Genomic DNA, 144,179 nt, shown 5'->3' with positions numbered 1-144,179 from the left:
TTCACTCCAAGGCTCCTCCTCCTTTCACACATTGTCGACCCTCTACAATACCACAGTTTGATAATGAGGCCAAAGGAGAAGGTGAAATGGACGTCGTCGTCTCCATAGTGGAATATTTCCCAGTGTGGCCAGTGGTTGCTTGTTTGCCAGGTGTGTTTCTGAGCGATAAGGCTTCACTTGTCGTTGGAAGAAATGGCCCAGGATGGATTATAACACTGCAACCTTGTGGCTAAAGGGCTGAAGCTTGTTTTGGTTCGTCAGTAAATACAGCTGGTTTAATTTATTAGGTTAACAAAATGTGGTTGTTGGATGTTTGATGTTGACTTTGGAAGTTTGAGGGAGACGTGAAACAAAAAGCCAGATCTCACTGTTCTGATTGTGCCGTTAAGTATTGGATGCTGAGGTTTTTGATTTTTTTTTTTTTCCTGGTTTGAATTTATTATACATAGCAAACTTTGCTATATAATTCAATCTAATGTTATTATGACAGTGCAGGGTTGAGATCAGGCTGGTTTGAGGTGAACATGTTCTCTATATATGGTGTAATGGGAGCAATGTTTCACTTTCAGGAGGGAAGAAAAGCTCAGTTCATGGGATCTTTGCATTCTCAGTCAATGAACATTTTTCCTCCGAGTCATCATCACCAACAAATGCTTTGTGTTGACGAGTTTTCTTCTTCTCCCCTCGTCCGTCCTGTGATCCAGATCACTTCGACGGGCTCGGATCCAGAGCTGGGCTTCACCGTGGTGTCGTGCTCCGTCTCCCCCAGCTCCAGCCCCAGCGCCGCTCTGGACCACGTCCTCATCGAGACGGTGTGTCCCACGGATGAAAGCGTCCAGTTCTTTCCTCAGAGGGACTTCCCCGTGCCGCACGCCACGGCCGACAAGAAGCGCTTCAGCTTCACCTTCAACACCAACTTCAACAAGTCGCTTCTCTTCCTGCATTGTGAGACGTCGCTTTGCTCCAAGACGCCTCACAGTTTCCACAACCTGCCACCGGTAAACCGCTCAACCTATTTATTTACTTAAGTTTACCTGTTGACATCAAATACATTGCAGCGTTCCCTCCTCACATCACAGTAATGCTCGATTGGACCTTTTGCTAGAACAGCATTTATGTGGGTTTCAATGTGAGTCTACTGTGAAGTCAGGTGGTGAAATACTTCTCTCTCTCCTTGGATCAATCTCTGACTGATCCAAGGAGGGACGTTTGAAGGAACAATCTATATGTGCTATACTTCTATTGAAAACAATGTTTTTTAGTTTTTTTGGTGTTTGAAACTCGAAAAACAAAGCTGGATGGTATTGAAGCTTGCCGGTAATGAAGACGGTGCCGCAGTCACGGAGGGACTGGATGTAGAAATAACTGTGTCATCAGCATATAGATGTATGTGAGAGTCGCCTCCACCGAGGGCAGTGTTTTTGAACATAAATGCTGAATAGTGGACGACCCAATATGCGTCCTTGTGGGACACCATTGGATGGTGGCAGGGGATCTGTGAAAATACCCTCCACACTCACTGTCTTTGGTTTGGACTAAAAGTGTGTGGTTATGACTTGGTATAAGTTATAACCATAATCTAAAGATGGAGGCTGATTCACCAGAGCATCAAGGGTTCTCCTGAGCAAAAAACAAAACCCAAAACAAGTGGTTTTGTTACTTAATCCATTAGTTTAAGGAGGTGCTGAAATGCTGTTCCAGTTGTTGTAAACCTATGCAGTGTTGGCGGCGCCGTTTAAGAGAATTATGACTCAGCAGTGCTGCAGTTTTCACCTTGGCGCCCCGCTGCAGAGCAAAACAACCGTCCACCTCAGCCTTCATGCTTCTCTCTGTATGTGATCCATCCAACTCACGCCTTCAACGTCTTCAATGCCACGGTCTGTTTTTCACTCCAATAATAATCGACGCACTGGATTTTGTTTCTTTGATTCTCTTAAAGCGGCTGCATCTGCACAGAAGAATGACAGGACCTTTTGATTTGGGGAAAACATGACTTTTTATTTATTTGTAGGGTTTTTTTTAGCTAACAATTCTTTGTTTTTTGTCGCCCACAGTGTCTGAAGCCCAGGGCCTCCTGTGACTCCCTGTCGGTGGAAAGCGTCTTGGCGATGATGATGAACACCAAGCTCTCCACGAAGCCGCTCGTTGTTGTGGATGACTCGGGTCCGCCTGACGTGACAGAGAAAGGTCAGTGACGGACAAAACACAACTCACGCACCTGTTTGAGCCCCGGGTTTTGCATTCACTGGTTCTTTGAGCTCAGATGTCGTGAGCACTTCCAGTGGGACACGTCAGTTGCAGTGCAGGAAGAAGACGGTCTGAAGGCAGAACGGCCACAGGACGCCAAGACCGGCACTGACCGGAGGTTACACTCAACCTCCAAATGTTTCACATCACTTTCCCACATCTGCTCGCCATTAACTGCAGTGTGTGTGTGTGTGCTTGTGCGTGTGCGTGTCCATGTGTGTATAACTGTGTGTACAGTGCCTGTGTGTGTGTGTGAGTTGGTGTCGGTGGTCCACCAGAGAGTGTTTGTGGGCGTGTCTGCTCCAGCGTACGGCTGGTGGTAGTAAAAAGCTCCACTTCTTGTGGTCCTTGACTGGTGCAAGCTGCAGGGAGACGTAGGAAAAAGAGGAGTCATGCTGCACTCGGTTCCAGTTGTTTTCATTTAGGCACTTCACTGTGGCCTCCCCCTTTCCACCGGGGGGGGGGGGGGGGGGGGGGGAGGGAGTGCTGGTCCTCCAGTTGGCTTTGGGACTCCAGCCAAGAAACCAAAAGGCCCCTCGGTCATCTCTTGTTTAGTCAATGGTTTGTTTTCTTGCCGTATCACAGCATCTCGGGGGGGGGGGGGGGGTTAGGCCCGGTCGGAGTGAGGCAACAGGCTGGGGGGGGTTTCGGTCAACTGTATTCATGTTGTACTGATTATGACCTAATGTGATATCATGACCATCCTCTAGTGGACCACAGAGAACTGTTCCAATCAGCATCCCTTCTGAGCAATGACATCAGCCACAGACCTGCGGTGGTTCAACTTAATTGGCTCAAGATTTCAGAGAAATTCAATAATTTTAGCTGCAGCCTGACTCATACTCATACTCACATTGGCCAATTTCAGCTTTTTCGGTGCGCGTCATCTCCGTGGTGAGTCATGGAGGTCCTGCGCTGTTGCTTCTTATCAAAAGGGTTTGTGGTTTGAAACTGTTGATCAGCAGGTTGTTTCTGTGTGCAGCTACATACTCTCTGTTCTGTTGGTTCTCCAGCGTCCTCACACAGTCCTCTGGATACTGCAATCGAATGGTTCGTCTGCCCAAATGCAAACAGTCTTTTAAAAGAGACGTAAAAAATTAATGTTATACTCTTTTAAGAATTTAAATTCAGGGGCCACATGCAGCACAACTTCATCTTTAGTGGTCCGGGCCTGTAAAGTAGTGCCATGATAACATTTGAATTCAAACTTTAAAGTTTTCTCTTGTTGTGGTGTTGTTATATACATTATGAACACGTCTATATTGTCACAAAACCAAACCATTATGACAAGGTAAAACACATTTCAATGAAACCTTCTGGTGAAATGTGAAGAAAAAAAACCTCTTCTAAAGCAGTTGCATTAACTGCTACTGCACGCTTAAGAAATATGTTTGTTTGTTTGTTTTTTTTAATCCGTTGACAATTTGCTGTTGTTTGTTGACCGGGTTTGAGTTTCATGCAGGTTTTAGACCTTATGTTCGACACCAACACCTTAAAATCAAGAGGACTTTGTGACTGGTTTAAAGAACACAAAACCTTAAGTTTAATACTTCTGTTTTCTGTGCCACTCATGGTGTTATTTTTAATAAATCACCAGTAAAATGCAAAAAAAAACCAAAAAGCTGGAAGCGCACTACACAATTTTTATGCAGAATCCTATTAAATCAGGCTCTTCTAGGATTGCCAAACTCAACACCCTATTAAAGAAGTTTGGAACTTGTCTCGAGGAAACTTGCTGCATACAACAGCTCTTTATCTATTTTTTTTTAATCTCTTTCAAAGTCAAACAATGTAGTGTAGTGTAGTGAAATCCCACACAACCAGAGCGTCCATCGGGAGGAATAAGACGCTAAAGAGGGTCTCGGATAAACAATCCTGTCCAGGTTGAGATGAAGTCAAGAGAAAAAGAAGCACAGAGTGACTTTGATTGGTCAGAATACAGAGCTGGTTTGTCCTGACATGTGGCTGTTCAGTATTTTGTCTCATGTCTGGAAGAAACGGTCGCCTTGAACCTTCTCATCAGGTCTCTGTCACATTATTTACAGCTCGTTTTTTCTCTCCATCATGTGTTTCTACAGTTTCTCACGAGCAGCATTTCAGAGACGAAGCAGCTTTCCTTGAATTTTTTATTTTTTTTTTTGCTTCTGACTTCTGACCTTTTGTCACCAGGAATTAGGTAACTGAGGCCTTGTTTCACAAACGTTTCACATTTACACGGAAACTTTCCGAAAACAATGGCAGAAACGTTCTGTGTTTTCACTTGAAGACGTTATGTAAACCGGGGCCTAAAAGCACCATTCATTCCCATCATAAGATTTTATATGACTGGATTCCAAATGCCTTTAATGTGATTCCCTAGAATAATGAACACGTTTTCTTTTGTAGTCGAGAGTGAGTGTGCATCTCGTACAGAAAGGCTTTATCTGAGTCAATAAAGCTGTTGAGTGCATGGAAACGTATAATAAGTTCATTCATGGTGAGATTTCAGTGTGCTTCATAGTGAATGTTTTCACTTTCCCTGCCTCTGAGGGTATTTCTTTTCACAGCTTCAGGTATTTTGATGCGACCCCTGGTCTCAGGGTCATTGACAACATCTCTGAACACAACTGGACATTTTTCTTAAACGTTAATTGTGCTTTTAGTTTCATTGTTGTCGGGATAGAGTCACCTGCTAATGTAGACCACGACGATGTATTAAGATATGGGAGAGGAAAAGAAATGTGAAGTAATGAGTGAGTGAGCTAATGTTCGTCCAGCGTGGACTGCCAGCACAGCGGGGTTCATTTTCCATGGAGAAGAGTGAGTGAACACAGTTATGCTATAAACACAATGTAAAAAAATCAAACAAAACGAGCAGAGCTTCAAAGTCAGTTTTCTAGCACAAAGGCATCTTTTTATGCTGGGCCGTCAAACAAAACAAGCGTTTTCACGTTGGCCTGCGTCCCGAAGAGCTGAACCTGATCTCCGGCCCAAAACGGGCCTTTTTCCAGCCAACTTGGTGCACGGAAAAATATAACAACATCCATTTAGGGTAGATTTACTGCTCTGCAACGTCAATAAATTGAAAAGCCGTTTTATTTTTTATTTAATTTTTTTATGGATGTGCTGAGACAAAGTCGAAAAGTAAAACTTCTCTGAGAGCGCAGCGGGTCAATCAGTGCGAGTGTGTGCAAAGTAAAAAAGAGAAATGTCAGGGCTCACTTCAACCGAAGAGGCTGGGATTTCACTGTGATGAACATCAGTGTCGACCCTCCAGAGCTCCAGTCTCCAGAAGCAGCTGATTACTGTGAGAAAAGAAGACGTATTGCTCTGAAACGTCGAAGAGTTCCTCCTCTGTGATTCACTGACGTTATCGCTGAAGTGATGCTAAACCTCCAAACTTATCTTTTGCACGCTCAGAATCAAAGGATGTTTGGACTTGTACAAGAGGCGGGATTCGTCCCTCTGGATAATGTGAAGAACGATAGAAGCTCTCCACAAGGTCATGTCTGATCTGAACACGACTGTCCTATTTTGTACGGCGAAGGTCCAAACCACAGCGGTCATTTCAATATATGACTGATTAAAAGCAGAAAAGTCATTATTTACAACATTTCTACAAATTCCACACAAACTGTTGTGATCAGTCGTAAACGATTGTCCACGACTTCTGTGATTATTTTTGTTCGGAAGAAACGGGAAGAGATAAAAAAGTGAGCAGATCAATTTTTACTTTCCTGGTAATTTACATAATATAAATGCGATAATGCGACGATATCTAGATTTTAGTGTGTCACTGCACAATCAAGTACGTAAATACATTTTGTTTATTGGATTTAGAAAACGAATGTAAAGTTAAAAAGTTCCACCATCTTTTCCTTCTGGTGAAGTCCTGCTGGTGTTTTACAATATTATTTTGTTCTTGAGGAGGATGGACCCATATGGTCCTGATCAGAAAATGGTTGCGGTTCTTGCAGAGGCGACATCGGTGGAGGTCAGAGTTGAAGTAAAACAAGTCATCATGCAGGAGCGCTTCTCCATGACGCTGCTCCAGAGATCAGTGGAGCTGCAGAGTGACGGTCAGGAGTGAAGCAGTGGAGCAGCCTGCAGAGAAACCTTATGTCACGTGTTTAGAACTCTATCTCTAGCTCTATCTGTTTAGAACTCTATCTCTAGCTCTATCTGTTTAGAACTCTATCTCTATCTGTTTAGAACTCTATCTCTATCTGTTTAGAACTCTATCTCTAGCTCTATCTGTTTAGAACTCTATCTATATCTGTTTAGAACTCTATCTCTAGCTCTATCTGTTTAGAACTCTATCTCTATCTGTTTAGAACTCTATCTCTATCTGTTTAGAACTCTATCTCTAGCTCTATCTGTTTAGAACTCTATCTATATCTGTTTAGAACTCTATCTCTAGCTCTATCTGTTTAGAACTCTATCTCTATCTCTATCTGTTTAGAACTCTATCTCTATCTGTTTAGAACTCTATCTCTAGCTCTATCTGTTTAGAACTCTATATCTATCTCTCTCTGTTTAGAACTCTATCTTTAGCTCTATCTGTTTAGTACTCTATCTCTATCTCTCTCTGTTTAGAACTCTATCTCTAGCTCTATCTGTTTAGAACTCTATCTCTATCTCTCTCTGTTTAGAACTCTATCTCTATCTCTCTCTGTTTAGAACTCTATCTTTAGCTCTATCTGTTTAGAACTCTATCTCTATCTCTCTCTGTTTAGAACTCTATCTCTAGCTCTATCTGTTTAGAACTCTATCTCTATCTCTATCTGTTTAGAACTCTATCTCTAGCTCTGTCCATCTGTCTATCTTTATAAATTGTGCTTTGGGGGCAACAAGCGCCAGCGTTCTCTCTCTGCAGCCCATTTACACCTTGTGTTTGACTTGTCCTTTCAGAAAAGCTTGACATTTAGACACCAACACTTTGAGAACGATGTCCATTTACACTGAAATGACAGAAAATGTGGGTGTCGATGGCAAATGTAGTTTTCATGTCGGGCCACTAGTGGCTGCTGTTTGTTTGTTTTTGTAATGAAACCACACACACACGAGCACAGAGAACATTATCACAGACGTTCCAGTGGACAGACGACCAAGTGGGATTGTTATTACGGTGACTGGCAACTATTAAACTCCCAAGTCCCAAGAAAACGTTGTTGTTCTCGTCCACCGACGTGCACAACTCTTGTACTACAGCCGTGGTGCACACATGTACAGTTGCAGAGTTTTCAGAAAGTTGCACTTCCCCTGTTTACATGCATTCTGAGTATTTTCACAAAGTTCCGGACGTTTTCTGAAACATGCATTTGAAGTGTCTCCGGTCACTGTTGTGGTGGTAAACAGGGTCCGCATTCCTGGCATAACGAGTCACTAGAGACTGATAACACCCGAGTGGGGGGGGGGGGGGGCGCGTCCTTTGACCATCACCCCTCCGAAATGAAACCCTTCCCTGAAGACCTGTCATCGTCCGCTCTGCGAGATGAGAACTTGAAGGTGTCCCGTCCTAGAATAGCCGCCATTGTGCCGAGGTCTTGGCGGCTCCCCAGCCTGGCCTCTTGGGTTTGCCCGCACACAGGCGCCATTGTGTTGTTTTGTTACGGCATCATTCCAGCTAATTTTACTTTTCAAAGCCGTCCAGGTGGCTCGGATAAAACGGGCGAGCAGAACCGGGCCCGGGGTCACAGGGTTCATCCGCCGGGATGCAGTCGGTTCAGGGAAGAGTCGCTCTTTCAGCGCTCCGACTTGCAGTGTCACATTCCAGAGAGAAGAGCTTATCGGCGCCACGCGGTATGGCCGACACCGCGCCGCTCCTCTGCTCGCTCCGAGCCATTGCTGGGAAACCAGGTGCAGAACGCCAGGGCTCCACTTCTTATTCAGCAATACACTGTTCCTGGTCACTGTGCGTTCATGCTGGGCCAAGTGGAAGCTTTTTGAAACTGGGATTAATTCACGACCCAATTTAACTGATTCACAGCCCATTTCTGAAATTGCCGCCTAAAAAACACAGCCTTGTCACAGCTGGTGTAACTTGGTGGAAGTGTTTTATCACAAAGAGTTTCAAGTGTTCCTATCCAGCATTCACACTATTCACCATTTGCACCAGGGTTCATAAAAAACAACAGGCTTCGGTCACTTTGTTGTAAATGATATTACTGCAATACTAACCAGATGATGTTTTTTAATCGGGTACCAAACAGTGATGTTATCCAAACAGAGCTGGCTGGTTTCTGTTTTTCAGTGTTTTGCAAATTGCCTGGCACCCAACGTTTTTGGAGAAAATCCAATATGTTATATCATTCAAATAGAAAGAAAAGTCTAACTAAGCCTGTGTGAAATACGAATGAAGCAACTTGTTCGCCACATTTTTAGGTAAGTAACGTAGAGAAGAGGTGTCTTTTCAAAATGTTTTGCTCGACACGCTATTGAAATGTGTTTATAGGTGATGCATATTTGAAAAGCCGTGTACTGACCACACTGCGCTGCGTCTTTCCCTCAGAAACGCTGTACGTGCTGGACACTCCGACGGTGGTGGGCATCGCCTTCACGGCCTTCGTCATCGGCGCCCTGCTGACCGGAGCCCTGTGGTTCATCTACTCGCACACAGGTGGGTCTTCTTGCCTGCTGCTCCACTTGCCCTTGCACTCGCCTTCCCCACGTTAATGAAAAGATAAGAGGTGGAGGAATGTCCGAGCCGCTCGCTGCCAGAAATGTGCCGCTGCGGCTGCCAAACATCCTGCTGCTGACAGGGGCCGGCTCACAATAACAGATTGACTCCTCCACTGTAAATATATCCTGTTGGTCAGCAGCAAGAGCTCCTGTCTTCCTGCCTTTGAGTTCTTTAGATTAGATTCGGGGGGGGGGGGGGTTGAGGAATACGCTCAGTACAATGGCTGCGGTTGGAATTCCCCTTTGTTGGGTTTAGTGGACGCTCACAGGAAAAGACACACAATCTGTCCGTTGGATGCCAAGACCTTCCCCACCGTCCTCAGCCTGCTGACCCCCCCGGACCCCCGCTGACCCCCGCGGGCCCCGGAGGAAGCCGGCAGAGTTCACCAGTACTCTGTTCTGGTGTTTGACTGGCGGCCCGCTGTGTCGTTGACCCGACGGGATGCAGAGAAAATACCTCAATATGAGCATTGGAAGCCTGAGAGACGCTCTGAGTTTGGACTTTTAGCGGGGGTTAAATGTTTGGACTCGTAAATCAGCCTGGCCGGTTGTTGACGGACTCAGAAGGTCGGCTGTTCAGCAAACCGTTGAGTTCTGGTGCCGTCGCTGAGCGGGATTCTTTATAACGATGGGGATCAGCTGTCAGGTCTTCAGGCCTTATCTCTGGAACAATATTGGCGTTGGCCTCTTTACAAAGACACTTTATTTCATTGTGGCTTTTCCAAATGAGTGACCAACAAAGAATCACATTGCTCGTGGGCTGCTTCCCAAAGGCAGTAGGTGTTGAATGAGAGAGAGAAGAGACGGTCAGAATGAATATGAACGCTACAGACTTTTTATAGACGTTGTGGGCGTTTTAGCTCTATTTGCAGAAGAGGCTGGTTATGGTAAGTTTTATAAACTCTCAAGGTCGTTGTTCCAAAAACACGGTATAGAGTGTATTTAAAGTAGTGTACGGGAATGAATCATTGAAACAACGTGCTTCAGGCTTTCCCCTTCTTTTCCTAATTGGATGGCGGCAGCTGGGTTACACTGACTTGATGTCTTGGTTGCTTCAGTTTGGTTCCTTATACGGTGATTCTAAGTATCGATGCCTTCAGCAGCAACCCCACAACACGTTTCCTGACGTGTTGCTCATTGTCTTGGCACATAGATTCAGTTTGTCTGCTGCCAGGAAATCTGCTCTCCACCTCCGCTATTTCATCACAACTCTCAGTGAATTCATCACAAACCAGGAGGTCTGATGTCTCAACATGCCCGAGATGCTGTTGGTCCTTCATCCTTCCTTCCTTCCATCAATCCATCCATCCTTCCTTCATCCTTCCTTCCTTCCATCAATCCATCCTTCCTTCCTTCCATCAATCCATCATTCCTTCCATCCGTCCATCCTTCCCTCCTTCCATCAATCATCCATCCATCCATCCATCTTTCCCTCCTTCCATCCACCCCTCCTTCCATCAATCATCCATCCATCCATCCATCCATCCATCCATCCATCCATACATCCATACATCCATCAATCCTCTCTCCCTCCCTCCCTCCCTCACTCCCTCTCTCCCTCCCTCCCTCACTCCCTCTCTCCCTCCCTCCCTCCCTCCCTCCCTCTCTCTCTCCCTCCCTCCCTCCCTCCCTCTCTCCCTCCCTCCCTCCCTCCCTCTCTCCCTCCCTCCCTCTCCCTCCCTCCCTCCCTCCCTCTCTCCCTCCCTCTCTCCTTCCCTCTCTCCCTCCCTCCCTCCCTCCCTCTCTCTCTCCCTCCCTCCCTCCCTCCCTCCCTCTCTCCCTCCCTCTCTCTCCCTCCCTCCCTCTCTCCCTCTCTCCCTCCCTCCCTCCCTCCCTCCCTCCCTCCCTCTCTCCCTCCCTCCCTCCCTCCCTCTCAGCTTTACCCTCCAGAGACGTGAATCCAGTCCAGGTCTTCTGAAGGTCCCTCCGGTTCCTCCAGCTTCCATTCCTTACACTCCAGTGTATAAAGCGTCTGATGCCGGTGCCTCTGAGCAGGACTGATGAACTTAAACCTGCATCACTTACACTTGTGCTCTATCTTGACTGAGAGAAGAGCTTCTGAGCACAACCATGACCATATCTGTGCTTGTGAGAGAAAACCGTCCTCCACTCGTTGTCATCGACATTCGTGGTCAATCGTCGGCCATCTTCTGGTTAAATGTCATTTGATGACCAAACCTCACCTTTTCTTTTTGGTTTGTGTTCTTTCATCCTGAGTGCAGATTAATATCATACCTGATGAATATTTCCAGGTCAATGACATGTTTTATAGCTGCATATTGTTTGTTTTTAACAGCACGGCTTCATTAGTGGAGGGAAAATGTTAGAAATGTTCCAAGTCTTCCATTGTGGATTAGTTTTCCAAAGACACTGGGAAATGTACTTTCAGTTTCTAATTGGTCCCAGACAGGATCTGGCCACTTCTTACTCTCATGATTTGTGGAATTCTGTGTGATCAATCATGTGGTGAGCAAAAACAAACGGCAACTGCAAGTTTGTATTGGAGTGTCCCGAAAGACATGTATACATATAATAATAGCTTGATTAATTTCTTGACCTGGCTCAATGCATGATGGGAAACCAGTGACCGTGAGGTGGACTCTTCATTTCAAGGTGTGTAATGTGTGTGTTTCCCTTCAGAGAGACTCTCAAACCAAACGTTTGAAGTGATGATTGTAAAGAGCAGCCTGCGGATCCTGGTGACCGCTGACACGGCGCTGCTTTGTGTCACAGGATATGAAGACGTGAAAGAAAGCAGACGAACAGTAAATCCCATTTATGACAGTGTGACTCCAGACTGGTGACTTTGCTTTGCTCAGTGATATAATGAAGACTCTCCGCATGCATTTGTGATTGGATATCAGAATGAAGCCTGAGTAGACGACACATTGTGCAGCAGGCTCTCGCCGGGACGTCACAGACGCTGTTTCCTCCTCAGTGAAGCGCTCTTTATCTCCCCTGTCTGAAAAGACAATATTGGACTGGGGAGTTCATATTTCCTCCGAGGGATGAGGGGGGAATCTTTGTTTGGTGGAGCTCTCGCTCCTGTGAGGGACGCACTGCGACAGTCCCTCCTGCCAAACATCAGCAGAACTGCGGGGCCCAAAAAAGGGGAGGGCAGCTGGAAGCGAGACTGGAGACTGGAGGCGAGCGCTCAAGACAAACGCACGCAACTTTGTGCGCAAGCTATGCTGTCAACAACTCTGTCTGGACGGGGGAATGTGCGCTCTCTGGCAGCGTACAGAGGGACACTGCACTAATAATGCTGCCAAATAGTGAAATTAAACACAGACTTGGCCTCGTTTCAGAAGTCGTTCATTGTCTGTCAGAGACCTTTTTTGTTTATTTTTTTTCCAAACAAACAGCCAATATTATTCGCCCTTCAATTAAAATCCTGGGAAGTTTACGAAGAACCCAAGTTCTTATTTAGACATAAAACAATAAAGCAGTCAGTGGCTTCAGCTCCAGTGCCGGGGCCCTCTGCTGTGTTTGTCCCGCTTTATCTGCCGAAGGAAAGCTAATTGATTCCAGATAAAAAACGAAGAGGAGGAGGAGGAGGAGGAGGAGGAGGAGGAGGAGCATTTGAAATCTCCTCTGGCAGGAGGCGACTGTTTGTTTTCAGTTGAAAACACGCGGCGTATCTGTGGCTCATTCCGATCTAAATTGGTTTGAGTTATTGCAGATAAGCTCCAGAGTTTTAATTGTGCAAACGGAGAAAAGTGCAGCAACAACAAAAATCAGATATTTGCACAAACAATGGTGAAAACTGTGGGAGGTCCTCGGGACAACAGTCATCCTCCACACAACTGAAACCTTTTCTGAAATAATCTCTTGTTCCTTTTAAACCCCGTCCTCTTGTTCTAATGGTGGTTGTCCCGCTGTGCTCCCAGGCGAGACGTCCGCCACGCAGCCGGTGCAGAAGCCTCAGCCGGCCTCGGAGAACAGCAGCGCGGCCCACAGCATCGGCAGCACGCAGAGCACGCCGTGTTCCAGCAGCAGCACGGCGTAGGAAGCACCCTGCCACAGCCAAGGGTCTGTGGAACAGAGGAAAAAAAGGACTGGTTTTTACTTCTTTTAAAAATTCAAAAAAAAAATACAAAAATTGCGCCTTTTATTCAAATGGAGCCACTTTTCAAGTGTGTGCAGATAAATGTAGTGTGTTGTGACACACAGCCTGGCAGCCTCTGCTCACCTTCATGGGGAGGGAAAAACGGACAAAAAAAGAAATGAACACAAGCTTATTCCAGGAATTTCTCTGTAATCCAAATGCTGCTTTTGTTTTGAAGGGTGGCGAGCAGGTGTTCTTCAGGCTGATGTCAGTATTAGTAAGTGAGAGATTGATGGACCTGCGACACGTTCCTTTACGACACGCAGCCCAGAGAGCGGCCGAGCAACCACTAGGATCATCCTCACGTCTGCAACCAGGCTTTTGATTTGCTTTTTGATTTGCTTTTCTTAAGACAATGTGGGTTCTGAATGTATACAGAAGAGAAAAATACGCCAAAAAATGTGAAAGAAAAATGTGAAAGGTGTGCTGAGAAAAATTCCACGTTGTATCATTTCAGTCATTTTTCTCTCTTTTTTTTTTTGTGGATTCAGACGCAGTTTGGCTGCAGTGTGCAGAAATGTGTTCGGGCTGACGTCTGAATCTTGTTACAGAACTAGAGAGGGGCATTATTGGATCCCTTGTGTTAGTTGTTATTCATGGAAGAGTTCTATATATTGAGAAATATGTTTATTTTCTGATTTTTCTGAAGTTTTTTTTAACATCTGAATAGCATCGCTTAGCATCAGAGGAGAAACGGCAAGTTCAACATTTTACGAATGACATAACAAAAGTCCCATTCAAGCACCAGACATTTATTGTGTATTTCCAGATGTACATTCACTGAACTTTAGCCGTGGGCAGAGCATGGCTTTTTAGATTCAAACAAAGGCAAGCTGTCAAACACAAATAATTTAGTACAGTGGATCTCAAGCTTTCCGGTGTGTGAAACCTGAGAAACATTGAGCTTTCCACCATTAGAAAAGTCCTTTACTCTGTAGCAGCCGTGAAAGGCTGGACAAAAACAAAACCAACAAACACACAACAGTAAAAACAAATACAAGACTGTGAAGAGTAAAATATTAAGTATTCAATATTAAAAACCAAGCCGAGGAGTAACAAACTAAAGTGTTGACTAAAGTAGTGCAAAAGGAAGTATAGTCGCAATGCAAATGATGACTGGCCTCAGTATACAGCAGCGGAGGCTCCGCTCTTTAACTATTACTGGTGAACTTATTTTAAATAATAATTTCACATTTTTTCAATTTCAATTCAAATTTTAGGATTATTTGGGTAATTTGCTATAACTTACCCCTAGATGTCGCTCATGCGTACCGCAGTTTGAAAAACTCAGACACAGTTCGCCAATACGGCAAGCAATTAATTTCCAAAGCATCAAACTCTGACTATTTGTCTTTCGTAACTGATCGCGGTCCCAAGTTTGTCATAGCTGGAGCACTAGCATTAGCATTAGCATCAACTGTAGCATTAGCATGTCGGCTCTTCCTATCATTGTGAAGCAGAATTCACCAAGCGTTGGATTGTTCACCACTAACAGGGAACGTGATCTGGGATTAGACCGGAGTGAGACCGGTTAGTTTTACCTACTGATGATGTGATGTTGCAACAGTCATCCATGCATCAACTGTAGCATTAACGTGAAAAACAAAAAAAGACAAATAATACATGTTGCACAAAGTGTATCATGCAAATAAGAACTAAAGTCCTCCATGGCTCAGTGTGTGGTGACACCCCGCTGTTTGACCTGGACCACAGTTCTCTTCAGGGAAAAAATACTGATTTTGAGCTGCTCCTGAGTCAATGCTAAGCTATGCTAATCATCTCCTTCCAAAACAAAGCTTCATTTGAAGTGTGAACGGTGTTGAAAGAAGTCTCAGGCTAAAAGACCGACACCGTTCACAGAAGGCAAATAATATTTCTCAAGTTGTGGAATAATTCTTTCAAGGATTTGTGTAATGTTTGTGAATATTGTAAATATAGACGACGTTACGAGGCGGAGTGTGTGCAGATGGTTCTTCTGGGTTTGATGAGTTTAGAGGTTTTGATTTGTGTGTTTTTGTCATGTTCATAGAAAAATGTTAAATGACGGAATAAACCGGGGTGTAAAATAATAATCACAGCTGAGAATTATCAACATAGTTTTGGTCCATATATTTGTGTGTTCACTAAACACAGTTTTTACTTTAAAATGTATTTCCAAATATATGATCCAGTTAATTTTTAAGTTAATTGTTTCCGACAGACCCTAAGAAACCGTGTTTTTGTCATTTTAAACGTAGTTTTTGAATTTGTTTTGCCTGCTAGTTTTTCTGTAAATCTCGGCACTGGTTGTTTTCAATAAGCTGCAGATGAGACGTACTGTCGTCATCGTATTTTGCCCCACCATCTCAGAAGAACATGAATGTTTTCAAGTGTTTGTCAGACTTTCTGTCGGGAAGCGTCTCAGACGACTTCACGAAAAAACTAAATGTATATTATCTCAAAGCTTTTTTTTTTTAAATTCTTATGTAAACATGTATAAAGCTTTCTACAGAGAGTATGAATATATATATATTTGTGTATAAAAGTATATTTCGAAATATATCTACCAAGAGAAATCTATAATTGTGTGTGTGTGTGTGTGTGTGTGTGTGTGTGTGTGTGTGTGTGTGTGTGTGTGTGTGTGTGTGTGTGTGTGTGTGTGTGTGTGTGTGTGTGTGTACTGTGAATCGTGGATGTGCTCCAACATAACCGGATGTATTTCAAACATCCATAGAAAAAACTTTAAATAATGCTTTGATGACAGTCAAATATGAATTTGTCAAAGAAAGTTGTTTTTTTGAGGCAGACAAAATATATATATTTGTGGTTTTTATTCCAATAAATATGTGCATGTGAATGTCGCCAAACAATGGAGCCCCCGAAGGGACATGGAGAAAAAAAAAAACTATCTCAGGATCTCGCAATAAGTTTTGTGAGATCTCGCAAAAGCATGTCCTTTCGCCAAGCACTGCTTGGATGTCTTTACGTTTTAGGCCGATTTCAAAATAAAACTCTTGTACGGGTGTGTGTCCTCCATTAGCTTTAGCTTCTCTCAACAACAGTGGGGGGTACGGTGTCTCTGAAAGGACACACTTAGGCGATCACATACACGAAACGCGTATATAACAATATAGATTTGCGAGATCTCGCAAAAGTTATTGCGAGATCCCGAGATAGTTTTTTGTTTTTTTTCTCCATGTCCCTTCGGGGGCTCCGTACCAAACAACATCAGTCTATTCAGACAATGTATGTTTTTAAACACATTGTACCATCTAGTATTACAGTCTACTTGTGGTTGGCTACATTTTTTTTAAAAGGGGACTTATTACAGGGTGAACTGATCTCAGTAATGATGTTTAAGTTTCTACAGTGCTGAGCTTTGCTGGCATCCATTTGTAATTTGACACCTGCCTCACCTGCTGCCTTGTGCTTGAGCTGAGGCCTCTTTGTCTTGAGTGGCGATGTCAAACTCATCAGTTTAGTTCAGAAGCCACATAAAGCTCAATTTCATCTTGAGTTGGCCAGATTGGAAAAAATATTGCTGTAATGACATTTAAATAAAAAAATTTAACTGTGAAAATGTCTATTTTCACAAAACCTAACAATTACAACTATCTCAACACAACACCAATTTTAATGATACTTTTTGGTGCAAAATACATTGAAATGGCCAGAATTGTTCTCCTCCAGCTGTTACATTAAACTCAGTTATGTTGTTTCAATAGTAAAATCCAATTAAAGGGAAACCAGAGGAAGCATTGAGGCTGGTGTCAAACTACAATCTGGACAATAATCATGGATGTGCGATGTTTATGAACCGCCTTGCTTCGCCGTGTAAAATCTTTACTCAAAAAAACGTATTGTCGACTCCCTTTTGATCAGTTTTGCTTATTATTAGTTGGGTGTTGATGACCTGTCAGAGTGAAAGTGTCTTTCATGTTATTGAGGATGAGCTGTATGTAAATATGTCAAGAGTGTTGTTTCATGTAATAAATCGCAGATCACCAGCTTGTTTTGCTTCTTCAGTTGTCATAACATTGACATTTACAGCGGAGGATCATCGGGAAACGGTGATATCAGCCACTGCTGGTAGCGGTTAAATTCAAGTTCGTGTCTGAAACATGAAGCCATCGTTTCAGTTTCATTGTGGAAAGTCACCTGTTTTAAATAACTCTTGAGGAATATTGTTTACGAGGTTGTATTAGAGGGAATAGGTTTTGGATCAACGGGCACTTCTTGTTTGTTTGGTCGGGCTTCGGTCCAGCCGTCGTCAGCCGCCAAAACCCTGCAACGCTAACTTATACAGCAGCTGCTGAGTCGGACGGCACGCCGGCATGGTGAGCAACAATGTGCGTGATACCGACCAGCAGAAGGCGGCCGCGGCCTGTAATCGTGGCGCAGTGGGTTGACGGGTTTCTGACATTCCTGCAGTTTTGTGGCTCCTCTTATCGACACTCCGTGTCCCACATGTAATTATCCCCCTCCAGTTACACTCCAGACCTTATGGAGGTCATCTGTAGGATGTTCTTTCACTCAAACTAACGCTCACTGTTCAAATATCAACGATGCTCTTTTGCTTTTTGCCCCAGTGCATTATGGGAAAAGCAAAAACGGAAAACGACCCCACCCTGTCCTTTAATGCATAAGATGATGAGTCTTGCTGTAATATGAATCAATTGAGTAGAGAATACCTGTAATTGGAGCACTAGTCCATCTAGCTGGTTATTGATTGTATTTTCTGACCTGCCACACTACCTCATCTTTTTCTAAGAATGTGTAATCTGTGTGTTCGTATGGACGCGTTCGTGCTGTGTGTGGTTATACTGCAGAAAACGTGGTTTCGTCACAGTTTCAACTCTGTCAAACGACGAAGAGTTTTCGGCTCCACCGACGCCACCGTCTTTGTTTTTTTGCTTTGTATCAGTCATTTTCTTCAGCTCGCAACACTTTGTATACGCTGTAAATAGGCATGACGTTTGTATACCCGTTACGACCAATAAACGTTCGTGAAAACTCACCCCGCTGTTTTGTGTCATTTCTGGGAGGACGGCGGGCGCCTCCTGTACGGATCTGCTTCATGACAATGAGCAGCGCTAATGATGTGTCAGGCGGCGGCGGTGAAGTCATGACTGGTCTCTAGTGAGCTCATAACATTATATAGTGCATGTGGACCTTTGTGGGGGGGGGTGGGGGGGGGGGGGGTGACCACTGAGATGAGTTTTATGCAGGAGCCCCTCCTCTTCTCCCCCCCATCACCAGCATCTTTGCTTTTGATTAGCGCTCCCTGGAGACGTCTGTAAGCAGCCCGCCACGGAGTCGAGAGGAGGGGAAGAGACGCCTCGGGGCAAACAATGAGGCAGCCTTGGGGGGGGGGGGGGGGGGGATTCTTTTCTGCAAAGTGAAAGCAGATTTTCAATGATGAATCGTCAATTAATGAAACGTCTATAGAGTAATCTAGAAGTTGAAGAGGTTCAGCTGTTTAGAGTTAGAGTTTCCTCGTTGCGGTTTGTTGGGTGGAGGCGGCTGTTTGTTTGAGTCACTGCTTCATCACTGGTGATACAACGACTCCATGAAGATTAAGAACAGTGAGAAGCTTGAAGAGCGTCCAGCACGGGCAGCGCCTGGTCCAACACTGAGTAACTTCGCCAAAGTCTGTGAACGATGGGACACCTTCAAGAGGGTTCAATGCTCAGCTGAAGAAATTCTGCAGACAACAATCATCACGACAATTTACAATGACTACAATACCAGTAGGACAGAGATTCAGGCCCCGTTTCCATGACAACGTTTCCAAATAATTTTTGCAATTTCGTTTCTGAAAGGTTTTACACTCAACAACAATGTGTGTTTACGTGGAAACGACAGAAATGCTGCAAACGGTGTAGTTTTCATGTTGAGCCACTAGTGGGTGCTGCTGTCTGTTTTTGTAATGTACAGACGTTGTGCGCATGCACAGCAAAAGTTGCATTTTCAGATTCTCCGCGCACCGTTGTCTTGTAAACGGACCCAAAAACACGTAGCAAAAGTTTAGCGTTTTCTTTTGTGTAAACAAGGCCTCAGGGGAAGATTTATTATTTATTAGTAAAGGACTTCTGGAGAACACGACACAGGGAAATGTCCTGGAGACCAGGTGGTGAATGTTCTGGAGTGATGAGGTCACACCTCACAACACAACCAATTGAATGATTTGCGGCAGAACCTGAATGTGTGGTTCACCCCGGATCCCGGGACCATCCAACACAACCTGAGCTCCATGGCGGAGGATGGAGACGAATTGCAGTGTGCCGTGTGCAAGACGTATTGTTCACACACTCGACACTGTCATGAAAGGTTGAATATATTCAAATGATGGCCTGATATTAACGCCTGTATGACAGGAACTTGTGAACATCGAGAAAAGCCATGAAAAAGAACCTCTTCAACATCAGCCCATAATGCACTGCAGGACAAGGAAGCTAATATTAGCAGTAGATTCTGTCTTTCTGTACCCCAAAGGTTGAAAACATCACGAAATATATATATATAAGTATAATAATATATCATTGTAATTAGAATAATATAATAGTTTTACTGCTGACTTCCAAAGCTGACTAATTTAATCTGCAATGGGAAAGAAAATGGTAAAAAAAAAAAAAAAAAAAACATTACTAACAAGTTAATCTGCTAATCAGTCACAGCTTTTATTTGAACGTGTCTCAAGCTTCAGACCAAAATGTTACTTTAATGTTGTTTTTTTATAAATTATGAAATGTTCCTTTGCTGGACTGACTTAGATTTGCAATTTATTTCTGAGATTTCAAATATACAATCCAATGTAAAGGTAAAGTATTAAGGATTAAAACTTCTGCCATGATGGTATTAGTTCAACATTATTTTCACATCAATCAAGCGCATGAAATAAAATGAAGTTATATAAGTAGAGTGGCTGTGAAAGTGCTGAAGACACATACAGGTACTGTATGAAATACAGTGCAAATGGAGAATCCCCAGACCTGAACCACAAATCTGTCACATTGTCCTTTTCTCTCTTTCTTTCTCCAAACCTGGAACAGCAGCGAGGCTCCACCTCTCAGCTCCTCCAAAGGAGGATTTTCATTTCCAACTTCTCCTCTGCTTGATTGTGTTCAATTGTTGGATTTTTCTCTGTAAAGGTGTCTTCAAATCACTGGGTTGTATTTGGCGCTATAGAAATAAAATGTAATAGAATTGAATTGATGATCCATATCAACAAACACGGAATGTGTAATTTGGTTGTGATTTCCTATGAAATGTTTTCCGGGAAACGTCCAGTCTTGGTCTTAAATGAATTTGTAATCGAATAGTGCAGATCTGGGCAGACTGGACCGGAGGACTGTATATTCATTTTGACAGTAAATGGCCTTTTTTGGAAAGTAAATCATTGTCATAAAAAAGCTCACGTCATATTGAGCATGACTCAGTTTAACAAACGTTCAAAGTTTTTAGTCTCTTTGTTGTCGACATGTTCAGTCTCTTCTTCACATTTCATTTCTTTTTCTCTAACTTGAACAGTACACGCTTTTAAAAAAAGAAGAAAATTCTCCAGTGTGGCCCCTGACAGTCGCAGTTCTCGCAGCGAGGCTCTCGTCCAACTGATGATTAATTTATTGAGATTCTTTAACAAAACCTAGCATATCTCACAGCTCAAGGAGTGTGATGTCATTATTTGTGTTTCCAGTTTTCCCTCTGGGTCGCTGGCGCACACGTTTGTTATTGTACAGCTAATGCATTCAGTCACTCAGCCAAGACAATAGTGCATGACAAATACCGGCTCAAATTAAAACCGTCTTTACAGGGTTTTTTTTTTTTTTACCCCCAAGCTGACAAGACAAGAACCCATGACGCCAGGGAGGCTCTGCTCATGTGGACCACACCTTTGGTCCCAAACCTGGTTACTTCAATTAAGTTGAGTTCCATGTTTTGAAGCTTTTTGGCAGGTGTTCAACATCTGAAGTGTGAGTGTGTGTGTGTGAGTGTGTGTGTGGGTGGGTGGGGGGGGGGGGGGGGGGTGGACACCACAGACCCCTAAAGCTGCAAGGGTCTGCAAAAACAACGGCCTGTTCAACTGTGTCTTCAGATCAAACCACATAACTTCATGTTTGACACTAAAACGTACAACAATTCTTACTCGTGATTACAAAAATGTAAAAATCTACACGTGACGCGACAGAAAAGTCCCGAGGTGGAAGAATAAACAGCCTCCTTGACAGTTTGAGGCAGTTTGACGTCTGTTTGCACCACAACGATACTGAAAACACACGTTTTTGAAACGCAACTTTCTCAAAACTGTGGGGCTCCGTGTCGATGAGGGAACTGCTGTTCCACGGCCGTGATGAAGACTTCTTCTTCCTCATGAGGAGATGAAGGACAACAAGGTTCCAGGACTCCCGTCCAGATTCTCCTGGGACTTTAATAGTTGAGAGTCACTGTGATAACAATCAAACCACACCGATATCTGTGTCCTCCCTTTGTTAATGTTGATACTGTATTGCTTTCTGCACACACACGTGTGTGTGTGTGTGTGTGTGTGTGTGTGTGTGTGTGTGTGTGTGTGTGTGTGTGTGTGTGTGTGTGTGTGTGTGTGTGTGTGTGTGTGTGGTTTCATTACAGAAACAAACCACAGCCCCCACTAGTGGCCCGACATCGTTTTTGCAGTATTGGCGTGTAAATGCTAAACTTTCCTGAAACGAAAATGCAAAACCTGAAGTGTTTTCACGGGGCCCCAGTTTGGTTGTCTCACAGTGATGAGGTCATCGGGGGGGGGGGGGGGGGGGGTACACGTCGGTGTATCTTTTGTCTCATCATCACCCCATGGCTCACAAACATCTTCCAGAGGATTCCCACCTCTCACATGCCTCAGTCACATTCATCCAACCCCCCCTCATCTCCACCTCCCCCCCCCCCGTCTCCACCTGCCCCCCCCCCTCGTCTCCACCCAAGTTTTGCAGCCTGTGTTGCACAGCCTCCTCAGCCTGAGCCATGCTAACTTTAGCCTGCCGCCTCCGCTGGTTCTTCTGCTGCCAGAATCCATAAAACTGCTCTCATTTTGCTGAATCGCAAACCGTGTTTTGATTGTGGCACATGCGTTGCTGCATGCGTGTTCCTTTTTTTATTATTTTATTTTTTTCTTTTTTACGAGAGAGATTTGAGGCCCTCGGGAACTATTGCTGGAAAATACCCCAACGCTCCCAGTTGAAGAAAAAGAAGTCCAAAAACACCGCAGCCTAAAATGACTCTGCTGGTAATGAAAAAGCACAATCATAACCAGCTTTGCACCGCAAACATCTCCCAATCGATTAATGCTGACATCTCTGTTTTTCCTTCAGCCCAGCCCACTTTTTTCCCCCTTTGAACCGGAGCATGCATGCACATGTGTGTTCTCGTGCTCACACGCCATACCGCCTCTCCTCCACACTTCATGCTACTTACTTCCTGCCCCAAACACCAAACAAAAACAAAATGGAAAAAGTGAGTGGACTGCTTTAATGCCTGATCCTCTGGACTGAGTTCCTCCGGAGCAGAAGCTTCAAGCAGACAAAAACTTGTGATCCAACTCATATTCCAGTTTGCTTAATGTTTGTTTACATCACCTCTGACCTTTCCCCCGACAGACCGATCACCTCAACCCAACGGTTTCCTGTGAAAACACTTTTTTTCTCCGTTTTCGGTGGTTGTGAGTTTGTGTTTCTGGTGCCGTGGTTCAAGTCGTAACTTTTCAGGAGGAGCTAGCGGCTTCGCAGACACATCCTTCATTTAACTGTTAAACAGCTTGTGGCTTTAACCCCAAAGTGACTCAAACCGCTCTGGGGGGTACGGTTTTAATCCTCATAGCACCTAAACAGATTAAAATCCGGAAGTGTAATGAGTCTCGCTCGCACTTTTCTCTGAGAACTCAGAGAGCAGGACGTGGAAATGAGATGATACATTTGCCATGTTTTGTTTTTTTTTGGGGGGGGGGAAGCACTTTTTCACAGTCAGCATCGGAGAGGGTTTTTTCTTTCTAAAAGTCCCTGAAAGCGGGATGGCCACTGTTTATTTTCAGTTGGGGGAACTTTTGCTGGGCTCATTTGGACCGGTGCCAACACAAGCATATCGCCTGTGGCGCAGATGACATTTATGCAGCAAATGGTTTGTGCTGGTCATGCCCGCTGGTTTAAAATAGCTTTTGTTCTGGTTTTTTTCTTTCTTCTGCCTCCTGGCTTTTCTAAAAATATAGTTAAAATAAGTTATTGATCATGAGTCCAGATTACTTCTACCACATCCACCTCAGAGTAAATTAGAGTTGGTGTACCACCCAAATACACAAATACCCAAATAGTTCTTCTGCACATGTGAGGAGACGGACAACAACAACAACGTCGTTATTGTCCGTACTTCCCAGTAACCTGGGAAACCAGACCATTCATGTTGTAATGAGAAAAAAGCCACCTGACTCGGGAATTGTTGGTTTTGAGTGAGTAAATTCATCAGCCCTGTTATTAACCTTTCCTTCACCGAAGAGCCAGCCGGGATCGATTCAGCCTCCACAATCCCCAAATTCCACTTCCACCTGAGGGACGCAAGTGACCCGCCCACTCACAACAGAAGTTAAGGAAAAACATCAACATCATGAAAAAAGTGTCATAATAATAAATATATACATAGATGAATAATAAAAAAAGTGAATAATAATAAAGGTATGAAAAATAGAAAATGAACGAATAGATAGGAGAGAAGAGGAATTAGTCAGGAAGCAAAATGAAGTAAACTAAGCTGCCACTTTCCAAACAGAGCCGTCGGTACTGCCTGAGACGACGTGTGATCTTTTCTAATGTTACGAAGCACATGACCCGGAGCGCTCTTCCTCGTCCACAAGAGCAATATACCAGGCCTGGCCATGGTTTTTAATATAAAACATTTAGAAAATCCTATAGACAGAGCTTATATAGATATATAGACACTACTTTGTTCTATTCTTGCAAAACAAGAGCCTTAACACAGGAGACATCTTTACTGTAATGATGTTTTTCCAATTCAGCCACACTGAATTTCTGGTAAGTTTCCTTTAACTCGCCTGAAAAAAATACAACGGCTCTGTTTGCACACATGCAACACACGGCGCTATTTGCGAGATGGAAGGCCAAACTTCATTAGGATTTGTTTTTCCACCCAGAATCCCGAGCGCTGCGCCTCTCGCCAGGCCTCCGGAGTTCAAAACTGGCTCAGCAACGAAAGGAGAGAAAGCAGGTCCAAGTACCCACTCTTAAACCAAACCAGATGTCTCCCTCTCCCAATATGCAGAGAAAATGCACACCTTCCATATGATTGGTCAAGTGGCGTCCCCAGCTGATCAGCGAGAGCCGTCATCCAGAAAACAGATGTGAAAACTGCGAGGAGGAGTGACGCTCAGAGCCGGAGGCGGCGCAGAGAGGTGAAGGGAGCAGAGGTCGCGTAGAAGAAAACAGTCACATAGAGCTTGGAAAGGAAAAACCCTGCAGCTGATTCAGACCCTGACGACATTAGAACAAGGCTTCTATGAACTACTCATACAAGACTGATTATATTCTGCACTGATTTAGTTTTAATGGTTGATTAATAAAAAAAAAAAACTCCGTGCATAATGAAAACAAGACTTCCACCTCATGCTTTCCGTCGAGCAGCAGTCATGCATGAGGGGTGACAGCTTTGGAAACAAAGCTGGCCATCATTGGACGCAGAGAGATTTCAAAATAAAAGAGCAATCCCAGACGTCTCCAGCAGAGCGAGAGGAGGCAGGTGACCGCCGACCGATTCTTCAGCGACTCAGGCTCTCCTTTTCCAACGCAACAAATTACTGAATTGCCAAAATGAATTGTTTCTTCAGACTTCAATCATCCAGTTGATAAGATTCAGCGATAATAAAGTGTTATTTTGTTGGGTTTTTTTATTAGCAGAGGTTTGGCACATACTTGACTCGTGCTGCCACATTTGAAAGGAGAATCAGTTTACAGAAGTTACAATAAAGAAATTACCTACCAAACACAAATCGGCCTGTAAGTTTGATTTCCAGGTTGTTTCTTCTCCTTTTGTTTCGAACCACTGTCCTGATGAAGTGCTGAACTTCATCATCATCACCATCATCACCTTCTGTTTTCACCCGTGTTTCTTTGTTTCCCTGCTTATACTCCGACGACATGAGTCATTGGCCCTAATTAGAGGGGGGGTGGATAAAATTAGAATTTGCATGTAACAGGTTTAAATTGACCTTATTTATATACAAATCACATATATAATATCATTTTTTGATTTTCAGGTTGCTACTGCCTGCTACTGGCCATATAAGGAAAACCGCGTTTTGGGCGAATTTCTTGAATTTTGCCACTTTTGACAAGTTTTGTGATTTAATGGCTCAACAGTAACGTATCATATATTACATTCACACATTTGTCATGCTAATCAATGTTTTATTTGTTTATTTTAGGTAGTCTGAGACAAGATGGCTGCCAGTAGTACCTCCACTATTTGGTGTGTTCTAGTATAAACCATACCTTTTAGTTCATAAATAAACAAAATAAAACAAGTAATCACTATATTTGTACACAATGTTGAGACAGAGTCATTGTCCATTATCATATATAGCTGAAAAAAGCGTGCAAAAGTGTGATATACGCAGTACATCAAAACATGCCAGTAGCAGGCAGTAGCAGAACCAAAATTGAAAATGCAGGTTACTTGTGTGTTTTATATATAAATAAGGTCAAAATAAACCTGTTACACGAAGGTTTTGGGAAAAAAGGTCATTTATCCACCCCCCCTACAATTAGATTCAACATGGTGAAGAAGAACTGCGACTCCCACAGTGAAGTGTGGAGCCACGATTCATAGTTTAGTACAACGCCTCCAATTTACACTTTGATTCACGTGACACACGCTCCTCTTGTCTGCATGAACAAGAATGAAAAGACACAAAGAGTATTCGTTGCCACTTCATGACAAATATGTGGACGTTGAAAGCCCTGGTCTTCATACTGACGAAAATGACATTAAACTGTGCAGACATCCATGAAAGACTCTGCTATAAATATTCCTCCAGGACTTTTTAATCTCTTCTCTCCATCGGAACAGACTGTTGTGAGCAGCCTGGTCACGCTCAGTCCTAACGTGTGGTTGGTGTCATTGTCACGCGTCTTCCCAATGACAACAGTTGTTTGTTTTGAACCAAACAGCACAGAAGTTTATTTTCTTCCCATCCATTCTGGCTCAGTGTGTCCTCCACAGCGTCTCTGTGGCTCTGATTCACTCAGGCGTCCACGTCGTTCTCCACCGTGCCAGCCGAGAGGCAGCAGGCTGGTTCATTAATGAAGAGAAGCTGAGAAGTCGTGCTGGCCTGATCCTGCTGGAGTACGCACTGCCTCCTCTCCAGCCTGCACATGCAGCCATGACCCGCTGACCCTCGCAGAGTCCACACCCTATATGGTCAACGTAGTAAAAACACTCTGAGTTCAGCCCCAAAACAAATTATTCAGAGGGACTTGTGTTTATGGAAGTGTCACCGTCTCCAGGTTTCACATTTTTGTGGGGGTTTGTGTCCCCTGGTGGGGCCCAGCTGTGCAGGATTCCATCCTGGACGCACAACGAGTACAAACCCTGTTGGAGCGCTCAGCCTGACGCTTTCTGGCCCCGTACGTCACACTCAGTGCAGATTACCACTGACACCCATGGAAGCGCCACCCGCTCTGTGGCCCCTGGGAGCCTCCCTGGTCCTGCACATGTTCCTCGCCATCAGCTGTTCACTTTATTAAGCACACACACGTGTCTCATTTGTTCAGCATTTTCCAGTAATGAGGGGGTTCACTGGCCTCGGCGCCGGTATAAATCAGAGGTGGAGATGATGCAGTGGCGAGCCGGGCGGCGCTGAGAGCAGCGCTACAAACAGTGTTTTGGGCCAAACGTTGCACCTGGGATGAGCCTCGCAGCGCCACCAGGAGGCGCTCTGATGGAACTTAGTGACGCATGTTGTACTTTTTACAGGTTTTTATAATTGGCCATTGATGCATTAGTGGACGCCACGTTATGTAACATTATGTCACCTGGCAGATTTGGTTTTCAATTTACTTGCTTACTGAACATAACATTTCAAATAATTGAGTCTATTATAAAATGAAGACAAAGTAAGAAAGACAAAAAGTGAAGCAGGGCAACAGTCGCTTAGTAAAATAGTGACACAAACTGCTTTTGATCAAGAGATCATTGTATTATTTGTTTCTTGTTTAAAGTCGGTATAAAGTTGAAGTGACTGGTCCTGATGGATGAGAGTATTGGGATGTCAGTGAACAGTTGGCAGCTTCCTTCTCTACCACTGCATGCAGCTGCAGGCTGCAGCTGCATGCAGTGAAGCACCCAGCAGGTGAAGGCAGGCTTCAGTCTGGACTGGGCCCAGCACTTCAGCTGGGATTGGGGGGGTCCTGGGTCTCTTTCCTGGGTGTGAGCCTGGACTATATTTCCATTACCCAGAATGTGAACATGAAGGATTTAAGTTTTTAGATATTTATTATAAGTTTATTATGATCTATTATTAGGTGTTGGTCGTTTGCCTCTGTTCGCTGGCGAGGATGAGGCGTTCATCTGGACTCCTCCCTCAGACCAGTAACCTGATCTGGAGGGGGGGGCCTCTTCGCCAGGTTTTCTTCTTACAAGTCCGTGGCGCTATTTATATGAATCCCAGCTGAATCTGATGACCTTAAACGTGGCTATTTATTCAATAAATGGACTCATTACCACTGTGGAACACAAACAGTGCTTCCTAAGGTAAAATCCATCTCTGCATTGCTTTTCAGCTCCAGAGCAGCGACCTGAGTACAATGGTCTTATTACAGTGGTCTTATTACAGTGGTCTTATTACAGTGGTCTTATTACAGTGGTCTTATTACAGTGGTCTTATTACAGTGGGGTTATTACAATGGTCTTATTACAGTGGGGTTATTACAGTGGTCTTATTACAGTGGTCTTATTACAGTGGTCTTATTACAGTGGTCTTATTACAGTGGGGTTATTACAATGGTCTTATTACAGTGGTCTTATTACAATGGTCTTATTACAGTGGGGTTATTACAATGGTCTTATTACAGTGGTCTTATTACAATGGTCTTATTACAGTGGGGTTATTACAATGGTCTTATTACAGTGGTCTTATTACAATGGTCTTATTACAGTGGTCTTATTACAGTGGTCTTATTACAATGGTCTTATTACAGTGGGGTTATTACAATGGTCTTATTACAGTGGTCTTATTACAGTGGTCTTATTACAATGGTCTTATTACAGTGGTCTTATTACAGTGGTCTTATTACAATGGTCTTATTACAATGGTCTTATTACAGTGGGGTTATTACAATGGTCTTATTACAATGGTCTTATTACAGTGGTCTTATTACAGTGGTCTTATTACAATGGTCTTATTACAGTGGTCTTATTACAGTGGGGTTATTACAATGGTCTTATTACAGTGGTCTTATTACAGTGGTCTTATTACAGTGGGGTTATTACAATGGTCTTATTACAGTGGTCTTATTACAGTGGTCTTATTACAGTGGGGTTATTACAATGGTCTTATTACAGTGGTCTTATTACAGTGGTCTTATTACAGTGTGGTTATTACAATGGTATTACTACAGTCTCATGACAGTGGTCTTATTACAGTGGTCTTATTACAGTGGTCTTATTACAGTGGGGTTATTACAATGGTCTTATTACAGTGGTCTTATTACAGTGGGGTTATTACAATGGTATTACTACAGTCTCATGACAGTGGTCTTATTACAGTGGTCTTATTACAATGGTATTACTACTACCTTACTATTAGCGTGGTGTTAATACAGTGCTCTTATTGTGGAGGAGGCCTGTGCTGCCTGTGATCACTGGATGGACGTTACTGAGTTTAGCAGCCTGGTGACGTTCTTCCCACAGCTGTAGGTGCCGTCCTCACTTCTTCAAACACTATTGAGTTTCTGAAATAAGAGACTCCTCCTTGTGTAAAATGTTTTCCACTCGTGCACGTCCAGCAGAATTATCCTCTCCCGTTAAAAGCTACCAATTGTTATTACAAGGACACATGATTCTGGGTTTCAGTGTTGGAAAGAATGTGTTATGACACTGCAACGCCACTGCTTTTGGTAAAATAGTGACTGATCATTATTATAATAATTTTGAGGCTGTTAATTCAATTTGTCATTCATTGAAACTGGTCAGGAGATCTTGACGTATAAGCTTGTTTCCTGGGCAAAGGGCCACCATGATCTGAAGTTACTCATCCCTCTAAAAGCAAAATTAAAAAGCAGCTGAGCTTTACCCTGGAGTTCCTCAACATGTATTGGTGGGCTTCCCTTTCTGAAAGCTGTCTGTGTTGAGCTGTTTTATTGCGATTCCCCAATATTTAATAGTGACATTTCATAGTTATCCTGGCTACGACTTACTTACAATGTCATTATTATTATTTTCCTTTTATATTGTTTCATTGTTAATAATTAAGATGTCAATAAACTGTTTTCTAATCAAATCAATGTATGTTTCTGGAAATGACGGTCAGGAATGTAATCTTTAAATTCAACAAGGAATTCTCATCTTGGCTGGTCGGATCCCAGATCAGGCCTGATTCCAATCTGGGCCTCAAATAATATACACACATCGATACATAAACCCTCTAGAGTTTATGAAAACACATATACAAAAAATAAATCATCTTTATCTATACACATGTATCTGGAATTTACTGTATATACATATATACATTTAATAAATGTGTAGTAAATCCCATAGTTGCACACTAATCTATTAGCCACTGAGCTCTATTGCTCATTACTCTATTATCTCTATTAGTGCTAAATTGATAGTGTGTGTTATTATTGTGTGTCTGACCGACTTAATAGATCAGCAATATCAAAGGTGTGCAGGTTTTTAATATTCCTGTCCTTTAGCGGATTGAGTCTGTTTTGCCTTGGTTGTTTTTGATGTTCTTAAAAATACATTGACTATTTGCGAATCGACTTAATTACATCCTTGGATGATTTTTAAAAAGTTCCCATTGAGCAGTGTGTGAACCAAACATCCCTTTGACCCACATTGAGACGTGTCCTCGCCCAGCGTGGGTCTGATCACTGGTCCTCCCAGAGGAGTCAAAGCAGTCCTTCACGAGTCACGGACCAGGGACCTGCACTGGACGGTCCCCTTTGATGTGACAGTCGTCCCGTCGTCCCGCCGTCCCGCCGGGGACGTCTGCGCTCCCTCAAGAGCTCCTGGGTTGCCCTGGAGGAGCTCCTGCTCTTCCTCTCTCCCCCCGCTGCTCTTCCAGAGGCTCCACTGGCCACTTTCCCTCAGAAGGGAAACTTCTTTCATGGCCGGCATCAAAGGATCTGCAAACATTCCCTCAAATCCATGTGAACTCCAGGCTTTTTGTGGCACTTTGTTGTTAACTCTTTAAAACAAGTGGCCAACCGTATATTTTCTTTACAGGCACAACATTTTACTGTGAACATTCTGCATATTCACAGGCATTTCAATTTACACCAGGGAATTAAAAAAAAAAAGAGCTGAGATGGATAATGGATAGTGATTTTTCTTTTTTTGTTGTTGTTGCTGTTGTGAACAAGCCTCTTTGTGCCGACTTTCTTGTATTTGCATGCCCGCAGGGAAACTGAGCCAAGAAATGAAAACAGGGGAAAGATGCTATCTGCACAGGGCAGTCTGATTTACAAATAAGCAGCATTTAAGAGGGACTGACACTGATAAAAACACATTCATGACAATTAACTAAGAGGATTTAGCGTAAAAGCAGCACATTGCTGTTGTTCAGCCTGGGTCTGCAGCACAGACCGGAGCCTGATTACAGCCACCGATACAGTGCGGTGCCGAGGAAATGTAGTGTGTAAAACTGCAGACCACATGTGTGTGAAGGCCTCACAGCAGATATGGGCCCTTTTTCTTTTGCTGCAAAACCGTGTGGTTAATGACGCCAGAGCAGATTTGTGTGGCCGCCAGGCCCAAACCCAAACCTCCGTTTCCCAGGGGAAAACACAATCATGTGGCCAGTCATTAAGCCTCAACCTGTGTCATGATGAAAACTGTGGTGAACACAGAATAAAGGCTCTCCGGCTCTTATGAAGCATATTTAGGCTATTAGATTAGCCGCAACTGACAATTAGGCTGCTGGCTGGCTTTGCCAAACGCAATCTCACTGAGAGCTTCAGGACATCTTTGTACGGAGCGAGGACAGAGAGGACAGAGAGGACAGCGAGGATAGAGAGGACAGAGAGGACAGAGAGGACAGAGAGGACAGAGAGGATAGAGAGGACAGAGAGGACAGAGAGGACGGTGAGGACAGACAGGACAGAGAGGATAGAGAGGACAGAGAGGATTGAGAGGACGGTGAGGACAGACAGGACAGAGAGGATAGAGAGGACAGAGAGGACAGAGAGGATTGAGAGGATTGAGAGGATAGAGAGGATAGAGAGGACAGAGCGGACAGACAGGACAGAGAGGACAGAGAGGATAGAGAGGACAGCGAGGACAGAGAGGATAGAGAGGATAGAGAGGACAGAGCGGACAGACAGGACAGAGAGGACAGAGAGGACAGAGCGGACAGACAGGACAGAGAGGACAGAGAGGTTAGAGAGGACAGAGAGGATAGAGAGGATAGAGAGGACAGAGAGGACAGAGAGGACAGAGAGGATAGAGAGGACAGAGAGGATAGAGAGGATAGAGAGGACAGACAGGACAGAGAGGACAGAGAGGACAGAGAGGATAGAGAGGATAGAGAGGACAGAGAGGACAGAGAGGATAGACAGGGCAGAGAGGATAGAGAGGACAGAGAGGACAGAGAGGACAGAGAGGATAGAGAGGATAGAGAGGATAGAGAGGACAGAGAGGACAGACAGGACAGAGAGGATAGAGAGGACAGAGAGGACAGAGAGGATTGAGAGGATAGAGAGGACAGTGAGGATAGAGAGGAAAGAGAGGACAGAGAGGACGGTGAGGACAGACAGGACAGAGAGGATAGAGAGGACAGAGAGGATTGAGAGGACGGTGAGGACAGACAGGACAGAGAGGATAGAGAGGACAGAGAGGACAGAGAGGATTGAGAGGATTGAGAGGATAGAGAGGATAGAGAGGACAGAGCGGACAGACAGGACAGAGAGGACAGAGAGGATAGAGAGGACAGCGAGGACAGAGAGGATAGAGAGGATAGAGAGGACAGAGCGGACAGACAGGACAGAGAGGACAGAGAGGACAGAGAGGACAGAGAGGACAGAGCGGACAGACAGGACAGAGAGGACAGAGAGGATAGAGAGGACAGATAGGACAGAGAGGACAGAGAGGACAGAGAGGACAGTGAGGACAGAGAGGACAGAGCAGCCTTATCAGACGCTGTTTGGACGAGGACGGGTGGACGAGGACGGGTGGACGTGTGTGCAGACGATTCCTCTTTGCACTCAGATAAAGTTGGCAGAGCTTCTGGAGGCGCATGAGGTTTCAATGTGCTTCTCATCTGGGCCAGATGTTTCCAGATGTTTCCAGGTTGAAGCTGTTCTGGTGACTTTCAGGGTGTTAAGTGAAGGAAATGACATCAGATGTTTGGTTTTAGGGACAGACTACTGTCACATCCAGCCCAGAAGACACTGAAGATTCTTCCCTCTCTCTCACGGCCATGAAACTGCACTGATGTATGTTTGTGTCACTCCGACTCTAGTGAAAATACATATTGGAAATATATACCAACATGTGGAGGCTGGACAGTCTGAGGCTGCCCTCGAGTGGCCCGAGTAAAAATGACAGAATCACTGAAGAAAGTCAGTGGGTTCGTCAGGAATGTCCCTCCTTTGTCCTCATTATGGACTTTCACTGAAGCCCTGGATGACATCACAGGGTGAAGGAAAGTACGGAGGCTTCCTAAAGTAGTCAATGAAAGACGATCAGGTTGGTGTGGCGGTCGGTGATGTGACGTCATAATAATGCGACGGCGGTGCAGGTTAGTGACGTGTCGTGTTGGGAAAGAACTACTAGTTTCTGAAAAGGGACCACAAAAAGAACATTTGGGTTTTAGATGATTTCAAGTTGTTCCAGCAGATTATTGTTTTGCGAACTTACATGATCTGAGTCCTTTCCCGCCATCGTCATTTTCCGTAAACGCTCAGATGAGCGGGTCCTTTTAAATGTTGTCGCCTCAAGGAATTGTGGGGCAGCATGGCTCGCCTCCTTTGCCAAAGTGTGCATCAATACTATCTTAAGCTAAAGGAAGCAACACGCCTCCTTTTCTTTGCTTCTTGAGGATTCAGACCGTCCTCATCATGGCCGCCACACCAGACACTGCCGGGGGGAAGAGAGAGTCCGTCCATAAGGAGTGAGGAGGGACATTTCAGATGTACCCAATGTCTTGCTGGGAATATTTGAATGGACGAGTCAGATTATAAACGCACATCAGTAAATGAATCTATGTAACTTCATAAGTTTCAATTGAATCATGTCACATAGATGTCTTGAGTTTTTCACTTGAATTGTGTTTGTACTGACTGCTGTGGGGTTTTAAAGAGCAACATCCTCTTTCCCCGTCTCCACTGGGGAGATTTGTTATCCTGTCAAAGTGACTTTTATTGTCACTTCTGCTTTATTACCAGTTCTGCTGCACAAGACACAAGACACAAGACACAAGGTGGAAAATGAAAGGTTTGTCTCGTTTCCAGACTTCAGTGTGAGCACACATCACCAGAATAAAACAATAGACAAAATATCAACCAAAATGGTATATAGATTAATAGAAAGAAATAGAAATCATTTTCTATCTGACAAACAAACGTTGCAGCATTACATCAAATCAGCCCCCAAAACACTGCTTTTTTAAAAAATTATTCACACAATCACAATGAAAACACAAGCAGAGATATTTTGCCAAAGCTGGACTTTTAAACTGAATAATCTGACAGATCCAGAGCATTTCTTTTTCAAAATGTATTTGTCCATTTAAAAAGAGAGCTGAATACACTTTATTTCAATTGTCAAAACTGAAAATGCATTGTTAGTTTTGTTCCATTGATTTGATTAAATAGAGTATGTATGTAGCCGGCTGAGCAAGCGCTGAAGTTCTGTCTTCGGCGATACAAAAGATTTTATGAGCAAATGTTCTGTTCATATAGAAAAAGCACACTGGAACATATTAGAATTCTGAGGCATCTCTGAAGAGATCTTGAGTTTCATGACAGTATCTGATGAATTGTTTTCCTCCTTCTGCTTGATAGAGAAAGTCAAACCATGTGAGTGTTTTCAATTAGTTTCAGCAGTTTTTGGTCCAGTAGCAGATTCTCTGTATTTTCAAATGAATAGCCTGCAAGCCTTTCTCTGGAAATGTCGAGGATATTTTGTTTAAGTCTGCGGACTCTGATCATGTTTTCCTGGACTCAGACTGGATCCTCACAGTTTCTGTCGTGACTGCTGTGAAGAAAAACCCCCTCAAAAGATGGGATCCATCATATTCACTGCAGTAAAGTCTGAAACCATTAAAACGGCTTAGAAATTATGAATAGCACCCTGTGTCATTCTGGCTTGACACATTAACCCCTTCCTGGACAAGTAACCACATCTGGTAACTTTCTCACTTCTTTCGGATTCTTCTTAAGTAACTATGATAACATTTGGAAAATGTGATATAATATGAAGAACTGTGAGCCCATATTGAATCTCAGTGGTCATGAACACATTGTGGGCCTGTGTTGGTGGAGGACTAAATGAGAATATTTACCCTCTGACAGAAACGCAGTAAGAATTTTACCATAATGATAAGATATAAATCAAGATAAATGCAAGATGACGCTGGTTTTCTTTTTGGGGAAACAAATGATGTTTTCCACATTCACATTTAGTCTTTGCTAAAAACACCACAAGTATTAATGCAGAGGTAGGGAACCCCGGTCCTCTGGAGCCGTAGTCCTGCAGGTTCTCCACGTTCCCTCCACTGAACGTCCTGATGCTTCATCACCTCCTTCAGCACCAAGCCAGAGAACCAGCTGTGTGGAAGCAGGGAGACGTGGAGAACCTGCAGGACGACGGCTCCAGAGGACCAGGGTTCCCTACCCCTGTGTTAATGGATCAATCTGGAAAAGATTTGCATGAATCCATCACAATCATCTGCTCCACAGCAGGGTGCTGGAGTCAAATTACCATTATTTGATGCTGGACGCCATCAATGCCAAATGGTTCCTGTTGGTAAATGGTTAAAATGGCCTGTCTCAGACTGGGTTTTTTTTTAAATTAAAAAATACAACAACGACACTGAAAATGGCAGTAAAATCTAAATGAGTCTTCCAGGAGGGACATTTGAAGCAAACGGTGGTGGTTCTGCAAGACGTGTTTGCAGGTATGAGTTTACACGTGAATGTGGATTGTGCTAGCACTCAGACAGTACCTGGCTCTCCTCCCAGACCTTCTCCTCTTCAGGAAGCGGTGGTCTGCTCTACCTGCTGTCAGGCAGCCACCTGCTTCTGCAAAAACATCTGCAGCCCCCGGGGGGGGGGGGGGGGGGGGGGCTGGCCGCCGGGTGCAAACCCAGAGCACACAACAAATCATAGCGGGGGCAGATCGTGAAAAAAAAAAATATGGAGAAATGAAAAGATGGACTCACAGATGCTGTATTGAGGATGAATGTTTATAATTCAAGGGCAAGGAGAGATGAAGAAAAAAGTGATCCAGATGTGTGGAGGAAGCGACTCCCAGGAGGGGGTCCTGGCCGAGGAGCAGCGTCTCCTCCAGACAGGACAGAATAACTCATCCTACCATGAACGCTGCAGACTGCCGCCTTGTGTGTGTTTTGGCCAGAATGTTGCCGTGGAAACTCTCCATCCCACCTGATTTATTTATTTCTACATCTAAACTGTATTGAAATTTGCATGAATATGCGGCTGTTATTATTCTACATTTTAAAACCTACAGTTGATGCAACTTGTGCAATCGAAAGCAGTAGAATATCACATCTTGTTGTATCAAAATCAAAATGAAAAAAGGATAATCAAGGCTAAGATAGCAGGGCTTGCTAAATTATGTATAATTCTTTAAATGTTTACATTTGATACACATTTTTTTAAATAGTTGTTTTCTACTATGAGCAACCTGAAGTTACTAAACATGTTGTTGAAGAAGTGTTTACTGCGTTCACGGTGCACATCTGCAGGGTTTCCTTCATCAACACACCGCGATGAAGGTGGAGCGTTTTCAGAATGTTCAAGTGAAAGCGCAAAACTTTTGTTGCATTTTGGGAGTTCATTTACACGACGACGTGGACCGGAGCCTCTGAAAACAGGTTTTTGAAAACACTCCCTCCTTGCCTCCATTTAGCTCAGTGCTTCTCAAATGGTGGGGCGAGCCCCCCTGGGGGGGCGTGGTGGGGTGTCAGGGGGGGCGTGAGACAGGCGCGACTTTCAGTATTAGTGTCTTTATTCATGCTTGAACGATAAAAAAAGGGCCTCCAGCTCATTTTATTAAGTTATTTTGATAATCAGGCGATTGTATGCAGAATGCTGGTGCCAACAACTCATACAGTGGTTTATACAGATAAATAAATAAATATTATCAGGTTCTCAATGGTAGTACAATTCGGGGGGGGGGGCTGAAAATTTTTCTGTCCTCTAGGGGGGGCATGACAGAAAATAATTGAGAACCACTGATTTAGCTTCACCTGCTCTACAACCTGTGTGACATCACCTCTGGTGTCACTTCCTGTTTTGTTCTCACGCTTCTTGTCGTCTTCACGTCCTGTCACGTCACTCAGATGAAATTGCTCCACTCTTTCACTTGAGAGGTTTTATTTCAGAGTCGAGTCGGCCTGGTCTGGCCTCCTGTGATCCTGCAGGGAAACGTCCTGCAGATCTCCTGAAGACTTCCGGGAGACGGTCCGTCCTCAGCCAACGGTTTAGAAAGGATTAGTGGCAACAATTCAGCACCTCCCGTAATATAATCATTCCTAATAAAAACTCCAGCTGGCCGTCGGCATTAAGCGGCGTAATGAAAAGGTCAGGGAGCAGCGCGGCTCGGGTTCCAACACAAAGAGCTCCACGTCCTGTTTATTGATCATCTCAACCTGCTCATTAAAGGCGGGCAGTGCAGCCGGTGTTTGTTCTGGAGAAATCTCCCCTGTGATTACGCGTGACACAAAGTGGAGTTTCGACTTCTGTCGGAGATGTGTTCCTTGGCACCTGGCGGGTGGCGCTAACACTGCGGAGGCAGGAGACGTTTGTGTTGGACGGGAACCAGCGGAGCGGATTGTGCAGCATGAGGCTGAGCTCACTGCGTCCACTGTGAGGACGGGACGGAGGCAGCACACCTGAGACGACGTCTCAGAGGAGCACCGGGCCACATCTTCTCCCAGTGGAAGGGACGAGTGGAAGTCTTTGCTTTGTCCGTGAGAGACCGTCAAAGTAAAAGATTAAGGCGTTTAACTGTGTCAGACTGGAAGAGTGAGTCTTTAGATAAGATCAACTTTCGAGGCAGATCACTTTTACTTTGTGCACCGCTTTCCTCTCCCTTCTTTTGTTTATTTTATTCTGTTAGAGCACACTGGTGCATGAGGATGTCATGTGATTAATATGTTAGTCTAAATCAAGGGCCAATGAATGTGTTGGACACCACAAATCTTTTTTGTTTGAGTTCAAATCGCCAAAAATCACTAAAAAATAAAGTAACACAGTGTTCAGGTTGCTGCAGACAGCCACGCTGTGTTATTGCTCAATAACCATGAAACTCACGTCACCTCAGAGTGGATTTATTCATCAGCAGCGCCCTCTGGTGGACAGAACATGCATTTTACACGTTGCAGAACATAATGTATTTCATTCACTGCCGTAAAAGATGGTATCTATAATGACCTATATATGGGGAAAATGCATTTGATGATATCTATTATATTGTGTCTTGTTACATTTGGCGAGAGTCCGACTGAAGCTATGGAAAGTTGCACTGTGTGCAAACATGGAGGAGAGGAAACGGTTCAAAGGGCTTCGCGTCCTGACAAGCATCTTACCAGAGGTCCACATGCAGCAGCTGCATGGAGGGAAAGTGAAGAGACGTTTTGAGCAGTGGACAGCAGCAGCCTGTGTCACAGTGAGAGAGCACACACACACACACACACACACACACACACACACACACACACACACACACACACACACACACACCAGGGGAAGAACTGCACACACTGCACTCTGTGGCTGCACCTCATGAAACGCTCCCTCACACCTCGACAGTCCCAATTCATTATTTATTATCCTCTGAAACCAAGTTTGTATCTGTAGCAGTGCCACTGATATTTATTTTTTCAATATAAAAGAAAGGCATTCTGGTATAAAAAAATAAAAAAAAAAGGATAGTTTGTAGCAAATTTGTTTTAATAACTGCTGAGTTATTTTTGAAGCATTTTTAATTATGCACTTATTTAATCTTCCTGCATGTGCAGTTTTAGCTGTAAAGGTTTTGGTAATAGTAGTATTATAAATATATATTATAGATAGATAGATAGATAGATAGATAGATAGATAGATAGATAGATAGATAGATAGATAGATAGATAGATAGATAGATAGACAGATGGTTGAGGTCTCATTTTAACATTTATTGTACAGTTTTAGGCAGTAGTTCCACCCACAAATGAACTTTTGCTGCTGAAAATAAAATCAGTGCTGCTGTCCATTTTTTAGGTTTATTGTTTCTGACATCTACCTTTTTAACTGTCCATTACATTTGATACTAATCAAGACAAAATATATTTCAGTAGTGTCCATTTCACTAATATTGAACAACATGTGATACGATTTACACTCAAAATCGGTTGGTGATTTCTGTTTACCCGGACAACATGCCCAGATGATACCAGGCCATCGCTGGGTCTGCGGAAAGCAGGAGAAGCACAGAGTTTCAGTATAGTTTGAGATGTATCTGAACTTGACTGAACCCCTGCAGCACAGACAGACACTTCTGCAGTGAGAGAGATCAGCTTGTGGAGGAGTGCAGACTGCAACCCGGAGCCAAAGTCTGCACACCGCCACAGTACAGTACGGTCCGCAGCGCTGGAGCACATTTAGTACGGCAGCTGGATGGACAGGAAGCTGCTTGGCTCGTGGTTGCATGCAAGTTGTGCCAGAATCTGGGATTGGAGGGGGGTGAGGGGGGGGGGTATCTGGCCGAGGCCTGTGAGCGAAGAAGAGCACCTCGTATGCAGCCGCACTCCAAAAACAAAAACAAGTGCAGTGCTGGTGTCTGGAAAACAAAACAACTAATCATCAGCGTTGAAGCTGAAACACACACACACACACACACACACACACACACACACACACACACACACACACACACACACACACACACACACACACACACACACACACACACACACACACACACACACACACACACACACACACACGATGGACATAATAGATGCCACATATGTTTTTAACACTTGCAGAAAGGGAGAACTTCGACTCTTCCAGTGAGGATTTGTCTTTTCGAGCCGTTGAGTCATTGTTGTTCTTCAGCGTCAAAATGTCTGAGTTTCTCCTAGCAAAGGCTAGAAAACTTTATATATGACTGTTTGCAAAGGGGACTTGAGAATATTGTGCTTAGATCAGTTCTCCAGATGAGTAGGACTTTATCACGTCAGTGAAATAAAAGCATCCAGAAGTGCTCCACGTTTCCAAGCCCTGCCAGGAGGGCAGGTGGTTTAAGGCACGGAGACGCTCCGAAGAACTGAAACTGCATCAAAGCAACTGCAGAGCACAAACAATGCGCTGGGCGCAGCGTAGCGCTGGACCTGTCTGATGAGGGCCAAGAACAACTTGTTCTGGGTTCTTCAAACCAAAGATTTCCTTTCACCGGCATGACGTAGACTTCCGGGGTTTGAGAGTGGATCAGTGAGCATATACATGCTAATATACCAGTTTATATTTCATGTTCAGTCCCTGGGCACTCTAATGCCAGACACAAACTAAAACAACCAACATACAGAAGCTGAGGGTTGCAGGTGGGTGTGTCTGTCAGCACACAGCTTCAGGTTCACATGTTCTTCCTGAACTTGTATGGCCTTTTTATTTGCTTGATCAAAGATCAGGTTTGTTTGCTTTCTTTGGTTTGGTCATAAGTGAGAGAGCGTATACTATATGCAGCCTTACCTCCGCTTGGAGTTTCCAACTCTCACCTGGCATGAGAGTTTTCTTTTGAATGCTAGATTTTCTAATCTTTTAATTATATTACCCATTACCAGCTGTGGTAGAATAAACCAAAAAAACTAAACTAAACTCTTCTAGTTCGAGACTTTGAACACATTTTGAAAGTCTTTATATACAGTCTGCTACTTTTGTGTGTTTTCATGTCAATATTCATAACTTTACCGTACAGATATTTCATTTTCTCAGCATTTCTTACCCAAAAATTATTGAGTAGATTCAAAAAAGCCAGATTTTCCCTGCTGTGTTGTGTTTGCATGGTCTTTCCTCAGCTTCCTCCCACAGTCTAACCACATGCATTAAGGTTCATCTGGGCCTTTATCTAGACCACGGGTGTGAGGATTTGTCTCGTGACGGCCCGGCGACCTCTCCAGGGTCACATCAAGATGCAAGAAATGAACCCTGGAGCCTCTGGCTGCTGAAGAAGCCTGACATGAAGGAGCAGGCAAACAATTAAGAAACCTAATGTTGGACACCATCAGGCCACGAGATGTTCATTCGGGTAAAAATGTACAGTCGTAGTTTTGGTGGTATTTTGTCAGTGCGTCTCTGTGAAAACTGTTTATTTAACACCAGAAGTATCACTCAATAGAATAATAAGACAAAAAGTGCCCACAATAAGAAACAAAGGCCTCTGGATAGACTGTATCAAGAAAGAAGTCGAACAAACTGGAATTTTAATGCCGTGCAAGAAATTGAAGAAATGTATGAAATGACTCACAGACAAATGAACTTTTCAGACGGATGGACGAAGAAGTAAAAAATCTTTAGTGCAGTTTTTGCCAATAAAGGGTAAGTATGGACATCTGCAGATCATTCAGTTCAGGTATTCATTCGTAAAAGTGTAATTTCTGTATTTTCTTAGGTGATATTTCAAAAGTTGTGTTCCATTCCAAGAATGTAAGACATGTGGTGCGCTCACTTTATCTCTCCACTGTGGATGGGAGTCCGCCGGGCTTTCTCGGAGCAGTTGATCACCATCACCAGTAAAATCAGTTAGAGCACGCCGTTATCGTGAGATCAGAGTGCAGAGGGACTCAGTTGACTGTGGATGTAACTTTTCTGGCGGGGGAATCATTAAGCCGGTCCCATTGCTCGACTTCCCCCTACAGCTGCAACGACCCTCATTCCCAATTGTTTCTCAATTAAATTGAAAGAGTTTGCAGCATGCAAGTGCAACAGTAAATAACACGAGCTTGCAAGAAAGCTCAAAGACTGTCAATCAATTATCCCATTAGAGGGAAACTTTTACAGAAGAGCCTTGTTTGTCTTGTGTGATTAATAACTCAAGCATGTTCCAGGAGGCCACAATCTGCAGGCGGACTGGTGGAGTCCATCTGAGGCGCGATAACAAGGCAGACGGGGGGTCTGCCATAACCCCACTGTTATCCAAACCAGCATCTGTTATTCCTTTGTGCAAAAGGATTAACTTAACAACGGAGCCGAGGTCATCCACTATTCTCTTTATAGAGCAATCACAGGAGGCAAAATGGACTTTATTGAAATAATGAGCATGCACATACAACATCTGACACGGACTCGCAAGCTTTCTCTGCGCTTTGAAGAGAACAAACACATCGGTGAAACTTTAAGCATTCCCTTTATTTCTCTTCCTCAGATATGTTGTGAAAAGAAAACAAATATCAACGCAGACTCCAAAGCGTTGCTCGTCTCCAGTGTACAAAACTAATCAGTCTGTGTTTCTTGCCCAAGGTCTTCCCATTTTTTTTATTAGCAGCATTCAAGCCCCCAAAGTGAGGCAACATGAAAGGGAGAGCGGCGCCTCAAAAAGATGGCTTCGTCTGTGCAATTTGTGTCAATCTGCCTTGCTTTAGCGTGTTTACAGAGCGATCAATTCCCCAACTCCAAGGGCCAACATTGTCAAAAATGAATAATTTATTAATGATAACCTTAAACTTTCTGTTTTGCCATAATTGCCTCTGTAATGTTCTTCCTGATATCTTTTTTTCTTCAGGAACCAAACAGACATGACTGGAATCAAAGTAGCACCGCTTGTTTATTTCACAGTGGTGACAAAAAAAAAATAATCACCCTGACCTTGAGCTGCAAAAACAGATTTAGAAACGACGTCGCGAGGCCTTGATGTCGTCTAATTTCTCCTAATGTCTGCACTTGATTCAAATGACTCTTCCTGCCGACTCTTTTCTGAAACCTTTTAAATGAACATGAAGTTCATACAGATCAGTTTTCCTCGCCCTCTGCTTGGCCTCTTTAAAATCAGTCGGCGCCGCTCCGTTCCATCCATGTGGCAGGCGAGGACTGTTTAAGATCCTGCATAAGCATGAGGATGTGAATATCTGAGCTGCTCACACGGCTCATCAATGAATTATGGCCTGCTGCTTTCCAAAAGATACCACTGTGTGAGATCTGCTTAGCCCATGAAAAATTACATCAACATCAAAGAAGTCCTCTTAAAAGAGCAAGTTTAGAAGAATTAATATTTGATAACGCTCAAACCCTGCAAAAGCACACAGGCAACGAGTGCCTGCTAATCTCTTAAGAATATTAAAAGCCCTAATATGCCATATTTACTGATATTAAGGATTAAAACAGCATATAATATGCGTTTAAAAATCGTTTTGCATATCAAAATACAATTTGTGAGCCGTGATTTAATGGTAGCTAATAAGATTCGGTTCAAAAGGCACACTGGAGACAGACAGAGCAAGTTTCTGTCTGCCACCGTGTGGCCAGTGTGTGCTACTGCAGGGGGGACGGCCAACGTAATGAAACGCTCTCATTATTTCACTCTAATATTTGACATCTTTTAACCAGTAATGCACACATGTGCTGTTTGAAGCACCAACAACTGTTGTGAATAGATGAATGGAGCAAAGCCCCTTCTTTTTCACATGATCAGGGGCCACGTTTGACCTTTCCTTTGGCTCCGGAGTCAGAAGTGTGTAGAACGACAACAGGTTCATGACCGGAAAGCAGAGTATGTGATTTAAAAGGATTAACAATTACCATTGAGAGCCACATGCCTCGGCTCAAAAATCATCTTGTTTGGAAGTCATAAAAGATGTCATCTCTTTACACATCCAGCAGACGTCATATATCCAACTGAGCGACACCAATTCCAATCGCATACATGTTTTTGGAATGTGGGACTGAAACACTGCAAATGCATTGGTCATGTTAACAATATTGTTATTATAGTAAAATACTTCGAGGAGCGTTCATATATAACATGCAGCTCAAAGTGCTTCACATTTAAAAAGGAGAGAAAAACACAAGCATACAAAAAAAGACATGAAAAGTGTTTAGTGCAGCCAGGGTGCGTTGTTTAGCAAAAGCTTTCAAACTTTATAAACAACAAAGGTTTGCTTGTAGTGACAGCAGCTGAATAAATAGTGTGACATGTCTTATTAATACCAGATTTTCATCTTCACCACCATAAAATGTATACAATCATATAATATGTAGTCTCACGCTAAACCAAGTTATTAATTTTCACAGTGATCACCAACAGTATCATGAAGCTTAATCAGATCTGGTCTTGAACATTTAGCTCGGTTCATAAACCTTGGATCAGCCATTGAAAAAAAATGTATATCATGACAAGTCATCATCATCGTCACAGTTACCATAGGGACTTATTTGACTATGGCCCCGTTCACAATGTTTTCAAGTGGAAATGCAAAAGTTTGGTTGCATTTTGAGTCTCCTCTGTGTGGTTTCATTACAAAAACAAACAACAGCACCTCCCACTGGCTGAACATGCAAACTGCATGGGTTTTTAGTGTTTCTGTTGTTTCCATGTAAACGCACATTGTCAGAATGTAAATACAAAACTTTTCGGAAACGAAATTACAAAAAGGATTTTGTCGTGAAACTGAGCCTTATTCTCTGTCGATCTCAATAAACATGATGGTTTAGATTCCTGCATGCATGATAACAACGTCTACGTCGTGAATCTGATGATGATCAGACATTTCTTCTCTTACAAAGGTACAACGCTGAGCCCCGACTTCCCGCCATGATTTCTCATAGTGTGAGAAGCAGTGTTCTGCTGAAAGGTCAGTCAGCACATCTTTTCTGGTCTGCAATTTTAAAATGTCTCTCAAAAGCCAAATCGAGTGGAAAAACCAAAAAGCAGTCACCTCTGGATGCTCGGAAAAACATTTCAAACAGAAAGAAATATCTTCTTTGCTGTTGTCTTGCCTTTTCATAAAATGTGAACATTTGTATAAAGTCAAAATGTATTTGATGCTTTAAAACATGACTGTGTTTTCAGAATTAGAATCATTTATTTATTATGTCTGAAGTCACCATCACCTCTGAGTCGGGTTCTGCAGGTTTCTTCCTATACTTGCTCAGGTGGAAGTGTTGGGTTTTCTATAGGAAGGTGTCTTGAAATGACTGCGTTATATTTGGTGCTATATGAATTGAATTGAATTGAATCGAATCGAATCAAATTGAAGGAAATTAAATTAAATTAAATTAAATTAAATTCCAGTGAGCAGGACTTTGGCTATGACAGTGAGCTCTTCACTCTCCACACATGGAAAGATGAACTTTACGGTACTTATGGTATCTTTCACCGTGCCCTCAGAGGACTGAGCTACTTCAGGATAGTTGCAGTGATCCCCCAGCATTAAACAGGAGTTTAAAAACATAGTAATCAAGCTGTCTGTCACTGGAGACCACCGATGTAGTTCAACCTAATCCCAGGGAAAAGAGAGGGATCAGCTCTGCTGCTCCACAAGTGCTTTGATTTGTTAAAAATAACTTAAATTGTGTTAATTAAAACTGTGTCAGTATTTTTCATGATGGTAACGATTTACTTATTCATGTTGGATTATTCCTGATACTATTGTTGATGCTTCAAGAAGACTCTGCTTCTGAAATGAAGAAGACTTTCTCTGGGCAGACGTGTCACGAGACATAACGAGACTGCTGGTTAATTATGTATCAGCAAATGTCTGCGAAAAAGGTCGCGGCTGATGTGATGGAGGAACTCGCGTTTCAACTACAAAGCCTAAATTCACCGAGTGGGAGAGAGAGGTGGTCAGGTACTGACCTTGAATTCAGGCAGAGGCCTGGAAAAGCCTTCATTAGCGAGGCTGTTCACCTGCGCCACCAGACAGAGAATCCATGAATGTGAGCGGCTGAACTGGGTAATTCACACTCTGCCTTGTGATTTAAACCACTTCTCTGCCTCTCTTTGTTAACCAGCCTCAGCATAATGATGTAGTTTTCTGTGATGTTCCAACACCATGGCTGGAGGCAGGAGTTTAGTCAGCAGCGTGCAGGATCAAGGAAAAAAAAGAAAAAAAAAAGTGAGCCACTGAAAATGGAGAAAAATGGCTCGCAGTACCCCAAGGTAGGAAATAAATTGCAGACGATAACTAGCGAAGCGAGGCACAAACAGCATAATAAATTGTTGGAGATTTCTGCTCTCGTTTTTGCAGCGCAAAATCAAACTTTGGAGTGCGCGTACTTGGCAGGCCATTAAAAGAATTACTTCATGCTCTGAAAACAGAGGGATTGTGTCAATCCCGATATTGCGCACAGAAAACAGACGGCTTGGAGCGGCTTTGTGTTTTGTGCCACCGAGGTGGGCGCAGTGATGAGTTCAGATCACAGCCAGCGAGCACAAATACAGTAAGTGACTTGGAAATAGCTTTGAAAGAAACACATCTCCGCTGAATAAAGGAGCTAAACCAAGAGTTAATACACACTGGCATGGAGTAGATAAATATTTATGCGCAAATATTTATGTCTTACAGTTTCTCAATATATCGGCATGAATGATTAATCATCCGTATTCTACACTTTAAATAATTTAGCAAAAATAAATAAGTCATATTTTGCCCACTTGATAAATATTCAGCAGTTTTTTTGGGGGGAATGCATTCGGTGGTCTGAGGACGGATTTTGGCTGATAATAGTAATTACTGGTGTAATGTAGGCCTACACTGAAACATTTGCTGGTTCTTTGCTTGATCCTGTTAATATTTCATTTGTTTGCGAGTGTGGGAATTACCATTCCAATCCAGCATGGCCGCGCGGCGCCGCCACACGGAGGCTGAGCTGCCTTCGTGAACCGACAAAACACACGTTACTCGTGAAACAAGAAGTGAGATTTTAAAAAGCCGCTGAAGTCACTGTGTTTAGTGAAGGATGAGCAGCGCTGCTCTGACAAAGCTGAGAAAAGGTGACGCGTTTTAGGCTCCACGTCTAAAAGTGGTGGAAGTGAATCATTGCCTTGCTTTGGCGTGAGTTCACCGCGTGGCCAACATGACGAGCATCCAGTCGTTCTTTTAAACAGGAAACATCTACATCGAAACCAAAATAACCACCAAGGTTTATTAGCGGACCTTCAAATGTGATTTCAGGTTTTAAAGACTTCTCTTGCTCTGGAGGTTGTATTAGAGCTTCTCAACGTGTTTACATTTAATCTGTACATTGCACACAATGCACATCTCACTTTCTGACTAATATTTTGCACTGCTCTGTCATTTTATTTTATTTTATTTTATTCTATTTTCTTGTGTAAATACTTATTTATTTATGTATGTCGGCACCAGGGTAGACGGCAAAGTAAGAATTTCATTACACTGTGAAACCTGGCTTTTACTGTGGAAGTGACAAATAAAACACCTTGAACCTTGACCCTTGAACCTTGAACCTGGAGTGATCTCTGTCTGTTTGTGCAAGTCTGCATATGACACCGTTACTCCCTGTTTATACTAAAACATTTGAAGTGAAAATAAAACAAAACTGTGTTTTGGGAGACTGACTGGACAACAACGGCGCTCACAGCCATTCAAAATGCAACTTTTCGAAAATGCCTCCCAAGGTGGAACTTTTCAAAAACGCTGTGACTCCGTCTCCATGGAAACGGGATGAAACGCAACTTTTTGAAAAGGTTCATGCTACAGAGTGTCAGGACTCCAGTCTATATTCTCCCGGGACCTGATAGGCTATAGTTGACAGTCTAACTCTGTTGTCTGGCCATACACATAGCTATTATTGTCCGTGTATGTGTGTGTGGTTTCATTATAAAAACACATTAGAGCACCCAGTCGTCGGCCCAACATGCAAACTAAATGTCTTTGCCATGTAAATGGACGTTGTTTGAAAAATGTTGACGTGTAAACGGGAAACTTTTCTGAAACGGAAACACAAAAAAACAATGCGTGTCACTTAGTACATTGAGCATTGAAGACAGACCTTGAAGTCTTTTTTCACTCTTTCTTACATCAGGAGGTTCATGAGCTAAATGTTATGGGACCTGCTTTAACGCAGCAGTAAACCAAAACACTAGTCGGCGCTCGCCTGATCAGAAAAGTAGAAAAGCAGGAAGTCTCAAGATAAAAAAGGATGGACACTTTTCACAGTTAGGACTGGATCCTGGAAAGTGTTTTTCATTGACATCCACATATCTAAACTGAAATCTTCAGAGCAGGAAAAGCGACCCCAGCAACTCGGGGTGTTTTTCCAGAAACACTGGACGGTATTAAGACAGTGTTTGATGGTGGCATGATTTTAAGTTTGAAAAGCCTGATGACTTTCTAATGAAAACATGGAAACAGCTCTTTTGCAAGAGGAACCACGAGGCACCATTAATAATGCATTTTTTTTTTTTCCAGCGTGCATTCTGCATCATTATTCTACAATTTAAATGAGGGTTAAAGCTCACTGCTTTACTTGTACAAGAGCAGTCGGACATTAAATATACAACAGTAACATATTTTCAGCAGTGAAGCTTCATTCATTCATTCATTGGGGCTGTTTAAAATTCAGCCCAAGGTCACGTTGTGTGAAATGTAACTGCTGCCGTCCTGCTTGTAGTTCAGCTTCTAACACGTGGTGGCCGACGCTGATGAGTCCAGAAGGGTCAACGAAGGAGAGCTGAGCCATAGTACCAAGGCTAGTTTACATATTTTCTATCATCTTTAGTGTTTGCTGGAAACAGAACAAAAATGTATGTTTTAGTTTTGCTTTTCTTTCCTATTTTGTGTAATTGGAAGCTTAGGGTAACTCAACCTTGAGTTAAATTAATGTATACCCTTATTTTTAAAACCAATTCTATAAAAGTATTTGCGTGTTTTCACATATGTGAAGCATGGGGCCTTTCCAGCAGAGTCATCATGCAACATGATGATAGTATTCATTGCAAATTAATTTTGAAGAGTTTTTGAGTCATGTGCACCCCCCCCCCCCCCCCCCCTTTAAAAAACAAAACAAAACAGTTTCATTGTTTTAGGGATTTCAAAAATAAACAAAACAACATAAAACTCCTTCTTTTGGCCAATATCAGGATGGATGGACAGACAGATGAATGGATGGGTGGATAGATTAGTGGTTGATGGATGGATGGATGGATGGATGGATGGATGGATGGATGGATGGATTAGTGGTTGGATGGATGGATAGATTAGTGGTTGGATGGATGGATAGATTAGTGGTTGATGGATGGATGGATGGATGGATTAGTGGTTGGATGGATGGATAGATTAGTGGTTGGATGGATGGATAGATTAGTGGTTGATGGATGGATAGATTAGTGGTTGGATGGATGGATGGATAGATTAGTGGTTGGATGGATGGATGGATTAGTGGTTGGATGGATGGATAGATTAGTGGTTGGATGGATGGATAGATTAGTGGTTGATGGATGGATGGATGGATGGATTAGTGGTTGGATGGATGGATAGATTAGTGGTTGGATGGATGGATAGATTAGTGGTTGGATGGATGGATGGATAGATTAGTGGTTGATGGATGGATGGATTAGTGGTTGGATGGATGGATAGATTAGTGGTTGGATGGATGGATAGATTAGTGGTTGGATGGATGGGTGGGTGGGTGGATGGATAGATTAGTGGTTGGATGGATGGGTGGATGGGTGGGTGGGTGGATGGATAGATTAGTGGTTGGATGGATGGATAGATTAGTGGTTGGATGGATGGATGGATGGATGGATTAGTGGTTGGATGGATGGATAGATTAGTGGTTGGATGGATGGATGGATGGATAGATTAGTGGTTGATGGATGGATGGATGGATAGATTAGTGGTTGGATGGATGGATAGATTAGTGGTTGGATGGATGGATAGATTAGTGGTTGGATGGATGGGTGGATGGGTGGGTGGGTGGATGGGCAAGCGGACAGATGGATTTTTCTAATTTCCAAGTTCAAATAAGCAAGAACATCAAAATGGTTCAGTGGTTCAATGTTCCAGTGTGAACTAACAAAGGTGTTATGGTTAGGGTTAAAATGCACCAATGGCTAATGACATTAAAACTTTGACCATTTAAATGTAATAAAATACGACCTGCCATGTACATTATATTTCATTTGATTTACAATTTCCCAGTGACATTCTTAGTGCCAGTAAAGCACATCCAGAGGGCCTCATACGGCCCCGGCTCCACCATGTCCTGCTCTGTCACATACCGTTACACCACCGCCTCCACCACCACCACCTCCACCAACACCATCACCACCACCTCCACCACCACCACCAACACCTCCACCACCTCCACCACCAACACCTCCACCACCACCACCACCACCAACACCTCCACCACCCCCACCACCACCTCCACCACCACCACCAACACCTCCACCACCTCCACCACCAACACCTCCACCACCACCACCACCTCCACCACCAACACCTCCACCACCCCCACTACCACCTCCACCACCACCACCACCAACACCTCCACCACCAACACCTCGACCACCACCACTACCACCTCCACCACCAACACCTCCACCACCACCACCACCTCCACCACCACCAACACCTCCACCACCACCAACACCTCCACCACCACCACCACCACCAACACCTCCACCACCAACACCTCCACCACCACCACTACCGCCTCCACCACCAACACCTCCACCACCACCACCAACACCTCCACCACCTCCACCACCACCACCACCACCAACACCACCAACACCTCCACCACCACCAATACCTCCACCACCACCACCACCAACACCTCCACCACCACCACTACCACCTCCACCACCACCACCACCTCCACCACCACCACCACCACCACCAACACCTCCACCAGCCTGAACCACTGATACAATGAAGGACCAATCCATGTTTTCATGATATTTCAGTAATTTCAAGTCAACGGTCTGAGTGTGGCAGGAGAAACGGAGGCTCATCAGATTTTCAAGGTTCTTCCAGTCTTCTCTATTAGAAGCATGATGTGAACTGTAACCTCAATGTTATAAGTCGACAGCAGAGACACTGGTATGGTCTTCTGATGCTCGAAGCTCAGCTTCAACTCAGGTTGTAACTCATGGTTATTTGAATGACTTTTCTATTTCTGTCACCTCCAGTGTGTCCATTGTCCTCTGACCTCTGGCATCTCATTTTAGAGAGGATTTCCTGTGAAAATCCCACACTGTAAACCCGAACAAGCTCACAGAACTCAAACCTTTTTGTGTAACAGATTACACAAGAATATTTAAATGATGTTCTTAAATGTTTAAAGATAATATTTAATAATAATTTAATAATTGATTTTAGATTAACTTAAAACACTTAACAACATCACTTAAATATTCTTGTGTAATCTGTTACACAAGAAGGTTTGAGTTATGTGAGCTTGTTCTGCTGCAACTGACTGGCATCATCTGCAACAGACCTTGACACTTTCTAAATGCTGCACAGATACCCTGTAAATACTACTTTCTTTCTTTAAAGATTGCATGTAAATACGTGTTTTTGGGTGTCTGTGTTGCTGTGTACAATGACCTGTGTCAGGTCATTGTAAATGAGAATTGATTCTCCATTGACCTGCCTGATAAAACGAAGATGGAATAAATATAATCATCTTCTGCCATTATCAAGAACCTGAGAGCTACTTCTTGGTGGATGTTTTTCTGTTTTTGGAGCTATTCTGTGTAAATGGTGTGGTTGTGCTAATTTCTTGCATATTGAGCAAGAATTAGTTGAATGTGAAAAATGACCCATTTCAGTGATTTGTATAATGGATGCAACATCCTGTCCCCGAATAACTGAATAATAATTAGGTCAAGATCACATGGCTGATTTACCAACTTCCAGAATCTCCATGCTGCTGTTTATTGGGCCATTTTAGACATATTTCTCACTTTAATTCAAATGAGAACCAAACTCCAGGTTTTTACATGCTTTTATTTTATTTTATCATATATGCACACATTTTTTTTTTTTGGGGGGGGGGGGTGTAATTGGTGTGAGGATCTTGGCGGGACAAGAGGTGTGCGCGTGCAGTGACGCTTCATTTCTCTCTCTCCTCCAGACCAAGCTTCACCGTTTCACAGCAAAATGGCGCCAGGCTAGCAGGAGGGGGTGGCGGAGACGGTGCGAGACGCGGGGACACAGCTGGAGGATCCGAGCGGCTCCGTCCTGCGGTAAGTGTCGCCGCGCCGCATGGCGGTGACGCGCCGCGGCCAGATGCGTCGCGGCCGCCAGGTGCTGCGGTTGTGTGCGTGTCGCGGGGGGGGGGGGGGGGGGGGGGGTGAAACACCGCAGTGAGCAGGTGACCGTGACAGGTGCAGCCTCGTGGTCCTGATTGAAGTGAGGGGGGCTCCAGTGCGGAGCCATTGCGTGTCACAGCGTTTGTGCGGGAGCGCGCGCAGCGGTGTCGCAGAGCCTGGCGCACGTGAACGCACAGCGGGAAGCTGCTGAGGTGGATGCATGACGTTGTTTGAGTCCAGACAGCTGTTTACTCTGACTACTCCACTTGATTGGTATGTCGCAACGTATTTTAATTATTAAAAAAAGAGCAGTTTACACTGATCTATCTGTGGCTTTCACTGCTCGTTTGAGCACAAAACGCATTCTAACTCATCAATATAAATTAAGTCAATAAAGAAATACCCAAAATGCACAATGTACATGTACGCTGTATCATATCATTGCTGATTTCCCCCCCCCCAAACAATTTGATATGGAATTTATGTCAATTACTGCTGCTTTATAAGGAGAATATCATCTGGCCAAGCCAGGCCTGGCCTGTTTGCATGTTCTACAGGTTGCTACTCTGGTTTGTGGAAGAATTTACCATGACCGCATGTGCAGCAGCAGCGGTTCAGAAAAGTTGTGTTTTCCACCGTTTCCATGGAGACAGAGTCGCACTGTTTTCTAAAAGTTCCGTCGTGGGAGCTGTTTTCTAAAAGTTGCACTTTCAGTGCCTCAGATCATGGTTGTGTAAATAAAGGTCATAACACAATGACAGTTTGCCTTTTCACATGAAAATGATCATTAACAGTTCAACTGTTAGGATTTACTGAATGCACTGATACCTTTTGCACTGAAATGATTTATTTGAGGTTCCACCTCGTTGTGCTCTGACGGTGGATGTGGCCCTTGAATGAGGCTGTGAGTTGAGGTTGGTAGTTCAAAACCATAAGTGGAACAGACGTGACTATTATCAGCTGCTATGAGTGTCAACCCTTCTGAAACTGTAACACATCAGCAAGTCCTTCACATCTATGAATTCCAAAAGTGTATTATAACACTATTTGAGTGCTTATGTAGCGTGAGGGTTGGATGTGTGGTCGTCGGCACACAGAAGGATGGAGACGGATGTGGTCTGGAGCATTCTCTTTTACTTCCATTCACACTTCTTCTCCACTTCACCACCACTTCCTGATTACATCCCGCTGTCATCAACCACATGTCTCGACTGTCCAATGAGCATTTAGAAACGCTTTTAACTGAGATGAACATATCTAAGACTTCAGATGAATTCAACCTGCTTAATGAACCATTCTAACTTATACATATCTATAAATATTAGAACACAAATATGAAAGTAATTGTACAAATACTGAACATTGATTTAAACAGATTATTGTGAATACAGAAATTAACTTGTAAATCTTACACTTATATTGTTTTTTGTACCAGCCAACAATATGCACAATTTAAAATAGACAGTAAGGAGTTATAAAGTGCTGTATTGATTATACTATATTGATATCATTAATATTAGACTCTATTCTGTAAATCTGGTGTGCAGTTGTATATTATTCACTTCAGCTGTTTTGTCATGGATCAGGACCTGGCTGATGCTCCTTGTGTGGATATGTCTCCTCTAGAGTCTGTGGTTTTGTTTATAACTGCTGGTCTTTCAGTATTTATGCTGTTACTTTTATCCTGTCAAATGTTCCTCATACCTTAGTCATTATTAAGTTTATATGTTGAGACAAACTACAAATGAATTCATTACTAAGGCTAAACTCTGTCAAAGCAGCATGTCTTGCAAATTATTCAACAAATTTCAAATGGATGAGAATCGCAGCGCCCCCAACTGTAACAACCCCCCACTGCTGTGATAACTGCTACTTAAACATTTTAACTTCTTAAAATTATGTTTCAAACAATCCCAATAGATCCAGGAGGCTGGACGTCTGGGAACCAGGGAACTAACTATGATTGATGAGCTCCATTATGAAAGGCTGTGAGGTTATTAATTTATCTAAAGAGCAACGTAAGCTGACAAATAATAGAGGAATAATGGTGGAATGGACATATAAAGTAGCTTCATTTACTTCACAGAGGGCCCAACTTGGCTCCCTTTGTGTGTTTGAATGCACAGGAGCCCCTGAGCTAACAACATGGGCAGATTATAAAACAGCTGGCCCCGGGCAGGAACAGCTAAAAGGCCCCCCAAGTGACACAAAGGGTCTTTGTGTCATCTTTGGCGTAGTTTTGTGCCTCATTGTGGTCATTTGGCATCTCTTTGTCATACTTTTGTGTCTATTTCTGATTTACTTTGAGTCACTTTATTGCCCTTTGATCTGTTGGGGCCCCGAGGTCTTGGTCCTGCAGGTTTTAGAGGATCCTTCCATCAAGTTCAACGTCATTTAAATCACATAGAACTGCTATGAGGGGCATTTCTGAAGTTCTTGTCTCCGCTAAATGATTAAAATGAATAGTTTTCATCTTGTTTTTTCCAAGTCATGCGTCTGAATTTGCTCTTTGAAATAAGTGTGCATCACAGGCTCACATAAAATAGAAATAGTGGAGTGTAGGTAGAAGTGACGCGTCGAGGTTTCAAAGGCTGCAGAACATTGCTGAGGAGGCGCTTATGAAGGGACACTCAGCAGCCAACCCTGTTCAGTGTGGTTGGTTGGTTCAGGGTTTAGTGTGGTTGACCTGCAGTAACAGTTCCTTTTTATGAACTGTCAGCAATTTCTGTATTGTGTGTGACACAGGGAAGATACGTCGTTATCACATGCATCTCCCAGCATTAAACTACCTAGCAATGTGTAAAGATTGAACTGATTCCTGTGTTGTTCTGGCATCTAGCGTCGACGATAGTGAATGAATTAATCAAGTCCAGTTAATGTAAACATAGTTTGTTCATTGAACCTGATTTACTAAGATCGTCCATCTTACATTGTACACACACAAGTATATTTTTTTTCTTTTAGTTTTAGATTTACTCATTTACTTTTACAACACTTTTATATCACGCGCAAACGGACTCATTCCAATAAGGATGTTTATGTATTTTAGGACAGATTGCTGAGCCTGTCGGAGCACGACAGAAACTGTGGTCCTGTGTAGTTGGGTTTGTTGGTGGAGAAAGTTATGTGAGCTTCACAGTAAGTAAATCTGAATTTAACAACAACACAATAGTGGAAAAAGGAATAACATGCATGCAGAATGTGCTGTTTATGCAAGCCTGAGGTACAACGGAGGAAATATCTTGTAATAAGGTCAGTAAATTAAAGCTTTGTGGCGCCAGCTGAGGAAATGCCTCTCACCACAGTAACAGCAGCTTCTCTGCTGAAGGCTGATTTAGAACTCCTTCACAAGCATGTTCAAAACTGACAACCATTAACAACGAGGGATGCACTGAAAACACTTTTTTAAAGGAGGAGTACAAGTGAAATTGCTAACTTTAGCCACTTCCAATACCGAGGACACATGAAAAGGATAAGTGGTGCTCTGCATGGCCAGGAGCCACGTTTGCACAGCCTCTGGTCTGATGCTGCGTGCAGCAACATCCTTACAGCCCACAGGAATCGGAGCGCGTTACATTTACATCACAACAATGAGCATGAACTTTATTTGCATGACCCGGAAGACACACACCTGCTATTCCATATACCGTACAGTATATGTCGTTTTGGGCGATACTGGTGATGAGTCCCACAGTCGGTGAGTTTCCACAGCTGTGTGCTCGTGTCATTTCAGTTTTGTGGCTGTTTTCATGCGAGGAAACCTTCAGCAGGTCAGCCTGACTGTGTCTACAAGTACTGCTGAACATTCTATATGTGAGGTTTGTCAAGACACTTTGAATTCTACGTGGGCGTCAAGGTACGAGTTAGGGTGGGACTATAGATTTTTTAGTTTTGGCAATATTCTCATTAAGATTAGATCTTGTTTATCATGTTTATATATTTTTGTTTGATTGTATTAATTATCTTGTAATGTCTGTGGGTTTTTGTTTTTTTTTTACTTTGCTGGAAACCCAAATTTAAAACCATTAGCATATTGCTTGGACGTAACGTTGGCCCATGTATTTATAAAACAGATGAAAAAATAACAGTGTAAAGTGGTTTATTTGCCAACAGCCTCCAGTAAATGAGTGTGTTTGGGGAAGGAGGAAAGTACTGTGGGAGTAGTAAACCTCACCCACCAATCTCTTACAATTTCCGAGTCCGATGTTTCAACCTTGCTGTGTGTTTTTGATCGATTTGGGTGGATGGATGGAGTCAACATGTAATTACCACCACAACTGCTGCTGTTATTCTCGTCTGGAGCGTTTGTTATAAACAGTGTCAGCGACCTACAATACAGTGCTGCTGTGTTTGTACAGTTAGATATCTGGTGCGCATCGCCATTGATTTGATAGTATATGTCATTTTGTTTTCAATCTTACATTAAGAGTAAAAGAGTAATCTTGTTCATAATTACACACGTATTCTTGGGGGTGAAGCATGAAGTCCTCTTGATTTTAGGGCAAAGGTGCCAAACTACCAGCAAAGTGTAACGATTTCCAAGAAAACAAATTCCTCAGCGTAGTAAACATAACACCACACTGAGACCTGAGCTGAGATATTGGTGATGCTCGCCACCCCGTTGCTCTCAAACTAGCCTCAACGCCGTGCTGTCAGGCTGAGCGTATAAAAACATACATAATGCAACAGCTTTTTCTTCTTTTTTTTTGGGACATCTCACTGTATTTTGCACCAGAAGATTTCATTAAAATTGGCTCCTTATTGAGTGATTTTCAGTAGTAATTGTTTAGGTTTGTGAAGATACTTTCATCATCTATACTCTGCACCACTGCCAAGACATTTAAGTTTCAATTTAAATGTTATTATGGAATTCTTTTAGCGGTCCGGCCCACACAAGATGAAATTGGGCAGCATGTGACCCCTGAACTAAAATGACTTTGACACTTCTGGTTTAAGGAGTATAACATCTTTTACGTCTTAAAGTTTGGCGAGTCTGCATTTAAATCATTTATGTCACGAAAGTATTACAGTTTATTACCGATCCCCGGAGTGGCCATAGAGGAAACATAATAATAACGACATAATAAGTCGTTCCCTCAAGTTAATAACTTGAGTAATGCCTGATGACTTAACGGGATACGAGAACTGGAAGTGAAGTTAGTTACAATAATATTACGATAAAAAGTGTGAAAAAACGACAACAAATTTTCCTTTTAAATCGTATATCTGACGCAGCTTTCTTAGTGTGACGGCGCAGGAGCTCTGCAGCAACAGTTCAATTACAGCCTCCGGCTCCGCCGCCGCCACAATATTACTCCAGGGAATTAAATCGTTGCTACAAGTTTCTATCCCGTGGCCATTAATTACATGATCTCGTTCCCTCGCTTTATTAGCTTGAGGGAACGACATAGTATCTCTTTCTCCCGTGTTATTCTTTTCTTCTCTATGGCCACTTCGGGGCTCCATTATATTTAGAAGCAGTGAGTAAAATTAGAGCAGAATGAATCTTTTGAGGTGAAAAACTGATGAATAAAAGTTTGAAGCTGCAAGCTGAAGCAGCACCAGTCCGTCAAGTGACGTGATGAACTGAAGAGTTTACCCTCAGCGAAAAGGAACTCAGCGTTACAGAAAATAACAGATAAAAGTATTTTACAAATAGTGTTATATGAGGTTCTTTAATTTTTGTTTGGCGTGTAATTGCGCAGGGTGTGGCGGTGGCGGGGACGCCGCCGTCTACAACGGGACGTATTTAGGTCCCTTAAGAAAAAGGCTGAGAACCGCTGCTCTGAACAACGTGTGACTGTCAAACGGAATTGTCCTTGACTGCATGGTGGACACTGCCGTATGTCTCCTGCTCATTAATGAGCGGCTCAGACTAAAGCAGGTCTGCGTTTTATTGACTTTTGGTGTTTTCCTAATGCAGCGCACTTGATTGCATGAGAGCCACCTTACCGGCTCTCTCAGGAGCTTTAAGAGCAACAAAAGTTGCCTGATTGTTTTCCCAGTTGATCTGGTAGAACAGTTTTTTCAGTCAAGCTTAATGTTTTGTTTTTCTTTGTTGGATGAAAATGACAATAATTGTCTGAAGCATTCATAACAGGAAAAAGAGCAGAGCTAATAGGTCTCAAAATGAGGGCTCTGCCGTGTTTCTCGATGGATGTATGGAGTTTGGATCTCATTCCTTTGTTGGCTGAGGGATGGCGGTGGTGTAAAATCAAAGTGTCGGCCTCCATAAGTGAATCCATCACTCCCTGCAGGTGTCTAAGGATGAGATTACACCGCTATAGAAAGAAGTCAGTAGCAGCTTAACAGCCTAGTGTTGGTTTTACTGCATTAGTATACCGCGGAGAGTGAAGGAGTCAACGCCTCGACTAAATAAATCAGATGGTTGAGGCATGTTATCCACAAATTGATTATATGTCACTTGACAAGGTCAAATATTTTAACCAAGATGCCTGAAGTCCCAGAATGCTCAGCATAGCAAACAGTTGTAGGTTCTCTGCTGGCCGGGCTGGCTGCTTACACGGCTATAAATGAAGACACCTGGGACTGCTTAAATGGGAGTACACTGGCCTGAATTAGCAACTCAGCTGAGAAGCAGCTGCAGAGATGAGATATTTTAGTAATCAGATGCACCCGCCGCGTACACTGGAGGTTTGCAGAAATGTATCAGAGGTGAGGAAAACGAGCGGCTTGTTTTTCCAGACATCACATCCAGTGAATCACCGTGAGCGCCGTTAAACCACCTGCCTTCAAATCGACATCATCACAGTTGTTTCTCTTCTATTAGGCTCAGTGCTGCTGGTTTCCACCGGGACTGCAGCCGGAGCCCGCCGCCATCAGGGCTGGCCCAGGACTGCCTGGACAACAGTGATGGAATCTAATTAAATAAATAAAAGGACCATCACACTTTTTGAATGGTGTTTTTTTCGAGTTGGGGAATAGAGGGGTTTTTTGTGGGTTTTTTTTAACAATCCTGTTTCCACCTCAGGCACTGTATATTACTGTTTTTTAAGTAACTGACCAAAGACCTGCCCTCAATAGGCCTGATTGGACTGGTGCTGTGCACTGACATGCTGCACGTTACAGTTCATCATATTCTGAAGAGACAAGGTCAGTGTGGGAACTATACAGCAGCAATAATATGCACAGAAAAACCTCTGAAATACTAAACGCGCATCAACAAACCAATGACTGACACCAAAAACACATGACCATCAGAATTTAAAAAAAGCACAAAAGCAAAGAATCTATACGACACGAGCTCCAGTCCTCAGCACCGTCAGTAAACAACACAGTGCTGAATATTAACAATACATTCCCTTCAGTGAGAAGCCACCACAGGTCCTGCTGAACCGCCAGCTGCCGCTTCAAATCGAGCGGCTGCTCTGATTTACAGTGACGGTGACGAGTGGCGCCCCCAGGCCTCAATGGTGACGACAGGAATTGCATGCAGGCCAGCGACCGCCATGATTCACCCTCGGGTTGTGAAAAGAGACAGCTCTCTGTCAAACCAGAATATTTTTTGGGAAGATATGGAAATATGACACCATGTTTCCTAGTAACACACAGGTTGTATTTGTAGTTCTTATATTTAACCATTGAATCAGTATTCTAATGAAACTTTCTCACATTTGCATGTTCGAGTTAATAAATAATAATGAAATGAACAAGGCTACTGTTTGTTTAACTACTTCGGCTGATGAACACAGCATTTCAGTAACATGCATTAAATTATACATCTGTTGCAAGTAATTACTTTAAACATTGGTTTGTTTGGTTTCGTGGAGCTGAAAATGAACTGCAAGCCATTTATGTAGTGAATGAAGTAATGTGGAAGTGTTGTAAACTGTCTTTACTCATTAAAAACATGCCCGATTAACATTTCTAGAGTTTCATTTAATTTTAAATTCTGCCACAGAGAGTTGCACATTACTTTTGTTTATTCACACTCTTTTGCTATACGGTATTATTTGGTCCTGATATCTCTAGAAAAACTCTGAACACTTGTTGACATTGCTGTCAGACAGAAGAACCAGCCAAGTGGATTCTGAAACACACCACAGCAGTATAGACTCTTTTTTTCATCTCGTATTGCTGGGAAACTTTCACAGTTACAAGTGGCGTCTGTGAAGTCGGTTTAGAAAAGCTGCCTCACATTATCACTTCACAATGTGTAAAAGTGACATTACCAGTAGTGAAATCCTTTCAAAACAACAATCATTTTAAGATCAAATAAAAATAAAACATCATGAGTCTATAAACATATATTTTAGTATAAGACCACAACAATAACATTCCAGGAGCAATACATCTTGTTAAGTTTAAAACAAAAAATGTTTTAGTGACCTATAGCACACTTTGCGGCCTCTGTTCCAACAGGACCAGATGCATATTAGTGATATTGTTCATTTGGGCCCATTTACTCAACATCCACTGAAAACATTGTTTTCACATTGTATTTCATGTAGTTTGCATGTCAGGCCACTAGTGGGTGCTGCACATTGTCTAATGCAATCATGAGCAATTAGACGAGTCGTACTATTCAGCTTCAACACGTTGGTCCAAAAACATTGTATTCAAAGTTTATTGCCCCAAATCCAGTTTTTCCTTGATTTGCGTCCGTTTGAATATTGGATCATAGGAGCTACATTCAGAATCTGCTGTGTCTGTGTGAGCTGGACTGGCTCCGCCCACACCTGCCCATTTTAGGAAGAGAAGGAAGTACTTCCTCTGTGTGCCATGTGCCAGGAGGGTCAAAGGGAGCAGCCTACCTTGATTGTGATTGGCTAAACCCCCGATGACACTATAGAGGGTTTGATTCCTGATTGGCTGCTTGGAGCAACACACTTTTTAAAAATTAAAACAAGCCAGGGAGAGAGAGGACACACTCTTCATTTCTGAGGCATCATTCCAGGTATGGGGACGCATATTATTGTTCAAATACCATGAGAGAGTGAATTTGACATAATATGTCCTCTTTAAGACACAATTGAAGCTTTTTCTCAGGCCTTGATGATACGTTGTCACTGAAATCTTGTTGTGTAAACGGGACAATGAAGTGAAATAAAATAAAGTCGACTAAAAGTTACGTTCATTGAAATGAATCAAGAAGTTGTTTGAATTAATGCGTTGAAGATTGTGCCTCCAGGATCAGTCTCGTGAAGCCTCAGTAAAAACGTGATATTACACACATGAAAACATTGTTTTGAGGATGAACAAAGAAAACGTCATATCTGAAGATATAAAAGTAGCTTTATAAACATTGGCTTTTTTTTGCCTTTTTTTGCCTTTCTTGTAGTTGATGCAGGTACATGTAGTATGCAGTGATAATATTCAGTTGATTTGCCTTCACATTGACGCTTTATGGACTGCAGAGTGTTCTGAATGTGTCTCTGTGTATCTGGTTATTGTTGTGTTTTCCTATAACAAAGAGGGGGAATCAGTGCCTCAACACAGGCGGGGAACTTCCTCTTTTTTTGTTTGTTTTATTTTGCTCATCACATCACATGTCAATCCAAATCAAGCTTGTCGAATACGATAAACACAGGCGACATTAGCAGACTTTCAGACTCTTGTTAGGAGGGATATTATCCACTCGCGCTTCCTGATTGAGCCGCGGATCTTAACAAGGCAGTGAAGCGCACGTGTTTAGGATTAACTTCGGATCGCCACTGAACTGAGGTAAACGTCAGTTTAAAGTGAATGCAGCTCCTGTTTTAATTGATACGCTGATCGAACTTTCTTCCTCGCCACTGTTATTATAATCATAATGGCGGCGCGCAAACCTAAAATGTGACCGTCTCTGAAGAGGTGTTATTCTTCAGAGGCACAGTTGCGCGTCTCCTTACCAGCTTAACACCTAAAACTGGAGCTCAGATGTGTGAAATGCTCTGAAACTATAGCTGGGTGTGATTACCAGTCAAATTAAATCTGAGATGTCAGTTACACGTGTCACTGCTTCCACTCCTACACTTGGCAGGTTGCGGGGAGTGACGAGCTGGCTGTTGATTATTTTCCAGTGTGAAACAGAATCACTGACACACAGCGAGTGTTTACAATACCCTAGTCTTTGTTTAATCCTCCAAATGCAAGTGGCTTTTGTGAATTCAGACAGTAAAAACTCAGGAGTAAGACAGGAAATTATGAGGTTTTTTGGTTTTTTTAATTGGTTTTAGTGTGTACATAGTAAAAAAAAAAAAAGGTTCCTTCAAGCCTCTGTGTTTGCCTCATAGTAATTTCCTCTTATGTTCCTGATAAAAATAGATGTGAAATCATGGGGTTCCTTTAAATAACCTTCTTTGTTGTCGATGTGTCTTCCTGCTCTGCTAATGGCGCTCTAAATGTGTACTGTTGTGACATTTGATTGTTAGTTTAAAGCCAAGAATGCTTGAAAGAATAGAAAGTATAACTGAATGGATAAAACACAAATGATTTAATAGTGCTGACTTGACCTCTTTTGAATCACAGGATTTCTAATATGAAATGTGGAATATCAGCAATAAAGGTGCAGGTTCAGTGTGAGAGGGACATTTTGGTATCAGTACGGACGCACGGTGGAATCCACCATTATGAGGGAAGGTGACACACTCCACATCAAGGAAACACAGGCAAGCAATCAGACAGAAGTCAGTACTTACTTTAAATTAGATACAACAATGTCATAACTGTAGGTGTTTTCAAGTAAATCACACGTTTCTCAGGCATGTTAAAGTATCATCATCGCTCAACACTAGCAAATGTACTTGGTTGTATGTAGTTGCAGCTGAGATCATGATGTTGGGACGGCATTAAAGGCCCAGTGAAATGTAAAAAACCGTAGTTGGGCTACTACTTCTAAGGTTCCTCCGACTCTGCCCCACCACTGTTGTCGCATAATAAAGTTATTTGAATTTTGAATCTCCAGCCGAGGAAGTCGGGGGAATCCTTCTTCGTGAGCGTGACGTCACGAGTTGTGCAGATCTCCATCTGTTGTGTTTATATCGGCTTGTTTCCCTCTTGAATATCCAAGTTTTAACAGTGTCTGTTAAAACGTATCTGTTTTGAAGTTCTAGTCGGCGTTTTATGAGCCTTGATGAAAGATTGAGCCTGGAAGAGACCGAGAGAGGAGAAAAGGAGCACAGGTGGCAGAGCGGCTAGCCATTAGCTCGCGCGGCTAGCGGGAGCGGCTAGCTCGGGCGGCTAGTATACGATCAAGTAATACCTGGACTCGTCTCCGGTGATTCCACAGTCTTCTAGCTCTTGGACGTGTTGGATCCAGGAAGCCGGTCGTTCTGCCAAAAGTCAGGACTCAAAGCCTCAAAGGTGAAAACTGGCGGCTGCTGAGGCGAGGAGACGAGGACGAATGAGGACGAAGCGTCTTCTGCTTCCTCAAACATGTTCCAGACGGGGTCACCGATGGCAGAACCACCTTCTGTGTCTTCTTCATCAATCACTGGGTTTGAAATGACCATGATGATGAAATCTGGTTCAATTCAGCCTCTTCGTGGTCAAAACTCTGATCCTCCATAATGTAAACACAACTTGGACGTGTGCACAACTCGTGATGTCACTCTATTATTGTCAGAAGCTCCGCCCAGCAGAGGAAATAGCGCTGTTTATCGGTTATTTTCTCACAGATTGCCGTGTTTTAACATTTTACCCTTCAGCCAGTTAGCAGGAAAATGTTCCTAGAAGCGACACCAGAGTGTTTTGGAGGAGGAAGTTTCATTTCACTGGGACTTTAAGTCATTGTTATTTGAAAAGTCAGCTGTTGCTGTTTATAAGAACTATTTCAACCATGGTAAAAGTAATCAAATATTGTTCATGCATGCACCTATTTTCAGCTCATAAGATTTCTACAGCATAAACGGAACCAATATCTCTGGTCGTACTTTGCTCTTGTTGTACTAAATCAAACGTATATCGTCTGTTTAAACCACATTTTGATCTTGAGCTGTGCAAGTCTGACATAGTTTCAAAAAGGGTGTCTGGACTTCTCAGAAATATTTAAGTGAAATCAAAGTATTTCTGGTGCCTGAATGTGATGATTTGAAAACGACTGCAACTTTTTCGAGTGAAGATGCAAAACTTTTTGTGTGTTTTGGGGGCGTTGTGTTCCTGACGCCCAAGGTGGACCTTTTTGAAAACGCGGTGACTCCTTTACTGTGGAAACAGGAAAACGGAACTTTTCACAGTCCATATGATGCACGTGAAGTGAATTGGTGACCCTGAATGGCCCATGAGTGTTTGTTTCTCTGTTTTCACCCTGTGATCGACCGCTGAGCCTTTCAGGATGTACCTTCCTTTCACCGTTTCACCGTTATATTATCAAGCTGTCTGCTTCCATGACAACTTGGTGCTTTGAGCCACATAAAAGGCAACTTTTTGTAAATGGGTTCCAAGGTGGATCTTTTCAAAAATGCTGCTACTGCATATTCATACCATGATCGTAGTACATAGTCCTTGTGCTCAACAATAACACCAATGTTTCCTCCACAGTGTGATGACTCCCAGTTGACAGTCATCATAATAACAATCAACCTTTATAATCTGTCCATATGAATGTTTATGGCCCAAGATGAAAACTACTTCATTTTAACGTCATTCTGCTTGAATGGTTTCCCTGGTAACAGATATCATTTTCAAAATGTTGCTGTAGCTGCATAATGCAAAAAACATTTCTGAGACGAAAATGCATAAAACGACATTTTCATGTGGACTGTGACTAACTGATAATTTTTTGTTTTGATGCAGCGTCAGTCGTCTTCTGGTACATCAGTGTCATTTTGGGACAGAAAATCTATTCCAAAATTGTGCTGGACTTTATTTTTTTAGTACAGTGTCTCACAAAGCACACATGACTATCAATTGTCCAGTTGTGTATCAGTTTTAATGCAACATTTGGAGAAAATGAAGTGACTGTACAATGCAACTTGTGTTGACAATATTTGTCATATACTACGAGGAGACATTTCATTTGTTCTGCATGTGCAGTTGTAATCCCAGCAGCTATTATTTTGTCTTTTCCTTGCTTGCATTTCATTTAACAATGTGCCGCCGCCGCCGCCGCCGAATCAAACAATGTGGAGATATGAGACGACTTTTCATTTTCTTAATTTGCGACGGCAGCTCGTCAGAGAAGCATTCGCAGGAACCCTTCTCAGAGGAGTTTGGAGGGCGAGGGGTTCATCCCTGTGTTCTGATTCTCTGACACATGCGGCCTTGTTATATGGAGAGGAGGGGAAATCCTCCCAAAAAGAAGCTTTTGAAGACATCTAATGTGGAGAACACACAAACCACACTATCTTTTTCTTTCTAGTTTTCTTTTCTTTTAGTTTGGAATTTTTTTTTTTCATGTTCACAATGCTGAATTTACATATAAATTGAGTGGGCCTCCCTTCTTTTAAGGAAACGCAGGAGTGACTTGGTGTTGCAGAGGAATTTCCTTTTAAAGGAGACTTTAGCTACTTGAATCTTAATTCTGGGGAAGGTGAGATTGTCGCTGCCTATCAAAGGCTGAATGAGGCGCTGAGCCGTGAGCTGTCCGCAATCCTGGTCCCCCCCCCCCCCCCCCCCCCCATTCCAACTCCCCCTCCCACCCCCTTCCTTCCTGTTATCTTCTCTCACTTGGGCTGTGAACCATTTCTTCCACTAAGGGGCAGAATATGATCACTGATGCTCTCAGCCCTCACTCTAAAAGCATGGAAACCAGCATCAGCTGCCTGTGCCGTGTGTGTGTGTGTGTGTGTGTGTGTGTGTGTGTGTGTGTGTGTGTGTGTGTGTGTGTGTGTGTGTGTGTGTGTGTGTTCTTATTGTGTGCAGCAAAAGGCAGAAACACCCTGCGTGTTAAACATTACATGCAGCTCAACATTACACCGTTATGTGGATGAATAGTGATAAAATTCATAGCACAGGTGGTTTATTTGCACTTTTTGAGGTGTAATATGATGCACCTCCACTTTATCTGAGCTAATTGTGCCAGAGTTGCTTCTATACCATCACTATACATGCTTCCTGCTTGTGCTTTAGGTTTGATCCAATGCTAACAAGTCAAATCAGCTCAGTCTCGTATTTACCGGTGTGAAAATCCTCCAAGTCCAAACAACTCCCATCTTGGAGGGGCTGGGATTAGCCAGCTTCCAGTGGACATGAGCTGCGAGGCGGCTCACCCCCTTCTTTTTCTCTGTGCTGCCGATCCGAGGTTGAGCTCAGCACTTTCCTCAATAATTTTCCCATTTATTCTCAGAGTTGGATGTGATATTTCAGAGATTTGAGCACGCGGGGCACAGGTTACCTGCAATTATTGCTGACGGTAGGGCTTCCACAGACATGCTCAATGAACAATGAAGTGTGGGATTATACATGTAGAAAGTTATATAGTGATTAACCTTCATTTCGGTCTCCTCGGTGAGCTCCGGGAGGCAAATCCTGCTCCAATCAGCTGTCAGGTGTATTCCTCCATCCAATAAATGACCTTCAGAACGAGAGACAGTCTTTCTTCTTCTGCCTCTTTGTTGTGCACTCTGGTTTTTCAAATGCTTCCTGAAACATGGTCTCACTCTTTTTTAACCAGTGATGGCTATATACAAACAACTTTATTGTATCACTGGGGAGCATCCTTAAGATATCATGGTGAAATCGTTTATAACTTTATTTGCTTTCAAACATCTCTTTATGCAACCTATGTGCCTAAAAATGAAAGTAGAAACCCTCTAAAGGTGGCAGTTCTTCTTTTTTTCCACAAAGTTTTTAATAATTGCAGATGATGGTGATATGTACCAATTGGACAGTTTCTGGTTCTCTTTATTTCCAAAAACATCCCAAATCACAGAAGCAGCAGACTTTGTGTCAATCAGCACTTGAGTCATTCTCAAAATAGGGTTAGGACATGACTGTACATAGGCCATCTCATAACGGTTTCAAAACATAAATATTTAAGATGTTGTAATGCAGAAATGCTTGTCCAACTTCTATGCTTTGGTTTATAATTGTTTGTATGTATGATACAGAGGAAGCTGTGATACGAGTAATACACTGGCATTAAACATGTTGTCAGTTGGTTTATCAATATTATTTATAACATGATTATTTAGAAACTTAATATATGTCATATGTTGTTATATGTATGGATTATCCTATGCATAACGGTGTTATGAGGGTTATTGGTGTATTTTTGTGTTGATTGCTTTTTCTCTTTAAAAACCGCTGTTTCAAAGCGGTTTCTGTTTATTGCGCTGTCCAGTGACAGGAGTGATTTCTACTCATCCTCATGGACTGTTTCGTAACCGTGCAACTAATTTAATGACGAGTGGACAGAAGAGCAGGGATAAATACTGTATATCTATGCAGATTTTCTTTTTAATTCAGTGTTTGTATGAATTTAGTGTTACAGGTTTTTTCATGTGTAAATGTGAACATTTGTACGTTTCTGAACTGAATTATAATGTCAGGGTTTGTTGAAAAACATTGCAGGATAGTGTCATACAGCACCTTTAAGTGTAAGCTTAAAGGAACGTACAATTTGTGCATTGGAATTAAGCGATATAAATGTGAAAAGAGCTCTTCTTGTGTCAGGACAAGGTGCAGGACTCTTCATATGGTCTCTGCTGAAACCTAGAGCAGTGAGGATTTTCCCAGCATGCACCTGAACCTGCAGGACATACATAGGTTTGTTGAATGCCGTCAGGTTTGTGATAAGGATGTCAGCAGCTGCAGTGGAAAAAAAAAAAATCCTGTTAATGAAAAAAAAGTACCAACGGATGTCACAGTCATTAAGCACCGCTTAATTGATTAATTGGATGGATGTCATCATTTTCTACTTATTATGCAAAGACATTTAACACCATTAAGGCCTAGATTTACATTACTTCATGTCACGACACTCTAATTATCTCTAATCCCTGTTTTGCAGTGTGATTGACGGGGCCACTTTTGGTCGCTCCCATCTTTATACTCACCTCTTGTCTCCTTGTGCGTTGACGCTGCAGAAATCAGGCAACAATGGCACCGTCCCTCCCTCCCTCCCTCCCTCCCTCCCTCCCTCCCTCCCTCACTCACTCACTCACTCACTAGACTAACCCCCCCCCCCCTCCAATCCCCTTTAGAAAGAAAGGACATTTTTGAGCCCCTTTGATTTGGCCCGATTTGTTTTGATGTGAGAAGTGAGTGGTTTTTAAAATCTCCTTAACTCCCCAGGCCTCGGCCCAACCTCCCACAGGGCTAATGACCGGAGCCTGGGCCCCGGCGTTGAATAATACAGCCTCCGACGAGGTGCAAGCTCACAGAGGGGAGGGCGGCGGGGTGACACACGGGCCTTCCTTCTTACAGTTCACCTCCATTGATAAGATTGTATTAATTGGTATGAATATAGAGGGGGATTTTTTTTCCCCTCCACTCTTTCTTGTATACATTTGCCATTATGCTCATTAGCTTCCCGTTGCCTCCCAGCGAGCGTCTCCTTCACATCCCTCCAGGGTCTCCTGGGAGGCAATTTGCATCCCTCCATGGTGTCTCTCTGGGGTTATTGAGGAAATATTAGCCCCTTTTCTTCTGCGGCCGACCCTTTGATTTATTTGGGGCCGGGTGCTGATAGAGTGGCGCTCGCACGTTAATGACCGGCGCTGATACGATGCCCCCGGTTGCAAACGACGACTCATTGATCCGGGTTGAGGAGGTACAATTGACAAGCGAGGGCTGAATAATCGTCTTACACGCGTCTGCCGGGCGCATATCTGCGGACCTTGGAGAAAATGACAAGGGAATCCCAGTGCTGTCAAGGCTGCCATGCTCCAGCTGTCCACTTTTCTCCCCCCTTCCCTGATAGAGTTAGATTAATAGGCTTTTGGTGGCCTCCGAATTCCACACGACTTTTTGACAGTTGTGGCGTCTCCTCCTCCGAGGCTCTTTGTTTGCTGCTTGTGTCGTCTCTTTGACCCCATCACATCGTGCTTATTTTAGCCGCCTCTAGGACTCAATTGAAAGGCCTCTGAGTTACAACAACACTCCTCACCGATGTAGTAGTTTTTTTCTCTCCGTCTCTTCTCTTCTCTTCTCTTTCTCGATGCCGCTCTAATAATAGAATTCAAAGCGACTGCTGAGGGATCACTTGCGTTGCCATTAGCGAGTGCCGAGCCCCTGCTACCTGCAACCCACCACCTCCACCATCACCATCTTCACCGTCCCTGCCACGCTGCTCTCATATTATGTTTTAAAGACAGATAATGAGAAGTTTCATCCTAATACCTGCGATGCTTGACATGCCTCCAGATTTAAGCGCACTGATGTCTGCTCGGCAATCTGGAGCTCTCCTCAATTTGGAGAGCAGCTTGACACCGACTCCCTTTCATCTCAATGGTCACATGTCGACGGCAACAAAGTTTGATATATATTTCTTTTTTTTTTTCCATCTCTATCGCTCAACCTGCAGTGGAAAGCATCTGAACGTGGCCTAATCATAGCAACAAACTCTGTCTGGCGTTCATATTTATATACCCTCAGTTGTATGGTAATAATAGCATTTAATAAAAGTCAAAAATCCTAACTGCCACTAAACAAAAATACCCGCCGCCGCAATCGCTGCATCTCCTCTGCATACTTATAACAGATTAGAGGTTATGTATATCAATTGCGCGAGCTCATGCATATTGCTACGAAGGAGAAAAATGCTAGGAAATGGAAATGTGCCATTTTCAACGAGCCGGTGGAGCCTGCCAAAAAAACCCGGCAAGTGGGTAGTGCTGGCGGTGATGGCCGGGGTTTGTTTTCCTCTCAGTGTTGGGAGACGAGAAGTCATGTATCTAAACAGAGCAGATATGATGTTTATGAGAGCCATCTGCTCTGGCAGCTCTCCTGGTGCCCACTGCCCCACTCAACGTGAGAGCAGCCTCATTAAAACGGCCACATGCCTGAGAAATTTCTAACTGCTGTGTGTTTTCTTTCTCTCTCTTTCCCCTTCTTCCTCTTTTTTTTTTTTTTTTTTTTTTTTTTTAAGGAGTAGAGTTTAAAACTAACAAAGCCTTGGGAAATCCCCATCAGACATCCCTCCCTTAATCCATTTAATTTTGAAAGGTATTGTTTAAAGCTTTAAAGTTTATATCGTTTAATCCCCCTCCAACACTACGGGCAGCAAATGAGGCCGTGTCAGCAGCTTGAACAGATATAATCTACTCCACACAACAGAAAATCCTCCTTCAAGACAAGGTTGCATGGGTTGCCTGTGAACTCGCTGTTTGATGTTTCTACCTGCTATTGAACATGACTTCTGTCTTAACCCAACTGTCACTCGCTCCCTGTCCCCTTTTATCACTCCCAATGTTCTCGCTTCACCTTTTTTTATCTGTAAACCTACCATCACAGCCATTTCACTCTCTCCCTCTGTTCTTAGTTGAGGGGACCAAGAAGTTTGTTACGGACAGGTTCAAGAGAATGTTCTTTTTTAGGTTCTGTATGTTTTGCGTCAAACCACGTCAGAGGAGTTTTATTTTTATTTCTTTTTTGCGTTGACGGGTTCAGACAGTATCACTTGCTCGTTGGACCGGCTTCTGAGGACCCGTCCACTTAACGTTTCCAGTGAAAACGCTTCGTTCTTGCTTTTTCATTTCAGTGAAGTTTTGCATTTTCACCGAGACGTTATGAAAACTAATGTCTGTTTACACTGCAAATGATGTAGTTGTCATGCAGGTCCACCAGTGGGTGCTGCTAGTTGCTTTAGTGATGAAACCGCTTACATGTGCACAGAGAACTATAGAATACAAAGGCGAGTGCACAGACATTCGTATGGACAGACGACCAAGTTACAAAAGAGGAGATTGTCAACCATTAAATCAAGAATATGGCCGAGGAGCCGTGACACTCAGAAGGTTGTTGTTATTGTCTGTCCACTTGTGTATTTGCAGAGAAAGTATTTTGTGTGGCGGTGGTGGCCGTGCTCAGCAGTCTCAAGCTGCTCGCGTCCCAAGAATTGTCACGTAAAAAGACTCTCACAATGCAGCAGCAGTTTTGCATTCTCACTTGCAAACCTTGTGGTGTAAAAATGCCCTTTATCTGCTCTACTTCAATTTGTTTTTAATGTTTCCTTTCAGGACGATTGCTGGAACCGACCGGCTTTGACAAGTCTAACATGGGTGAGTTTGATGACAGGTGCAATTGGACAAATGTAAAGTCAATGACTGAAGAGTTCAATGCTGTTCATTCAAATTCAGCGTGATGACGTCACTTTTTTGGATGAATATTTTCCGTCTTTTAACTTGATATCTTGCTTCTGAATTAATATGGATTGTTGCATGCTTTCCTTTCAAGGAGTAGATGATTGAATGTTGTCACCATGTGTTGTCAGTGTTTATTCTTATTGTATCTCTATTTTAAGTCAGAACATAGATTTTTTTTCATTAATTTAAGCAATGTATCGTGACCATATAAATTATTACTAAGCAAAAGGGGTAGCTAATTGATTTATTGTGCCATGTATCCTGGTAAAGTAGCAGTATTTCTCACCAACACAGTTATTAATATCATCTTAAATGTATTGTTCTCCGTCACCGAACTCAGTGGCTTGACTATTATAGCAAGGATTGTGAATATCCCTACTTGTTTCATTCTCCTAAATCAAGTCAAGGATTAGTGGAGCTTAAAACTCATCAAGGAGTAGAATACACATGCAATACTTACCTTGACCATGCAGACAGTTGTCCAGTACACACTGTACATTAGCATGTCACAGTCATAAAGAAGCCAAAAGGTTGGTTGATCGACCTTAAATCAGTAGAATAGGTTAAAGCGAGTGCTCATTCATGTTTTTGACTGTTTGCTGTTTCCACACCAAGTAAACCAGTGAAGCATCTTCTGATGTCTGCTCTGGTCTTTACGTCTGTCCGAGCACATTCATGTGATTCCCTTACCAAAACCCAAGACCACGGAGCATTTACACAACCTGCTGCAGTAAAACGATGAGGAAATCTTGATAACTTCGTTCAGTGTTCAGTCCTTCTTCAGACAGATACCTGCCAGTGGCACTTATTAACCTTTGACGTTTAACGTGTACTTTTAGGGGGGAAAGTGTTTAATCACTAAAGTATACCATTTTTAGATGTAAAAAGAGAATTTATAAAAGAGATTTAAAACATCTTTAAGGTTTATCTTAACATATATTGACCAAAGTGAGATTCCAAGGCTTGTTTTGTAGTTATAAACATTGGTATGAATGTCAAAGCAATTTCCACTCATGTGTACTTATTTCTGGGACGTGATGTGGATTATCCCTGAAGATTTCCCTCATACATAATTTTATAAAGCAGATTGTCAGACTGGATGCTCGGCTAGGCTAACGGGCGCCAGCACCATGTTCGGTGGAGAGGGAGGAGTGTGATCCAGTCCAACAACAGAGAGGTGCACATGAAGAAAATGTTTTGACTTTCTTGAATTTCCCACTTGGAGAAATACTTACCTGTGAATCTTTTCTTCAATCGCTTCAATGGAGCCAGACGTTGTCGTTGCTAAAGCATGCATTACCATCTAATTTGTTCCTACTACAAAGAATACAATTTCCTTGGCAACATACCGCCCGTGGTACTCGTATTTCTTCCTTTAGTGCGTAATTTCAGTCAGATAACTCCAATATATATTTTCACTCAAGCAGTAAATTACATTGTTTAGTTATCAAAGGCTTTGTGTAATTACATTTGTGCAATTCATGATGACAGGGCTGATAGTGTCTGCACAAGACGCTGGCATACATAATCACAGGCAAAATCCCATTAGGGAGAATGGAGACCATTATTATGGAAATGACCTTTGGGTGACAAGAATTCAGTGGGATAAAAGAGTGCGTAATCCTGACAAAGACGTTGTGTGAAAGACACTGTCGCTTTCCTTCTCTCCCTGTGCAAATTTCAGAAATTCTGGTGTTTTATGAAGGTGGAATTGCGGCGGTTTTACTCAAGGAGGAGTGAAATTTGAGCAGGGTATTGCTAATTTCCTCCCGCGTTTCTGCTGTTTGATACCAGGGGTAACTGCAGGGCTAAGATAGAAGAAGATAGATAAGAAACTGTTGTGCTGTGAGTGTGTGTGTTTTATTTTTTTTACCCCCGTTGTGGCACCTTCACTGAGAGAACATACTCACCTTGGGATTACTGGAGTGTCAGGCTGAATCTCCGTCTGTTTGTTTTGAGCCATGCTTTGATACTCTCACACTAAAGAGGCAGCTTCATAAATTCACATTGTGTCAAATAAATCAATACATCCCATTAACTCAGGAAGTTGTGTAGTGCAGTACTTGAGGGACCAAAGGCTCCCCACCCCCCTGGTTTAGGCATTTCTCCAGCAAAAGGCAATGGCGGAGGAATGTGAGGTTGTGTGTTGATCCATGCAGACAGCTGCAGCAGTTGAAAGGGTTTGGCTGACTGGTCTCACTTGGTCTTTAGAGCCGTCTCCACTGTGCTGCCAGCCCGGCTCTTCAGCTGAGCAAGAGAGGAAGGATTTGCTCGGACTTCTGCAGCCTTGCAAGCCTGCAGGACGAAAAACTCTTTCCCAGTCAATCAGGGTGTTTCACCTCATGACACTTTCAGGGGCCGTCCACACCGTGACACCACTTAACCTAAACGCACTGGGTCTAGACATACAGAGTGGGGACATTCGAAAACCTTGGCACGTGGCAATCATCTGTGGAAAAAAGACGAGGTAATCGCCCCCCCCTCTTCCCCCGCCGCGGTCTGTGATGTCATCAAATAACCACAACAATCAGGGACGGTGGAGCTGCAGAAGATACTGACGCTCGCAGCAGAAAGAGCAGGGCCATAGACATATAGAAGTAGAATTATATAGAGGCTTATGAGCAGGATCGACTATGAAGTTCGACGTGCTCTGTCTTCTTCTGCATTTTTGGTGTGTTTGGTGAGTCACGGCTTAATTTCAGGCATCCAATGAGAAATCACGTGTCACAACAGATTGAGTGAATTCTCAGGAACTGTTTGTTTCTTGTTAAAAAGGCTTTGTCTTTAAAAGACCGACGATATCTCCATATGTTTATCTCTTGACGGATTGTTATCTAGATGTCTGATAGTTTCCACAACCCAAAGAGATTTCACTTTACAGTGGGATAAAATGAGAAAAACCAGTAAACACTCAATTTTAAAAAGCTGGAACATGCTGGTTAGTAAAACAGCTGCTTATAAATCGACATAGTTTCCCGAGTGACTTGTTAAAAGCGCTAAACTTTGCATAAACTTTATCTTCATTGCTCTTCAGAGCGTCCAATTTCCATGCTTACAGTCATATTGAGAAAGACCACTATGTCCCGGTGCTGAGGGACCCGGGCCATTCAGGGCATCTTTTTTGTTGGAGCCATCCCCCAAATTGCTGGGAGCTGCAGACCCCCTCTGTGAGCCCTGATTTGCCACAATATTAAAGTGAGGCCAAACCCTGGTGGACACAATCACTCTGACCAACATGCAAAACCAGGGGTCTTTAAACAAGTCTTTGCTTTTTTTGCTCTATATTCCTCATGACAGGGGCAATTCTGACTTATACAGCCTCAGAGCGGGCGTGTGTATTGAGAAAACCCTGCATCCTGCTATATATATATATATATAAGGAGTTATTAATTGATATTTCTAAATGTAATATCTAATAGGGTTGACATTTTTTTTAATTACAATCATCAAAATCAGAACTGCATTTTTAAGTTATGATATTCGTCAAACATTCATCCGTAATAAGATTCATGCATCTCAAGCTGAATATATTGGCTTTTTCTTGAGATGATTTCAATGAGACATGAAGACAAACTCCCCATATCAGCGCTTATTGTTAATAAGTAATCACTTAGCTATCTATAAACTATACGATCATATACCGTTAAGTTAAACAAATAATGCAAAGTATTGCATTCCTACACTCCTACTATACATAAGTTACACGGTGTTCAGTTGTGAACGATCAAAGCCTAGTTTCACTGATGATGTTCATACAAAGCTGCACAGTGGGATAAAAGCTAAAACTCTTGCCTTATTGCAAGAAGATCCCGAGTCCAAGTCCTTTCTGTGTAGAGTTTGCATGTTCTCCAGGTACTCTAGCGTCATCACAGTCCATCACAGTCCATCACAGTCCATCACAGTCCATCACAGTCCATCACAGTCCATAAAGGTGCAAGTGAAGGGAATTGGTGACCCTAAATTGCCCATGTGTGTTTGTTTCTCTGTTTAGGATGTACCTTCCTGTCACCTGTTGTTTGGCCCCGTTATATTATCAAGTGAAAACGTGACATTTTTGTTGTGTTTTGGGTGCCTGTTTCCTTGGAGCCTTGGAAAATGGCTTCCAAGGTGGAACTTTTGGAAAATGCTCTGACCTTTCCCTTTGTAAACAAGGGAAATGCTGCCTCTGCCTATTCGTATTATTGGAATCCTACATAGTTTAAAAAACATTGCTGAGACAAAAATGCAAAGACACGTTGTTGTGTAAACAGGGCCTTCAATAGATGGAATGTTTTACCCATTACATTTCATAAATGTATTTTTAAATGTCCACTTGACTGGAAAATGGATAAACCTCATGCCTGTTTGAGGGGCATTCTGAGAGAGACTTAGTAGAATCACCATCACCTGTTAAAGTCCTCATAAAGTACATCTGGTAAAGGAGGAACATGCAGTATCCTCGTCCAAAAAACACACATTTGCTGTGAGGTGACAGTGTTCACCACGTCCTGCTTCTGGGTCAACAATTTATGAGCCCTTAGAATTTTGAGGAAGGTTTTGACTGACTAACTAAAATGCATGATGCCTTAAAGCTTTGGGTAACGTTGAGTTTAAAGAAAAGGATCTGCTGGAAGCGGATGAAGAACAAACTGCACCTTGCCGGAAATTGATTATACAGTAGCTGCCCAACTACCCCCAAGCAACTCACTAACTCAGCAATCAATATGCTGCACCAAGGGTTACATTTTAAATATAACCTGGATGATTCCTCTAATAAGTACAACTGAACTTGGCAAGGAAAAGAAGCAACATTAGAACAAATGTCGGTGGTTTTAATGGAACAAGACTTAGCGCGCATTGTCCCGCTTAAAGATTTAATTCAGTAACAAATAAAAACCACCCCAGTAACTGACACACTGAAAACACTTCAATCTGTGTGTGTTTGAATCAGTCCATGTATGCTGTTATCATGTAATCACATTTAAACCAATTTGGAAAAAACAGATCCGAACACCCCGTGGGCCTGATTCAAGATCCTGCATAAATTGCGCTTAATTGCTTGAGTTTTGCAGGTGAAGTAAGAATCACACACGTGACTGACATTATGTGCAAACAGGAAGAGTCGAAGGAGGGTTTAGTGTGTTTTAGGCCACGTCGACAAGATCCGCTGTCAAGTTAGCAGCTTCCGTTTTCATTTGCTTGCAGGCAGCATGGAGTGACTGGATGATAGTGATAAACTGAGCCACCGTCTGCACCACAGTGTGATGCTGAATGTGTTGGTGGAGGAAAACATTAAATATACATGACTTAGCGGTAAATACATCTCAATTTATCAACAAAACAAAATACAAAGCCAAAATTGAGTGCCAGATATGAGAATTCAAACAAAACTTTAGATTGTAGCCACAAACTATTAATTTGAATTAAAAAAAAAGAAAAAAGAAAAAGTAAGTAAGTTCCAGCCACAAAAGAGTCATTTAAGGCCACAATTTAAAGTTTTATTTCATAAATCATGTCTGGGGCTCCATAGTTTTCAGAGTTAATACGTCACATTGCACATTAAACATCCAGCATGTACTCCGAATATTTTGCACATTGTTCAGTGTGTCGATCCACTTCCACACATGTGATATAATCCTGGCACCTATTTTCAAATATAATTAGTTCACCCCCTTTGTGCGTGGAGTTTTCTGCATTGTTTAATGGAGTATTGGGCGAGAGTGCCTGGCAACACTGCCATCACCCCCCATCACCTCCCATCACCTCCCATCACCTCCCATCAGCCTGGAAATAACATCCTTTGGTGAATCAACCCTCTAATGTATTTATGAGCCCCGGGTTCTTGATACTGGATATATCTTCCTCCAGCACCTTTCGCCACATCAACCTTAGGTTTTCACACTTCACTTACCTTTTGTTGCTGCTCCTGAGGGTTGCCCGGCACATTAGGAATGACAAGGAAGGTAGGCTGTCACCTTCACACTGCGCCACAGGTTTCAGCATTGTTACAGAGATGGTTCTGGAAAGACAGTGGAAAATAATGGCACAATACATGTGATGGGTCTTAAAACTACACTTGACCTTCAGAGTGTTGACGCTTTGTCATTTTCACCAGCTCTCATATGACATATAAAAACATGACCACTGAGTATTCATTTGATTCGATTCAGGAAATCTAATCTCGCACAATAAAAAGGCCTTAATGCTCACAATGCTTTTGTGATTGTATGGTGACACAAGCCAACATATGTGAACACAACTTGTGTTGTTTTCTAATGTTAAAATAAGGAGAATACAAATAGAAAGCATTGTGATGACTAAATGAAACTTTGTTTTGTGTGTGTATATATATATATATATATATATATATATATATATATATATATATATATATATATATATATATATATATATATATATATATATATATATATATATATATATATATATATATATATATATATATATATATATATATATATATATATGAAGCTGCTAGTTGTGTTAGTTGGCTGCTAATGAGGCTTGCACATTTTCCAGCAAGATATTTTGATGGTTCTCGCCACCCTGCCGTTCGGGGGTAACAGTGAAGTTTGGTTTAAATGTGGAGCGTCTGTTCCCCCTTTGAACCTCTAACACCACAACAGATGGGGAGAATATGGAGCTCGGAAGGTTTTACCTCCGAGGTGGTAACAGTGAAGCCACTCATTAACACTGAATTTACCACTTCGTTAGCAATGCAGCTTCCTGTTGAGAGCGACCAGCCCCACGGATGTCAAATCCACCGAGCATACGTTTAGAGCTAAATCTGCTTTGGACGGCATATCTTGTGACTCCCCCCCCCCCCCAAAAGATCTAACATCCTTTTAAATGTACGTGTTTATCGCCAACTATGACCTACAAGCAGAATCTTTTGCCTTAAATGCAGTCAGGATTCAGTACGTGGGCCCATGTGGATGCGCAAAAGCGTATGTTTTCTTTGTGTGGGTCTGTGTTTGTGTTGTCGACAGATTGTGTGCCTGCCAATTTGTCAGGATTCAAGTAACAACAGTCTCCTGCTGGGATCCGCGTTGGCACCATCACAGAGTGATAAGACGCAATCCGATCTCATTGGAGGTGTACTTTGTTCCCATGGAAATTGGTCAATTTTAGCAGACGACTGAGAACTTTAGGCGGGGAAGCAGGAAGGTTGTCTCCCAGAGGTACGCACACATAATTAAGCATTCTCGCCAGGGTATTCAGGGCTAACAGCAGGGTTTGTTGTGAATAGAGGTGGCGAAAGAGGGTGTTGGAAAATCATAATGCAGCACAGAATAATGCCGCTCTCATTTTACAGAGCTGTGGGAATAGTCCAAAAACAATTTTTTTTCAGCAGTGCCATCCTGGCAGTGTGAATGAGAAACAAAAAAGGGAGTAAATTTGATTGTACCTGTTGTGCACCAGTGTTGCAGTTGAAATCAGAAATGTGGACTCTGCATGTTTGATCAGGGCCTCTCAATATTTTCTGTGATTCTTTTTTATTTTTCTCTTTTCAGAGTCTTTCCGCGACGTCTGATCCGAAAATAAATGCTCAGGAGCACAAAGATGTGGAATGTGTGTCTGACAGCCCAGGTCGTGCTCAGGAGCCATTACGGAGTGGCACATTCTCCCTGAAGAACAATGCCGCGGGTCTGTCCTCAGATGAACACCAAAACCCTTTAAATGGAACCCAGCCGAATCCATTTGTATACAGCAGCGTCCCCGCTGTTCCCCGCGCAGGCAATTCCTTGCCTTCAGGAGCACTTGTTAATGGACCTGCTTCACACCCCAGCTCAGAGGTACACCGTGTCCTGAACAAAGGCCTGTTTTATCTGACAGTGTCCTGGACGCCGCGTGGCACTCGGAAAAGGACACGCGCCCCGAGGTGTCGGCGCCACCCGGTGAGCTTCAATCAGACGCTCGGAAGCGCACAGCCAGGCCCGTGGTAGAAACACTGGCCACACAGCCAGGCGTGGACCTGCCACTGTCTCACACCGAGGACAAGGAGTTTAAATTGGCCTGCCCGGCACCGTCACGTGGCGGCGCCCAGCCAACGCACATTAGCCAACCTCTGACAAAACAGACAATAAAAACAAGCTCTCGGTGGGACGTGGAGCATTCAGGAAGCCCCCATGGAGGATTATCATAATGCCAAGGCGAGTGGAGGGGATTCGGCGAGGGGATGCGTTCTGCACCGCGACAGAAGGCCCGAGACCAACGTGACGCACCAAAGAGACAACAGGCGCCGCTCCAATAGCACGCCAGACTGTCTCGCAAAGCAAAACTTCAGCTCCAGACACTGCTGCAGTGGCACTGATGTGGAAAATGTTGATGCTGGCAACAAAGACGAATCTGTGCGTATACAAGCTGATATTAAATATGCAGTTATGCCATTCAAAGACCTTTCCAGGAACATTGCTTCAGACTGCGAGCGCCATATTTATAGCACAGCACAGGAAGGCTGTAATGAGGAAAATGACCCTGAAGATGAAAGCAATGTTAGTCCAAAAGTGGAACAGTTGGAGACGGAGCAACTCGAGCGAGATCCACTTTTCTTCTCATGCACAATATGCAATGTTAATTTCAAGGGGAAAAGACATTTCCATAGACATATGATGTATCATTTAGGCAAGCATAATCAGGTGAACAGTGAGAAGCTTTCACAGCCCTTTGTATGCAGGCAGTGTGGGCGTCTGTTCTGCGATAGCGGCTCCCTCATGAGGCACGTCGTTATTCACCGAGACAGGCTGGAAAAACTTGTGGAGGAGATCAAATGTCTGAAAAAGGGCAAATCCAGCGACAGGGCCACCGTGGCGGAGTGCACATTGTGCGCATTCGCCTGCAACTGCCCGAAAATCTTAGTCCAGCCTGCAAAAACGCACGACAATCTGAAGCACTACTACTTCTGCCAGGAGTGTAACTATATTACACTGACGCAGCAGGCGCTGGAAGAACACCTTCTTTCTGAACACCTCAACACGCACCAGGCTCAGCTCGGAGAGGAGGAACTCAATACTGCTAAGTTGGAGGGGGAAAGGGGATTTTTCACGAACGGAGGCAAAGTAGAAAGACGTTCGGATGAAAGGTTCGTCAACCAGAACAAAATTGCCGGATTAAAATTGAATTTGGTTGAAGAACAGATCCGTGTCTCTCATTTCTCCCACAAAAAGGAGGAAATGCATATTGAAAAGTCTGCAGGCAAAACCTTGAATTTTCAGAAATTCAGCCGCACCAAACCCACTCTGTCGCCTTCTTTGTGGAGGATCGACCAGCATGGAAAATTACTCCTACAACCGGTAAAAAAATTAGACGTGGCAACCGATCTCACCTGTGCGGGAGAAGATGCTGAGAACAATGACCAGGAGGCTTTTGGCAGCTCCAAGCGCGCAAACTGTCCTACAAGTGCAGGTATTTTACTGTCAGCCAGGAAGCTTAAATTAGACCAGATGTTCAGTCGAGGAAGCAAGAATGACCTGGCGATCGGAGATTTACCAGCACAAGCCAACAAACATTCCCCATCAATGAGTAGGGTGTCAACACCTTTGCATAAGGCTCCTAAAAATCTGAATGGTAATACCTTACCTCGGCTTTGCCAGAGGCTTAAGAAACAGTGTGCGGTGAGGGAGTTGGAAAGAGGCTGTGAGGGCGGCGGTAACTTCAGTGATTGTACCAGCGAAGCTACAGGCGGCTTCTTGGAAAGCAGCAAGAATGAAAGGAACCCATACACTCTGAGGTATTTCAGAAAGAGGCAGCGTTTCTCAGCCCAACACCAAAGCCCCCACGCTCTCAAGGATGAGGATGATGGAGATGAAGACTGCAGCGACGTGGAGCAGCTCATAATCAAGGAGGAGTATGTCGAAGCCGCCGCCTGTGATGAGTCCTCTGAATGGTGCGCTACGCCTCCGGGTGACATCCTCCCCACGCCGGGGGTAGAACAGAAGCCCTGTCCCTACTGCCCCGCCAGCTTTGAGTCCGGAGTGGGCCTCTCCAATCACGTGCGTGGGCACCTTCACCGAGTCGGCCTGAGCTACAACGCACGGCACATGGTGTCACCGGAGCAAGTGGCCCTGCGAGACCATCAGCCACGTGTCCGCAGGCGCAGCCACGCCGCCATGAGGCGCAGCCACGCCGCCATGAGGCGGATGACAAGAGGTGAGCTGAGCCACTTTACACATCAAAGGGCTTCTGCTTTGTGAAACTCAATGTTTGGGTTTGTGTGTTCAGATTAGACACCAGACTCTTACAGAGCGCCTCAAAGTGTTCAGTGCTGAATTGGTCGTATCCATCCATCCATCCATCCATCCATCCATCCATCCATCCATCCATCCATCCATCCATCCATCTGTCCATCCATCCATCCATCCATCCATCCATCCATCCATCTGTCCATCCATCCATTCATCCATCTGTCCATTATCCATCCATTCATCCATCCACCCATCCATCTATCATCCATCTGTCCATTATCCATCCATCCATCCATCCATCCATCCATCTATCATCCATCTGTCCATTATCCATCCATTCATCCATCCACCCATCCATCCATCTATCATCCATCCATCCATCCATCCATCTGTCCATTATCCATCCATTCATCCATCCACCCATCCATCCATCCATCTATCATCCATCCATCCATCCATCTATCATCCATCCTTCCTTCCATCCGTCCATTCTCCATCCTTCCATCCATCCATCCTTCCATCATCATCCATCCATCCTTCCTTCTATCCATCCATCATCCATCCTTCTTTCCATCCATCCTTCCATCCATCTATCCATCCATCCATCCATCATCCATCCATCCTTCCATCATCCATCCTATAAGATGGCCAAATTGTGAGCAGTTACAACTATTGCCAGGAAAGTGATAAGTAGTTCAATGAAAAGGAAAAAGACATTCAGTAATCTTGTAATTCAGAGTGATGTGCAGTGACACATGGTTTAAATGTGCTCAAAGTACCTCAGACATTTTGGGAATTGGCTGAAATTTGCAAGCTCTAGAGAAGAAGGGCACTCGTTGCCTATTTCCGATCCATGGTGGGAAACTTACAAACTAGAGAGCTCCTTCAATAATGTTTTACAACATTAAACAGCCTTAAAGTCTGGCTTAAATCACTACAGCTGACCACAACTACACCTTGGGTTGAACATTCTCTTTAGCAAATCTCTAATTCCATTTAGATAATAAAGACCATGACAGACCATTGTGAACTGAGATGCCCAAAATGATTAGGCAAGCTTTACATTTTTAGAAATAGATGTACATTTTCCATATGAAACATCCCCACCCATCAACTTGTGTGAATTTATTTAAATACATTTTCACCAAAAATACATATATGTATATTTTTAAATGAGTGGTTTCTTACTAACTAAATTCCACACAAATGAGCAAATATGACTCATAGAAAACGCTAAATTGACCCACTGCTAAAATACAACAAAAGGCTGAGATGTAGAAGTTTACTAGACAACATTTTCAAGTCAAAACGAAAAACTTTCGTTGCGTTTTGGGGGTTTGGGGGTTTGGGGGTAGTCAATGCCTTGACTTTGTCTTTGTGTAGATGACGGAAACACTGCCACTGCACATGCACACCATTATCATAGTAAGTAGTTCTTCTGCATGTGCAAATAGATGGACAATGACAATGACATGTACCTCCAGAGTGTCATGACTCCCAGCAAATATCCTCCTGGGACAGTTTAGTTTCACCTGCATGAGCAATCCAACTTCATCTGCCCACTAGAATATCTGTTTACTTTCCATTGTCAATGTTTATAGCGTGTTTTCCTCTGTGTATGTATGTGGTTTCACACTAAAACAAATGGCACCGGCCGCTAGTCGACTTACATTAAAACTTCATCATTTTCAGCGTTTGTGCCGTTTCTGTGTAAACAGACATCCTGTAGCAAAACTTTATCTATTCTATTCTATTCTATTCTATTCTATTCTATTCTATTCTGTAAAATGCAATGAATTTTGAAATAGTACATTACCTGAAGTGCTTGTTCGTTGTTTCACTCTTTCATTGATTTTGATGAACTTTGTGACTCCTTACAGCCGTGAAGACAGAAACCCAAGGAGAACACAAATGCCCCTTGTGCTGGGGTTGGTTTGAAACCAAGACTGGTCTTTCTAACCATGTGAGAGGACACTTGAAACAAATAGGCAAATGTGCCATCAGCAGCAGCGGCGGCGGCAGCAGCAAGTCTCCACTGTGCATCCTGAACGAACTGCTGAAAGACAAAAAGGAACATGGAAATATTCTCCAGGTCCTCAACCAAAGCCACGTCCCATCACGACTTCCAGCCTCTCACAAGTTGAGCAGTAGCTTGTTCCTGACGCAGACAGACGTCCCAGTGAACAGCCCACATGGGGTTCGTGGCCCACTTCCAGTATTGGGCAGCTTTGTTCTAAAACAGGAGGAAGACGCCTTGACAGAGTGGAAGACACCACCGGTAGAAGCACAAAGAGGAAGCACTTTAGTCGAACTGCTTAAAACAGAGCAAGTACGAATGAAGCTTGGGTTGACAAACAACCAGCAAACCCACGCAAACAAGAAGCTCCGTGATGCGACCAAGAACTGCATGGAGGAGACCAGTACCGACCCCAACTGGACGCATGGTATGGAGTCTTCAATACCGTTTCATGTTTCAGTGGGTTTTCATGGGTATTTTTTTTGTTCTTATTTTTGTATCATCTTTAGACCATATATTGCGTTAAAATGTATGTAAACACTCATTTATACTCTACATATGCACAAAGGCACACAACAATGTTTCAAGTGAACACGCATTGTTTCATATTTGCACAGCAACATTTAGAAAATGATGAATATGTAGTTTTTATAAGCTATTACCTTTACACAATAAACTATATAGAGTACCTGGACATTCGTATGGACAGTCAATGAATTCAAAGTTATAATAGGTGACGATAAAACTACCATAATGGACTATAAAAGATTATTAACTGGGAGTCGTGCCACTCTACAGGCCACCATGTTTGTTGTTTTTCATCTACTTGCGCATGTGCAAAGTATTATTTACTACGGCCGTGGTACGCCGACACAGTAGCAGTGTTCCCACCGTCGACGAGGACACGGCCCTCGGCCCTTGGTTATTTACACAACGGAGCCCAAGCACTTTCTAAAAGTTCCCCTTTGGGAGCCATTTACAAAACGTTGCCTTTTCAGTGGCTATGAGCGTCGTTGTCATGTAAACAGACCCCGAAAACCCAACGAACGTTTTGCATGCTTTCGCTTGACATCGTTGCCATGGAAACGGGTCCTCAGATTTACAGCCGCTTGACGAGGCTTGCCGAGTGCAGGAATTGAATGTGGTGGAAAGTTTAGTTTCAGCTGCAGTCATGGGATAAAAATTGCTGTAACTCCTTGAGTCCTAAGACAAGTTAAATGTAATACTTCATGCTAAGCAAGGCACATGTCGCTGTATCTGAAGATACCACTGGCTCCAGACCATATTGGGGAGGCTAAAACTTCCTTTTAAGGCCACAAGCCACGAACCTCCTTCAGCTCCCAGCTGTTTGTGAGGAGAAACAAGGGTTTCAACTGGAGCTGCTGAGGGAAAGTATTTTCCATTGAAAATAGCTGAAGGGTTCAACAGCCACAACAGAGGCTCTCAGACAAAATGAAATTAAAGCTGCCAGCAGTGTTGAAAGGTGCGAGGTTTCTGGGGTACCAGGAACCGAGGTACCATGGCCACAATCTTTGACTTGTGTGGAAGAATGTAGTTTTCATCGGGAAGGACTGTACCAACAGGAGGCGCCATGACTGTGAATGAACATTGTCCTGTGTTTGACTCACAACCTGTCCGGGGCCTGTACTGCCTTCATATAGAGTCACATGACAATAAACTCCACACCACACTCAGTGAACAGGGGTGTCGTGTTCTTAAAGAGTTAGATGCCATTGATCGTTCTATTAATGCGTATAAACTGGACACGACTTGTTTTGAACAGACCCCACCTTACAGTGAAGCTCAAGTTTGCCGTGCTTTAAGCTCCGTTTACACAATATTTTCAAGTCAAAACACAACATATTTATTGCATTTGGAGAACTGTTTACAACAGCCACTGACAACGGCTCCCAAAGTGGTACTTTGTGGGTGTGGTTTATTACAAATACTACGAACAGCACCCACTAGTGGCCCTACTGGATACTGTCTTTGATAACTCCAAGCTCACTCTTCTTCTTGTCGTGCCTGTAGCATCCAGAGTTCCTCATTTGTTGACTCACACTTTCGCTGACTAAAATGGTGTAGTTTTCTATTGTTTTACTTTCAAACGTAAAATTAGTCAGCGACAAAGTCATGTTTTTTCCACCACAAGTTTTGGCTGGATGACTGCTACTTTTATGTCTTTCGTTGAGATTGGGCTCCAATTTTAAATGATTGATAGAACCCAGAGGCAAAAAAAATGCATAAATAAAATAAGTAAAACATATTTAATGTGTTCATCATAATGCATTTTGGTTTGAGAGGCCAATTAGAGCATTTTGCTGTATAGCTGGGGGTTCCTTTTAAAGAAAATTGGTCCCCAGTGAAAAACATCCATCTGGTTTTTTTTTTCTAATAAAAATATGCACGCATCTTTTTCTGGCTGCAAAATGCTCAAAAAGATTATTGTAACCCAAAACTCTATTAATTGTTATGAATAGACCAGGAGAGCCCAATGGCTCTTTTTATTGGAATAATAATTTGTTGTACCAGTTGCGCTGTATGAAAAACCCAGGCCCTCGCCTTCTGTTCAATCTCTCTGTTTTACTTATTACTCACAGCAAAATGTGTGGGGAAAGTAAAACATGTCACGATCACCTCTTATGTTCATTTTATTTTGCATAAACTGTGAGAAAAGCTGACAGTGAAATTCAAATGATGATTCCCAATGTTTAGACAAGGTGACTTTCCTGGCATCATTTTGAATATGTTCTATATAACATAGATATTTATTTCCTCAATGTGCACTAATTTGTAATTGTAGTGTTGTTTCTGAGTGTTTATTTCATGTGACCATGAACAATTTCTCTCCAATCACAACATTGTACAAAAGATATGGCACTTTTTTTTTTAGATTTGTGAAAAATGCTCAATCCCATTATTTTGATCCATATTTTATTACCGTCACATCAGTATCTGTCCACAGGTATACTGCGTTTGTAACCCAGCAACACAGTGGGAGAAAAGTTATTAATCATTTTTAATTGTTTGGGAGGGAAACGGCGTATACTGTAAACAGAATATCGCAAAAGTGCTTTTGAAGTTCAATTAAAAAATCATGAGATCCCCTTGATGTTGAACTGTGTGTGTGTGTGTGTGTGTGTGTGTGTGTGTGTGTGTGTGTGTGTGTGTGTGTGTGTGTGTGTGTGTGTGTGTGCCTTCACACTTTTGTTTAATGTCTGTCCAAATCAAACTTTGAGTCATGTACCAAGAAGGATGTTGGTGAAGATTGTAAACATCACACATGACTTGTTGTTGAGTGTGTTTTCATCCTGATATCTTCATCACTGCGTTCCTGCAATGTGCTTTTACTGCTGCGTGTCTCTTCTTGGGCATCAGGTTGGGATTTGCCCGGGATTATTTCCTCCCATGCGACATGGTCCTCTCTGCATAATCTTAACAAGCAGAATGGACCAAAAATATCGATTTTTTTGAATGCGAAAATAAATTGAATGCTAATTTTGTGAAACATAAGGCACCTGGGTGAAATTCAGCCCTCCAGAGAGTCCAGTCTGGCCTGCAAGATGAAGGGGGGGAAAAAAGCGTAATTTTTTTTTGGAATAGAAATCCCTTTTTTATTCTAAATGTATTCGCTGCCGATCACAGGCCCGTTTACATTAGAATTCTGTGAAAACGGCAATTTTTGTTCCATTTTTGTTTGAGAAAAGTTTTCTGTTGCCATGGCAACGTTGAAAAAGAGTGTTCGGAAAGGTGGAGCGTTTTCAAAAAGTTCCACCTTCAGAGCCATTTTTTTGAAGTTGCGTTTTCAAATACAATGTTTGGACATGTCACTGCAATTTTTCATGAAAAAAAACCCACCAACTCAGACTTGATTTGTGAAAAAGGATTATTATAAACTACATCTTTTTATATGATACTTGTACATATTTGCATTAGAACAGAAAGTAAAGTGTTTATTTATAGGCTATCAAGCTGTTATTTTACTGCTCCGACCAGTTGAAGTCATATTGGTTGTATTTGGCCTCCGAAAGCCGGATTTCCTACATTTTTGTGGTAAAAGCATTATGGTTCATGGCGAAATGAGGTACTTGTAGGATTTAGCCAAAAGACACACCTTATAACTGTCACATGTCATGGTTTTCCACTGGAGCTTATTTCATCATTTCAATTAGTTAAAAATCTTCCCCCTTCCTGCTTTTCTCCCGAATGGCCTCCTGCTGAACACACCAGGTCGTGTTCTTGCCGTCATTGTGCTTGAAACACATTTGATCGCCTTCAGCAGAAAAGGCTTTTCAACAAGAAATTAGGCTCATCTTTAAACCTTTAAATAAAGATGAATTCTTTACTTTTTAATATATTCTTTGGCTTTTCTGCCTCACCATCAACGGTTTTCTAGATTTTTCTTTTTTTTTTACTAACAGGCAGTGTTGCACAGCGGTGTTGTCAGTCATTGCCAGTTTTCTGTCATGGAACGAACAAACCTGTGATTTCGTGTGTGTGTGTGTGTGTGTGTGTGTATTTCTTTGTGTTTTTGGAATCCTTTGTGATTCTCATGAGGTGCTGTATTGTATGTGAAAATAGCCCCCCTGAAGACACAAAATTGTGTTAAACTTTACCAGTAACACTTTGCAAACAGGAGAGTGCAAATCAGATGCTTAGAAAGGAGCCAGATGGAAGAAGACTTTAGCGCACGCTGGGAGTAACAGCTTTGATTGATAATAAAATTAACTGCATGAACTCCAAACACGCCGCTGCTTTTTACAGATCTCTAACCGGTCCTGCACCTTTGATTGTATCTCATGAACTGTCTCTGCATATTGAAAACATAATCACACGTTTTCTCAATGCTTTCCCTTTCAGGTGAGTTGGATTCGAAAAACATTTGGGTTCAGTTGAAGAGCGCCTCCCCCAGCACTCCCAGGCTCAACGCTCATCTTCAAACGTATGCACACAGAAAGAGGATAGCCATTTTTCAAGATCCAGGTATGTTCTGTTGCAAATCTGACAGAGAAAAATGCGTGCTGCCTTTGTATGCAATTGTAAATTAGCCTGTCACTCTGAGAGACATCTTAATAGGAAATAACAAATCCTGCCTTTAAAGGCTCTCCAGGTTTGGGATTATTCAGTAAAGCTCCAGTGTAGTGATAACTTGATATGTAAAGATAAACCTGTGGTGTTTTATTTCCTAGGCTATGATTATGTGAAGAAGAAAGCGAGACCAAGGCCTGGACTAAAAGAGAAGCTTTTACCTTCCCTGAATACTGAGATATACACATTCACCTGCAGGTAAGGAGGGTTGTGCAGGGAGCCGTACTTCCTCTGACGGAACACAAAAGTAAGAGCTCTCTAAACAACATGATGGGAAGAAAATGCATGAAGGCGAATTTATCATTCTCCTCATTAGTGTAAAGAGCTGCTGCCATCTCCCATAAAGGACCGTTGACTGGAGATGACTTTATTCTGCAAATAGCTACATGCTTTTACCCATAAAAAAAATTTAAAATAAAAAATCATAATTGATTTCATTTAACTTCCAATATCGAACCAATCCCCCTTCCAGTTGACATGAACCAGTTAAAAACGGAGAATATTGTGCCAGGTACAAAATGGATCCATGATTATTGTGAATTTCACCCCCTAGTGGCTGAAGTCGATATTACAAGAGAAGCAACGTCGCATTTCATTTGAAGTAAACCAAAAAGCTTGGACATAAAGGATTCCATCACATTATATCATACAAGTTTTGATGGACGAGGCTTTTCTCAGCCTCAGTAGGGTCTCGTGGTCTGCAGGCTCTTCCTGTTTCCTGTTTCCTGTTTCCTGCACAGTAAAGTCAAAGTAACGCAGGTTGCTAGTTTCTCAGGGCCTGTCCACACGACAACGCCGTCTCACGTCATAGCATCGTTTTTGGACGATCATCCATTTTAGGTGCCTGAAAACCATTTTGGGTTTTTTTTAAACGCGGCCTCTGAGGAGGTGAATTGTAACACGCCCGCTCAGCTCTGAGGTGTGAACGGTCAAAGACACACATCTGCAGATAATTATTGTGTCATCACATCTCATCTATTTTCTCCTTGTCTTCATCTGTGTTTTTGGTATATTTGGTGAGTCACAGCGCCCCTACAGGCCTGGCATATGTACTGCATGCCGTCCTGCTGAGCCGTGCTCATAGTGACGTGTGGACGATAAAAGTTTTTGAGAACGTCGGGAAGAAAAAAGATGGTTTTGGCTGGTGTGGGCGGAGAATTGAAAATAGAAGAGCCATGTGTTGCAGCCGTTTGGCATCACTTTCAATATTCTTCACTGAGCAGTGCTAATATCCTCAACATTCTGTTCCTTCTTTGTGATGTTATGCTGCTGAGTCAAACACTGGCTGTTTGTCTCCCACGTGGAGCTTGTTTAAGCCCTCCCACACCAGGACTGATGCAACAGAAGAAAACATTTGTTGGGGGAGACACTTCTGATGATTTCTCCCCTTTTTTGTTTGTGTCTCTGCAGATTTTGTGACCTGACCTTCCAGGGTCCCTCTTCAGTCCAGGAGGACTGGATCAAGCACTTACAGAGACATCTCGTGCACACGGCCGTGCCTCACTCAGGGCCAGCGATGGTGGAGGTCGTTGGGCTTCAGCAAATACAAATAAGCATGTCTGATGAGCACACAGGCGCGAAGTAGAGGCCCACTCATGTACAAACTCATATTTACTTTATTGATTATCACGGTATTTCTATGTATAGATTCTTCCTGCAAATGTTCATAGCATTATATCCTAATTAATTGCTCAACTACATAATTAGTAGTAGTTTATATTATTAAGACTCATGTACGCCAGCACAAGACTTGACTTTTAAATATTTGAATATGCTTTGCCTTATAAACTAATGTGGAGAGTGGCAAACATCATCTATATGCCCATACAAACATATATTAACTAATCTAGTAAGTGCCTTGTTGCTACAACAAAGCCTCATGTATAAAAACGTAGATATAAAAAATGATATTTGACTTTGGTTCACAACAAGAAACGTTAGGAGGAGCACTTCACCGACAGACTCTGCGTTTGTATGAATTTAATATCCACTTTTAAAACTGATGAGCTTGTGCTCTCGCTAAGCAGCGGACACAGACGAGAGGCTAGTTGTCGACTGCTTTGTGGAGCTTCACCTCCCGGTACCTGCACCACAGACTCTCTTCATCACGGGGACGTTCAACACGCTGTGAGATGTCGGGACAACTCGCCCTGTCAGGCTCTTCTCTCTTTCACCTTCAACCAGCAGGATCACTTCACAAATCTGTTACGTTCTCATTCCAAATCAGTCTGATCTTTTTCTCCCAGCAAGGGGAGAAGCGCCCTCTTGTGGATGTAACAATAATTACAGAAACAATGGAGAAAATTAAGTGACAAGGTATTAAAAATAGACCGATTTCAGCGACTTTCACTGATGCAGTCTCAGTAAAAACTGGGTTGGTGATAGTTTTGAAAAGCAGCCTTTTATAGGTAGTTCAACAGATCGTGTCATCAATAACTTTGAATATCTAAGCATTGGTGAAAGTTATTTTTCTAATGCTCACCAAGTGTTTTTGATCGCTAAACAAAACAATACTAAAATTGTTTTTGCAATGGCCAAAATGCAAATAGAGGTAAGCTGCTTGCAGGTAATGTAGAACTCTAGAGGATTACTATATAGATTACTATACATTTAGTTGAGAGACTGAGACAGGGTTGTATTACACCAGCGTTGCACCACTGCTTTGTTTTTTCCACCTTCACTGGCATCTTGCTTGAATTCACTCTCATGTACTTTTAAAATCCACCTCGACTTGAAGTGCTCTGATTTGTTTTCCAAAACTTGCTCTCTCAACTTATCACAACTCCGAGCAGTGAGGCCTTGCTTACCCCACAGTGGCGAAAAGTGGAAACGCATCATTGCAGTTTTGTTTCAGAATAGTTTCCCGTTTACACGGCGATGGTAGGAATGCTGAAAACTGTGTTTTCACGTAGGGCCACCAGTGAGTGCTGTTGTTTTTGCCATCTTGAGAGCCGTTTTCAAAAAGTGCCACTTGCAGTGGCTCCGAGTGCCGTTGTGGTGTAAACGGACAACCAAAATGCAGCGAAGGTTTTTGTGTTTTCACTTGAAGTTGTTGTGGTGTGCACCAGGCCCTCTGAAGCGTCAGGAAACTGTATGCAAATATTTGAATATGCAGCCAACATGGTTTATAGTTCTTTAAATAACGATGTCAGTTATTATATTGTGGTGTTTACATCTCAGTTTGTTTACTAAGAATATGTGCTGTCTCGTAGGCTTGACAACTGCACAGAAATATCAATTCAGCTACCATTGTAATGTAATTAGATGTTATTGTAAACATTTATTTATATTTATCTATATTTAATAAAAACATAACACTTTGATGTAGCAGTCTGTATACAGCATTTAATTCTTTTGAAATATGATATATAATCTAATACATTTTAAAATTTTGATATAGATATATGTATATTCTACCAGTATTTTCTATGTCACTGTTAGTGTAGACAGAATCAAGTTGTCAGCCTCCTGACTGCTAGTTTATAGCATGATATGAAAGCATTACTGGCAATGCGAAAAATGATTATTGGGATTATTTATACTCTGTTCAATTATGTTAGCAAGTTGCAACATGTATGTATTTAGAGCAGCAGCTAAGATTATTAGCATCAGTTTTTACTAAATGGTTAGTAAGTGTTAGACATCTGCAATAGAGCCACAATTCAGAAGCAACCCTATAGTTTGACTGTAAAACCGGTTTTGAGTGGCGACAGGAGCAGCGGTGGTCGTGACACAGTTTTGCATGTTTGCTTAAAAGGGCAACAAATGACATTTTATTGTTTAAGATGGGGTGGATGGATGAATCTTCCAAATACTTTCAGCCAAGAAATTGTAATCAGAGCCAAATAAAAGACACGTGATGTGTTGTCATGTGCTTTTGTCTTCATTTTGCTGTTTCAGTCAAAGTGCTTTCAGTCTGTATTACTTTTTCTGATTCGCCACTGAGAAAATCCTCATGTCATTTTCTCTTTTTTTTTAAACGTAATGATTCACTGGCCCTACAGGGGACATTTAAAGTCACACAACCATGAGAAATATAGAGAATAACACAGTATGAAGTCCCGTTTAAAAGTTCATTTATGCTCTTTGTCAACACAAAAACAGCCGTTTCAGCTCAACATGAGTGGAGAAGGAGCTCCTTGTTATTCGCCCTCCTTCCTCCTGACAGCAACAGAGACGCTCGTAGAGACACGTGAAGTTTGAGCATGTGCAGAAAGACCATTTGCTCTCCGGCCGTGGTGATCATGTGGTGCAGCAGCTTCTTCGCCGCCGACATGGAGACGGTCGGCGCCCGAGTGTTGTGAGAAAGTCGTGTTTTTACCCGTTTCCACAGAGTCGTAGCGTTTCAAATAAAGTCTCCCCTTGAGAACCGGGCCTTGAGATCTGGACTGAGACTGTGGAGGTGGTTTGAATGGTCCTCATCCTCACGTCGGAGGGACGAGTCAGGGAGGGGCGAGTCTGGGAGGGACGAGTCAGGGAGGGACGAGTCTGGGATGGGCGAGTCTGGGAGGGACGAGTCTGGAAGGGACGAGTCAGGGAGGGACGAGTCTGGGATGGGCGAGTCTGGGAGGGACGAGTCTGGGACGGGCGAGTCAGGGAGGGGTGAGTCTGGGATGGACGAGTCTGGGAGGGACGAGTCTGGGACGGGCGAGTCTGGGATGGGCGAGTCAGGGAGGGACGAGTCTGGGATGGGCGAGTCTGGAAGGGACGAGTCAGGGAGGGACGAGTCTGGGAGGGACGAGTCTGGGAGGGACGAGTCAGGGAGGGGCGAGTCTGGGATGGGCGAGTCTGGGATGGGCGAGTCAGGGAGGGACGAGTCTGGGATGGACAAGTCTGGGATGGGCGAGTCTGGGAGGGACGAGTCTGGGACGGGCGAGTCTGGGATGGACGAGTCTGGGAGGGACGAGTCTTGGAGGGACGTGGTGGACAACAAACAGTCCGGCAGGCGGTGATGTTTGAACCACTCAGTGTCTCTGGAGCTTGTTTGCTCCACTGACTCCTCCTGTTGCTCGTCTTTCAGCTTGCTTATGTTTTCAGGAGTGGTTTGCATTTTTATTCTCGCACAATAAACTTGATGTTTTAACTACATGCAGCTTGTTTGGCAAAAAAAATAACAAAAATAAAGCTCCAAACCTGTTTCACAGACTTTGCCCCAAGCTCCAAAATTAAAAAAATGCAATAATCTGACTGTATTTGTAGCACTGGTCCATGATCTGCTAAGTGCTGCTATATCTGTCAGGGGTTTTATTGTGATGTCAGTAAATGACCATTCCCCAGCCTGCAGCCAGGCGTGCATGTGAGAACCGCCACTCCCTCCATGTTTAAGCACAGTAATGACTTCACCTTTGCTGCTGCTGCTGCTGTCGGCCCACCACTGGAAATAATTCATGTGCCACAGTAAGTGTTATAATTCATGACTCTGGGCTGCGGTGTGAGTGCAGGATGACCGACACCCTGGGAGACGAGAACATGTGAACGCCGGCGCTACAAGCTGAGCAACATGTGACCTGTGGGCTGGAAGGAACCAGCCAGAACCCGACTTCCCCCGCTGCATTTCACCCACCACAAGTGGAGGTTGATTGGCGTTTAGCGCAATCTGCTATCTGCTAATCTTCCCCCGATGCGGTGTCAGAAATAACAGCATTGTTTTTAAGGCAGGAACGGATTTCATACCTCCGCTCGCCTTGACTGCCGAGCGCAGACGCTCCTCTTAGCAGCAGCTGGAGTTGCCGTTTTCAGTTGTCGGGAGGTGTCTCATGTGATAATGAATCCTTCCTCCTAACCCCACAACACGCTCTCTGGTTTCATTTGTTATGTCGAACAAAAGTTTGTCACAATTGTGCTGGGGTGAAAGCTCATGCTTTTCACTGTCACTGTGCACCCATTAGTCCCAACAGGAAGTCCTTTTAGGGCTATGTGCTATTTTAAATTCCGTTGTTTCTTCTTCTCCCCCCCCCCCCCCTCTTTCTCTCTTTCTCCCTGTATTTGATGTATGTGGTGCTTGATAGCCACTTCTGGGTTTTCTACTTACCAGTGGCAAAGGGGGCTAACCCTGCAGTTTATCTTGGGCAGTATTTAAAGCAGCGATCAAAGCTGTACAAACCAATTGTCATCACGGCTCCTCCGGAGGGAATTTTGAAGTACATTAATGCTCCTTCTTTGGGAAATAATTGTGCCACTCTGTGACTTCATTAGGTCTCCTGGCTGTTTCAAAAGATGTTCTCTCTGGAGGTTGAAAGCCACATCGCTGGCAGACAGCATCCCAAGGGGCTGAATGAATAAAAATAAAGGGGAGATTATAATGAGATTGAGTTAGCCATGACCAGAATTGGGCTTTTCATTATCCCACTGGCTGGAGAGGGAGAGGATGATAGAAAGAAAATGTGTTGTTACGAGGGGGGGGGACCTGCACTCGCCATCTGCCATGAGGGTCCAATGGTAGACAGCCAATGCATGCTGATCATTGCCACGGGTATCAAAGGGGGCCTCCTCTCTGGAGAGTTCTCCATTAAAACTGCAATGCCCTGTACACAGAGACCTGCATTTGATTCAGGGGTAACATTTTTTTTTTTTTAAATCGCATGAGTGAATGGTAACAAGGGGGGGGGGGGGGGGGCGGGGGGGGGGCAATCTCAAGTTGTTCTGATGAGCCAACGCCTTTGTTTATTACGTTAGAGAATTCAAAACTTACGTAAGAAACCCTTTTTTTCGTTCAGCTTCTCCATCAGGTTTCTGTTTCTCCCACTTTATTTACTTTTCAGTGTCCAAAAGGTCAGGGCCATCGATTGAGACCTGTTCTACCAGCCAGTTATCCAGAAGTGCCACACAATGTCTGTCTGGGAAAAAAAGAAAGAGAGGGGGGGGGGGCGGGGGAGAATAAAAATCAATAGGTTTCCATTAACTGGTTGGGCAGTGTCACTGGCCTGTCAATGATCGTGTTACGGCGGCGGTACGAGGGTGACACGGGCCGCACTCACTGGCTTGCTGACAAGAGGAAACATGCTGACACGCGCCGCGAACAAGTTGGAACACAGATTTGCACTTCAAGCAGCCGTCCGAGGTGGAGAAGGAGGCCACCGCGCTGGAGGAGGGGGAGGGGGGGGGCTGATGGTGTAGCTGTGGTGGTGGTGGTGGTTGGGGTAAAGGGGGCAAGAGGAGGGGGGGGGGGGGGGATCCCAGTCAGGCAACCAGCCAGCCTCCGTCTTACTGTCTGACTGTCTGACTGTCTCGCTCTCAACCACAAATGCTTTTATCCTCCTATAAATTATTCACCTCTGGATACACCAAAGGAAACTTGCTTGCACTGATTGTGGCTGTGAGGGGAGGTTGAGATAGAAAAAAACCTGCCTCAGCCTCTGGATCCTGGCCACTCCTGTAAAAACCTCACCTACAACGAACTGTAGAGCCAAACATTCAGGTCAATTAAACGGGATAACCGTCTAAATCTATCATCTTAAATGTCATTAAATTGTCATGTAGCTTCTGTCGCTACTTTAATTGACTGAAAATCTGAACAAGGGACTCAGAGGGAAGAGAAATGATTGATTTGTCAGAGAAATAAAAAAATGATTGATCAATTTCTTCGTTGAATTTCAGGACTTGCTGTGTGATTTATATGTACAGTCAAGCTCGGGAAGCGAAACTTGATTATAAAAAACAAAACAAGAGTTGTAAGCATTAAACCAAAGGTTCCAATTTAAAAATAATCAAGAATATGACAACTTCACTCATCTTTTGGGTTAAATTCAAGCAGTTCCAGTGATCAGGGTAACCTAATTATATTGAGTTCTGCTCAGGTTTGCGGGTTCAAAGCGACCAGGGGCAACACACAGTCTCATAATACTAAATAAAGAAATAAATAACAACACCACCCAAGCCAAATCCGAGCATTTGATCAGAACTCCTCATTTTTCTCGTCACTATCGACTTTCTGACACACGAACTCTTCCCGACAAAGAAAAGCAGGAGTCAGCTTTCATCAGGCGGCCCAGATGGCCGGCGAGAAATTAAGGAAGACATCAACTGTCTCTTGAAGGAACATGAATCAATACATTTTGACAAGGATCAAATGTGCTTCAGATGAACCTTTTGGCCCTCCCAAAACAGTCTCACTCCCCGTGTCAGACCTCTTTATTTGTGTTTGTCTACATGTGATGATGGGAGCTCCGTTTGGCCCTCCCACACCCCACACCACCAGCTGAACTGAAAACACCACAACACACAACCTTTCAATGCTGCAAACACACGCCGGCTATCAGAGGCCTGCAAATCTGCACGCCATTATTTTTCCACCACCGTCACATTGTGTAAAATAAAAAGTATTGAAATAAAAGCAAAGGTTAGAAACATTCGGAGAAAAGTACAAAGTACTCTGCGCAAAAACTACTCAAGCTATTAGAAACTTTTTAATGCCATTCATTTACGGTACTGATCCATACTCTACATTGCTTGAAATAACTATTAGTGAAAGAACTCTTTCAAAAAACTAGTCAAAGTTACACATTTTCACTAATTTGTGCTCAGATACTGTGGGGATTGACTGATCTCTATTCTAACTAGTGTTAAAAATACTCAACATATTAATCTCAAAACCTCCTCAAAGAATTCATTATTTTGTAGACACATTTATTTGTGAAACGAGAGTTTCTGAAGAAGTACTCAATACTCTTTTTAAAAACTATACTCAAAGCATCAGTTACTTTTTAAGCCCGTGTATTTGAACTTGGTTCCACTCGAGTACATCTTCGAATTGTACACAATTGCAAGTACAAGCAGTGTTGTTAAAAATGCAAAGTACTTCTCAAACTGTAAGTTGCTTCACCCATGCATAATAATTTCTATCGATGCTCACAAATAAAAGTATTGTTAAAAGTACCCAACCCCTCTCAGTATCAGTTCCTTTATCACCACATTTATAACCATTGTTGATAATATTATGTTATATTTACAATATATTCCCTACATAACATATGGAAAAAAACAATAAATATATACAGAAATTACACAAACCAGAGTAATCTCAGTATTTGCGCCGTCCCTGCTGGGGGCGTTTATGACGTCACAGAAACATACTACCCCACTTTTTTTTTTTTTTTCAATTACACATACATATGTGTACATTTCCCTCCTTTCTTATAGTCAGTTGAGTCCATAATGACTGGGGAATTCAGGTTAATATGTTGACAAGGTTTAACAACAGCGGGTCATGTTGCACAACACGCATGGCTGCGCTCACTGCGCTCACTGCGCCAGCTGACAGGTCCTAATCACGCGGCTGCCCTAAAGGCACCGGGGGGCGGCGAAGCAGGGCTTTTAATCACTGAATTATAGACCAGCAGCGGCGAGGCTTCAAATTGAGACGTAATTAAAGTCAAAGTTGCAATAATTGTTTCAGCTAATTGGGCAGACAAGCGCGTTATGGCGGCGATTACAGTGCGATCTGCCGCAATTCCCACAGTCTGACGCACGCCTCGTCTTCTGTTTGTTGTTGTGGTTGTTTTTTTTGTTGTTGTTGTGGTTGTTTTGGTTTTTTTTTGGAGAGAGAGAAAAAAAAATGTAATTAAATAATAGTAGTGTGGTGTTTCTATAAAATAATCTATTTGGGATTTTTAGAAAATAGAAAAGATAAGGTTTTACTGTAATAATAATGCGTTTTAAAATGGTAGTAACATTAAGAATGATAATAATGCGCTCCAAAATAATATTCATATAAAAAAAAAAAGAGCGTCAATATGTCATTTAATAGCAGTATTATGAATGCAGCCAACACGTCGCTGCACCGTGGGCAACATCATTATTTCCTATTAATTACTCCAGTAAGCAGAATGCCTTTGGACGGCCGTGGCGCGGCGGCGCGGCGGCGCGGCGGTGCGGCGGGAGGTGTGACGGAGGAGCTGGTCTGTGAGCATCTGCCCTGCATCCCGCCGGGCGCAGGCTGACCTCCTTTTCTCCCCCTCCTGCTTCTGCTTTTACATCACTAAACTGCAGGCTTGACGAGCCATACAAGCAGCCACGGAGAGGGCTATTCCTTTTTTTTCTCTTTATTTCTTTTCTTTTCTTTTCTTTTTTTTTTTACATGAAGGGAGTCATTTAGAATATGAGCCAGAAATGACGAGTCAGACAAGATGTTCGGGCGTAACCCCCCAAAAATATCTATATTAAAAAAAACACACTGTTACATACACATTTTTTCCGATTCATCTGCAGTTATTTATCATTTTACACCCAGACCACTGCACCTTAAGCATCGCAGTACTCCCCGAATGATTGAAAACTCGTGTTGTGATTATTTAGAAAACAAAACCAAACGAATTAATGCGTAAAGGTGAATGCGCTCTTCTCTCCGATCATCCAGATGCACACGGCGGATATTTACGGGTGTGATCGCAGAGCCCGTAATCACGCAGAGGGTGTGAAACGGCTCTCTGGGATTTAAGAAAGTGTTTCCTAACCACTGGGCCCACGAGATGACGCCGGTTGTGGCGCGCGTGGTTCCAGCGGGCGGACGGCAGGGGGCGCTCTACGGTTGAGAGCTGGTCGGAGCCGCGCGCCGTGAAGCCGGGATGAAGCGCACAGGACGCTGGACTGCCTCGGATAACAAACAGACGATCAGCGAGACTTGGAAGAAGAAGAAGAAGAAGAAAAAAAGAAATATGGGAATTAAATGGATATTTACCGCGGTGATTTTAGAAAATAAAAGCCATGCATTTTAAGGTATAAGACCCCTTTTTATTGTAATTTTCCATCCACAGATCTGCTTTTTTTTTTTTTTTTTAAACATATATATTCAAACATTCTATTTCATGAAAATAAAAAATCCCTATTTTCGAACGCATCAATTCCTTTTTATTTCATCATAATTTCACATTTACTCTTTTCGTGTTTACATATTGATCTACATTGCGTACATATTCTATATATATATATATATATATATTTTTTTTTTAAGTGAATTGCGTGTTGTTCTGTTCAAATATATATTGAATGTATGTATTTTTTAATGCTATTTTAATGTCAATTGCTTGAATACACTGGCATGTTTTGGAAAATCTTCCTTTTACAGGTTGAAGTTTAAGTTCAAGGGTATATATATATAAATAAAAATATAAATATAAATATAAATATATACACATACACATACACATGCATATATATATATATATATATTTATATTTATATTTATATATATTTATATATATATATTTTGAGTGATACATTTAATTACAATAGCGGGTGAATGCAGGCATTGAGCGAAAAGAAGGGGAAAAAAATACCAGGCGACAAATGAATATACAGAGCAAATGACAAAACATGAGGGGGAATAACTGACAGATGAAAAGACGGAGGATGTGCAGCTAACAGGCAAAACGCGCCGGTACAAAGCCGCGCGCACCTTTGAGAGCGCGAGTTTGTTTTATTGCACTTCTCCCGGGTTGCATCTCCTGTCGATTTGCAGCAAAAGAAGGGGGGATAAGCGAACATGCCCTGTTTAAGAAACAAACATGCAGATTAGATGGGATTCTGACAACACACGGCTCAGACTTCATGTCCCACAGCTCAGCTCCCGACAATGAGGAGAAGAAGAGGAGGAGGAGGAGGAGGAGGAGGAGGAGGAGGAGGTGAAGGAGGAGAATAGACAAAAAAGAGAGAGAGAGAGAAAAGGTTGTGAGGGAAAAAAATACACTCAGTTGACAACACTTATCGTCATTTCTGCAAACAAGTAAATGTAAATAATGAGGTGGCATGTGGAAAAGAAGCAGACTGGTAACAACTCTGGTCTTCTTAAGAGCCCAAAGGGTGGCACTGGGGAGGCTTTATATAGAATAAAACAAATAAATAAATTGGAAAAAAAATGATAAACGTGGATTTTGATAGATTTGACACGCAAATAAGTAAAAATACTTTTGTTTATTTCTTTAAAAAGACTTTAAATCGCAGGTTGATGCACAGGTTGATTTGGGTGTTGCCAGCAGGAAACCTTTGTCACAACAAAAAAATACAAACAGAAAAAAAAGGAAACGTGAAGGCATGTGTAACAGTCACTTCAGTGCAGAGTTGTCACCTGTTATGTGGAACCAGGTTGCATGTCAGCAGAAAGCACTCACTCACCCTCTGCAACCACGCTCCAATGGGGGCCGAGCAGCACGCACACACACACACACACACACACACACACACACACACACACACACACACACACACACACACACACACACACACACACACACACACACACACACACACACACACACACACACACACACACACACACACACACACACACACACACAAACACACACACACACACATCTATGGGCAATTTCAAAGTCACATCCTGCCGCATGCTCAGGGGGAACATGCTAACTCCACACAGATAGGTGTGTGTGTGTGTGTGTGTGTGTGTGTGTGTGTGTGTGTGTGTGTGTGTGTGTGTGTGTGTGTGTGTGTGTGTGTGTGTGTGTGTGTGTGTGTTTGACCCTCTGTGTTGGGTCAATGACCTGTCAAAGGTCCAATCGGCCCCCCATGACCCCCGCTTAAATAAATATGAAATTTCTACAAGCTACTTATGACAGGTTTACTGGGAAATGTTTTACGTTGTTGAATACGACAATAACAAAACCGAATTAATTCACAGGATTTCTAATTTTATTATTTATAAGATACATTTGATAATACCTGGTTTTTGCAACCACCTCAGAGTCTATAACAAAGGAGAATGGGATTTATAATTAAATTATATAATAATATAATTCTACATATCAGGCAGGCATATAAATAAATTCCAACACTAATTATGACAGTAAAATAAAAAAAAAATATTTAGAAAGAAATGGCCGATTCAAGCATGGTTGAAATATTCAATGTTGTATAGCAAAAAAACCCAAACCCAAGCACGTCTTTGTGGAGTGAGTGGCTCCTGTTAGCCACCACTACTGGCTAGCTGTCGTGTTGTAAAGTCACGTGGTTTGACTCACATCGCTGAGTTGTGAAGGAAAACTGTTTTTAGCCTCCAAAAATGGATTATAGTTTAATTTGGTTAGGTTGTTTTTTTTTTTTTTTTTTTATTATAATTAAAATTCTAAAGGCCAAGTTCATCTTGAGTACTATTGCTGAAAATGCTGGGGGGGGGTTTCTTTAGAAAAAAATAAGGTTGCAGATACAAATTATATTCCAAAACAATTAGTGGGACGTGGTGAAAGCTTGACGAATTAAACCTTTCAATTCTTTTATTCAAGTAACCTCTCAGTTTCAGTAATCTTACAGTTTACAAAATTCCAAACAATGAGAATCCAAGTTGTATTAAAATGCTTGCGGTCGGCGTTTTGAAGGAGCCTGATGTCACAACACTTTGTTTGAGCTTGCAGAGTGACACACGTGCACGGTTTCACACTCGAACCGTGTTTTCACGTTCCTCTGCCGAAGTGTTAAAGTGACTCTAAAAATCCTCAAACACCTCGTTCAAACCTGCAGCTTCAGTGACAAAGGCGGTCCGGTTTGCTTCTCGATGTAAAGCTCAATGCTGCTGCTGCTGATTAAATAAGATTCATAATTGGAATGATATTGAGTCGTGTAGTTTTCCACCTGTGCTGTCTGGAGCGTCTTTACATGGTAAGTGAGTATTTCTCTGCATTGTAATCCAGCCGGTCAGTCCACCTCAGTAGCTAAAAGCACACGCAGACATCAGTGACAGTGGTTTTCTTTTATTATCGGATTTTGTAAAAGTTTTGAAATGTAAGAAAAAAAAAATCGAAGGACTTATTATCCCTGTAAATGTTCTCCATTTCCTTTGCCCAATTTCCCCTTGTGTGAACTGCAGCAGGACGTAACCACAGCCCCCCCCTCCCCCCCCCCCCCCCCCCAGCCTCATGCTTCCATTTCTCCTCCAGTACCCCAGATTGATCTAATCACCAGATCAACAACGGGAAGCGCGCGAGAAAAATAATGGGGACGAAATGAACAAATGATTAGCAGCCCGTGAAAAGTACAATACGTTACTTATTTAGCATTTAGATAACATCTACGCTGAGGAGCAGGCTTCAAAGTTGAACTCAGTTTAGGCGAGGGGGATTAATTCTCTCTGCTCCATGCTTCATTGAATCTCTCATTACCAAACTTTGTCTGTATTGATGTTAGATTTGATTGAAGATTAGAGCATTTAGCAAATCTTGCTTTTCCGCGTGTAGCAGGCTTTTCCAGGCGCGGCGCGCCGCTCACTGGTCAATACCTTCACTTTTATCCAGTGTCTGCTTCATTTAAACTTAATCAACTCCATCAATGAACTGGAACAGTGAAACGTCCCCTGGAACAATAGCTTTTGTTGGATAATGCTTTGGTCTTATTCCCAACCGGGTGGCGATAAACCTAAAATTACACTATGATGAACTATTTCAATCAATATGATAATGGAAATTGGCTTGGGTGACTCTTTGCAGGGCTTAAGGAGGCAGGCTAAAGCCTATGTGACATTAATACATCTCCATGCTACCTCCCTGCTGTTGCAAGCACAGCTACCCCCCCCCCCCCCCCCCCCCAACCCCCCCCAACTCCTCCTCACTTTATTGTCCCATCTTTTCACTGACATTGACTACACCATATTGCAAAGCGCCTGGTAGTTTAATGATCTATCTGCACCGGGGAATGCTTGTGCTGAAATGGATGCAGGAAGCGACGGTCCCGCGCATTGTTTCCCAACTAAATTATAGGCCCCATACTTTGTTTCCTGTAGTGGCTCAGCGGGGGGTCCATCAATCATGGCTGGCACCGCTGTAAAGCAGCTACAACGCAATTTTTGCTGCTCATTTGGACGTTTTGTCCTTGTGTGGCACCCAGCGCCTGTTATAGGCTCCGGTTCATCATATTTATACTGCTACCAAAAGACCAATTTCACAAGCCCCAGCAAAGAAAACGTGCGCCCCCCCCCCGCCCCCCCCTGCATCTGTTGCATACTAATAAATATGCCACCTTCTGGGACAATCCGGGAGTGATCATGATGATCGACTGCCAAGTGATATGACTTACCGTAAACCTGTTTATTTGAGAAGTTTCGCCTCCAACAATAATTGTCAAATTTATTTCAGTGTCTATTACTGTTGTGTTTTGGTTTGGTTTTTTTTTTTGTGTGTTTTTTTTTGAAAAATGATGTATTAAACACACGCAGCACCTCTCTCCTCTCTTCCCCTCCACAAATTTCAGAGTGATTTCATTATCATTTCTGAGCCGAGTGTTGGCTCACGGTACGAGATGGATGCCTTTGTTGTTTCACAGAGAAGATGGACAGTTATTACCGGAGCTTAGGCACACAGCTGTCCTGCAGCAGGGAGCCGCTGATCTGCACCGTCCTGCAGCAGGCGGACGCAGGCGGACGCAGGCGGACGCAGGCGGACCCAGGCGGACGCAGGCGGACGCAGGCGGACGCAGGCGGACGCAGGCGGACCCAGGCGGACGCAGGCGGACGCAGGCGGACGCAGGCGGACCCAGGCGGACGCAGGCGGACCCAGGCGGACGCAGGCGGACCCAGGCGGACGCAGGCGGACGCAGGCGGACGCAGGCGGACCCAGGCGGACGCAGGCGGACGCAGGCGGACCCAGGCGGACCCAGGCGGACGCAGGCGGACCCAGGCGGACGCAGGCGGACCCAGGCCTGCATTCCTGATTGGGTTTGTGTCTTTAACCTAATGCAGGTGAAGATGTCACGAGGATTCCGCAACCTTTGTGACCAAAAGAGTTTATTCTCCAAGTATGTCTAAAAAAGTTTCATAAAAAAAATAAAATAAATAACAACAAAAAAACACAGGTTATATCATTTCTGCCATAGTGTAGTTGCCATATCGTAGGTTATTTCAGCAGTCAGTTTACAGAACAACGGTGCTCAGAGTCTCTGAAAACCCAGCTTTATGAAAACGGATCCCAAAACACTCCGACTCCGTGGAAACTGGGGAAAATGCACCTTTTTGTAAACCCTGCTACTGCCAAAGAAAAGGAACAATAACAACAATGGCGGCCTCCAGAGTTGGTGGTTCTATAGTTCATACTCCGTGTGTCCATATTAGCAATTGATCATGTTTATAGCATAGTGTTCTGTGTGTGTGTGTGTGTGTGTGTGTGTGTGTGTGTGTGTGTGTGTGTGTGTGTGTGTGTGTGTGTGTGTGTGTGTGTGTGTGTGTGTGTGTGTGTGTGTGTGTGTGTGTGTGTGTGTGTGTGTGTGTGTGTGTGTGTGTGGTTTCATTACAAAAACAATCAACAGCAGCATGATGGTCCAACATGAAAACTATCTCCTGACATTGTTTTCAAAACATTGCCATGTAAACATGAAACTTCTTCTGAACTGAAAACACAAAAACTGTGCGTTAACGTAATATGTTGTGTAAACGGGGCTCGAGATTAAAAAAAAAGCCACGAAGGGTTAAACAAAGCAGAACCTCTGGAGGAATCTTTGCAGATGTTCTCAGCTGGAGAGAAGAAGGCGTTGTGTTGCAGGGAGGAGCGATTGTCTTCACATGAAGTGCTAATTAGACACATTATCTTCCTTGGTACCACCTGATAGAGGGTGTGGGGCGTATATAGTCTAATGTCTATATACAGTCTAGTGTCTGTATAGTTTAATGTCTGTATACAGTCTAATGTCTGTATAGTCTAATGTCTGTATAGTCTCATGTCTGTATACAGTCTAATGTCTGTATAGTCTAATGTCTGTATAGTTTAATGTCTGTATAGTTTAATGTCTGTATACAGTCTAATGTCTGTATAGTCTAATGTCTGTATACAGTCTAATGTCTGTATACAGTCTAATGTCTGTATAGTCTAATGTCTGTATAGTTTAATGTCTGTATAGTTTAATGTCTGTATACAGTCTAATGTCTGTATAGTCTAATGTCTGTATACAGTCTAATGTCTGTATAGTCTAATGTCTGTATAGTTTAATGTCTGTATAGTTTAATGTCTGTATACAGTCTAATGTCTGTATAGTCTAATGTCTGTATAGTCTCATGTCTGTATAGTTTAATGTCTGTATACAGTCTAATGTCTGTATAGTCTAATGTCTGTATAGTCTCATGTCTGTATAGTTTAATGTCTGTATACAGTCTAATGTCTGTATAGTCTCATGTCTGTATAGTTAATGTCTGTATACAGTCTAATGTCTGTATAGTCTAATGTCTGTATAGTCTAATGTCTGTATAGTCTAATGTCTATATACAGTCTAATGTCTGTATAGTCTAATGTCTGTATAGTCTAATGTCTGTATAGTCTAATGTCTATATACAGTCTAATGTCTGTATAGTCTAATGTCTGTATAGTCTAATGTCTATATACAGTCTAATGTCTGTATAGTATAATGTCTGTATAGTCTAATGTCTGTATAGTCTAATGTCTGTAGAGTCTAATGTCTGTTTACAGTCTAATGTCTGTATAGTCTAATGTCTGTATAGTCTAATGTCTGTATACAGTCTAATGTCTGTATAGTCTAATGTCTGTATAGCCTAATGTCTGTATAGTCTAATGTCTATATACAGTCTAATGTCTGTATAGTCTAATGTCTGTATAGTCTAATGTCTGTATAGTCTAATGTCTGTATACAGTCTAATGTCTGTATAGTCTAATGTCTGTAGAGTCTAATGTCTGTATACAGTCTAATGTCTGTATAGTCTAATGTCTGTATACAGTCTAATGTCTGTATAGTCTAATGTCTGTATAGTCTAATGTCTGTAGAGTCTAATGTCTATATACAGTCTAATGTCTGTATAGTCTAATGTCTGTATAGTCTAATGTCTGTATAGTCTAATGTCTGTATAGTCTAATGTCTGTATACAGTCTAATGTTTGTATAGTCTAATGTCTGTAGAGTCTAATGTCTGTATAGTCTAATGTCTGTATAGTCTAATGTCTGTATAGTCTAATGTCTGTAGAGTCTAATGTCTGTATACAGTCTAATGTCTGTATAGTCTAATGTCTGTATACAGTCTAATGTCTGTATAGTCTAATGTCTGTATAGTCTAATGTCTGTATAGTCTAATGTCTGTAGAGTCTAATGTCTGTATACAGTCTAATGTCTGTATAGTCTAATGTCTGTATACAGTCTAATGTCTGTATAGTCTAATGTCTGTAGAGTCTAATGTCTGTATACAGTCTAATGTCTGTATAGTCTAATGTCTGTAGAGTCTAATGTCTGTATACAGTCTAATGTCTGTATAGTCTAATGTCTGTAGAGTCTAATGTCTGTATACAGTCTAATGTCTGTATAGTCTAATGTCTGTATAGTCTAATGTCTGTAGAGTCTAATGTCTGTATACAGTCTAATGTCTGTAGAGTCTAATGTCTGTATACAGTCTAATGTCTGTATAGTCTAATGTCTGTATAGTCTAATGTCTGTATAGTCTAATGTCTGTATAGTCTAATGTCTGTAGAGTCTAATGTCTGTATACAGTCTAATGTCTGTATAGTCTAATGTCTGTATACAGTCTAATGTCTGTATAGTCTAATGTCTGTATAGTCTAATGTCTGTATAGTCTAATGTCTGTAGAGTCTAATGTCTGTATACAGTCTAATGTCTGTATAGTCTAATGTCTGTATACAGTCTAATGTCTGTATAGTCTAATGTCTGTAGAGTCTAATGTCTGTATACAGTCTAATGTCTGTATAGTCTAATGTCTGTAGAGTCTAATGTCTGTATACAGTCTAATGTCTGTATAGTCTAATGTCTGTAGAGTCTAATGTCTGTATACAGTCTAATGTCTGTATAGTCTAATGTCTGTATAGTCTAATGTCTGTAGAGTCTAATGTCTGTATACAGTCTAATGTCTGTAGAGTCTAATGTCTGTATACAGTCTAATGTCTGTATAGTCTAATGTCTGTATAGTCTAATGTCTGTATAGTCTAATGTCTGTATAGTCTAATGTCTATATACAGTCTAATGTCTGTATAGTCTAATGTCTGTATAGTCTAATGTCTGTAGAGTCTAATGTCTGTATACAGTCTAATGTCTGTATAGTCTAATGTCTGTATAGTCTAATGTCTGTATACAGTCTAATGTCTGTATAGTCTAATGTCTGTATAGTCTAATGTCTGTAGAGTCTAATGTCTATATACAGTCTAATGTCTGTATAGTCTAATGTCTGTATAGTCTAATGTTTGTATAGTCTAATGTCTGTATAGTCTAATGTCTGTTTACAGTCTAATGTCTGTATAGTCTAATGTCTGTATACAGTCTAATGTCTGTATAGTCTAATGTCTGTATAGTCTAATGTCTGTATAGTCTAATGTCTGTATAGTCTAATGTCTGTAGAGTCTAATGTCTGTATAGTCTAATGTCTGTATACAGTCTAATGTCTGTATAGTCTAATGTCTGTATAGTCTAATGTCTGCCACTGAAGGAAAATATCTTCTATCTATCTATCTATCTATCTATCTATCTATCTATCTATCTATCTATCTATCTATCTATCTATCTATCTATCTATCTATCTATCTATCTATCTATCTATCTATCTACTATCTAAGAAAGTGGAGAAAGTCCACATCTTCGCTGTACTTCATATATCAGACAATCCTTCAGACTGTGTTGTGGCGTGTCCCTCCACATACAGTATAGTGTGTATAATTTCTCCGAGCGTTAGAGGAGGTAAGCGTTCGCCCAGCGTCTAATTAGCGTTGGTGTTGTTGGAGGCGGGTTCAAGACAGAGGTGGCTACTCCCTCCGCCTGCCTCACCTCTCACCTCCTCCAGCAGGCGGTGTCAATTAGCCCGTCCTGCGTCTTGTGCGAGCGGAGCCGCTTCCATGTCACCATCATCCGGCGAACATGAAACGGCAGATGTGTCATTTGACACTTTTGAATATGTTGTTTGCCTTTGTTTCCATGTTTTACTCCCGGTGCTGGAAATGATTTGAGAGGACAGACATGCACAACAGATACAGCACCTTGAACATCAAAGCCCTGCGATGCAGCATTAGTAACAGTGTGTCTGCGTTTCTGCTGGAGCTCCACTGTATTCGTGTGTGTGTGTGTGTGTGTGTGTGTGTGAGTGTGTGTGTGCTCGTCGACACGCCTGCCAAACAGAAAGCATCCCGAGACAGCCCAGAATATAAAAATTTACAGGCCCTTTTTCCTGCTTTGTCTGTCTTCTCTCCCATTCTCTTAGGTGAGCGGGGGCCTGAGTGATAGAGCCAGAACCTTTCATCTCACCCAGCGAGTGTAAATAGCTGTCATGTTTGATTGGCATTCTGACGCACACATGTGATGCCCGGGAAGAGGAGGAGAAATTCAGCGAGGACGCAGTGCAAGATTCTTGTGCTGTCTTCAAACCAAAGCGGCACTGAATGAGTAATTGCCCAAAAAAAAAAAAAAAAAAAAAAAAGTTACTTCTCCACAAATGAAATTTCTCACAGTTTGCGGGAAGATTGAATTCCATAACAAGTGCAGGATGGGATTCACTTCAGCACTGTTTTAATTATCTTTCTTCATCAATTTGGTTGTGCACACATTACCGTACTTCCTGTAAATCAGAGGTAAACGGCCCGTGGGCCAGAGGGGCCGATCCAAACCGCAGAATGATCCTGCAGAGTGACTGTTGGTGCTAATTTATTCACTCCAGATTGCAGGTTTCAGTGAGAGTCGTGGACACAACACAAGCTATCTTATTGATGAAACAGCATTAGTGTCTAAGCCACACTGGGAGGTTGAATTTGTAAAAACTCGCATGCTGAAGGCTGCAAAATGCTGCAAATCGAATCTTTTTTTGTTGTTGTTGATATTTTTGCTGTATTTTACATCAGGAGATTTGGTTAAACGTGGCATAATGTGGATATTTTAAAATGGTCCAGTTATTGCATTAGATGTCAGTTTTACATGATTTATTTTGACTTCTTCACACCGGAAAGACAGAAAACATTTGAAATTGTCAGAAGTTATGTATTCTTAATATTTTACGAGCCTGGCCCACACACATCCTGCTACAAGGTCACTTATCAGGGGTTCTCAACTGGTCCCACCCTGAAACTCGCTTTATCCCATTGTCCTTAAGACACGACCAACCTTTTTGGAATTCCATCAATAAAATGTATTTTTTTTTAAATATATGTTGAAAACAATTAAATTAAGTAAAAATGTCATTTTTGTGTGCAAAGTAGTAATAAACAGAGGAGGACCGTGACAGCTGGATGTACAAAAGTGATTAAAATAAATATCAAACCTGCTCAAATTAAAGTTTTCACCTCACCAGGTCATTTGAGGAAGTTAATGAGCCAGTTGGCCGCCTGCTTTACTCTCGATAAGCGTTTCAAAGTCTGGGGTGACAGTCGACAGAGCTGTTCTCATATTCTATGTCCTGTTTCTAAATGACGCTTCAGTTTGGATGGTTTCATGCTCTCATGTGCAAACACTTCACTACAGACCAACATGTACGTAAATACACATTTTAAATACTCCGGGTCATATTTGCGCATCGCCATCGTGCTTCCATCTCAACAATAAAACTACCAATATGGACTATAAAACTAGAATAGGGACTGGGAGTCATGCCACTACGGAGGCCGCCATGTGTGTTACTCACGCAGGGCAGAAGAATTATTTACCACAGTGGTGGTGTGCATGTGCAGTAGCCGGGCTCTGCAGCCTCCAGAGCGTTAAAAAAACACTTCCAGCTGGGGAGCCTTGATGAAACAGTGACAGTTGCAGGGATTCTGAGCACCACTGTTGTGTGAGCAGACCCCGACAAATTTAATCCAATATTTAATTTCTGTAGTTTCATTTTTGTTGTTGAACAAATTAGATCTTTACACAACGTTTTCAGGTGAAAATGCTAAACTTTTGTTGCGTTTTGGGGTCCGTTTACATGACAATGGTGAAAACACTTTTTGAAAATGCCGTTTTCAAAAATGCTCCCACTATGTCATTTTGTAGAAAAACTTTATGGAAACGCTCAGACTCTATGTAAACAGTGGAAATATCATGAAAGTCTCGGACCTGTCTGCAGTGACACAACGGGAATGTGGGAGTTTATCTTATGAAGGTGAGTAAGAACAACAGGATTTTATTGTGAAGGAAGAGATCAATCAGATTAGACACTCAGCGGAAATGATCTGGAGAAATTCACATTTCATCATCTTTTTTTAAAAAACTTAAATAAATTATTTGTTAAGCGGTGGCCTTAAGACGTCCAACACGGTGGCCGCAAGACGTCCAACACGGTGGCCGTAAGACGTCCAACACGGTGGCTGCAAGACGTCCAACACGGTGGCCGTAAGACGTCCAACACGGTGGCCGCAAGACGTCCAACACGGTGGCCGCAAGACGTCCAACACGGTGGCCGCAAGACGTCCAACACGGTGGCCGCAAGACGTCCAACACGGTGGCCGCAAGACGTCCAACACGGTGGCCTTAAGACGTCCAACACGGTGGCCTTAAGACGTCCAACACGGTGGCCTTAAGACGTCCAACACGGTGGCCTTAAGACGTCCAACACGGTGGCCTTAAGACGTCCAACACGGTGGCCGCAAGACGTCCAACACGGTGGCCGCAAGACGTCCAACACGGTGGCCGCAAGACGTCCAACACGGTGGCCGCAAGACTACCAACACGGTGGCCGTAAGACGTCCAATACGGTGGCCGCAAGACGTCCAACACGGTGGCCGCAAGACGTCCAACACGGTGGCCGTAAGACGTCCAACACGGTGGCCGTAAGACGTCCAACATGGAGGCCGCAAGACGTCCAACACGGTGGCCGTAAGACGTCCAACACGGTGGCCGCAAGACGTCCAACACGGTGGCCGCAAGACGTCCAACACGGTGGCCTTAAGGCGTCCAACACGGTGGCCTTAAGGCGTCCAACACGGTGGCCGTAAGACGTCCAACACGGTGGCCGTAAGACGTCCAACACGGTGGCCGCAAGACGTCCAACACGGTGGCCGTAAGACGTCCAACACGGTGGCCTTAAGGCGTCCAACACGGTGGCCGCAAGACGTCCAACACGGTGGCCGTAAGACGTCCAACACGGTGGCCTTAAGGCGTCCAACACGGTGGCCGTAAGACGTCCAACACGGTGGCCGCAAGACGTCCAACACGGTGGACACTGCTTTGGTCTTCAAGCAGACACTTACATGGACACAATGCTGTGACGTTCTGTGAATGATCTCCATCGATTGCTGAAGCCATGTGATTTACATTTTTTTGTGGTTGCCTCACTCTAATATTTATGAATGAGTCTGATCCAACTCCGATGGCGGAACAGTACGGACGGAAAGACTTGCAGCTTCTCATAAAGAAACCAGGTTAAATAAAGAGGTTTTCTCAAAAATCTCATTCCCGCTGCTCAGTCGTGCAATAACGTGAAAATCTGAATAAAAAGCCATCTGAGTTTGACATCACTCACCCAATATGAATGGAAATGCTTTGAAGCATCCTTAAACTGAGAAGTAAACAGCTCCATAGTTGGTATTTCAGCTTCAGCGTGCTGCACTGACAGCTTTGTTGAAATACCTGGACTGCGATGTGGTGCTGTGGATGTCCCACTTTTGATGTTAAATAGCTAATGTTTTATTTTAGTGTACGCAGCCCTCTGGGCTTTGTGATAACTGTGTGGCCTGACACATATTTCTTTGTTTGGCCTCCGAATTGTAATGCTGATGTATTTTACAATGGGTTTTTTCCCTTTGATTTAACACACCAAAAAGCACAGCGCTCTCATCTGCACTCCAATGGGCTGGAGCTGGCGAGAAGGAAACAACTTAACTAAAGAGAATATATGCATCAAATGAAAAGCAGATGAAAAAATATGCAATTATGTTCCTGATTGGGTTAAGTATTTCTCTGCCAGCACATGCCAGCAAACCACTAGAACCTGTCCCAAATGGGCGGCTTCCAGGACTGGGCGAGGCCCCAGAAAACGCCACATCAGAACGGCGCCGTCTCCCGCTACATCTCCGTTTCCTCAGATCCGCGGCCAGTGGGTCCCCCTCTCTCTCCTCTGCTCTCCGCTACGCTCAGCCACTCTGTGTCCCAGATAATGGAGCACACTTCTGTCTGCCAAAGGGTCCGTAGCTGCCCGGGAGTAATGACCTGAGGGGGTACTTTGTGACAACCAGGGTATAATAATGCCTCCAGCCACGGACAAAGCAGACCCTTGGGGTCAATTTTTAAATACTTTTATGTTTTTCACCGAGGGTAAGAGTCATTTATTTTTATTGCAGGCTATATACACTGCAGAAACAACACATTTATACCAACCAAGGGATGCAAAGTGTGCTTAATGTTGTTTATTTCAACAAAGTGTGGTCACGTTTTGATGGAGCGGCGCTCGATGTGAGCCGTCGTATTTGATGCAACATCTCCCACTTTTCAACAGAGTTTATCTGGCGAATGTCTGCAGGCCACACCGCCTCCCATCAAAATGCTGTTATCGAGGTACGCCAGGGAGCGTGGAATCACCTGCGAATGAAAGGCTTCTCCTAATGGGTTAATTGTAACAAAAGCACAGGGTCTTGCCCCACTGAACAGAGGAGGATTGTGGAAACACAGGCCCGTGAAAATGATGTCAAGCAACGCGTTGCCTGCTCTGCCCTGAAGGGCCAGAGTTTGCCTGTCAGCAGTTAAATGCTTAGGCCCTGCCTCCTCCCCCTCCCCGAACACTCAACAATCAATTTCCTTCCTCAGGGTCCATGAACCCAAAGATTTGACCTTGCAGACTTGAGCTTTGTTTCCCCCCGTATCTCGCACACCTCAAAGAGGCCTTATTAAAACGCGGAGGAAAGGTAGTTTACGGTCGGGCCTCATGCTCACACGCTGCAACGGGTGGCCGCAACACCTAACCAAAGTCGTAAGGTAAATCAAAATTGGACTCTTCAGTGAGTACCGACAGTGGCACTGTTACAGTTATTACCTCGGTTTGACATTGTGTGAAAAAAAAGCCACATTCAGGAGGAAAACATCTCGAAATCCTTTGTGTCTAAGATAAATATAAAACTGCTTCGGTTGCCAAGTCTTTACTAAAAAAGAAGAAAAAAAACAGTGACACAGTCACTGATCAGAACTGAAAGTTGGTATTCCTCTTTAATGCATGAACAAATAGTGGTTTAGGTTCACACATGTGGAGAAACACTTCATTTGACAGCTGAAGTCAAAAAGTTTAGTCAGTGAGCTACAGCCACCTACTTTGATTTGAACAATCAGAAATGGTCTGTTAATACTGAATGAGAGCTTTTCTATTTGTATTTCCCAAAGAGATATTAGCGACACATCTTGCAGCAAAGTCTGTTTTCTCAAATGTTTTCTTAACAGTTTCATGAGAACCAGACCAGGAACGTGACGTGTGGTTGGACAACACATCACATATTTGGCATCTAACAAGATAAAAATAGGAATTGCATATTTATATTTACTTATGTATTTGTTGTTGTTGTTCTTTTTTATTTTTTTTCATTATTGGTCCTGGATCCAGAGGGTCTACAACAGTGTAGCTTGTGATTGAAATCTCACAGCCCAGAGCTGAAAATGTAGCTATAATGTTATATCAAGATAATTTGATTCACAAAGACACGACTTTTATCTTAACATCTTTTTGAATGGCTTTAAAAAAAAAAGTAGCTTGGTTGTTAAGGTGCAGAGAACACTAGACAGTGAACATGAACAATGGCAATACGCTGGTATTCCATGGACAGGCGGCCATGTTGGATTGTTATTACAGCGACTGTCAAGTATAAAACTATCAAGTCCTGGAGAAAAGTTCCACATTTGGAGCTGTTCTCAAAATGTTGTGTTTTCAATGGCTCTGGACTGCGTTGTCATGTAAGTGTGACATGTGAGACCCGAAACACAACAAAAGTTTAGCATTTTCACTTGAAAACATCATGGACCCGGGAGCAAAAAGGCCTGCAACTTTCGCCTTGTTAATTTCCTTCTTTCTTGACAAGATTAAACACATTAAACACAGATTTTGTCCTGCATATCTTTTGGCATGTGGACGGAAGTTTGTTAATTCCTCAGAATCATTGCCCGGACACTCACTGTAGCTGCTGTACAGCACGTGTGTTTACGCGAAGCCAAGCTTATCACCTCTCGACTGCTAATTGTACCGCCGTTGAAAGGAAGCATGGGAAAGAATTCATGAAAGCCATATTTCCTAAAAGTTGCTTGGCCAAGGCTCAGTGTTAAATTAGCAGATTATACGCCACACACTTTTGTTTTGCCAGCTGCAAACATTGATCAAAAAGATGTACCACTGAGGGTTTCTCAGGGCAATACTCCCTCATCCACTAAGCAGGCAGCTCACTTCATCTGTTACTGAGGAACAAGACGGTCCCTGATGAACGACCGCGGTTCAGGTAATGAATTTGCAACCCGTTATGAATGTTTCAGGCACAAAAATGCATCACGAGTGGATATCAGGTTTTAGTGTTTTGTGTATACAGTTGATTAGCCTACTTTTTACATAGATGAGTACACAGCCTGGGGGACGCCTCTGTGTCAATCAAACACTTCAAATCCAGAGATTTATTCAGTCCCCCCTCCCACTCGTACAATAACCAATGACGGGAGTGCACACCCAGCAAGGTGCTGGCTAATTGGGCATACTGAGAATGGTGGAGGCTGAGGGGAAGCGGCACCCTTCTCCCTCTCATGTGACATTTATTGAAACTGCGGCTGGTTCAGCACAGCTTTCTTCTGGTTGCACGGGGAGAGCTTTGTACTCAGGCATCATTTGTTGTAAAAGATAATTTTTATGGCATTTTTGCATTTCAGTTTATGGCGTTTTCAGGAGTACACAGGAGTGAGTGGGGGGGGGGGGGGGGGGGGATATGCAATAAAAGCTCACAGTACCAATAGTACACAACCTCCCTCCAAATTAAACTCCCCCATAAACTGACAAATAACACTGCCTTAAAAAAAAACAAAAAAACATAGTTTGGAGTTACGATTGACATTCCCTGTGTGAAGTTATTTTCCGAGTTAAGTTTGAAATAAACTGAAAAATGCAAAAGAGGAGGTAACACTGCTCGTGGTCATTTCAGTTCATCTCCTCATAAACCGTCTGTTCATCATTTATTTTCTGTCAAGGTTCCATTTCTAAACATTATCCAGGCAGATACTTCAGAGTATAGATAAACCTCAGGCTGCCTTGCTGAGAACACATTTAGCAAACATTCAGGTGTTTGTGAGAATGAAAATCCAGACCCGTCCTGAAAACATGACCAGGCTGAAAGAGAATAACAGGAGGAGCTACTGGAGCGAGCTGAGCTCAAACAAGCTCCGGACTCACTGAGTGGTTGAAACATGAGATTCTGATGCTGATCAAACTTCTTCCTCCAACATGAGGAAGAGTCCCCGGCCTTCAGACAGCCTCAGATCACAGCTCAGACCTTGTTTACACAACATTTTCAAGTGAAAACACAAGAGCTTTGCCACATCTCCGCCGTCTGTCTGCATGACAACGACGCTCAGAGACACTGGAAATGCAACTTTCTGAAAATGGCTTTGTAGGCGGAGCCTTGTGAAAACGCCACGACTTCGAAACAGGGAAAACACAACTTTGTGGAAACACTCGGGGTCTCCGTCTGCATGTAGGGCTCCGTCTCCCCATTGCCAGTGTTTACAGCGTATTGAGTTTGTGGTTTCATTCTAAAATCAGGCCTGAGAACAGAAGCTGCAGACGCATTAGCAGTGATTCAGATGAGAGCTCGTCGTTTGTCCCGGCGGACGGAAAGTTTCAGTTTGAAACACGGTGGGTTGCAACAAACGGCGGCATGCAAAAGATGATTCCTAATGTCACGCTCAACACACAATTATTGATATCAAAAGTTTACAGAAAACCTGTATTACAGTATTTATGGATTTATTCATGAACCAAAATCAACTGAAGTAGAAACTTTGTTGTTTCTTGTATCAAATCCTGATTATTTGCAGTTAATTATTAACAATTATCAAAAACAAACTCCCTTTATTGTATAATTTTTTTAATTGAGTCACACCATTACTATTAAGTGATTATTTTTCATGTCTTGTTTCCTTTTTATTTTTAATCTGCTGAATGATCCATCAATAACTGTTCATCAAAGCTAATCACTTTCCCCCTTTTTCCTTTTGCTTTCTCACTGACAATAACTTCTCCCTGTAATTTGGTGTTAAAAAAAAAAAAGATTTCTTAAAAAATTGTTGTGCAGAATTTGTGTGGACACGGAAGCTTCATTCTTCCAGCGTTGCGTTCGCCAAAAGGACTATAACTCTGCACAGTTTGTGCTGGTGGAGTTTTCTTTTGCTGAGGGGAAGACAGAGCGGTTGAGGATGTATACACGTGGGGGAAGAGCTGCAGTAATAGAACTCAGCTGGAGCAGGTTACTTGAGGGAATGCTCGGGGAGCGGGCACGGAGCCAAAAGAGCGAGGAAACATACTTCACTTTATTGATTTTGTCGATCGTCTTAAATGAGGGGCACTCCAGGCCAAGGGCTCACCTCTGCAGTTTCTCTGTGTTTTCGCCTCCTCTGCTCGGTGGACAACATGCGGTGGTTTCAGCAGCTGGGAGACGGGATTTATGTTCTTTTCTTCTGTGTGTTTAGGTGCGGAGGAAAGATGTGCGAGCGCCGGCTCGACTGTTCCATTTCAGCCTGTTTGTCGCCGTCTTGTCGGCCGCGTGAACGGCGGGCTGCCTCTGCTTCGCTAATGAGCCCATTGTTTCCACGGTGTGCAGAAAATGAGTCTGTGGAGTAAGAAAAAAATAAAAATAAAAAAAACAACCCTCGCCTGCCCTGCCCTTGTCACAGACCTTGACCTTTAGCTTTACACCAGAGATGCTTGCTGCTGTGCGACTGATTCATCACTGTGACTCGGTTATAAATGACTTTTTAAGGCAAATATTGATTAAGTCAAGCGTAAGATCGCTTGGCTTAAAGCAAATGTCCATAAACAATTACGCTGCGTGGTCTCTTTTCCATTTTTGCTTCGACTGACATCCTCATTTGTTTCATATTCCCATAAGTCCTGTCAGGTGGGACGTGGTTCCTGTACTGTACGCTCGGTGTCAATAGTTATTCAATAACCAAGACTCTGCAGTTTTTACCTCTGACCCTAAAGATGTGCACAATATTGGAGACACTGGGAGAAAATTCACACCTGCCAGCCGTAAAAAAATATAAAATATACAAACTACAATTTAGCACTGAGTAAATATCAACTGGAGGTAAATAACATTATTAAATTGCACTGTCAATGTATTTTCTGTAACATCCTTTACTTTAAGGAATGTCTGGGTAATTATGAATTTTTATAGGTATAAATATTAACTTACAACCTTCACACAAAGATGCCCACAAACATTTTAATGAATATTTTTTGTGTGAGTAAAGTCACATTTTCATGGTAATGGTAATTATTTGCATATAATATTGTTTCTTTTAGGGAAACAAATAGACGTATAACTTCATGAATGTAAATGATTCTGTTAAACTGTGTTGGTGTAAGAAATGGTTGTATATTCCTGTTAATCGGTTACTGGCATTAAACGACACTGAAAACTCTCTGGAATAGCTAAAAAGCTTATTCAACTTCACACAAGCACAAAATAAAAATATACACACAATCTGTTTCTTGCTCCTTAGTTGTGAGAATCTGCTGCACTTTACAGCTTAAATGCTAAAAAAACCCCAAAAAACAACAAAAAAAACCAGACTAAACTGTTGCCAAAATATAGTTTTGTTAGAAAACTGCTTCTGCTCCATGCATTATACTGGTACCTGATAAATATTCCTCCAGCATGCTCCACTGTCTGAAATGGTTGCAACAACATGAAATGATGAGCACGACTTCGGAATGATCGTTATCTACAATAAGAATTTTCAGAGGTCCTAATCTCTGATATTCTTTAAAGTCGTCCTCTTTCCTGAAGACAATACTTCTAAAAAAACAATGTTCCTGGTCGACATGACGTCTTCAGTGTTTGAGTGATTCAGTGACCTGTTGTGATGTGGAGGACTTTAAACATTTTGATTTCTCTGCTCTCCTGCTGCACAACTTTAGAATCTGTAGCTCTTCTGTGACGAGCTTTGTGCAAACATATGCAAGAAAAATCTCTTAAAATCTTTTTGTGAATTGACATGCTAATTATGAGGAGACACAAATGTCCTTTTCTTAGTTCTGTTTGTCTCAAACAATGGATTTGTCATGATGCAGTAATCCAATGCTTTATCGTACGTGTGCATTAACACACCAGCAACTGATGACGGCTCCAAGGTGCTTCTTCCTGATATAGATTGATTCTGTGATTCTTTTTATTAATCCACTAAAACAGTTTTTCCTTGTTTGTGTATCCTGTCAGCCCGACTGAGCTGCAGCTGCATGGTGTTCCAGCTGCTTGAGCAGCCGCTACTGTTCGTTGCTGCACTTTGTTGGATCTCATTAAAATAAAACCTGATTGTTTGATAATCTCAGCACAGTTCAGCTCTGAAGGTGGATCCGCTTTCATTTTTTTAGGTGTGTGTTTCCTTTTGAACGTGACCTTGCTGCTGCACTGTAGTACAACACAGAGACGCCTTTTACTCAGTTGTTTTGTCTTAATAGTTGTAGATCGTGACTTATTTTATAGAGCGGTTGTTTGCTGTTTTCTTCCCCGCCTGCCTGAGTGTCTTTTGTGTGATCTGAATGTTACGTAGGAATCTCCGTTACGCCGTGTGATTAGCCTTTTTCCTCCGACAACATTGGTTTAGATGCATGGAGGGAGTTGATCTGGTTTTTTTTACCGGCTGCGTTCCCTTGTTGCCGCCCTGCAAATCATCCTCATCTGCCTTCCTGTTCTAAACCACCTAATCTCGCTTATCTTTTGTCCCCCTCTCATTTTTATTACACAAAATCCCAAAGAAGCCAACTGGGCAGGATCAGTTAGTCCCAGCCAGCTCTGAGGTTTCCCTGTCCTTTATTAAAGTGTAATCAAACATCGGTTTAAGTGGAAAATAAATATCCAGATCTAATAAGCTGCTCAGTCGGATCATGTAAATGCAAATTTTCAAGCTGGTCCCCCCTCCGTCCCACTGAGGGGGAGAACAAGCCGCGGCAATCGCCTCCTCCGCCTGCGATTGTAAATCAAGGAAAGTAATGGCAGGATAATGACCAGTTTGCTGGTCCCAAGCAGATTGAATGATAACAAACCTCGCATGTTACACGCAGCTTTTCATTTAACATCCTATCATGGGGAAAGCTGGCGAGCAGCTTGGTGCGCCTCATTAAAGGGGGGGGGGGGGTGTCAATGTCTTGTTAATTCTAAAGGTGCGCAGGGTGGAAAATTGAGGGGACAAACTTCCTGATTGGGGGGGGGGGGCTTGTTGTTCCACCCCATCCATGGGGGGCCTCCTGCTCTGTGGATCTGAACGCTCCAGTGCCACATTAGTGTTTGTCTGCTTTCTGAATGTGAGCGAGTAAAGAGTGTGAATGAAACCAGTGAATACCCACTTACACACGCGCTACATAATAGACATATAAATTGCTCGGTCTTCTTGTTTGGGGAGACGCTGATTTAGCTGCTAATTGGTGACAGAAACTGTCAAACGGGTGGCAGATAGTGATTGCGGTGGCTTCTGTCAGGATTAGGTGAGAGGGAAGTGGAAAAAAAAACAAGACAAAAAAAGAGAAGTGAGCTTTCTTCTAGTGAAGGCAAAGACACGGTGACGGCAGTCCCCTCCCTTTCCTTGTCTGATATTTACCCAAAACACATTAAACAGATAAAGAAGAGAGGAGAAACAATAAGCTCAGGATTATGGACCCTGTCTCTTGGCTTCGTCTCGCGCTCTCATGTCCTCTCTTTTTTCTCCTGTGCGAGCTGTCGCTGTGATTGATTAACGTGTTTGTTTGAAGAAATTGGGAGTGTTTGCGCGCACAATAAAACACAAAGTGCGAGCAGACGTAGGCGCGCACGCACGGCAGCGGTAAACCGAATGAACAATCTGCACACAAGTGTGAATGAAGATGGCTGACGTGCCGGGTGTTTTATGTGAAGCTCTCGCTGCCCTTCTATGGAGGCCAGAAGTGTTGGTTCAGGTTCGGCAGGCGGTGGAACAAACCCTGCGGACTGATCACAGCGAGGACTTATGGAGATTAAAATCTTTGTTTCTTTAATTCTTAATTTTCTTTAATGTCTTTATGAATTTTCAATGACTTTTGAATGGGGGAAATCATGTTTTCCCTCCGTTTTTTTGCCCATTATAATAAACATTTCTTCTGATTCTTAACGAAGGATTCCAGTGCTGTTAATGATGGGAAGCAGTGCGCCGCATATACATATTTTAACACATCTGTATTAACCACAAGTACTTTTTTTAAGCATATAAATATACGCTTTAGTTTTGTTAATGAGGAATATAAAGGAACAGCAGTGTTTTGTTTGTTTATTTGCATTTCGATGCAGCAAATAAACAAAAATAACAGTGTATACAGACATTGAAGCTAATGAACCAGCAGCTGGACTGTAAATGTGTTTGGTTTTACACACGAGTAGAAGTCTAACAGGAAGGAGCTCAAGATCTGTGGTTAGTCACTACTTCCTGTCCCATCAGATCCTCCACGAGTCTGCAATTATGTAAGAGAGGAAATAAACAGGTATCCATAGAATGAAATATTATTTTGAACCGATAAATCCCACAAATACTCAAAACAACAATATAATACTTTATGTTTTCAGATATTTGAAAATATAAAGTATTATATTGTTGTTTTATGGTTCAAAATAATATTTCATTCTATGGATACCTGTTTATTTCCTCTCTTACGTATTATTTTTATAAATATATTTTCTGCCCATAATCAACATGTGCATATGTGCCATTTGAAATGACATCATGTTAATAACTTAAGTATTATATTGACTTTTCTTATACCTTTTGGCCACTTTATGCACAGATCTTCAAGAAATTATTCATGAAACTATCTTTCAAATAGAACTAAGAACCACAACACTAATGCACAGAGGTTAATGTTGATGTTTTATTTCATTCCGTGTCTATTTCAGCAACATGTTTGGTCATCGTGAGACGTACAATGGAACATAATCACTGCAAACATATAAAGAAATCTATGAAGATATACATATCAATTAGAGTGTGCACAAGTGCTTTCAAAGCATAAAATTGTACAATATAATTATGTTTGCTATTAGATATTGAGCTTTTTTCTTCTTTATTTATACAATATAGAATTACAGATTCCATTTGCAATTGTTTTTTGTTTTGTTTTATTTTACAGAGTAAATCTTTAACACAAATGTTAAACTAACAGCTTATAAACCAATTTTTTATTTGACGACTTCTAATGTTGGCATTATGGACAAACTGCCTGCCGCCATCACATGATCGCTCTCCACCCCTCAATGTTTTCACGCTAGACGTTACAAATGAGGGAACATATTCTGAATATGTGCGTCCGGACTCGACTGTCTGCAAGCAAAGTGGAGCAACATCATCTCCTCTGTAAATGTGTTGTATTTTAGGTAGAAGTTTGAAAATGATATATTTATATCTGGCAAATATTTGGTTTACTACCAGCTAAACAGTTTGCTCATCACGAACTACTCAATCACTCATCTCTAACTTATTCTCGTCACAGTAAATCTCTGTGGGCTGGAGGGTTTGAAGCAAAATCTTTAGATTTTTACCTTTCATGACATTGATGCTAACGTTTGAAATCTCATTATGCTTGGAACAAATACATTCACCTTCTGAACACACTTTTATTCTTATTTTTTGTGCACCGAACAATTGACTGACACATTTTGTTTGATGAATTCAATTCATAGAGGTTCGCCACATTTTTGACCTCAGACTTATGGGCCCCCTTTTTCTTAGCTGGCCCTTTGCACCCACAAGGCTTCATGAAGCGCATTTGAGATTGATTAGCATGTTTGTTTGCGGAAATTCCAAATGTTTGCTCGCGCTACAAAACATACAGATAGTGCCAACGAGCGTGGCGAGGCTTCTCTGGCGTCAGCGAGCACAAAGAGCAGGGAGGGAGGCAGATAAAGACTGACTGACTGATCTCTCCAGGGCATCTTCCTCTAACACCGCCTTGACTCTCCCTCCTTCTCTCTGGAGCATTAAAATGAACAGTAATTAGGCTTTGATACTCTGGCAAATGAACAGTAATTAGAGTGTGCTACTGTGGATCCTCTGCCTGAGCCGCTCATTGAATATTCACACCATTATTGAACGTTAAGATTAGCTCGCCGCTGTCGTGCACAAACAGTGTGGCATGGCAACGGCCCTTTGCAGATGGTGTTAGGGGGATGGTGTGTGTGTGTGTGTGTGTGTGTGTGTGTGTGTGTGTGTGTGTGTGTGTGTATGCGTGTGCGTGTGTGTAGACAGGTCGCCCAAGCCTGGCGGACCCTCAGAGGGGATTTTCTGGTTATTAGATCCTTGCCAGATCATGGGCCAATTATAAAGAAAACTGTCAGTCAAGGCAAAGTGGCTATGTGATTAGCGGAAAAGGACAAAATCAGGTGAGGAGTGTGAATCTTTCTGGAGGCAGCTTTGATTTGCTAATAAGAAGGGGAGAGGAGGTGGTGGTGGTGGGGAGTGAGCGAGGGGACTGGGGCAGGGTCCCCAGCTGTAGTCCTGCTTTGCTCTCTTCATTTTCTGTGGTGACCTTCTTAGCGCTGCCGGCCTAATCTGTGCTGCAGAGGAGACATGAAGAATGGCTCTCGGGGGGGTTTTCTGGGGTCTGGGCTCTCAGAACGAGGCACGAGGGAGGATCGCCACCGGAAAAGGAAAAAAAACCCCACTGAACGGTGCTCCTCCTAACCTGAGGGACACGAGAAATCAAACAGTTCCTTTCGCACGACAGAGGCCAAATGCTGCTTAATTACCCTAATAGTTTTTAAAGACTTGTTTTTTTTTTTTTTTTTTTGCACCCCTTGATATAAAAGGCAGTCAGAGAGAGAAGGAGGAGTGAATGATAAGAGGAGGGAGGGAGAATCACTTGTCTCTGAAGGTAGACAGAACATCCGTTGGCTCCCTCATCCTAATTCCTAAAAGCAGCGACAGTGTAGCCTAATTTAGTGTCTGGTGACCAGGGATGACATTGAGGGGCGTGGAGGGGCTTTGGCTTTCTGTTTTTTTTACCCCCTCTCTCTCTCCTTCCACAGCCCTGGTGCTTCCTGGCTGAGAAAGCAAGCCTGAGAGAGGGCGAGAGAGAGAGAGAGAGAGAGAGAGAGAGAGAGAGAGAGAGAGACAGGCAAAGCACAGTGCCAGTGCTATAATGAAGCGCTGGTAGACAGGAGGCCTGACAGCTCTGGCAGGTGATGCATGGGGCCCATGCTAATTCTTCAGCAAGCTGGTGATGGATCCTGAAATCTTGACCACACATCCCATTAGCCCCTGTCTGTGACAGGAGAATAAAGATATAAAAAAAAAAAAAAAAAAACCTTGAGAGAAGTTGGGAGAAGAGGAGCACCGGTAGGGGCGGGGAGAGCCGGGACGCCGGACAGCAAGCCAGTCAAACAGACCAGAACCTCCCAAGTCCCCGGCAATATTTCCAGCAGCAAAGTTATTGATGACTTAACCTCTGGGGGTGCAGGTTATGGGTGATGGATACTGTGCATCCCCAGCATGGAACAGCAGAGGATAACAAGGCAGACAGTGAATCACCTGCCCCACAGCTGATAAAAATAGAATATGACACGCGATGCAGCATGCACACTGCATTATCCCCCCTACACACACACACACACACACTCACACACACACACTGTAAATTCTAAAGACATGAGTGAACCAGGCTCTCCTGTAAATAGATTAGTTCATTGAATGGCTGTTTCCCCGGCCTCAGCTGTTCCTGTGGATCCCCACTGCCCTGGCTTTTGCATCTCAGCACTCCCAATGCGAGGGGCTGTTTATTAGGCCCGTCCCGGCCCCGCTCCTCTGCGACCTCGCCTTCTTCCTTCCACAGTGAAAACAAAAAGAAAATAACGGCGAAGAAGGAGGGCGCAGGACTCCTCAGACATCAAGCACTCAGGTGTGTTTACCATATATCTTTTATCTTCTCCTGCAAGGGATGGAGCTAATACTTTTGACAGCTTTGTGCAGGAGATATAAATGACCCCGGCGCGGCGCAGCCCGTAAAAGCGAAGCAAGCCGAATTGCAGAGCCCAGGCACCCCGAGAATCCCGTCCCCCTTTTCCCCTCCGCCGTCCCCCTCCTGTTTCTCGGGCGGTTGACAAATAGCACCGGGGGAAGTTCCAGGGGAAACTGAGAGGTTACCGTGACAGACAAGGAGCACAATTATCACACCATGATGAAAGAGCGGTGGCGAGCGAGCGCGTCGCGCCGTTAATTACCGTCCTTTTTCCACCAGCCTCTAATGTGAGGAAAAACACGCCATGACAAGTGTGTAAAAGAGCAAGCACTAAATTACTGTCAGGAAAAATAAACGGAGGATCTCGCCGGCCCCGCGCCGTGATTTACGGGGGCAATTAGTCACCGCCCCACGGAGATGCTGAGGACAGCAGTGCGGCGGGAGCATGTCAGGGAAAAAGAGAGAGGGTGTGAGAGACGCCCTACCACCAGCCCTCGCTCCACCCACTCTTCCACAGAAATGGGAGAACGTTCCGGGTGCTCTTGGCTGTGTGACCTTTGTGGCGCTGAGCGGCCTCCATCAAACTTCTCCCCGGGTTTTCAACGCCACCATCAAGCGAACATCCCACTTCAAACCGGCGCCACGTTGTTGTACATATACGAAGCCTAATGGAATGAAAGAAGCCACATCAATAGGCAATATGGAGCCAATTTAGGTCAGCGGCGCTTGTTTTACGAGGAAGTAGGTTGATTACGACACAAGTGGAAGACAAGCTAAAGCAATGTCTGTCATTAAACTATGGAGCCGAACGCCGCCTTCCTCGTTTCAAGTCGAACGTGTCAGCTCGCTAGAGATGCTAAACGTCTAAAATGAGCAGCGCCCACCCCTTCCCCAGCCGCCCCACATCAAATGGACGCTCTAATTGTCTCTAAACGTGACACAAGTGAAGATACGTCAGTTTTTAAAGCCCGCCCGTCTCAAAAGTGACGCTTGACGATTTCTTTCTTTCTTTTTTTGTCTTGGAAAACCAAGACGGCGAGGTCGCATCCCGTTCGTCACATGTCCCTCATATTTCACTGCTCGCCTACCAAACGAAGCCTTTCATCGCACATTAAAATACCTGCTGTACTTTTAAGAGGAGGAAAAAAAAAAAAACAACAAACCGCTGGGAATACGCCCAAGTGAGCCGAGAGCCCACTGATTTGTAATGGCTGCTGACAGATAGTGTCACATCATCTTTGTTAATTTCACTCATCGCGAGCCGTTGAACAAACACAACGTGCTGATTTTTTTTTCTCCTCCTCATCTCCTTCTCTCTTTAAAAATTTTCCCCTGAAAATATAGGCTATTGTCGTTAAGAAATTGTCACAGCGTTTGATATCTCACGGTTGTGTGATGAGATAAAGTGGAGATGGAGGGGTCCGCAACGCTGGAAATGTATCTTAACACATCCATCACAGCCAAGTAAAAAGACAATTATTGTCAAGCACTTTGAAAGAAAAACCCTCAGACATGAGACTCTTGACTCGGGAAGCTTTTGAAGCGTTCTCTTCACTTAGTGCCAAAGCTTGATGCTAACACGACAAAACATGTTGGAGGATATTGACATTTTAATCTGCCTTGTCACGCTCATATACATATTTAGACTGGATCGGAGGACAATAGCAACCCTGCCACGGAGCTGGAGGGTTATGGACAGTGTGAGAGAGTGTATAAATATATTTGTAAAAAAAACAAAAACCAAAAAAGTAATGGGGGTTTGTAATCTTGCGGCCATACAAATCCAGTAGGGGTTAGTGAGTGGGCTTGCTAGGTTGAGCCACATTTCCAGGTCAGTGGCCTTGAGCATGCTTGGTTACAGCTGCCTTTGCCCATTCTTATTGGCAAAGGTGCCATAAGACAGGGTTGCGAGGGGCCATAAATGGTGAGGAGGAAGCAGTGGAGGAGCCTAACCAGGAGAAGACCATATGCATGTCCAGTGCATTGCTCTCCTCAGGCTCTCTCTCTCTCTCTCTCTCTCTGCACATCCTTCACTTGACTGCATTATCCAGGCCTTTGCCAGGGCTATAAAAGTGCCAGGACATCAGACCTCCTCAAGCTGTCAGCCCCGCTGGTTTTCCCCACAACAACACCGTGTTGTGAGACGGGAGGAGAACAAGAAGGGGAAAAAAAAAAAAGCACAACCGAAGGAGCCGAGAAAAAAAAAAATAAAAAATTCAGAACAGGTTGGGTGATTAAGAAAACAAAATATCATCCATTACAATCTGCTGTCGTTTCAGCTGCTGCCAGTTAAAATATGGTCCAGCAATCCTCATTTGGCCTCCGAGGCAGCATCGTCATGTAAGTCATTACATGTTACAAATATTCCCACTTTATTGTTCTTCAGTCATTTTACATGGGCCCTGTATAAAACTTTTAAATTCATTTAAAAAAGTATCTGCACAATGTAATGTAATGCAAAGACTTTGCTATTTTTGCTCTAGTGAACTGAGAAAAAGCTAAAAACCAGAGAGACAGGACTTCATTTTCTTTTAGATTAACCCACATTAAAATACCCACATTAAAATAAACCCACATTAAAATAAACTTTCTTCACAATGACTCAACAGTCACAGAAATTAAATACAAATATATAGGAATAGATTTAGGACAAAATAAAAGATGAATAAAAAAGTCAAAAAATGACACAAGTTTTTGACAAGATGCAATTCTTTCATGAAGGCTTTTTTGTTAATTTTGCACCAAAAAACATTTATGTTTTGATTAACTGCTAATTAAATATTTAAAATCAAATAATATTTTGTTTTCTCATTTTAAGTCCCAGTTTTGTTCTCAAACCCACTCGGCAGCAGCTGAAAAATAAACAGACGGAAAAAAACAAAACAATTTCCACTGTACTGTCTGTGACTAAACAAATCAGCCGGCCCATTTAATGTTTTTCAAAATTTTTTTTTATTAAATAATAAAATTAAATTATATTTTTAAAGATGTTTACAGTTTAGTGCCAATATTTTTCCAGATATTGCTGAAACAAAAAAAGCCTCATAATCATGATTTTCAAGCTGAACTGTTTTTGTGATGTAATCCACAGATCAATATCCTGCTATTACTAACATGCTTAGCTTAGCACGACAAACTGCAGCAAACTGCTCGCTTGACTGCAATCTTGACTGTGTGATTGACGTTATATGGCAATTACTGAGCTGCTTGGTGCTGGTCCTCAGTTTCCACTCTTAAAGGGCTCATATTATACAACTTTTCTGTGTCTGGATCTGTTGAGTTTCTGTGTGACTGTGTTGTATTCGGTGCTATGTCAGTAAAGTTCAATTAAATCACCTTTCAACACGTTCACATAGTCTCATTGGCCCCAAAACATTGTATTCAAAGTTTATTGCCCCAGATCCAGTTTTTCCTTGATTTTCCTCCATTTGAATATTGGATCATAGGAGCTACATTCACAATCTGCTGTGTCTGTGTGAGCTGGACTGACTCCGCCCACACAAGAGGAGGAAGTACTTCCTCTCGTGGTGCCATGTGCCACGAGAGGGAGGAGTCAAAGGGGAGGAGCCTACCCTGATTGTGATTGGCTAAACCCCCGATGACACTCTATAGGTTGAGAACAGGACACACCTGGACAGGTCAACAGTTCAGTTAAGAACTTATTGTATGACCGTGGGAGGAAACGGGAGAAAAGCCATGCACACATGGGGAGAACATGCAGACCACATACAGAAAGACGTGGTTGGTGCTTGAACCCGTGACCTTGACAGGTAGAAACGAATACTTTTATCCTTTCAGAGCGTGACAGCAAAGACCCTGTAAAGTGTTTCCAGCCCTCCACCAAATAATCTGAATGGAATGACAGACTGATCCTGGTGAAGTGTGATATTGAAGATCTGCACATTTTGTCCTTTCAGCAAAAATGTGTACGCAGATTATTTTTTAGCAGGTATTTGTGGCCCATATGTTCGCATGGCCCTCAGTTTTGAATGTAGAACCTGCTGTATGTTACGCGGAATGCTTTAATGGATCACAAATAATGAAGGTAATACAAAGAACTTGTTTTCTGTCTGTTTGCGTAACTCTTTACAAATGTGTGTGCTCTGAAAGCATCCTCCACAAAACCCACATAGGGGATTTGAATGTGTAATCTCATCAATGTTAAGCTGGTTATGTTCAAATTAATTTTGCCAGCCTTTCTGCAATCTTTGTGTTGTGTTTTTCTTGTTTATCAAAGGGAGCGGTTTAAGAAGGCACCGGGGCTTTTCTTCATAAAAGAGATGCAAGTGTGAAAACACAGTCCTCCACTATTTATTTCTTTATTTTTTTTTCCCCTTCTTCTCCATCTCCATGGCTTCCGGTGTTCTGTGAAAGCAGGCTTTGAAAATTAGCCTCACTAACTGGCTATGAAATCACAGACAGCCAGGAAGGAGGAGTTAAAAAAAAATAGTGCCTATGAATCAATATGGGCAATGGGGGAAGGCCAAATGTAATAAATAATACAATAACAAGCCTAACTAATGAGCTGTTGCGACGGTGCAGTTCACAGAATAGTCCCTTTGTATGAATCCCTGCTAATAATCTTGGAGAGCCAGCGGATGATGAAGTGTTGCCATAAGGCAACACCTGTGCAATTAAAGCAGCGGATTCTTTTGCACGTAACATTAATTTCAGCCCTTTATAAAGGCCCGATGAGCACACTAATAATCTAGTCTACTTGACTCCATGTCTAGCTGAAACAGAGCATCTAATTAGGTAAAGGTAATTAATTAGAGATAAACGGAGCTAATCAGGGCCCGTTAGCACCCCCACTTCCTTGGCATTAAGACACAGAGTCTCCTGCTCTCTCATTGGCCGCCCTGCCTCGTGCTCGGCGAACATGAAAAAGATATGTTTTTAATGGCGGCTCTGTGATCTCACCGTGAACCAGGCTGCTCCCTGAAGATCAAGATCCTATTCTATTGCTACTCTAATGATTCTATTAGCCCGTGAACTTCATGGCCAGTTATTATTTTTATGTTGTTTCTCTGACTCGGCCGTCGTTTGTGTTACGTGTCGTCATACTGGGGCGAGTTTAGGCGTTGAGGTGAGCGACAAAAAGGCTTTAAGCACAAGGAAGTCAACAGTAATTTAATCAGCAGAGTTTGACAGTCAATTAATCACTACACACACACACACAGAGCGAGAGAGAGAGAGAGAGAGCGAGAGAGACAACAATCTATCAAAACAATATACATTAGATTCCCTTCAAATAAGACATCATTATTGGGGCAGGAGGAAACAAAAATGGTATAAATTAGGTCCATTTCATCCAAAGTCCATTTTCTAAAACTAGAAATAGAGAAATGTACATGATTTTGCTCAGTGTGATGCAAGTTTTCAAGAAATCTGGTCGTATTTTAATGCTAACTTGTGTTGAAGTTTCTTTAAACATTAAATCTACTTTTTGTAGTTAATGCATTGTAAAGTGTTGTTAAACAGAGGGTCGTTCTCAGGACCTGGCCTATTTAAAATACAGTTCTATTATTCAGAGTGCAAATCACTGATAGACACTCCACATTAGAAATACATGATTGTGATTTTGTGTCCTTGGCCCCAATATTTCAGGAACTCATACGAGACAGCAAACATCCAAACTTCTTCTCGCTGTAATTTTGATATGAAAGGTAAAGAGGGGAACCTGGAGTGTTCCACTGACGCTCCGGCAGCATGAAGAGGCCCCGTGCTTCTGCTCATGTACCTATCATGTCCAATATTTCCCCCCAATAGATACTCCAGTCTGCGCCTGTGCGCAAATCTTGTTTGAAAATGGAAATTTAATGGTTATTGTAATGAATGTTGACTTGGCAGATCAGAACAAGCAGGAGGAGAGGAAAATATGAGACTAACCTGAGAGGAGCGGGTTTGTTTAGATGCCGGAGCGTCGTTGGATTTCACGAGGAAGAGTGATTTGGAAGGGGGGAAACATGATTATTTCCCCCCCCTTGCTCTTCCCTCATACACAGGGGAGTCGTCTGCTACAAGAAGGCAGGGCGCTCCCTCGACACGCATCATTAGAAGGTTTTTTACAAGCGACAAGCAGGCTATTTGGCTGTCATTGGGATTGTTTGAAGAGAATATGTTTCTGCTCCGTACTCCAGGGAGCCCCACATCAGGACAAAAAGTAGATCACCCTTGAGCACTTGACACTGCTGTTATGCATTTGTCAATATTAAGGCTAAGAGGTTGGGCCGGTGTGTGTTTAAATTGGGAGTTGGGTGTATTCGCTCGATTCAAATGTAGGTTGACCTTCAACCTGGCGTGTCACTCATTCACTCAACTTGTGTCGGCTAATTGCTACATTCAGCCTCACCGGCGCTGTTAAATTATTCAGTTATACCAAAGGTAGTGAGCAAATTTTAAGTAGGTTTCCTATAAGGCAACAAGACCCTAGGAATTGGCTTTTTGTCCACTCGCCACAGTGGCTTTTAAATATAATAAAGAATACATACATAAATTAAGAGACATAAAAATCTCACGCGTGATTATTGCGTTAATTAGGCTGTTTTATCTAAAACGTACTCTCGAAGGTTGATTTCCCTTGTGCTATCTTTTTTTTTTTTTTTTTTACCTGGATGTGGCATTTGAATGGTTTCGGATCTCTCCTGGCTTCCAGTTCTCGCCGCTTAATCTCACAACACAATCGTCAGTATTAGTGTGTGAAGTGAGCAAAACAAACTAACGAGCGCAAAGTCTGGCTCGTATCCACGCGTTTCCCACAGGTAGGTAATTGTAACTTGCTGCTACGGCAGCCACTTACAAACAGTCAGTATAGTCTGTGTTCTATTTACTAGAGCTGTAAGTAGTAATAGTTCCCAAAAATGTCTCATCACTAAACGCTGAACTTCACAGTTTTTCCCCCTGAAGGCCAAACATGAAAGAATAGATTTGACTCGTTACTGATAATTGCTCGATGCATCACACACGTCATCATAATAGACTTATTTACAGTTGCTCCATAAACACCTCACATTTAGATGTTCCCTGAATGTCTCATATACATTGACTGCATATGAGACATTCCTCATTTGCTGCATGTTATATATTATATTGGTCAACACTCCCACTGACAGTGATACACCAGTGATACACCAGTAGAGGCTGCACTGCACAGATGCTCACAAAATGCATCTGAATCCCACAGAACTTTTATTGACAGATGTTCCCTAAACGCTGCATATGAATCAGTGAACTAAAGTAGTCACAGACATTTTCTAGACATCACTACATACTGGTGATTCGTTCATATGCATTCGTGTCCTCTACAGTTTATACTTGTTTCATAAACACTTTTACACTTGTCAGGGAGGCTACATTGGCAGAAATTCCCCGAAGGCCTCGCTTGTTTTGTAAGAAGCTGCTCAGAGAAGCTGCTCTTCACTGCTTCGTCAGATTTGGGCAGATTACAGAGGTCCGTGGCTTGATAATAGTTCTAGGGGATAAAATCCACTTTTTTTGTGGCCTTCTTTGGCGGTCACAACCAATTTACTAGCCTCTAGGCAAAGTCACCCAAATCTGGCGGGTGATCAGCGTCAGCCATGCTGCTAACAGTTATGTTTGTTGATTTTGTTCTGGGGTTTTTTTTTTTTTTTCCCCGACTTCATCGTTATACGTTTTGAAATGTCTGGGAGCGAAAAGGAGTGGCAAATTAAAGTGACTGCCGAAAAGACCGCCGTGAAAAGTGAAGCGGCACATTTCTCCGGACATGATAGACTGTCATATCGCGAGCACAGCCCATAATGCAACCATCACTGGTCCAAAGTGCAGGGTGTGTGCAGCGTTTACAATTGAAATGAGGCAGAGTGTCAGCATAGAGCTCCTCATTATATCGTCTCCCCGGGGGGGGGCCGAGGCCGGCTCTTCCTACGTGGAGGAGACGAGGAGACAAGTGCATCCTCACACGACAGGGACGAGGAACAGTTTCAGTTTCAACACCAGTCTGCAAATGGCTTTTCAAAAAGTCAACGCAGACCCAACGCAGCAGTGGCAGTGGTGGGAGAGAGAGAGAGAGAGAGAGAGAGAGAGAGAGAGAGAGAGATTTGTGTCGGTTGTCTGCGGTCCTGGTTCATGTCTGCCCCTCACCATAGGCGAAACAGGCAAAACATGGTACACTTGGGTCACATCTGATTCCCCACTGGAGACGAGACGGCGAGAGGATGGGCGGGCGTCCAGAGCGCTCCAGCCACGTCCAAATGGATCTGCGTCAGCGGTGCTGATTGCAAGGCACCCGCTGGCGCTGTTTAGATAGTTTGACTACATCAAGCTCCCCTTCCAGACGGCTCTTACTGGTGCGATTAGAGGAGGGTGGAAGATGAAAGGTGTTCCGTGTATTTTTAAAATTGTTGATTTTCCGTGTAATGATAGCTCGCGCAATTAAGCAGTGGCTCCAGGCTCTGCCTGTCCTTGTGAGAAAAAAAAAGAAAAAAAAATCTCAATTATTTGTGTGAAAATTCTGAATGTGTGTGTGTGTGTGTGTGTGTGCACATGTGAGTGTGTGTCCATGGTTCAGATAGATGCTCTACATTCATTTGAGATTATTTTTTCACGTTATTATCCAACTACATTTATTTATTTATTTATTTATTTATTTATTTACTTACTTACTTACTTACTTACTTACTTACTTACTTACTTATTTATTTATGTATGTTTTTTTGTGGTGTGAGGTGCAATGCTTCAGTATGTACATGTATTTGATTTAGGTGGATGTTTGATTTTTTTTTTTATACTGAAATGTTACTTTTCGGTAAAAATAAATAAATAGAAATAATCCCAAATGGTTTGATTAAATGCAAAGACACAAAAGTCTTGAAGTCACCTCTAAGATGTCTGTGTGTTGTGCTGCAGAGTTGAAACCCAGCCCAGCCTGGTGGCACCACTTTAAACCAGCGGCTCTGGCATCTAGTCTGTTCAGTTCAACCTGACAAGAACAATCAGCCTGTTTCTGTGCCGGGAGAAGAAACTGTAAACACGACAGTGGCTGGAACTCTGGAAGACTATCAAACAGCTAAAACGGATGGATTGAGGACGGACTAGATGTTGTGACCTATAATCAATGTCCAATGATGAGAAGTAGGATTACTCATGCACTGGTTTTGGCCATACTCTGATTTAATAATCAAAAATGTCTGCGTTTGGATTTATGTCAATATGAGAAAATGCAAGTATCTTTGTATATATGTATTTCTTCATATTTGTGTGCATGTTTATTTGTGTAATATGCACATGGTAATTTAGTCATTTAGTTAGAATGACTGAATTTATTTTGCCCCCCCCCCCACTTTTCTGTTCAATATAAAATAATTTGTCTTTATCCTATCTGCAACACTTTTTTCTCTTGAATCTCAATCCTTTACTTTTGCGGGATTTGGTAAATTTCTGTGTGCAATATTGTACTTTGACAAGATCATTATGTTTAAGGTTTTTAGGGGGTTAATATTCAAAGATAAAGTGAAATAATAATTTAAAAAAAACATTGGTCGCACCAATTAAGCCACTCTTTCAAATAATTTCAAAAGGCAGAAAAAGAGGGAAAAAAACATTGTGGCGGATATGAATCAAACAGTTTTTCCTTTATTGTCCAGATAGGAAGTGTTAAAGAGTGACTCGGCGCTCGGCGGCCTGTTGGACTGAACTGGCCTGACAGCGAATGTTTCCTCTTGGATTGAGACATAAGCCAGCATTTTTCTTTGTTCCCCCCATATAGCTTTCACCGTATATATAACTGGAATGTGTGTGTGTGTGTGTGTGTGTGTGTGTGTGTGTGTGTGTGAGCTGGGTAACCTGTGGGCAGTTGAGGAGACGGGGGGGCAAAGATTGTCAAAGGGGCCAGATTTGTCACAAGAGTAATTGCGCTGCTCCCTGACATTCACTTCTGCTAAATGTAATCACTTTAAATAATGTCAGTGACATCTTGTGAAGTATTTGGAAGAAAAAGACACTATGTAGGGCATCTTGGTGTGTGATCCCGACTGTCTGTGCGTTAGCTTCTCTTTCATTAGAGATGAACAGCCTGGGGTGGGATGGGTGGTGGGTGGGGGCCAGGGAGTGTGTGTCAATGCATGTGTGTGTTGAGGATGGAGGGGGGGGGGCTCACTGGAAATGGTAAATAGGATTATAAAGAGGCGCCCTGGCGTTGCCTAGAAGACAAAAGTGGCTGATGATTAGCTTGATATTTGTTGCACAATGCAACACTGGCTGAGCATCGCAAACATTCATTGCGAGTGCCAGACACTTCCAGCCAGCGTTTCATCACACCCGGCTCGGCCCTGTGAAATCCCTTGTAATTTTACAAACAGTCAGAATGTTAGCGAAGTAGAAGAAGGGAGGGGGAAAAAAAGAAAGAAGGAAAGAAAGAAAGAAAGAAAGCGAGAGAGGAACATGTTCTCGGCGGCTGCCTGATGTGCCTCCCATACCTTGAGGCACGGCGCTGGAAAATTCAGCGTGAACTTTGACACTTAAATGCTAAAATGCGACTGATTTGGGATGATAATAGGCGCCCTAATAGAAGCTGATCCTTTGCAATGGCTCGGAGTCTTATAGCACACGGCTGTAATGCAATGTGAGTCGACAGTTAGGGAAAAAAAGCCGCAGAACGAAGGCACGGATAGTGAGAGATAACACAACACATAACCCTCCTTGCTGGCTGAGAGGGAAACATGTCTTGTGGTGCACTGCAATGTATCAGGGTCGGTCGGAGGTAGCGGCGGATTGGTAGAGGGAGCAGGAGACGGGGCAGGAGACAGTAAGTGGAGTTGGCAGAGCGAGGATCCAGGCGAGGGGGCTTGACGGTGTAAGAACGGAGCTGACCCCTCGGCCCTCCAAGATCCTGGAATGGACGGAGGCGTCGGACGGGACAGGCCCGGAGTCAGAGACCTGCTCAAGGTTGACAAGAGCTGGGGTCAAACCTTCAGCGAGCCCGGCTGTAAACAAGCTGCTGGAAGAAACCTAAAGGGCTGAAATCAGGAGTGCTTCCATGGTAATTCTTCACTTATTGCCATGCCGAATTGGCCTTAGATATTTGAGGGCTGCCTCAAAGGGAAAGCACTTGTTAAGTGCACCATACTAGTGTTTTTTGCTTCAGCTGTAGCAGTCACAGAAATTATATAGTGTGTGCACCTCAGCTCCCCTTCCACTGAGAGGGATCTTAAAGGTTTGGTTCACCCAAAACATACATACATATTTTCTGACTTGCCTCCAGCAGTATCTACCATTCAGATAACTTTTTTTTTTTTTTCTCCGTCTTACCCAGGCTTGGAGAAGTCTCTGCTTCTGTCCCGACACAGTGGAAAGAAAGTGAATCTTGTTTGTACTGAGTAAATACGTTACCAGAAAATACGAGAAATACTTCATATCGATACAGTTTCAACAAAGACGTGCTTAAGTTTTCTATCGATACCCACCAAATACAGATTCGCTACATTTCTCAATAAAAGTGAATTTATAAGCACCTTTCCGTAAATCCCAGTTGTGTTGTGGTGTGAGAGATACGTAAGCATGTCCAATAAAATCAAAACTTAAAATGTCTTGGTTCGAGAATTAGTGCTGGCAGATATAAACGGGCCACATGTTGGTCATTTGTGACATATACAGTCTTTCCTGTTGCTTCTTTCTTTGTTTTTGAAAGTGTCTAAATAGTGTATTGAAATAGCTGAGGACTAATGTCAGCTGCAGATGAACAGGGCTTTATGATAATGAGATGTTGGCTGCAGGACAGTGTTCAGGGTACGACCACACTGCTATTGTTACAATGGTCAGTGGGCTCCAAACTTTCTTGGTCCAAATTGCCTCTGAATCCTGCTCGGAGCCTCTGGAGAGGCAACTTTTTGAAAATGGCTCCCAAGATGCAACCTTTTGACAATGCTTGGACTCCGTCGTTGTGTGTTTTTTTTTATTATTTAATTTTTACGTCTGAGAAAATAATAATTCAACCAGAGAAAAATAGTGCCTTTGTTGGAGAAAAAGTCAGATTGTTCAGTTTACGGAAATAAACATTTTAGTACAGTGTGCAAGGATGATTGCAGAAAGTCATCAGCCCTTGACTACTTATGTTGAGAAATGTATTTAATATTTCGTTGCAGTACATGCAGCTAAACACGACCATATTCTGGGCCCACGAGTTGATGCGTGTGCTGAAAAACAAGCAAGGAAACATTTGTCAAATCTTTGCAATACCTTTCTTCCTGCATCAATTTACCATAAAATGTGATCCAAAATCACAAAGTATAGACAAATAGAATGTGCTTGAACCTTCAGGACTCTCTTCAAGACATTTAGAACATTTTCAAGCCCAGACTACCTTGATAATGTAAATATATGCTTATGTGTGGATCATGTGTGACTTGTAAGCAATAGAATACGTTGAAAACTATTAGCTTAACTAAAACGACACACATTTGACCTCATCTCACTTGACACTCTCTCAAAACTTAGATGGCCCACATCCATGGTCCTCCATATAATGCTAATGTTATATGCTAACACAAATCTAAATGTGACTCACTATTCAGGGTGTGCATTTTTAACAGTTAAAATTTGGGAGGAAACTGGAATAAATGTGTCATTTACTAAATATGGCCACTTTCCCAACAAAGGGTCACCCGAATCCCACACAAACAATGATGGTTTGTAATGTCTTCAGTGACCTGTCCCATTAAACATTCAAAGAGACGGGGAAAAACAACAAGTGAAGTCAAAGGCTAATGCCAGAATAGTGTGTGTTGTCTCCACAGCAGGCGAGCTGCTCAGCAGGACCGTCCACCCCGACGAGTGATGAAGTGAAACCACGCCACTTAAGCAGCTTTAATTACCGCGGTCGGTCGTCTTCTGGAGACAGGCAGCGGCGTCACAAACGTAAACTCCTGCTCACCTGCACTGGTCACCGGGGTGCTAGCCGTGACCGCGGCCCAGGCAGTTTGTCAAGAGTTTGAATTTATAATGAGGGGATCTCCTGGGGTACCCGAGAAACAGTAGGTGTGTGTGTGTGATTATGTGGCGGTGTGCTAATAGCCCTCCTTTTCATGTGAGCCGCTCTTTGCTGATTGTGAACAATCCAGTATTTCAGGAGTTTGTAGCATCCTTCCCGCGCTGCGCTGTGGATATTATCCTGCCTACTCAAAGAGACAGACGCCGGCAGCGGTGACACGCACGCTTGCATTATTATTATTTCTGATGCATTTAATATCCTCGGTTTAGGCTTTGAAGACAATCTTTGGGGAATATTGAATCAAACCATTCTCTTTTTGCCCCGGATTCCTCTCTCAGACAAAACTTTGTTAATTAGCCTCATACCTATAGGCAGAGTTTCGTTTTCTGACTTTTCCCCGATAATATTAAAGATGCTGCTGACTCTTCCCACCCTGCCTCTTCCTCCTCCTCCTCCTCCTCCTCCTCCTCCTCCGTTATCTTGTTATCCTGAATGTGCCATTGGCGTTTTTTTGTGTTTTTTTTTTTTCCTTTCCTCACATGCAAATTTGGGCCAAGCATTTTTCCTGCATCCTCCCATACCATTAGCAGTTGTGGCCCAGGGTTGGCCCTCCACGCCAGTTGAAGCACAGTCTTCCACTGTTTTCTGAATGTCTCCTTAAGGCCCTCTTAGCCCAGTCCACACCAGTGCTGTCTTGTTCGGGGTTATCTCAGCAGCCTTGTTCTGGAGCAGTTCAAAGTTTCCACAAATCCGGCTGTCAAACCAAAGTTAGGCATGGGACCTCTTACAATGTATTTTACAAATCAATAACCCTTCCCCGAGCATCCCGCCTCATTTCTCTTTCGCTCCCTGTTTTGCTAAACTCGCCATAAATTCCTTTACTTTTTCCGTCTGGGAGATTTAATTAACTGATTTTTCGGTCAGAAAATGTGCACTTAGAAACAGAATGTGTATCAGTCCAAAACTCGGAAAATAAACTGTGTTTGTAACTTTGCAGACTTTCTTGTGATTAACTAATTTAACTTCAAATACACTAATGCAATCATATATTAATCTAAATATTAAATTTCTTCATTCATCCCACATGGTGAGTACAAATAAATAGTTATTGTAGTTGTGTCTATAATTGATGGAATGGGGGAAAGCTAGTGCCTTTATCAAAGTCTTCTCCTCATTTCTTGTAATATATCAAATGAAGAAGATGAGCTAATTAGTTGTGTCAATAGTACATCAGGCTTCTGGTGAGTGAATGTAAATACATTAAACTATCAATATGAATTCAGTCTTTATACGACAATGTTTCCAAGTGAAAACTCAAAACTTTCATTGTGTTTTGAGTGTCTGTTTATGGAACAACGGTGCTCAGGGCCACTGGAAATGCAACTTTTGGAGAATGGCTACTGAGGTGGAACTTGCCAATCATTTAATTTCATTAACATTTTTTGATTTATTTCAGTTATGCTCAAAATCAATAACAAGTCCACAGTGCACACCACATAACCAAAGTCTTTTCACCACACAAACAGTGAAAAATTACAGCAGAATAATAGAATCATATAGCCAGATATCTAAAAAGGAGTAGGAAGAAGTATAACTTACTAAATCCCACCCCTTCTCCATAAATAATATATCATTTTCTTTAGCTTCCATTTATTTGATATTCAATTAATTTAAACATGTTAGAACTATTATATTAAGAAAAAATATCTGATGAAAAGGTATAAATAAATTACATCAATAAATAACATATTGTTAATGTTTATAGCATATATGAGGTATGTGTGTTTGGTTTTAATTCCAAAAATAAACAACAGCACCCATTGGGAGCAACATGAAAACAATGTAATTTTCAGCATTTTCGCTGTTTCCATGTTTTTAAAACGTCGTTTAACTGCAAATGTTGTCTGGGATGAAAACGCCAAAACAATGTGATTATACTTGAGACATTGTCATGTGAATGGGGCCTTAATAACAATCAAAAATGTGCCTTTCAACTCAATAACTTGTTGTTTCTAAATGTAGTCTTTCCTTTAGTGCGTACACTGAACTGTTTCCTCATGCGCCTGTTTTGTAGCACGACCTTACGTTCCTTTTGTGGGTTTTAATAACAGTGGCCACACGTGTAGGATAAATACTCATTCAAAAATGGAAGAAATAAAGTCACTCAGTAGATTAAATAAAAATTGTAATGTCATCTTATTCTGTTCTGTAAGGCTTGGTAACTTTACTGCACCAGACCAACGAAAACTAAACAAAAGATTAAAAAAATAACAATAAGAGTTTATTTGTAATTGATACTAATACAACTGAACAGTATTATTGCTACAAAAACACAAAACATATTTATATTTAAACACATTTTTCAATAAACAAAATATCAAGTTTAACATTGTTTCTTTCTTTATGAATTCATGTTGATCCTAAAGCTCCAAAATGGCCCATTAGACCTCTTATTTTGACATTCGAGGAGGATCATATGGAATCTGTATTCCGAGGGATGGATGGATCACACAGGATTTAGAAACTGTAAAAGTGAGTGTTATGGAGGGTAAGGTCACCCGACATCACAGATGTACTTTTGATATTATTGATATACTTTTAAAAGACAACAAATTCTCCACTCTGGAGAAAATTTACATGGAAAACTGTTATCCGCTATTTTTGCTCTTCATATCAAAAGCGATCGTCTTCAAATCAGACGGTGTGTTGGAGATGCTGTGGCAGTAAAGGGGCAAATCATTTCCATGTATTTTGGAGACGCCCTGCCGTGACCCCATTCTGGCTTTCATACGTAACATACGTCAAACCTGAGAGTCTGAGGTTTCAGCAATAATGATTTTATGTTTCACTTTGTTACATTTGATTGATCTGGAAGAGCTGGAGTGGAGGACAAAAGATAAACACTTCCATAAGAATATTACTGTTGGCCTGTCGGAAGTCAATAATGAAGAAGTGGCTGAAGAGGGAAGATGATGGAAACAATTACTTTTAATCTAAGAACACACAAAAAAAAAAACTGGTATTGATTGAAAATTGGCTCAAATTACTCACATATGTCTCCCATCCAACCGGACTTCAGGTCATCTTTATTTAACTGGGCTATTGTTATTACTTTTATTTATTTACTTTCCTCTTTAATCACTTTTGTTGCTTTTCTTGTTCCATGTTTATCATTCCCTTATGCATGTTTTTATTTTCTAATTGATGTTTTTGCACTTGTCCAAAAGTCTTCATGTTCACTGTTTATTAGTTTCTTTATACATAAAGTAAAGAGTAAATGACAAAAAATGTCTTGCATGAGTTTTGAAACAAATTGGTTAATTTCTTAAAATGAAACTAAAGCTCAGCTACTTGATTGAGAAACATTTCAACAGTTTTGAACTTGGTCACGATTCAGAGAACATATTTGCTTGTATGGATCGGCGTGTTATTGAGTGGAAATCAGCCCCATGTGTCTCTTGTTCTGTGTTCATGAAGGCAAAACCCCGACTGATGGCGATGGAAGTCAGAAGCCCAACTAAATAGGTGATTAATAAATAACAGGCACAGACACTTGAGACAAATGATGAATTACTTTGTCCTTGAATTTATTTGCAACTGCTAATCTGGGACCCAAACATTTATTTTAGCCGGAGAAGAGGACGGGCCACCGTGCAGAGGAACATTTTAATAAAGGAAATCCATCGTGAGCGCACAGTGCACTCGCAAAGCATTTCCTTCCCTGCAATCCGAGAGTCCCGCTCCTCAGCCAAACTCCGTAATGACGCATTTTCAACACGACTCAAACTATTTAAAAAAGCACCGGCGCAGATGAGATGAGATTTACAGCCAGGTGAACGCTCACACTTACAAAGCAGTTGGCTGTCTTTTGAATAATTACGTTTTCCCGAGCTTTGATTTGCCTCCGACTTTAAGAATATGAAGCGGTAACCTGCGGCTATGTGATTCACACTAAAGGACTGCTTTACATTGCCGAAGGGGCAATGCGAGGTTCTCCCCCCCATCACACAAACGGATGTTATTCACAACAATATGCAAAGTGCCATCACCTGGGACTCTCAAAAGGAAGTCGACTTTGGCATTAAATCACTGGAAAGTCATTATTCAAAGAAGTTCTATCTTTTTTGTTTTCATAGCATACTAAAACACATAATTTATCTACATTGAATCGGTAATGTGGCATCACACACAATAACTCTGGGCTTGTCGTATTTATTGTTGACTCTGTTTACCATATATGTAAGCAGCTGCCTATGTTCAGGCTGCACAAGGGGATATTCTACGTCTATCCTGTCGGTCTAATGAAGAAGAAAAAGTCAAAAGTGTTTGTTGCTCACAGCTGGGAGAAAAGTAGACCTTTTACATCCAGCCTGGCCTCGGTGGCTCCTCACATCACTTCGCAAAGTGCTGGTCAGATTTGTCTGGAGGCACTTTGTGCACAGAAGAGGTGCATTTTTTAACCCTTGATCTGGAGCATATATGAGGGAGAAGTAAAGACGAGAGAGAGAGAGAGAGAGAGAGAGAGAGGAAGCGTGTGTGTGTGTGTGTGTGTGTGTGTGTGTGTGTGTGTGTGTGTGTGTGTGTGTGTGTGTGTGTGTGTGTGTGTGTGTGTGTGTGTGTGAGAGAGACGCTGGAGTGAGCCACTTCTTCTGATGCAGACAAGCTTTAACAATGCTGTAAAGCATGATGACAGCCCCCCTCAGAACAGCGCCATGATCACAGGCAGTAAAACTATGCAGATGGTGACAGATGATCTGTGCCTTGTGAACAGAATACAAATGACCGACTGAGTGAACCGCCGATCCTGTTAGGGACAAAGGCACGGTAATGGCTGCCTCCGGGATAATATACGGCGGGCTGCCGGTGGCGCTTTTAATGGCGGCAAACTTTTCATTTGTGCAAACTTATTCGCAGAAAGCTGCAAAAAGTGACAGCATGCTCATGTCGCCCATTAAATCCCATATGAAGTGGTAAGTGCCTGCCCATTGTAGGTCCTATGTCTGTTAATACAGCTGGATATTTACTGAGGCAATTCCGGTTAAGTACCTAAGATACACAGCAGCGTCCCAGCTGGGATTCCAACCTTCTGGTCACAAGTCTGCTCCTTTAAACATCCCTGCTAATTGGGCTGTGGGTTGATTTCACAAAGTGCAGGAGATTCTCTTTCCCCTGGTTACCGGTGCCACACTTTGTGTTAATCATGGTTATGAACTATATCAACAGTCAGTGTCACAAGAGTCTGATGACGGAAGCATTTCATTTCGTATTGCGTTTTTCTAGTTTTGTTGTATTTCTTGAAGATGCGCTTCCAAAGATTTCTGCGGGACGGTTTTATTGAGTCACATCCATTATGTCCAACAAATGTGTTCACACTTATTAGTCAGGTGGCTTTAGAGGCAGCTTGGCATTCATCAGTCCTAATGTTGGCAGTTTAATTCCCTGTTTTGCCCTGCCCATGGGCTGAAGTGTCCTTGACGATGTCATGAACCTACGGTATATTTTGGTGTTCGAGCACAAAGCAACCTTCACTGTTTCTGCACGAGTGTGAATTATTGTTTGTGTTAATATGACTGCTCTGCAAAAATGGGCTGTTTAAGTTCCATTAATTCATCATTTGTTTGTTTTGCAAGGCAGAGGGAAAAGCATGCGCCTGCTAAATTTGCACCTGTTTCCAAAATATTCTTACACTCTTGACAAAATTATAACGATAAACTCCATGAAATTAGCAAACACAAGGTAATTCCGGGTAATTTGTGAGGATCAACTCTTATTGAAAGATTTTGAAGCTGTTTTGAAGAGTTTGCAGGCCCAGTTTATGTTGCTTTTGCAATTTTGTTTATGAAGTTTCACGTTTACACAACATTTTGACAACGATGTCCATTTACAAGAAAACAGCAGAAATGTTGACAATTATTTTGTTTTCATGTTGGCCCACTAGTTGGTGCTGTTGTTTGATTTTTGTAATGAAACTACACACATGTAAGAGAAAAATACACTATCAATATTGTGCGAACAGCATTTTCTCTGTCTACACGACGGGTAGAGACGGTCCCAAGCGTTTAAAAAAAAATCAGGGAACAATTGTAGTTTTACAAGAAGACACATATGTTTAAACACTGATAGAAGTTTTTTTTTAAAAACAAACAAAACACTATATGCCATAGTGGCAGTAGCCATGGCCAAGTAATTTGCATCCCACCAATCTTGGCTGCGATTGGCCAGTTCTCACTCAGCGAATTCAAACAAAAGCCTGTGTTGTGTCACATTTTGTCAATGTGATATCCCCCTGTGTGATTGGGCACGTGTGGTGTTGGTGTGTGACAACCCCTGACAAAAGCATGTGGCAGAAATGGGTCACTGTATTTTTATATCTTAAATAAAAGCAATGACCGATGAATAAAAGCTGCTGCCCTCTTCTCCCCAGGCTACGCTGACAACCTCATAACAAGCAAACAATGTCGTCTGACTGGATTCAATAATCACATATCACTAACAAGACATCTTGTTGGGACTGCAAACGTGAAGCGCTGACTAAATTAATCTGGCGGGTAATAATCACTGTGCACCTTAATATTTCAAATAGAGCCTGTCTAGCAGGATGTTGCTGCTGGCAACTCATCTTCTGTTGTGTAATTTATGGAACAAACAATTTGTCCATCCCGCCTAAACACAACATGATCTGATTGCTAAATTGTTGTGCTAACTGAGACTGTGTTGTCTCACACGCTTGTTGATGCTCAGTGTGAAGTGGGTGCGAGCCTGAATTAGTGAGTTGAAAATACTCCTTGTTCAGGGAACAGCACACCATCGGCTCCCTACACACACGCACGCACGCACACACACACACACACACACACACACACACAGTGCTGTCTCATTTGTACTGTACATTTAGATCATGTCTAAGTGTGTGATGCAGCATTAGACTCCCCTTTAACCTCTGAATCTTGACTGAACTGTGTATAATTGGTTGGTCAGCTCCTTTGCTAATTAGCGTAGCATTAATGTGTGCAGCCCTGGGCAA

The 144,179-nt window shown here is 42.7% G+C and overlaps 2 protein-coding genes across 2 annotated transcripts in view; both read left to right on the top strand.

Annotated features, from left to right (window-relative positions):
* The window catches only part of tgfbr3 (transforming growth factor, beta receptor III), a 101,444-nt gene extending 83,433 nt beyond the window's left edge, over positions 1–18,011 (top strand). Inside the window, exons 13-16 of the mRNA XM_080506128.1 lie at positions 705–998; positions 2,055–2,187; positions 8,738–8,845; positions 12,798–18,011. Of these exons, the coding sequence (XP_080362254.1) occupies positions 705–998; positions 2,055–2,187; positions 8,738–8,845; positions 12,798–12,916 (654 nt within the window). The 3' untranslated portion in view covers positions 12,917–18,011. The remainder of the gene's footprint in view (positions 1–704; positions 999–2,054; positions 2,188–8,737; positions 8,846–12,797) is intronic.
* An 18,998-nt stretch (positions 18,012–37,009) lies between these two features.
* On the top strand, positions 37,010–89,752 carry znf644b (zinc finger protein 644b; the record flags this gene model as incomplete). The annotated part of the gene is given in 11 exon segments (XM_080505673.1): positions 37,010–37,017; positions 37,162–37,302; positions 51,514–51,625; positions 70,753–70,794; positions 78,393–78,693; positions 78,696–78,901; positions 78,999–81,027; positions 82,943–83,506; positions 87,940–88,062; positions 88,269–88,365; positions 89,578–89,752. Coding segments are annotated over 11 exon segments (3,798 nt in total).
* Between the last annotated feature and the right edge of the window lie 54,427 nt (positions 89,753–144,179).

The sequence above is a fragment of the Blennius ocellaris genome (assembly GCF_963422515.1).
Source record: "Blennius ocellaris genome assembly, chromosome: 12".
Taxonomy (NCBI): Eukaryota; Metazoa; Chordata; class Actinopteri; order Blenniiformes; family Blenniidae; genus Blennius; species Blennius ocellaris.
Note: the sequence above shows the minus strand (reverse complement) of the source record. Positions and strands in the feature narration are given on the sequence as shown.